This window comes from Ambystoma mexicanum, chromosome 7q, assembly GCF_040938575.1.
Source record: "Ambystoma mexicanum isolate Mex_15411 chromosome 7q, UKY_AmexF1_1, whole genome shotgun sequence".
Lineage (NCBI taxonomy): Eukaryota > Metazoa > Chordata > Amphibia > Caudata > Ambystomatidae > Ambystoma > Ambystoma mexicanum.
In genome coordinates this window covers 1,157,358,921-1,157,503,099 of record NC_090941.1, presented here as the reverse complement: position 1 = coordinate 1,157,503,099, position 144,179 = coordinate 1,157,358,921, and positions in this window count along the sequence as shown.

The window sequence follows — 144,179 nt, the reverse complement described above, 5'->3', positions numbered from 1 at the left end:
TTTGCCAGAGGTCATATGTCCTCCCACTTTACTCTGAACATACATTTCAGAGCAGTGATAGGGGAGTATTTCCGTGCATTAAAGCATACATTCCTTCTAATCTATCCCCAGCATATGGGGCTCACAATGGAAAGTGTGTGATTTCCTGTAGATAATGGCAATCTCCTGAGATTAGGAGCCTCTTACCTTGATGTTGGGTAGGATAGTGAACCCTATCTCGCGCGCTGACCTGCAATCGGGCTCTCAAGGTTGTCCAAGTGGTCAACTCTGCAGTATATAAGGGCCCTCTTGACATGGGCCTGCACAGCTGGAGTCCTGAGCCTTAGTTCCTTGTTAGATACTGTGGACACTCGCGAGGAACCATGAAGTGGCTGCTGCTTCTGGGGCTGGTGGTACTTTCTGAGTGCCTGGTCAAGTGAGTACTCACTTCTGTGTTGGCTAACAGCTTCTACACTGAATAGTTCTGTACTTACTACTTGTTGTAATGCATGCCTTTGGCGGGTTTCTGTTTCTAAATGTGTGGGTCACTCTTGTATTATAAGGTATGTACAATTCGACATCTCTTTGGTAGGTGTTGGATGGATATATATATATATGCAGGAAATAACATTTTACAAACAAAGACCAAGAGTAGTGTTGGTTTCACCTGCCAGTGAAAGCCATTCCCTACTAGGGAACGCAGCTACCACAGTCGCATGGACCTGCCCTTCTAGGCCCCCGCTGCTCTTAGCTGAGTGCCCCCAGATAAGGCTGACTTGGGAAAGCTTGGCCCGGCTGTAGATCTATCACAATTCATCTCATGCTCAGGGGCTCCGTTTCCTCTGTGAACACCCTCTTAACCCCTCCTGCCTTCATTCCTCTCTTGGGGGGCTCTCTTTCCTCTCTGAACCCCCTATTCACCCCTCCTGCCTTCATTCCTCTCTTGGGGGGCTCTCTTTCCTCAGTGAACCACCTCTCCACCTCTCCTGCCCTTCATTCCTCTCTTGGGGGGGCTCTCTGTCCTATGTGATCCCCTCTTCACCCCTCCTGCCTGCATTCCTCTCTTGGGGGGTTCTCTTTAGTAAGCATCTCAGTAAGGGTAGCTGATGCCAGAGGTTGTGGAAACTCAAGCACTGCCTTTCCCACTAGTGAGTGCCCACAACCAATGCACCTAGGGTCAGTTATTGGTAGATAGTTCCTCTAAAACATTCTCGACTGACTTTTTTCATCCAAGAAACCGGCCCCACTGCACCCCTCTTGGAAAACCACCTCTTTCCAGAGTAAAACTCAGCCTTAGAGCCCACAGTCTCAGGCAGTTCCCCAATATCAGCTCTAGACCCCACAGTCTCAGGCAGTTTCCCATATCAGCCCTGGAGCACACAGTCTCAGGCAGTTCCCCAATATCAGCCCTAGAGCCCACAGTGTCAGGCAGTGTCCCATATCTGCCCTAGAGCCCACAGTCTCAGGCAGTTTCCCAACTCAGCCCTAGAGTTCACAGTTGTAGGCAGTTTCCCATATCAGCACTAGAGCCCACAGCCTCAGGCAGTTTCCAATATCAGCCCTAAAGCCCACAGTCTCAGGCAGTTTCCCATGTCAGCCCTAGAGACTACAGTCTCAGGCATTTCTACAAATCAGCCCTAGAGCCCACAGTTTCAGGCAGTTTCCCATCTCAGCCCTGGAGTCTGCAGTCTCAGACCGTTTCCCATATCAGCCTCGAGCCCACAGTCTAAGGCAGTTTCCCATATCAGCCCTGGAGTCTGCAGTCTCAGGCATATTCCCATATCATCCCTGGAGCCCACAGCATCAGGCAGTTCCCCATATCAGCCTTAGAGCCCACAGTCTCAGGCAGTTCCCCATATCAGCCCTAGAGCCCACAGTCTCAGGAAGTTCCCCATATCAGCGCTAGAGCCCTCAGTCTCAGGCAGTTTCCCATATCAGCCCTAGAGCCCACAGTCTCAGGCAGTTTCCCATATCAGCCCTGGAGCCCACTGTCTCAGGCAGTTCACCATATCAGCCCTACAGCCCACACTCTCAGGAAATTTCCCATATCAGCCCTAGAGCCCACTGTCTCAGGCAGTTTCCCATATCAGCTAGTTCCCCATATCAGCCTTGGAGCCCACAGTCTCAGGCAGTTCCCCATATCATCTAGTTCCCCATATCAGCCCTAGACCTCACTGTCTCAGGCAGTTTCCCATATCAGCCCTGGAGCCCACTGTCTCAGGCAATTTCCCATATCAGCCCTGGAGCCCACTGTCTCAGGCAGTTCCCCATATCAGCCCTAGAGAGCACTGTCTCAGGCAATTTCCCATATCATCCCCAGAGCCCACAGTCTCAGGCAGTTTCCCATATCAGCCCTGGAGCCCACAGTCTCCGGCAGTTCCCCATATCAGCCCTGGAGCCCACAGTCTCAGGCATTTCCCCATATCAGCCCTGGAGGCCACTGTCTCAAGCAGTTTCCCATATCAGCCCTAGAGCCCACTGTCTCAGGCAGTTTCCCAATACCAGCCCTACAGCCCACAGTCTTAGGCAGTTTCCCATATCAGCCCTAGAGCCCACTGTCCCAGGCAGTTCCCCATATCAGCCCTAGAGCCCACATTCTCAGGCATTTCCCCATATCAGCCCTGGAGGCCACTGTCCCAAGCAGTTTCCCATCTCAGCCCTAGAGCCCACTGTCTCAGGCAGTTTCCCAATACCAGCCCTACAGCCAACAGTCTCGAGCAGTTTCCAATATCAGCCCTAGAGTCCACTGTCTCAGGCAGTTTCCCATATCAGCCCTAGAGCCCACAGTATCAGGCAGTTTCCCATATCAGCCCTGGAGCCCACAGTCTCAGGCAGTTCCCCATATCAGCCCTGGAGCCAACAGTCTCAGGCTGTTTCCTATATCAGCCCTAGAGCCCACTGTCCCAGGCAGTTCCCCATATCAGCCCTAGAGCCCACAGTCTCAGGCAGTTCCCCATATCAGCCCTGGAGCCAACAGTCTCAGACTGTTTCCCATATCAGCCCTGGAGCCCACAGTCTCCGGCAGTTCCCCATATCAGCCCTGGAGCCCACAGTCTCAGGCATTTCCCCATATCAGCCCTGGAGGCCACTGTCTCAAGCAGTTTCCCATATCAGCCCTAGAGCCCACTGTCTCAGGCAGTTTCCCAATACCAGCCCTACAGCCCACAGTCTTAGGCAGTTTCCCATATCAGCCCTAGAGCCCACTGTCCCAGGCAGTTCCCCATATCAGCCCTAGAGCCCACATTCTCAGGCATTTCCCCATATCAGCCCTGGAGGCCACTGTCCCAAGCAGTTTCCCATCTCAGCCCTAGAGCCCACTGTCTCAGGCAGTTTCCCAATACCAGCCCTACAGCCAACAGTCTCGAGCAGTTTCCAATATCAGCCCTAGAGTCCACTGTCTCAGGCAGTTTCCCATATCAGCCCTAGAGCCCACAGTATCAGGCAGTTTCCCATATCAGCCCTGGAGCCCACAGTCTCAGGCAGTTCCCCATATCAGCCCTGGAGCCAACAGTCTCAGGCTGTTTCCTATATCAGCCCTAGAGCCCACTGTCCCAGGCAGTTCCCCATATCAGCCCTAGAGCCCACAGTCTCAGGCAGTTCCCCATATCAGCCCTGGAGCCAACAGTCTCAGACTGTTTCCCATATCAGCCCTAGAGCCCACAGTGCCAGGCCGTTCCCCATATCATCCTTTGAACCCACAGTCTCAGGCAGTTCCCCATATCAGCCCTAGAGCCCACAGTATCAGGCAGTTTCCCATATCAGCCCTGGAGCCCACAGTCTCAAGCAGTTCCCCATATCAGCCCTAGAGCCCACAGTCCCAGGCAGTTTCCCATATCATCCCTAGAGCCCACAGTATCAGGCAGTTTACCATATCAGCCCTGGAGCCCACAGTCTCAGGCAGTTCCCCATATCAGCCCTAGAACCCACAGTCTCAGGCAGTTTCTCATATCAGCCCTAGAGCCCACAGTATCAGGCAGTTTCCCATATCAGCCCTGGAGCCCACAGTCTCAGGCAGTTCCCCATATCTGCCCTAGAGCCCACAGTCTCAGGCAGTTTCCCAACTCAGCCCTAGAGTTCACAGTCGTAGGCAGATTCCCATATCAGCCCTAGAGCCCACAGCCTCAGGCAGTTTCCAATATCAGCCCTAAAGCCCACAGTCTCAGGCATTTCCCCAAATCAGTCCTAGAGCCCACAGTTTCAGGCAGTTTCCCATCTCAGCCCTGGAGCCCACAGTCCCAGGCAGTTTCCCATATCAGCCCTAGAGCCCACAGTATCAGGCAGTTTCCCATATCAGCTATGGAGTCCACAGTCTCAGGCAGTTCCCCATATCAGCCCTAGAGCCCACAGTCTCAGGCAGTTTCTCATATCAGCCCTAGATCCCACAGTATCAGGCAGTTTCCCATATTAGCCCTGGAGCCCACAGTCTCAGGCCGTTTCCCAACTCAGTCCTAGAGTTCACAGTCGTAGGCAGTTTCCCATATCAGCCCCAGAGCCAACAGCCTCAGGCAGTTTCCTGTCTCAGCCCTAGAGACTACAGTCTCAGGCATTTTCCAAATCAGTCCAAGAGCCCACAGTTTCAGGCAGTTTTCCATCTCAGCCCTGGAGCCCAGAGTCTCAGGCCGTTTGCCATATCAGCCCTCGAACCCACATTCTCAGGCAGTTTCCCATATCAGTCCTGGAGTCCGCAGTCTCAGGCATATTTCCATATCATCCCTGGAGCCCACAGCATCAGGCAGTTCCCCATATCAGCCTTAGAGCCCACAGTCTCAGGCAGTTCCCCATATCAGCCCTAGAGCCCACAGTCTCAGGAAGTTCCCCATATCAGCCCTAGAGCCCTCAGTCTCAGGCAGTTTCCCATATCAGCCCTAGAGCCCACAGTCTCAGGCAGTTTCCCATATCAGCCCTGGAGCCCAGTTCCCCATATCAGCCCTGGAGCCCACAGTCTCAGGCATTTTCCCATATCAGCCCCGGAGCCCACTGTCTCCGGCATTTCCCCATATCAGCCCTGGAGCCCACAGTCTCAGGCAGTTCCCCATATCAGCCCTACAGCACACAGTCTCAGGCAGTTTCCCATATCAGCCCTAGAGCCCACTGTCGCAGGCAGTTTCCCATATCAGCTAGTTCCCCATATCAGCCCTGGAGCCCACAGTCTCAGGCAGTTCCCCATATCAGCTAGTTCCCCATATCAGCCCTAGACCCCAGTGTCTCAGGCAGTTTCCCATCAGCCCTAGGGCCCACTGTCTCAGGCAATTTCCCATATCAGCCCTGGAGCCCACTGTCTCAGGCAGTTCCCCATATCAGCCCTAGAGAGCACTGTCTCAGGTAATTTCCCATACCATCCCCAGAGCCCACAGTCTCAGGCAGTTTCCCATATCAGCCCTGGAGCCCACAGTCTCCAGCAGTTCCCCATATCAGCCCTAGAGCCCACAGTCTCAGGAAGTTCCCCATATCAGCCCTAGAGCCCACTGTCTCAGGCAGTTTCCCAATACCAGCCCTACAGCCCACAGTCTCAGGCATTTCCCCATATCAGCCCTGGAGGCCACTGTCTCAAGCAGTTTCCCATCTCAGCCCTAGAGCCCACTGTCTCAGGCAGTTTCCCAATACCAGCCCTACAGCCCACAGTCTCAGGCAGTTTCCCATATCAGCCCGATAGCCCACTGTCTCAGGTAGTTTCCCATATCAGCCCTAGATCCCACAGTATCAGGCAGTTTCCCATATCAGCTATGGAGTCCACAGTCTCAGGCAGTTCCCCATATCAGCCCTAGAGCCCACAGTCTCAGGCAGTTTCTCATATCAGCCCTAGATCCCACAGTATCAGGCAGTTTCCCATATCAGCCCTGGAGCCCACAGTCTCAGGCCGTTTCCCAACTCAGTCCTAGAGTTCACAGTCGTAGGCAGTTTCCCATATCAGCCCCAGAGCCAACAGCCTCAGGCAGTTTCCTGTCTCAGCCCTAGAGACTTCAGTCTCAGGCATTTTCCAAATCAGTCCAAGAGCCCACAGTTTCAGGCAGTTTTCCATCTCAGCCCTGGAGCCCAGAGTCTCAGGCCGTTTGCCATATCAGCCCTCGAACCCACATTCTCAGGCAGTTTCCCATATCAGTCCTGGAGTCCGCAGTCTCAGGCATATTTCCATATCATCCCTGGAGCCCACAGCATCAGGCAGTTCCCCATATCAGCCTTAGAGCCCACAGTCTCAGGCAGTTCCCCATATCAGCCCTAGAGCCCACAGTCTCAGGAAGTTCCCCATATCAGCCCTAGAGCCCTCAGTCTCAGGCAGTTTCCCATATCAGCCCTAGAGCCCACAGTCTCAGGCAGTTTCCCATATCAGCCCTGGAGCCCACTGTCTCAGGCAGTTCCCCATATCAGCCCTGGAGCCCACAGTCTCAGGCATTTTCCCATATCAGCCCCGGAGCCCACTGTCTCCGGCATTTCCCCATATCAGCCCTGGAGCCCACAGTCTCAGGCAGTTCCCCATATCAGCCCTACAGCACACAGTCTCAGGCAGTTTCCCATATCAGCCCTAGAGCCCACTGTCGCAGGCAGTTTCCCATATCAGCTAGTTCCCCATATCAGCCCTGGAGCCCACAGTCTCAGGCAGTTCCCCATATCAGCTATTTCCCCATATCAGCCCTAGACCCCAGTGTCTCAGGCAGTTTCCCATCAGCCCTAGAGCCCACTGTCTCAGGCAATTTCCCATATCAGCCCTGGAGCCCACTGTCTCAGGCAGTTCCCCATATCAGCCCTAGAGAGCACTGTCTCAGGTAATTTCCCATCCATCCCCAGAGCCCACAGTCTCAGGCAGTTTCCCATATCAGCCCTGGAGCCCACAGTCTCCAGCAGTTCCCCATATCAGCCCTAGAGCCCACAGTCTCAGGAAGTTCCCCATATCAGCCCTAGAGCCCACTGTCTCAGGCAGTTTCCCAATACCAGCCCTACAGCCCACAGTCTCAGGCATTTCCCCATATCAGCCCTGGAGGCCACTGTCTCAAGCAGTTTCCCATCTCAGCCCTAGAGCCCACTGTCTCAGGCAGTTTCCCAATACCAGCCCTACAGCCCACAGTCTCAGGCAGTTTCCCATATCAGCCCGATAGCCCACTGTCTCAGGTAGTTTCCCATATCAGCCCTAGATCCCACAGTATCAGGCAGTTTCCCATATCAGCCCTAGAGCCCACAGTCTCAGGCAGTTTCCCATATCAGCCCTAGAGCCCACAGTATCAGGCAGTTTCCCACATCAGCCCTGGAGCCCACAGTCTCAGGCAGTTCCCCATATCAGCCCTAGAGCCCATAGTCTCAGGTAGTTTCCCATATCAGCCCTAGAGCCCGCAGTATCAGGCAGTTTCCCATATCAGCCCTGGAGCCCACAGTCTCAGGCAGTTCCCCATATCAGCCCTAGAGGCCACAGTCTCAGGCAGTTTCTCATATCAGCCCTAGAGCCCACAGTATCAGGCAGTTTCCCATATCAGCCCTGGAGCCCACAGTCTCAGGCAGTTTCCCATATCAGCCCTGGAGCCCACAGTCTCAAGCAGTTCCCCATATCAGCCCTAGAGCCCACAGTATCAGGCAGTTTCCCATATCAGCCCTGGAGCCCACTGTCTCAGGCAGTTCCTCATATCAGCCCTAGAGCCCACAGTATCAGGCAGTTTCCCATATCAGCCCTGGAGCCCACAGTCTCAGGCAGTTCCCCATCTCAGCCCAACAGCCCACAATCTCAGGCAGTTCCCCATATCAGCCCTGGAGCCAACAGTCTCAGGCTGTTTCCCATATCAGCCTTAGAGCCCACAGTGTCAGGCAGTTCCCCATATCATCCTTTGAACCCACAGTCTCAGGCAGTTCCCCATATCAGCCCTAGAGCCCACAGTATCAGGCAGTTTCCCATATCAGCCCTGGAGCCCACAGTCTCAGGCAGTTCCCCATATCAGCCCTAGAGCCCACAGTCTCAGGCAGTTTCCCATATCAGCCCTAGAGCCCACAGTATCAGGCAGTTTCCCATATCAGACCTGGAGCCCACAGTCTCAGGCAGTACCCCATATCAGCCCTAGAGCCCACAATCTCAGGCAGTTTCTCATATCAGCCCTTGAGCCAACAGTATCAGGCAGTTTCCCATATCAGCCCTGGAGCCCACAGTCTCAGGCAATTTCCCATATCAGCCCTGGAGCCCACAGTCTCAGGCAGTTCCCCATATCAACCCTAGAGCCCACAGTATCAGGCAGTTTCCCATATCAGCCCTGGAGCCCACAGTCTCAGTCAGTTCCCCATCTCAGCCCAACAGCCCACAATCTCAGGCAGTTCCCCATATCAGCCCTGGAGCCCACTGCCTCAGGCAGTTTCCCATATCAGCCGTGGAGCCCACTGTCTCAGGCAGTTCCCCATATCAGCCCTAGAGCCCAAAGTATCAGGCAGTTTCCCATATCAGCCCTGGAGCCCACAGTCTCAGGCAGTTCCCCATCTCAGCCGAACAGCCCACAGTCTCAGGCAGTTTTCCATATCAGCCCTAGAGCCCACTGTCTCAGGCGTTTCCCATATCAGCTAGTTTCCCATATCAGCCCTGGAGCCCACAGTATCAGGCAGTTCCCCATATCAGCCCTAGAGCCCACTGTCTCTGACAATTTCCCATATCAGCCCTGGAGCCCACAGTCTCAGGCAGTTCCCCATATCAGCCCTAGAGCCCACTGCCTCAGGCAGTTTCCCATATCGGCCCTGGAGCCCACTGTCTCAGGCAGTTCCCCATATCAGCCCTGGAGCCCAAAGTATCAGGCAGTTTCCCATATCAGCCCTGGAGCCCACAGTCTCAGGCAGTTCCCCATCTCAGCCCAACAGCCCACTGTCTCTGACAATTTCCCATATCAGCCCTGGAGCCCACAGTCTCAGGCAGTTCCCCATATCAGCCCTAGAGCCCACTGCCTCAGGCAGTTTCCCATATCGGCCCTGGAGCCCACTGTCTCAGGCAGTTCCCCATATCAGCCCTGGAGCCCAAAGTATCAGGCAGTTTCCCATATCAGTCCTGGAGTCCGCAGTCTCAGGCATATTTCCATATCATCCCTGGAGCCCACAGCATCAGGCAGTTCCCCATATCAGCCTTAGAGCCCACAGTCTCAGGCAGTTCCCCATATCAGCCCTAGAGCCCACAGTCTCAGGAAGTTCCCCATATCAGCCCTAGAGCCCTCAGTCTCAGGCAGTTTCCCATATCAGCCCTAGAGCCCACAGTCTCAGGCAGTTTCCCATATCAGCCCTGGAGCCCACTGTCTCAGGCAGTTCCCCATATCAGCCCTGGAGCCCACAGTCTCAGGCATTTTCCCATATCAGCCCCGGAGCCCACTGTCTCCGGCATTTCCCCATATCAGCCCTGGAGCCCACAGTCTCAGGCAGTTCCCCATATCAGCCCTACAGCACACAGTCTCAGGCAGTTTCCCATATCAGCCCTAGAGCCCACTGTCGCAGGCAGTTTCCCATATCAGCTAGTTCCCCATATTAGCCCTGGAGCCCACAGTCTCAGGCAGTTCCCCATATCAGCTATTTCCCCATATCAGCCCTAGACCCCAGTGTCTCAGGCAGTTTCCCATCAGCCCTAGAGCCCACTGTCTCAGGCAATTTCCCATATCAGCCCTGGAGCCCACTGTCTCAGGCAGTTCCCCATATCAGCCCTAGAGAGCACTGTCTCAGGTAATTTCCCATCCATCCCCAGAGCCCACAGTCTCAGGAAGTTTCCCATATCAGCCCTGGAGCCCACAGTCTCCAGCAGTTCCCCATATCAGCCCTAGAGCCCACTGTCTCAGGCAGTTTCCCAATACCAGCCCTACAGCCCACAGTCTCAGGCAGTTTCCCATATCAGCCCGATAGCCCACTGTCTCAGGTAGTTTCCCATATCAGCCCTAGATCCCACAGTATCAGGCAGTTTCCCATATCAGCCCTAGAGCCCACAGTCTCAGGCAGTTTCCCATATCAGCCCTAGAGCCCACAGTATCAGGCAGTTTCCCACATCAGCCCTGGAGCCCACAGTCTCAGGCAGTTCCCCATATCAGCCCTAGAGCCCATAGTCTCAGGTAGTTTCCCATATCAGCCCTAGAGCCCGCAGTATCAGGCAGTTTCCCATATCAGCCCTGGAGCCCACAGTCTCAGGCAGTTCCCCATATCAGCCCTAGAGGCCACAGTCTCAGGCAGTTTCTCATATCAGCCCTAGAGCCCACAGTATCAGGCAGTTTCCCATATCAGCCCTGGAGCCCACAGTCTCAGGCAGTTTCCCATATCAGCCCTGGAGCCCACAGTCTCAAGCAGTTCCCCATATCAGCCCTAGAGCCCACAGTATCAGGCAGTTTCCCATATCAGCCCTGGAGCCCACTGTCTCAGGCAGTTCCTCATATCAGCCCTAGAGCCCACAGTATCAGGCAGTTTCCCATATCAGCCCTGGAGCCCACAGTCTCAGGCAGTTCCCCATCTCAGCCCAACAGCCCACAATCTCAGGCAGTTCCCCATATCAGCCCTGGAGCCAACAGTCTCAGGCTGTTTCCCATATCAGCCCTAGAGCCCACAGTGTCAGGCAGTTCCCCATATCATCCTTTGAACCCACAGTCTCAGGCAGTTCCCCATATCAGCCCTAGAGCCCACAGTATCAGGCAGTTTCCCATATCAGCCCTGGAGCCCACAGTCTCAGGCAGTTCCCCATATCAGCCCTAGAGCCCACAGTCTCAGGCAGTTTCCCATATCAGCCCTAGAGCCCACAGTATCAGGCAGTTTCCCATATCAGACCTGGAGCCCACAGTCTCAGGCAGTACCCCATATCAGCCCTAGAGCCCACAATCTCAGGCAGTTTCTCATATCAGCCCTTGAGCCAACAGTATCAGGCAGTTTCCCATATCAGCCCTGGAGCCCACAGTCTCAGGCAATTTCCCATATCAGCCCTGGAGCCCACAGTCTCAGGCAGTTCCCCATATCAACCCTAGAGCCCACAGTATCAGGCAGTTTCCCATATCAGCCCTGGAGCCCACAGTCTCAGTCAGTTCCCCATCTCAGCCCAACAGCCCACAATCTCAGGCAGTTCCCCATATCAGCCCTGGAGCCCACTGCCTCAGGCAGTTTCCCATATCAGCCGTGGAGCCCACTGTCTCAGGCAGTTCCCCATATCAGCCCTAGAGCCCAAAGTATCAGGCAGTTTCCCATATCAGCCCTGGAGCCCACAGTCTCAGGCAGTTCCCCATCTCAGCCGAACAGCCCACAGTCTCAGGCAGTTTTCCATATCAGCCCTAGAGCCCACTGTCTCAGGCGTTTCCCATATCAGCTAGTTTCCCATATCAGCCCTGGAGCCCACAGTATCAGGCAGTTCCCCATATCAGCCCTAGAGCCCACTGTCTCTGACAATTTCCCATATCAGCCCTGGAGCCCACAGTCTCAGGCAGTTCCCCATATCAGCCCTAGAGCCCACTGCCTCAGGCAGTTTCCCATATCGGCCCTGGAGCCCACTGTCTCAGGCAGTTCCCCATATCAGCCCTGGAGCCCAAAGTATCAGGCAGTTTCCCATATCAGCCCTGGAGCCCACAGTCTCAGGCAGTTCCCCATCTCAGCCCAACAGCCCACTGTCTCTGACAATTTCCCATATCAGCCCTGGAGCCCACAGTCTCAGGCAGTTCCCCATATCAGCCCTAGAGCCCACTGCCTCAGGCAGTTTCCCATATCGGCCCTGGAGCCCACTGTCTCAGGCAGTTCCCCATATCAGCCCTGGAGCCCAAAGTATCAGGCAGTTTCCCATATCAGTCCTGGAGTCCGCAGTCTCAGGCATATTTCCATATCATCCCTGGAGCCCACAGCATCAGGCAGTTCCCCATATCAGCCTTAGAGCCCACAGTCTCAGGCAGTTCCCCATATCAGCCCTAGAGCCCACAGTCTCAGGAAGTTCCCCATATCAGCCCTAGAGCCCTCAGTCTCAGGCAGTTTCCCATATCAGCCCTAGAGCCCACAGTCTCAGGCAGTTTCCCATATCAGCCCTGGAGCCCACTGTCTCAGGCAGTTCCCCATATCAGCCCTGGAGCCCACAGTCTCAGGCATTTTCCCATATCAGCCCCGGAGCCCACTGTCTCCGGCATTTCCCCATATCAGCCCTGGAGCCCACAGTCTCAGGCAGTTCCCCATATCAGCCCTACAGCACACAGTCTCAGGCAGTTTCCCATATCAGCCCTAGAGCCCACTGTCGCAGGCAGTTTCCCATATCAGCTAGTTCCCCATATTAGCCCTGGAGCCCACAGTCTCAGGCAGTTCCCCATATCAGCTATTTCCCCATATCAGCCCTAGACCCCAGTGTCTCAGGCAGTTTCCCATCAGCCCTAGAGCCCACTGTCTCAGGCAATTTCCCATATCAGCCCTGGAGCCCACTGTCTCAGGCAGTTCCCCATATCAGCCCTAGAGAGCACTGTCTCAGGTAATTTCCCATCCATCCCCAGAGCCCACAGTCTCAGGAAGTTTCCCATATCAGCCCTGGAGCCCACAGTCTCCAGCAGTTCCCCATATCAGCCCTAGAGCCCACAGTCTCAGGAAGTTCCCCATATCAGCCCTAGAGCCCACTGTCTCAGGCAGTTTCCCAATACCAGCCCTACAGCCCACAGTCTCAGGCATTTCCCCATATCAGCCCTGGAGGCCACTGTCTCAAGCAGTTTCCCATCTCAGCCCTAGAGCCCACTGTCTCAGGCAGTTTCCCAATACCAGCCCTACAGCCCACAGTCTCAGGCAGTTTCCCATATCAGCCCGATATCCCACTGTCTCAGGTAGTTTCCCATATCAGCCCTAGATCCCACAGTATCAGGCAGTTTCCCATATCAGCCCTAGAGCCCACAGTCTCAGGCAGTTTCCCATATCAGCCCTAGAGCCCACAGTATCAGGCAGTTTCCCACATCAGCCCTGGAGCCCACAGTCTCAGGCAGTTCCCCATATCAGCCCTAGAGCCCCTAGTCTCAGGTAGTTTCCCATATCAGCCCTAGAGCCCGCAGTATCAGGCAGTTTCCCATATCAGCCCTGGAGCCCACAGTCTCAGGCAGTTCCCCATATCAGCCCTAGAGGCCACAGTCTCAGGCAGTTTCTCATATCAGCCCTAGAGCCCACAGTATCAGGCAGTTTCCCATATCAGCCCTGGAGCCCACAGTCTCAGGCAGTTTCCCATATCAGCCCTGGAGCCCACAGTCTCAAGCAGTTCCCCATATCAGCCCTAGAGCCCACAGTATCAGGCAGTTTCCCATATCAGCCCTGGAGCCCACTGTCTCAGGCAGTTCCTCATATCAGCCCTAGAGCCCACAGTATCAGGCAGTTTCCCATATCAGCCCTGGAGCCCACAGTCTCAGGCAGTTCCCCATCTCAGCCCAACAGCCCACAATCTCAGGCAGTTCCCCATATCAGCCCTGGAGCCAACAGTCTCAGGCTGTTTCCCATATCAGCCCTAGAGCCCACAGTGTCAGGCAGTTCCCCATATCATCCTTTGAACCCACAGTCTCAGGCAGTTCCCCATATCAGCCCTAGAGCCCACAGTATCAGGCAGTTTCCCATATCAGCCCTGGAGCCCACAGTCTCAGGCAGTTCCCCATATCAGCCCTAGAGCCCACAGTCTCAGGCAGTTTCCCATATCAGCCCTAGAGCCCACAGTATCAGGCAGTTTCCCATATCAGACCTGGAGCCCACAGTCTCAGGCAGTACCCCATATCAGCCCTAGAGCCCACAATCTCAGGCAGTTTCTCATATCAGCCCTTGAGCCAACAGTATCAGGCAGTTTCCCATATCAGCCCTGGAGCCCACAGTCTCAGGCAATTTCCCATATCAGCCCTGGAGCCCACAGTCTCAGGCAGTTCCCCATATCAACCCTAGAGCCCACAGTATCAGGCAGTTTCCCATATCAGCCCTGGAGCCCACAGTCTCAGTCAGTTCCCCATCTCAGCCCAACAGCCCACAATCTCAGGCAGTTCCCCATATCAGCCCTGGAGCCCACTGCCTCAGGCAGTTTCCCATATCAGCCGTGGAGCCCACTGTCTCAGGCAGTTCCCCATATCAGCCCTAGAGCCCAAAGTATCAGGCAGTTTCCCATATCAGCCCTGGAGCCCACAGTCTCAGGCAGTTCCCCATCTCAGCCGAACAGCCCACAGTCTCAGGCAGTTTTCCATATCAGCCCTAGAGCCCACTGTCTCAGGCGTTTCCCATATCAGCTAGTTTCCCATATCAGCCCTGGAGCCCACAGTATCAGGCAGTTCCCCATATCAGCCCTAGAGCCCACTGTCTCTGACAATTTCCCATATCAGCCCTGGAGCCCACAGTCTCAGGCAGTTCCCCATATCAGCCCTAGAGCCCACTGCCTCAGGCAGTTTCCCATATCGGCCCTGGAGCCCACTGTCTCAGGCAGCTCCCCATATCAGCCCTGGAGCCCAAAGTATCAGGCAGTTTCCCATATCAGCCCTGGAGCCCACAGTCTCAGGCAGTTCCCCATCTCAGCCCAACAGCCCACAGTCTCAGGCAGTTTTCCATATCAGCCTTAGAGCCCACTGTCTCAGGCGTTTCCCATATCAGCTAGTTTCCCATATCAGCCCTGAGCCCACAGTATCAGGCAGTTCCCCATATCAGCCCTAGAGCCCACTGTCTCTGACAATTTCCCATATCAGCCCTAGAGCCCACAGTATCAGGCAGTTTCCCATATCAGCCCTGGAGCCCACAGTCTCAGGCAGTTCCCCATATCAGCCCTTGAGACCACTGTCTCAGGCAGTTTCCCATACCCTTTTCACTGAGAGAATGTGCTTTATTATCATTAAGTTTAACTTTAGACCAAATGTGGTGGTGTTGTTCTGGGGCATTCCATGTGCCACTCTCCCCTTTGCAAACCCCCCACTGCTGAGACTGGGGTGCCACGCTTTCGCATCCCCTTCCCAGTGCAAGAAGGTGGCGTCACGTTCTGAGTGCACTCACCACTAATGTCGCTCTGCACGGAAGATGCAGGCGTGCAAAGATGCACACTTTCAGAGGATGCACGGAGCAATCCGGAGTGTGGCATGGAACTGCCAAACCACGCGGATGAGCTTCACATGCGCATGTGTTTCTTCCCCACAATGGATCACCCACCCCTTAGGAATCTATAGAGATGCACTTCTTATGTTCAATATACTTATGTCCCTTTGATTGACCGGGCCACCCTAAAGCCAAAACTCTATTACAAACTCTAAAACGCAATCATGTTTGTACGTTTTATTTGCCTGCAAACTCCAGAAGCCTGTCTCAGGGTGGTCTCCCAATACTCTTGCCCACCTGGGAAAAATAAGCCACTTGCACCCACTCTGCTACAGATGATAACTGGCTCTAAAAAATGTAATCCTGTTTCACAATAGCAACGAAAATACTCTAAGTGCTAAGGACCAGTATTCTCGTCCTTGTTGCATAGACTTGATTACAGCTGAGCAGTGAAGGGGTTAAGTGCACTACGCTGCTACTGATGATGAAATGCTGCACAGATTTATGTATGGTTTGTCATCCTGACATGGAGATACTGTGTTTCATGTATGTCTCCAGGTGAGATACCCTTGCAATGGACTTTGCATTCAATTTCTATGTCTTCCATGAATGCGAATCTGTGGGAAAGCTTTTGAATTCTTCTTTTCAGCCAATCACGCCTCTCGCTCTTTCTCTGCCTTTAGGATCCCGCTGCATAAAGGGAAATCCCTCCGGGATCGCCTGCGGGAAGATGGGAAGCTCAGGGATTTCCTGAAGACCTACAGAGCGGATCCATCCAGCAAATACTTCCCAATCATGGAAGGTCAAGTGTCCAATGAGCCCATGACCAACTACATGGATGTGAGTACCTATTGCTCCACACACAGGATCTGAGTGGGGGGCGGGGGCTATAAGGACTAAAGAATACTGACTACCTATTGCACTTAGGGGCGAGCGGAACTCTGAGGGGAAAAGCCTGTCCAGTGGCTTCTGCGTGCCATTCTCATGGTCCATGCATGGGAATTGTGAGTATTCCCCTCAGCCTTTCCATTGGAGGTGGAGGAGCAGAGGGGGAACTCTCTGCATGACTGAAGAATGCTGGCCACTGAATGTATTCCGACCCTACATTAGGCCAATGTTTCTGCGTGCCCCTATTGGTGAGAACATTTGACTCCTCCCACCCCAACGTCTGGAGGCATCTGTGTGTTCCATTCTCATCCATGCAATCACTTTAGATCGCTATGGCCACACGGTGCACAATATAAATGTAATAATGATTAGTGGTCATTTATAATGCACTTAATACCCAGAATTTTCTACGCGTGGACCGGGAATCAAACCTGTGTTGCTCCCGTCATTTTGATTCCAAGGAGAGTACGTTGCCCCTGAGCTATCCTCCCAAGACACAACAAAGTAAATAATTTGAAAGCCTAGTTAAAAAAGACCCTGAGAGATGACAGGATGCTGAAGTGTGATTTCTCATCAGAAGACATAGTTCTCACCATATTATGCCTCTCCCTGAATTAGTCGGCTGCTTGCCAGTGAAGACATGCTCACACTTCCATCTATCATACCCCGCCCCTTGGACCCACCACTCCCTGATCCCCTTCCTCCTACCTTTGGAATATCCCAATGCCTGCACAACCCCAAACGAATCCCCATAACCGCCAGACTCACCCGCAAACTCACTGCTGAGTCACTGGAACCTACCATCTCATCTTTCCTCGTCACTTTGCCTGCACAAAATTACCCTGACTCCATTCTCACCGCCTACAACGCCCTGATACTCTACACACTTGACTCTCGCGCACCTCTCACGACCACCATCCAAAATAAAGCTTACCTCCACAACTGATTCACTGAGAATTGATCTCCTTAAGCAAACACACGTGGGCCTTAGAACACCTCTGGAGAAAAAAAACCTCCACCGACAACAAAGAAGCCTTTCTCACAGCAGCTAAAACCTAGAAGCTGCCGCCATCTCTACCAAATCATCAATCTACAATTCCAGAATTAGCAAGGAAAGCTCAAACACTAAAGAGCTCTTTAAAACCTTCAAAGAACTTCAAGTCCCAGCACCCCCCACCACCAACTTTTCCATAGACAACGCCTGGTGCTCTATGATATATGATATGATATGATATGGCATTTATAACGCACCGATACACAAGTGTTTCAACTCTACTGTTCAAACAGCCCTATCTGACAAAGACACCAAACTGTGAGACAAAACTATTCTCAAGAAATCACTGCTCACTGCCAAAGACACCCCACACTCCCCATCCTACAAGAATGTCTACCCCCGCCCCCTGCATTCAAAGTCTCCCCTCTATCCCCCTTAGTGGTCCTCCACATTATACAACACCATCAACTCTTAACTGCAAGGGTGAGCTCTGCCCCACCCACATCATCAAAATGTGTGCCGAGCACATGGCCCCTATCCTCTCTAACTTCATCAATGCCTCCTTCCAAAGAACTCTGTCCCAGCCTCTATCAAGAAAGCCTGGGTCACCCCCTCATCAATAAAAACTACTGCCCCATTTTTTACTGTTTCTTACCTACTCATTTCCTAGACCACTCCGCATATGTCCAATTCCAAGTATACCTTGAGTCCAACCACCTATTGGGAAGCGCCAATCAGGCTTCAGACACAGCACAGAGGCTGCCCTCCTAAATCTTTAAATCCATCTCAATGGCATCCGCGATGCTGGTAAACTAGCCATCCTTCTCTTCCTCCTCAACGTCTCTTCAGCCTTCAATCTTGTCGATCACTACATTCTCTGCCAACACATCAACACCAAATTTAATTTCTCCAGAGAAGCCACCAGCTGGATCAAAGCCTTTCTCAGCGAGCAATCATCAAGGGTCTTCACAGGCTCGGAAGCTGCAGATCCCATACCTGTTCCGTACAGTGTCCCTCAGGTTTCTTGCATCTCACCTACCCTTTAGAAGATACACACTAAAGCCCTGTACGATCACCTCGATATCCTTGGGATCCTCTATACCAACTTTGCTGACGGCATCCACATTTTTAACACTAACTGGTAACTACGCTACAGACCCCGCAAACATCAATCAAGTCTAGAGCATCATCCAGGCCTGGATGGTGAAACAACATCTCTGCCTGAATGATGACAAAACAGAGCTGCTCATAGTAGGCGCCCAGTATCATCTCAAACAACTAGACCCCGCCTAAGCATTCTTCTGCATTGACAGAAACACTACCAGCATCTCAAACCATGTGAAAACTCTAGGTGTTCACTTAGATGGAGAATTATCTATGCACAAACATGCCAAAGCTCTCGCCACATCGGTAGCATACACCACCAGACTCATCAACCTCAGCAGAAAATTCCCCACCACTGACAACTGCCTCACCCTCGCCAGATCCATTGTAGACAGCAAATTGTCTACTGCAATGCCATTCTTGCTGGCACATTCTCTAAAATTCTGATCAAACATTAGCTGATACAAAGCAATGCCCTCAGGGCTGTATGGGGCCTCAAACGCTTGGATCACATCTCCCATGCCAGATGCGACGCCCACTGTTTGCCCATCAAAGCGTGTATTGATTTTAAGATTCTCTCCCTAACACATAAATGCATCCACAATACTTCACTCCCATTCCTCGCCCCCAACGCATCTCCAAAAGAACCAAACTCCTCTGCCAATGCTCTGCATCCACCTTGTCACTATCCATCCCAAGATTCTCAAAAAGATCTGGGGGCACCTGCTTCATTGCCCCCACCCTTTGCAATGCCCTACCTCTCCACATCCAAAGCACGCTTCCTACCTCATCTTCAGAAAACTGCTAAAAACCTGGCTGTTCGACAACTAGTACTAACCTGTTTTTGGGGCACCCCTTGGTCCCCTCCTGGCTTTTTGCAACATGTACTGTTAGGCGATGTACCTATTCTTCCTGTGCTTTGTTTCTTGAGTTATCAGCGCTGTGATACTTTGGATTTGGGCGCTGTAAATAAATCCAATAAATGAGGCACAGGTTAGTTTTTAGAACTATTTGGACCTTGCCGAGGTCTATCTCCAGGCTCAGATAGGACATTGGAATATTCCAAAGGTATGAGTGAGGTGTGTGTAGGGAATATAGACCTACTCTACCACTTCACCAAATGTTTGCACCTCACTGGGAGGAAAGGGGAAAGGTCATTTGTTTTGAGAAGACACACTGAGGTGTATTTTCGGTTTTCAAGGAAGGAATAGTTTGATTCTGTACTGATCCAAGGGGATAGAATTCACTGACTACTCCATGGGCTTCATTACGAGTTTGGCTGCCTCCAAACTCGGGACCGGGTACGGGTTCCCTGAATGGGGAAATACCGGGCCATTCCGACCTTGGATGGCCCGGTATTTCCCCATTCAGGGACCCGGACCCGGACCATCCCCATTCCCATTTGAGCCCCATAGGGCTCAATGGGAATGGGGAGGGAGCTAACAATGGGCACGTTAATGACGGGCCCATTGTTAGCATGTTGAAACCAGACGTCCAGAGCGGATCCCGCGAGGGAACCTCGTAATGGTGTGGTACAGGGTTAACGGCTTCGGCAACCTCTTACTGCTCCTCTCGTAATGAGGCCCCATACGTACATGTTTATTGGATTATGCTAGCAATTGCATTTGTAGTGATTCTATCTAGATTAAAAGAAATTATTTATTTAATATTTCTCTATTCCTATTTGTATATTGTAAATAGTGTGACAAGGTTTACTTTACATCATGTTACACATTTGAAATTAAATTAAAAGAGAACATGTTTTGAACCTTCTTGCCATATGTGGCTTTGTCTACTATGCGTAGCATTTTGAAGTCCACTCTTTGCTTGATTAGGGGTCACCCCAGTGGTTTTATGACATGCAACATGCAGTCTCAGGATTGTTGACACTGTATAAGGGGAGCAGCATGGCTCTGAGCTTTCTGGAGCTTTGGAATGCTTTCCCTGGAAGGAGATTTTTAATGGGGTTGCAATAATCCATTCAAGAGATGACCATGATGAGGACAATTGCCATCCCTTGAAGAGAGTGGTAACACATTGACACATACCTTCACAGCTACGAGGCAACTGTGACTACATTGCTTATCTGAGAGAGAAGTGTTGACTTGGTATGCGCGATGACTCCCAGGTTGCTGGGTGGAGAGCCCATAGATGTTTGCCAATCAGATGGAAGTGGAGGGAAGAGGTCATAGCAAGAGCAGGAGAGCAGTTAATAACGGTGTGGCTGTGGAAAATAGAAAATAGTGGCTACACTTTATTAGTAGGTGGGATTTGCTGCTTTGTAATGGAAGTGTTGAGGGTGACTTAATTCCTGCCCCCATGGGAAAATTATAGATCTAAGTCCATCATCGATTATATCATAGTTTCCAGAGACACGTTTGCTAGATGTGTCAACATGAAGCTAAAGACCACTAAGAAAGTGACCATAACATGCTGACTCTAGGTGAGCCTGTGAGTGTGATGAGGTGAGAAGGTGCCAACAGACCGAACTAGTAGCAAACCGGGGGTGGAACAGATAGGCAAGCTTTGAGGGTAACAGACTCATGTTAAATATAAAATTGAAAGAAACTGTAATGTCGTTACTCCAAACCAACTCTCCTTGGAATGCTACCCGGAAAATTTTAGAACCTTTTGTAAGGGATCTGAATAGTCCTCAAATTGGTATGAAAATGTCACTGTCAAAACATCAATACAGTTTTGATCAGGAAACCTGGTCTGGAAAAGAGGACCTCGAGAAAATGTGGGAATCTTAAACAAATCTGTAATGTCTAGTTCTGAGATGATGTTGAATAAAACACAATTGTTGTTAGCATTTAGGAATTGGAATAGGTCCAACAGACTTATAAGATTGCAAAGACCAGGTGAATCTATTCTGACCACCCTTATATCAAAGAACAAGAGACATGTTGGGTCTTTAGTAAGTAGGAAGAAAGCTTCCCAAATACAATGTCAAAGTAACTGTGTGTCGGAAGAGGTCTTGTCGGTGCATTTTAGGAGCCATTTGTGTAAACCAAGGAAGGTTGTGGCCAATGAACAGTCATTCACTGGAGGTAGTGGGACGTCTAATTAAGAATCATCTACATCGAGAGCAGCGGGACCTAACGCCCTATCAAATCTGATCTGGCTTCATGGTCATTGGTCCTCATTCTTCTCGAGAGCAGCGGGACCTAACGCCCTATCAAATATGATCTGGCCTCGTGGTCAATGGTCCTCATTCTTATCGAGAGCAGCGGGACCTAACGCCCTATCAAATCTGATCTGGCCTAGTGGTCAATGGTGCTCATTCTTCTCGAGAGCAGCGGGACCTAACGTCCTATGAAATCTGATCTGGCCTCGTGGTCAATGGTCCTCTTTCTTCTCGAGAGCTGCGGGACCTAACGTCCTGTCAAATCTGATTCTCAAATCTGATCTGGCCTCGTGGTCAATGGTCCTCATTCTTCTCGAGAGCAGCGGGACCTAACGCCCTATCAAATCTGATCTGGCCTCGTGGTCAATGGTCCTCATTCTTCTCGAGAGCAGCGGAACCTAACGGCCTGTCAAATCTGATTCTCAAATCTGATCTGGCCTCGTGGTCAATGGTCCTCATTCTTCTCGAGAGCAGCGGGACCTAACGCCCTATCAAATCTGATCTGGCCTCGTGGTCAATGGTCCTCTTTCTTCTCGAGAGCAGCGGGACCTAACGCCCTATCAAATCTGATCTGGCCTCGTGGTCAAGGGTCTTCTTTCTTCTTGAGAGCAGCGGGACCTCACGCCCTATCAAATCTGATCTGGCCTCGTGGTCAATGGTCCTCTTTCTTCTCGAGAGCAGCGGGACCTAACGCCCTATCAAATCTGATCTGGCCTCGTGGTCAAGGGTCTTCTTTCTTCTTGAGAGCAGCGGGACCTCACGCCCTATCAAATCTGATCTGGCCTCGTGGTCAATGGTCCTCTTTCTTCTTGAGAGCAGCGGGACCTCACGCCCTATCAAATCTGATCTGGCCTCGTGGTCAAGGGTCTTCTTTCTTCTTGAGAGCAGCGGGACCTCACGCCCTATCAAATCTGATCTGGCCTAGTGGTCAATGGTGCTCATTCTTCTCGAGAGCAGCGGGACCTAACGCCCTGTCAAATCTGATCTGGCCTCGTGGTCAATGGTCCTCATTCTTCTTGAGAGCAGCGGGACCTAACGTCCTGTCAAATCTGATTCTCAAATCTGATCTGGCCTCGTGGTCAATGGTCCTCTTTCTTCTCGAGAGCAGCGGGACCTAACGGCCTATGAAATCTGATCTGGCCTCGTGGTCAATGGTCCTCATTCTTCTTGAGAGCAGCGGGACCTAACGGCCTGTCAAATCTGATTCTCAAATCTGATCTGGCCTCGTGGTCAATGGTCCTCTTTCTTCTCTTTAAAATCATTATTGCTCAGAGGTGCTGCCTGGAGAGTTGGAAGACAGCTTTAAATTATACCAAGTGGCAATTGGTTGGAGTTCTCTGGTTCGGGACTCCCTACCCGCCGCGCACCTTTCTTTGGAACACAATTTAGGTCAACCTGCAGCCTCACTCCTTGTTCGTCTGGGGACCAACTCCAGATCCCCAATAGGTTGAAAGGATACTGGGATGACAAACTGTGGATGATAATGGGCGCTGGGGGGCTTCACTGGCCCATGCATGTAGCGATTGCATAAAGAATAGTTTTCATGGTCAGATTTAGAAAAAGTCTTCTTTATACATTAAAACTTGTTGTTTTATTGTTGCTTATGCAACTCCATACGATAAAAAAGGAAAGAACATAGTGATATATAACATCAGTCATAACCCATTGGTAAGTGAAAACAGCCGACGCGTGTTTCGACCTAAGTCTTTTTCAGGGCTGTGAGTTTGTGAATAGTGGTTGAGTGCAGGGGTAAGTGTAGTGACATACGGGTCGATCACACATGGACATTGGTAATGTAACATGATAGAGAAATTCAATTGTACACATGTGGTTGCCAATGAGATGATTGTCCATTGGATGATGATGCATCAGAAATTAAATGCAATCATGGTATGACAGTTAAATTGCCCCAAAATCTGGTGAAAGTGAGTGAAAGTGGGAAGGTGGGATACATCGTTATATTGGTAACACATTTAACCCACGTTTTAAAATCATGACAGATATTTACATTAGTTACATTTGTTAAGAAAACACATGAGCAAAGTACCAAGGAAGAGAAGAGAGAGAATGTTCGTTAGTTCAAAGTTGGAGCCAATAGATTCAAGGCAATGTGTTGAGATGGTTAGATCAGCTTACCAAGATCGGTAGTAGGATGAGCTCTGAATAGGGCTAGAGGCTGGTCCTCCCGAGTCCGGGCGCCTGTTGGGCTGGGTAGCCTGATCTGTGGAAAGGAGGATGGTTGCTTTAGCTAATTGAATAGAGGGGGTTGGAGCCCAGGTAAGCGCTAGAAGAGCGTGATTTATGCATGCAGCACGGTCATGTGTTGCATTATACCGATGGTTGGTCATCATGTGGTCTGCCAGGCCGGAAAAGGTGGCTTCCAAGGTCATGCCAGAGGCATCATGGCCATTAGTGGTTGGCGGAGAGCCTGGTGGGCTCCTAAGAACAGTTGGGAGGGAGGCTAGGGCCTGTCAGTTATGTGGTCAGCACAGGTGGGAATTTGGCAGGGGATAGGTCTGAACAGTCCCTGGTTACAGGGTCCTGGGCGTGTCACGTTGCGTCTCACAGTTGGTGCAGTGGGGTGCCCTGGGTGAGGGGCGAGTTGGTTCCCAGACTGGGGGGTCTGCGGTGACCGTGTGGGGTGGTATCCGGAGGAGCCAGGTAGCTGGTGCATGAGCTGGACCGGTCCAGTCCCAGGGGGGAACCGGTGGGCGGCTGCGTGAGGGCGCATGTGAACTGCGTTAAGAGATGAGGCCTCAATGGCGTGGCGGCTGTGTGCTCCCTGATGAGGGGCGCGGACAGCTAGGGTCTGGTGTTGGAACGGGAGCCCAGTGGCGTGTGGCTACGAAGGTGCCGGGAGGTCAGAGGAGTGGCGGAAATGATAGTTGCACCCGTGGTGGAGGTGCAACCATCTAGGGGTTTAAGCGGTCCCGACTGGGTTGGAGCGCGACCTCAGTATCATGGTTGAGGTGCCGGGTCAGGGGGGGGCCCATGGCAAGTGTGCCCCGCTCTTACCTGAAGCCGTATCCAGCTAGGAAGTGCGTGTGTCCTGACGAGCGGATTCTCGTGAGTGCAGGAAAGAGGACTTCCTGGATGGGTGATATATTAAGCGCGATTGGACGAAAGGGAGCGCTCTGATTGGGTACACTAAGAGTGGCCCTGATTGGCTGATATATGTGTACAGCTGGTGGTTAGCCAACTCCAGTGAGGCTAATGTTGCGGGACCAGTAGGTCTCTGAGTTAATTAAGTTGGAGCTGATACGGTGGGCGTACACCCTGTATAATGATTGAATTGGACATGTTTTGACTTATAAGTCAAGAAGTATGAAACGACAGTCGGTAGGAGCAGCAGCCGAAGGCATGCTGTTCGTGGAGGCAGACTGCCCCGGTTTCCAGGGATCATCAAGCGGTTACAATTGATGGGGGGAGGGGTCTCCAGGCTGGGTGGACAATTAATAACTGGATTGAGTCGTCTCTCGGTACTCCAAGGGGGTAGGAGGCCAAGAGACCGGTGATGGTTGGGAGCGGGCATGGGTGCTCATGGGTTTGAGTGGCCCCGAAAGGGGGGGTGGTTGAGGAGGTGGGGCAGTTGGTATGGAGGAGTCTCCGGGCAAGGTAGCAAAACTAGATTTCTAAAAATGGAACTGTTTAGGAAATTACTACATTAAGAATTTTAAAACATATGTTTAGTTTATTAGTAAAGCTTAGTTTGTGTGTGTGGCCCTCTCCCCGGTATCTCAGGACTCCAAGGCGGTGGGGTGCCGAGAGATGGACGAGGAAAAGGAGTCAGGGGGGTTTTGTTGCATCCAATTGGATACGTGGAAAAGGAGTGGGGGGGTTTGTGTGCATCCAGTTGGACACGTGGGTCAAGGAGACAAGGACCCAGGGTGGCGTTGGTCAATATAAGCAAGGTTGGTTTACACTGGGAAGAGTCCCCAGACTGGGCGTACCCAATTGGTTGCCGTAACTTAGCATGGGGGGGATAGATTCATGTCTGAGTATTGCACACTGATGGAGTGGTAGTAGGGTCCAGGGTGTTGCATGGAAGAAGTGCAGGTGACTTCACAAAAAGACATGGAAATCATGGTCACTGTTTAGTCCAATATTAATGGTTCTATATTTGCATATCAGCCGAGCTTCTTTCTGACGGAGCAGAAGTTCTCTGTCACCACCTCTTGCGTCCGATGAGACTGTTTCAAGTCCTACGAAGGTGAAGTTTTCCTTGAGATCAAGCTGTTGTTCTTCTTGCCAGTGGAGTGCCAGTGGGTATTTGGTTTCTTGCGAGTGCAGGGAGCTGAGGTGTTCCCTGATTCTTGTTCTGAGCTCCCTCTTGGTACTTCCAATATATTTACGGTTGCATACACACATAATTGCGTAAATTACATATTTTGTTCTGCAATTGATATATTGTTTAATTACATGTGTATCAGTTTCACTGAATTGAAGGGTCATAGTGGTTGTGGCGAATTTGCACATGGAGCACATTCCACATTTATAGAAACCAACGGGTTTGTTGGTTGTGAGCCAGTTGTCATTTGTTTTGGGAATAGGTGCCATGAAGGATGGATTTAGGATGGTCTTAAGAGTTCTAGCTTTGGTGTAGGTCATACTGGGTTTGTCAGGTATCCATGGTCTGATGTCTTCATCAATAGATAGAATGTGCCAATGTTTTTTAAGTACCCTCTGTACTTGGTAGCTATCACTGCAATATTGGGTGATATATCTCAATTGTTATCTTTAGAAGTCGTTCCTCTAGTCTGTTCTTTTGGAGTCAGTAAGGTACTGCGTTCCCTCTTATTGGCCATCACTTCCGCTGCTTGTATTGCTTGTTCTGGGTAGCCCCTTTCGGAGAAATGTCTGGTGAGTACCGTGCATTCCTCTCCAAAGGTGGAGAGGGAGCTGCAGTTTCTTTCAGCTCGTAGGAATTCTCCCTTGAGGATGTTACTGATAACTGATTTTTTGTGGCAACTGGTAGCGTGTAATACTGAGTTCACTTCCGTCGGTTTCCTGTAGGTTGTTTTCGTTAGTTCAGTTCCTACTGGCCTGATGGTGATGTCCAAAAAGTCGATGGTAGTGTTACTCGAGGTTCCCGTTAATTCGATGCCAAAATTGTTGTGATTCAGATATTGTTTGAATGATTCAAGTTGTTCCATGGTACCGCACCAGATCATCAGAATGTCGTCTATGTAGCGCATCCAGGTGTGTATGAGTTGATAGAAGTCTTGGTTGGCAAAGGCATGCACCTGTTCATAGTGATGCATGAATAAGTGGGCCATTGATGGTGCATAGGTTGCCCCCATGGCGATGCCCTTGGTTTGCCTGTAATATTGTTGGTTAAATAAAAAGACTGTATTAGTTAGAGAAAATTCCAAGAATTCTTTGGTAAATTCCAAGTGTGACCAGAATGCGGCAGAGGCTTTTGAGAAAGCAAATTCAATGGCTTTGAGAGCTAATTTGTGGTCAATGGATGTATAGAGGGCTTTGACGTCCAGTGTTACTAGAAGATAGTCTTTGTTCCATTTGATGTCTTGTAGGACTAAAAGTGTGTGCATCGCTTCCCGTAGAAAGGTCGGTATCTTAGGACTTCTGGTGCTAGTACGTTGTTGATGTATTGATTGAGTGGCTCTGTTATCCATCCCATTCCGCTCAGTATGGGTCGTCCTCCTGGTATGGTGTGGAATTCTTTGTGTATCTTGGGAAGAAAGTATATAGTCGGCATCCTGGGATGTATGTGGTCAAGGTATTTCATTTCATCGTCAGACAGGAGTCCCCGTTTGTGCCATTTGGTCAACAATATTTTTGCTTGTGTTAGGATTTCCTTTGTTGGATTGGTATTAATTGTATCATAGCATCCAGGGCTAGTAAGATGGTTGAGAGCCATTTGTATATTATACCAATCTATAAGAAGGGTGATCGGATGGATCCTATTAACTATTGTCCAATCGCCCTTCTTGATGCGGATAGTAAGAATTTCGCTGGGGCCGTTCTCCTGGAACTGGAAGGCTCGGCTGAAACACAAGGCATCTTAGATAAATGCCTTATAGGTTTCAGGAAGGGCATGTTGACATCTCTCAATGGCCTTATTGTAAACGTGTTGCCGGATTGTTCCTGGAAGGCTGGACACTCCCCTTTATATATGGCCATGATTGACCTTTCCAAAGCCTTTTATACTATAAATAATTCTTTTATCTGTCGAAAATGAAGATCGTGGGGAATCCCCGTGGGCCTATTAGCAATAATTGTCTACCTGCACCAAAATACGACCCTTCAGGTCAGGCTGGATGCGCAGGGACATCTGTCAAGCCTGATAAATACAGAGAGGGAGTAAGGCAGGGTTGTATACTTGCGCCCTGCCTGTTTAACTTGTACCTGGCTGACCTGAATGAGTCTGTGTAAGCATGCGCTGGCTAGTTGTTAGGGAGAATTCTCTGTTTAGGCTGAATTTCCTAACCTAGTGAGTACCCCAGCAGCTTTGCTGGATTTCTGGAGTTTGTTTTTCCCATCCTGCCAAGAGTGTGACCCTTTTCCTCTCACTCTTGGACATGTATGTGTGTAATTCCTTTGAGATGTCAATGTGTTCGATGGGCTGTGGGGTCTTTTACTTCATAGGGTCTCATAAGTTTTTCTATGTGTGTCACTCTGCACCCTACGTGTCGTGACACGGGGGCGCCCTAGCAGGTCCCCCCACCATAGTCTCCATACCCGGGGACTGACTACTGTCTCGCCGGGCATGTAAAGTCACCATTGGCTTTACTAGACCTAAATTTGCTAACAGAACTAGTACCAACCATCTTATTGTGGACGTGCTAGTAGGGGTAATACGATTACTCCTGGATCTGTTACTCGAGGGGGCACTGTCCCGTCCCTCCTCGTCGAGTTTTGGCTGGTGGCAGTGGAAACTACTTGTTATGTTCGACCCCGAGCATAACCCTACGGGATCCGTCCCATTGTTGAAGATTGATACTGTTTTTCGTTAATCTCCAACGTACCACCGATCTACTTATCTTAAATAGGTTTATCGAGTGGTATTTTCTGCCAGAACTCGGGTTGTAAAATGGCGTCTGTGTTTTTCTCTGTGACTCCTAAACCAAAGGTTGAGCCCTTTGTTCCACTTTTGGCGGGCCTCTGGACAGAGACCCGCGAAGGTGGCGCCATTCTGTCTGGGTTACCTCAGGGGCGTGGGAGGGGGTTTAGACACCCTGGACCGAGTTGCCTTGCCAACTCAGGTCGCACTCTGAAGTGATTGGCCCAGGTGGTGAGCCTTCCCGCTCACCACTTAGCATGTGTTGATTGACAAGCTAGGCTGAATGAATGGGGGACGTCTGCATAAAAGCAGGGCCTTTGGGACTGGATCTTCAGGAAGTCGCCACTGGACCTAAAGAATCCGACGAGGGTAACGCTGAATCGACCTGCACGACGACACCTCCGGTGGAGCCCTGCGGAATCGTCTCACAATCTCCCGACGACAGAAGAGATCTCCCTGCCGGAGAGGCTCTTTCCCTGGCTGGTGGGAACAACCAGTCTTCTTCTTCTTTGTGCTTTTTGGTCGCCCAGGACGCAGTGGTCGAATTGCCCGTGCAGAGCACCCGGCAACCGGATAGCCACTACTCCTGCACCGTGATCGAAAGGTGGTGCCTTGTGACGGAGCACTCCGCGGCTGGTTTCTTCCCTGGTGGTGCACCGGACATCTTCTCTTCGACGACGAGAGCATCTCTTCTCTTGGCCAAGACCCGTCGTGCATCCACCACCAGGAACAACTGCCCCCGTCGGAGCTATCTTCCACAACAAGGTACCGTACCCGCCTGGCTTCCCTTTTCGATCGGTTCGTGTGAGGTATCTGATTCCTCCCCGTTCCGTTGGGTTGCCTCCAAGCTTTATTCACTCTTTGTTCTGAACTGGTTCAACCTGACGCTAACCAATTTGCTAAACAAGACTTGAATGCATCATCCGTAGAGACTTTCCAGGACATCGTGCCTTGCCTCTCACCGAGTGGGCCTGGCCGCCGAACTGTATGATCTAGTGTGATTAATGCTTTCTTGCCTTGCATTTTTACCCGCTTCAGTACGAACCGTGTTGACTTCATTACCTGCCTTTCTCTTCTCTCCCTTCCTCACTAAATATTCGAGTGTCATCTGGGTTGAGGTATACACCTCTGTCTGAAAATAAGTGGTGCCGTAGAACCTAGAGTTGTCGATAGTGTGTTTCGGGGGATTGAGCTTATTCCATTTTGCAGAGTAATTGTATTTTGAGTTATTTGCCGTGATTCGCTTTAGTATTTTTCGTAGACGTTCTGTTATCAATAAATAACTTACTATCTTTATACTAAAGCCTGGTTACGTGTTCACTCGTTTTGCTGCGAAGAATTACCCTATATTGTATGCTCCCTATACTGACCAACTTTTCTTGAGAGAAGTCTGACTGCTCAGCCACAGCTACCAATTGAATCTGTGTGGTACAGACTGCTACCAAGTGGGTTCATCGCAACACCTGTAGTCCTAAATCTTTTGCAGTGGTCCCAGAGGGAACTGCACAGGTTTCCGCCTAACACTAGTCCAAGGATTAGTGCTCGTCGGATCATCTGGCTAGGATATGCTGATGACGTCCTTGTCTTAGACTTCACGCCTCGAGGTGTACAACGATTGTTGATGGCGATAAGGGGATATACAGAAAGAAACAAGCTTCGTATCAATCCTAAGAAGACTCAGATTATGATGGTTAGTCATCCAACAAAAAAAGGGTCGGTGTTAGATGGTCCCTGAATTTGCAGATCATTTCACTGATGTGGGGAATGCACTTACCTTGGCTTTCATTTGACCTTTCACCCGATCATGAAATTGGTTGAGGACAGGCTAAACGCCAAGGTGGACCAAATCTCACGTCAAATGAAGAACATCAAAGGATCGTTTTGCAAGTTCTCCCAATTTCCATTAATGAAATTCAATAAAGGCAACGCGATACCTACCTTATTATACAGCACTGACATAGAGTGACAGACTTGGGGCCTCATTACAACCCAGGCGGTAAGTTCCCTACTTTACCACCATGGTTTAAACTCCGTTTACACCATGGTGGATGGTGGATTTACCGCCCCATTCCAAGGTGAGTGGGGCGGTAAATCCCCATTCCCCATTTACCCTTCCCCATTCCCATTTTTGCCCCATAGGGCATAATGGGAGTGGGGAAGGCACTAATTACGGCACCGTAAATTACGGTGCCGTAATTAGCACCAAGGCGGGTTAGCGCCTTGCATTTTAACGCCTGCTAAAAGCAGGCGTTAAAATGGTAATCAGGCGTTAAGGGTTAACGGCGCCGACGGCGCCGTTAAACCCTTAACGCCTGGGTTGTAATGAGGCCCTTGGAATCTAAATTGGGCGCACAATTAGGGGAGACTCTGGAAGAGAGTGCTATGCCTCGCCCAGTCTCTTCCTATTTCTGAACTACGGCATAAACTTGGTCTAAACTCTCTAAAGGTCCGTGTGGATTGGAGAGTGCCACCATTGTATCCTTCTGTTAAATGTCCACAGGCCAACTCCCTGTTTGCAGAGATGCTTCAGGAGGAGACTAGGCAGGTCAGGACCATCTTCAGGAAACTAACAGAGAGAGTGGGTAATATTCTTGGTTTGGCATCCAATGATCCTAACAGTCTAAAGAAGGCTTTAATTGAGACGGACTGGGTAAGAACAATCGATGTGGTCCGCTCATTGAAGCTTTATGATAGCTACTCTTTTTTGGATAAATCGAATGGTGTCATGCCAGCTTACCTGAAGAAATGGCCAGATTATAGAGGAAGAAATGAGCTTTTGGGATTCTGTCTGAATTTTTTACCAACAGGGGCGATTCTGGCAAGTAGAGCAAAGTGGTGTATGAGAACTGTGCCTTATTCCAAGGCCAATCTCCACGCCATATTCTTACAGAGCGCACGGGCCTCAAGATCTTTGTATTGTCATTTTGTTCACAATGAAGACGGGCTCCAGACAGAGGAATTTTGGCAAACTCTATCCTCAGCCAACAAAACATTTTTATCCATTGAACTTGTAAAAGTATGAATAACTCTTGATTTGATGAATGCGGCCGCATTGAATTGAGTCTGAATACCCGTGAACTTGCTGGAATAAGTGAAATATATTCTTTTATGTTTATGTTATGTGATGGTTTTGTGTTTTTTTTCAAGGATCTGAAAAGTGATATATATGGCTGTAACACATTAATAATACATATAGAAACATTAAAACAAATAATGGACCTGATAATACATGTATGACTTGCCAATCATAGCACCTTAAAGTTTATGGACAAGCATTTCACTTCCAAATTCCCTTTTGCGATCCAACAGGTGTCGTACTTCGGAACTATCTCTATTGGGACTCCGCCCCAGCAATTCACTGTGATCTTTGACAGCGGGTCTTCCAACCTCTGGGTTCCATCAACCTCTTGCACCAGCAGTGCCTGCTGTAAGTATGTCCTTTGCTCGAGTAAAGCCACTCAGCATTAGGAACATCTTTCCAAGAATCCTCTGCACCTTAACAAAAGTCCACATTCTCTCTGTCCCAAAGAGGATCCCTTCCTAATGCCCACTGTGTTTCTGAGCACTCAGTGACTTGATCACCCTAAGCATAGTCCCATCACCCTGAGTGATGTGGGTGCATACCATTAATCTACATAATGGTGTCCAAAACATTTTACCAATTCTCCCTCATTATCACACTTGATCACCATTCTACAATATGGTCCATTCCCAGCATGCATTCTAGGTTATATGTATATGTGTTTTTTATGAGTTTAGTGCTTCAAAGAGAAACACGGTAGCAATGGCCAAACCCGGCACAGTTGCTAGGGGCTTCTCAAATGTGGGAACCAAAGTTGGTGGATGGGTTGGGACCCGGAACATTGAAAGGGGTTGACACAAAGTGATAGATACAATATTAGAGGACAGACTAACAGTTGGGTTAATTGAATTTTGGGAAGGGATAATGGCATCTGGCTTGAGGGCATTCTTCAAGAGAGAGGACATGCCTTTTGATGGCAATTCTTAAGCTTATCACTCTTGTGAGTTTCTTAATCTCTGGAGGTAGGGTGTTGCAGCGGGTTGTGCCGGAAGGGATAGGATCTAAGCAGGAGATGGCACAGGCACTGTATGCTGGGAACCATGAGGTAGAGAGGGTCCTGGGACCTGAGTGTAAAAGAGGAATAGAGGGGAAAGATCGTCACTAAGGTTTGGGGGGCAAGTGTGAGGATGGATTCAAAGACCACAACACATAATTTGAAAAGAGAGCCACTTTGCATGGAGAGCCAACCACAGTAGAAATGGGAATTTATTGAGGGAGATAAAAGTGGATGCAATTCTCAAAATTAGAAGCTTTGTCAATAGGACCAAATGGGTAATGTTGGAGACTAAGGAGAAGGATGGAGCAATAGTCCAGTTTGCAGAGGAATCATGTTGCCGTCGCATTACCGCACCGCCCTACTATGAGTTGGGTGGAAAGTTGGAGGATTCACCTCCAACTAGGAGCTGGAGGTAAATCCGCGGAGTTTCCACACATTTTCAGTGGAATTACTGCAGAGGAATTACTGCATCAGTAATTCCGCTATAAATGCCCCATTGAGTCCTTTGGACTAAAAAAGAAAATAGGGATTTACACGGACACCACCACTTGTGATCTGGCGGTAATACCACCAGACCAAGTGGCGGTAACAGTAATTGGATTGGGTGGTATTCTGTCAGATTTACCGCCGGGATACTGACCAACTCGTAATGAGGCTCAATAGTGCGTCAGGGTGTGAATAGCCCCAGCTGAGCAGAACGCTCATTGAAAGAGATACCAGTCGATTGGATGGGTGCCCTTTCAGTGAAGCAATGGATGATATGTTTCTAGGTAGTATTAGGTTAACCTGCAGTAGGGCTTTTCAAGTTTGCAGGACTCTGTCCATTCAGACTACACCGCTCATGGTCAAAGACCTGCAAGGGATGCCCCGTCTCATTCAATGAAGCCCAGAAGGGAACACCACGGGTGCAGACCTGTGATTGGGTGGGCAGAAGGGACCACCTCGGATGTAGACCTGTGGTTGTGTGGGCAGAAGGGACCACCTCGGATGCAGACCTGTGATTGGGTGGGCAGAAGGGACCACCTCGCATGTAGACCTGTGGTTGTGTGGGCAGAAGGGACCACCTTGGATGCAGACCAGTGATTGTGTGGGCAGAAGGTAACATCTCGGATGCAGACCTGTGGTTGTGTGGGCAGGAGGGAACACCTCAGAAGCAGACCTGTGGTTGTGTGGGCAGAAGGGAACACCTTGGATGCAGACCAGTGATTGTGTGGGCAGAAGGTAACATCTCGGATGCAGACCTGTGGTTGTGTGGGCAGGAGGGAACACCTCAGAAGCAGACCTGTGGTTGTGTGGGCAGAAGGGAACACCTTGGATGCAGACCTGTGATTGTGTGGGCAGAAGGTAACATCTCGGATGCAGACCTGTGGTTGTGTGGGCAGAAGGTAACATCTCGGATGCAGACCTGTGATTGTGTGGGCAGAAGGGAACACCTCGGAAGTAGACCTGTGGTTGTGTGGGCAGAAGGGAGCACCTTGGATGCAGACCTGTGATTTTGTGGGCAGGAGGGAACACCTCGGAAGCAGACCTGTGGTTGTGTGGGCAGAAGGTAACATCTCGGATGCAGACCTGTGATTGTGTGGGCAGAAGGGTTCACGACGGCTGCAGACCTGTGGTTGTGTGGGCAGAAGGGTCCACGTCGGATGCAGACCTGTGGTTGTGTGGGCAGTTAGTGTGCAGACTGGGAAGGTCAGTGGGATTGGAATGTTATCCTAATTAATCCTTTGTTTGTATCCACAGCAAACCACAACCAGTTTAACCCTTCCAGTTCCTCCACCTTCCAGTCCACCAGCCAAAGCCTGAGCATTGCCTACGGGACAGGAAGTATGACTGGCGTCATTGGCTACGACACTGTGCAGGTAAAAGGAAAAGGCATGACGATTCTCACGGTGATAGAGCCGGATAGTCACAGCTTGGCTTCCTACTCCTGACCATTCCTATCGCTCTGCTCTTAGGTTGGAGGCCTGACAGTCACGAGCCAGGAATTCGGCCTGGCCTACACGGAGGCGGACTTCTTTTCCCAAATGCAGTTTGATGGCATCCTGGGTCTGGCGTTCCCGAGCCTGGCATCCGACGGTGCCACCCCCGTCTTTGATAACATGTGGAGCCAGGGTCTGCTCTCACAGGACCTCTTCTCTGTCTACCTGAGCGCGTGAGTCACAGCTGATATGACCAGCTTCACTGCATGTGTGCAAACATGACACTCAACAAAGGCACATGGCTTTCTCATGCCTGTACTCTTCCTTCTGCTTTCTCATTAAATATATAAATAAGTCCATAGATGGCCAGTGACTGTAATGCAGAGGGTGCCCTCTGCCTTAGAGCCTAGAGAAGTCAAGGTGGGCACTGGTCTCGCGCTCACAGACGATGCAATGGAACAGATGCACCCGGAAACCAATAAACCAATTCACAGAGGGGTGTACAGAAGGGGGGATATTGGAGGTCTCGAGGACTTGAACATTGCACATGGTGGGACCTATCTTGGCATCTTGGCATGTTCAGGAATTTCACAGGAAGGCGCGTGTTGAGTGTGAATCGCAGCCTAGCTTTAAAGATCAGTGATATTAGAAAGAAGGACGCCCATGTAGCAGGCCAACACGAGTCAATATTCTCCCAAGAGTGAACACAATGACAGAGGTATCATGTCCAAGACAACTGGTACTGAGACGAGGGAGAGCAGTGAAGTAGGAGACATGCCAAAAACATCCTAAGAAGACAGGAGCAGATCCCTGTTCCCCAAAGTAAAGGAGACACTGTGAATTCCACGGAGGGATGGCAGGTGCTGGATCATTCTGAAAAGTATTTGGGGAGTGGTAGGAAGCTAATTAATCAGCACAGTATGTTTCGAGGATGAAGCATAAGATTTAAAATGGAGGACACATGAAATGTGAATAAGTGCCTGACAGCAAAGGCATGTAGCTGACAGGATGGGCTGTGATTGCTAAATAGGTTTTGAGGGAGTCAGGAAGGGGTGAAGTAGAGTAAACCTACGGGAGCAGATAGTTCCAATTCAAGGGCTGAAGTGGGAGAAGACCCTGGTCCTTCTGGAGCTGAATGCTCCGCTCTCCATATTGAAATGGCCCCACTTTCCCATAACCCCCACTAAGTGGGATGGGAGGGAAATCCAGATGCATTCTGGGATAAACCATTGGACTCTGGGAGGACTGCACGTCCTAGAAGGATTGGAGAGACACCTCCATTGCATCCAGTCCTAGGAAGGACGAGTGATTAAAGAGAGCGCTCCCCCGTTGAGCGTGCTTGAGTCCGGCACTCGAGAATAGGAAGCCAGAGTTGAGAAAGGCTCCTATGCTGGATGCAGAAGAGCGTAACACCGAGTTGCCCTGGACTGTAGAGTGGCAGCTAGTAACACACTCAACACCTATGATGGATACACAGGAGGGTCCTAGCTGAAACACGGCTACATGATAATTCTGGCCCTGCCATTGCTGTCATGATCCCCCAGGATCACTCGCTAACTCACATCCCACTGTCCCCTACCCTGGAGTACACATGATGCACCAACATATATGACTGGTTGAGCATGTGAGCAGTATTCTCATCGTCTTAAGTCCATTGTCCAGACAGCCCACATGTGTTGTGATAATAAAGACAGACACCCCCAATATACAAGTTGCTCTAGAAAATGTCACACCATGGAAATTGCACCAACACAGAAGCAAAATAATGACCACGTACATTCCACAAGACAGCAATAAAAACATTATATAACATCATTGGTGGAGGTTCTGCTTCTAATCAAATAGAAACATTGAAATAGACAAATGCTGCCATGCTTGTAGGGCACATACTAAAAGAGAGGCAGACTCTTTCCCTATCCTGCGTAGATCCTACAGGAGTGCGTCCTCATCCTACTAAAAGGGACGCAGACCCATTCCCTATCATACGTAGATCCTACAGGAGTGCGTCCTCATCCTACTAAAAGGGACGCAGACCCATTCCCTATCATACGTAGATCCTACAGGAGTGCGTCCTCATCCTACTAAAAGGGACGCACACCCATTCCCTATCATACGTAGATCCTAGAGGAGTGCGTCTTCATCATACTAAAAGTGAGCCAGACCCATTCCCTATCATACGTAGATCCTACAGGAGTGCATCCTCATCATACTAAAAGAGACGCAGACCCATTCCCTATCATACGTAGATCCTACAGGAGTGCGTCCTCATCATACTAAAAGAGACGCAGACCCATTCTCTATTATACTTAGATCCTACAGGAGTGCGTCCTCATCATACTAAAAGAGACGCAGACCCATTCTCTATCATACGTAGATCCTACAGGAGTGCGTCCTCATCATACTCAAAGAGACGCAGACCCATTCCCTATCATACGTAGATCCTACAGGAGTGCGTCTTCATCATACTAAAAGAGACGCAGACCCATTCCCTATCATACGTAGATCCTACAGGAGTACGTCCTCCTCATACTAAAAGAGATGCAGACCCATTCCCTATAGTACGTTGATCCTACAGGAGTGCGTCCTCATCATACTAAAAGAGAGCCAAACCCATTCCCTATCATACGTAGATCCTACAGGAGTGCGTCTTCATCATACTAAAAGTGAGCCAGACCCATTCCCTATCATACGTAGATCCTACAGGAGTGCGTCTTCATCATACTAAAAGTGAGCCAGACCCATTCCCTATCATACGTAGATCCTACAGGAGTGCATCCTCATCATACTAAAAGAGACGCAGACCCATTCCCTATCATACGTAGATCCTACAGGAGTGCGTCCTCCTCATACTAAAAGAGATGCAGACCCATTCCCTATAGTACGTTGATCCTACAGGAGTGCGTCCTCATCATACTAAAAGAGAGCCAAACCCATTCCCTATCATACGTAGATCCTACAGGAGTGCGTCTTCATCATACTAAAAGTGAGCCAGACCCATTCCCTATCATACGTAGATCCTACAGGAGTGCGTCCTCATCCTACTAAAAGGGATGCAGACCCATTCCCTATAGTACGTTGATCCTACAGGAGTGCGTCCTCATCATACTAAAAGAGAGCCAGACCCATTACCTATCATACGTAGATCCTACAGGAGTGCGTCGTCATCCTACTAAAAGGGCCGCAGACCCATTCCCTATAGTACGTTTGTCCTACAGGAGTGCGTCCTCCTCATACTAAAAGAGAGCCATACCCATTTCCTATCATACGTAGATCCTACAGGAGTGCGTCCTCATCCTACTAAAAGAGAGCCCGACCCATTCCCTATCATACGTAGATCCTACAGGAGCACGTCCTCATCATACTAAAAGAGACGCAGACCCATCCCCTATAGTACGTTGATCCTACAGGATTGCGTCCTCATCATACTAAAATAGACGCAGACCCATTCCCTATCATACGTAGATCCTACAGGAGTGCGTCCTCATCATACTAAAAGAGCGCCAGACCCATTCCCTATCATACGTAGATCCTACATGAGTGCGTCCTCATCATACTAAAAGAGACGCAGACCCATTCCCTATCATACGTAGATCCTACAGGAGTGCATCCTCATCATACTAAAAGAGAGCCAGACCCATTCCCTATCATACGTAGATCCTACAGGAGTGCGTCCTCATCATACTAAAAGAGACGCAGACCCGTTCCCTATAGTATGTTGATCCTACAGGAGTGCGTCCTCATCATACTAAAAGAGATGCAGACCCATTCCCTATCATACGTAGATCCTACAGGAGCGCGTCCTCATCATACTAAAAGAGATGCAGACCCATTCCCTATCATACGTAGATCCTACAGGAGTGCGTCCTCATCCTACTAAAAGAGACGCAGACCCATTCCCTATATTACGTTGATCCTACAGGAGTGCATCTTCATCATACTAAAAGAGAGCCAGACCCATTCCCTATCATACGTAGATCCTACAAGAGTGCGTCCTCCTCATACTAAAAGAGACAAAGACCCATTCCCTATCATACGTAGATCCTACAAGAGTGCGTCCTCATCATACTAAAAGAGAGCCAGACCCATTCCCTATAGTACGTTGATCCTACAGGAGTGCGTCTTCATCATACTAAAAGAGAGCCAGACCCATTCCCTATCATACGTAGATCCTACAAGAGTGCGTCCTCCTCATACTAAAAGAGAGCCAGACCCAATCCGTATCATACGTAGATCCTACAGGAGTGCGTCCTCATCATACTAAAAGAGAGCCCGACCCATTCCCTATCATACGTAGATCCTACAGGAGTGCGTCCTCATCCTACTAAAAGAGACGCAGACCCATTCCCTATCATACGTAGATCCTACAGGTGCGCATCCTCATCATACTAAAAGAGACGCAGACCCATTCCCTATAGTACCTTGATCCTACAGGAGTGCGTCTTCATCATACTAAAAGAGAGCCAGACCCATTCCCTATCATACGTAGATCCTACAGGAGTGCGTCTTCATCATACTAAAAGAGAGCCAGACCCATTCCCTATCATACGTAGATCCTACAGGAGTGCGTCTTCATCATACTAAAAGAGAGCCAGACCCATTCCCTATCATACGTAGATCCTACAGGAGCGCGTCCTCATCATACTAAAAGAGAGCCAGACCCATTCCCTATCATACGTAGATCCTACAGGAGTGCGTCCTCATCATACTAAAAGAGACGCAGACCCATTCCCTATCATGCGTAGATCCTACGGGAGCGCGTCCTCATCATACTAAAAGAGACGCAGACCATTCCCTATCATACGTAGATCCTACAGGAGTGCGTCCTCCTCATACTAAAAGAGACGCAGACCCATTCCCTATCATACGTAGATCCTACAGGAGTGGGTCCTCATCATACTAAAAGAGACGCAGACCATTCCCTATCATACGTAGATCCTACAGGAGTGGGTCCTCATCATACTAAAAGAGACGCAGACCCATTCCCTATCATACGTAGATCCTACAGGAGTGGGTCCTCATGTGGAATCCTGATGTTCTCTTCATCTGTGTAGTCATGACTGGAAACTCAAGTTCTTATTTCTATCCCCCAGGAACGGAGCCAGCGGGAGCGTGGTGATCTTTGGAGGGTATGAAACTTCTTACTACTCCGGCACCATGAACTGGATCCCTCTCTCCTCAGAGACCTACTGGCAGATCACCCTGGACAGGTATGTAGACCACATCCCCTCAACATGCAAAGGATCCTAGTGGCGGAAAGGGATCAATGTGGCCCAAGTCAGAGAACTATTTGAAAAAGAGTCATATATGAGTGTTTACGAATGCAAGCGTGAGGTTATATTGGTAAACATCCAGCATAGCTCAGCATAAATTCATGATGTTGGGTCATTGGTGGAGATTTTCTTGTTAGGTCCTATAATGCAGAAACACATTAATTCTCCAATTAGGGGCTTGTGTTGTTTCATTTATATATGTCCTCATGTGTTAAACATACGGGAAGACCTAGATGTTGGATGTGTTTGTGGATCTTTCACTACTATATAAGCAACCCTTTGTCACAAGGTAATAATGACTAGAGAAAACACTTTGGGGGCTCTACATGTTGACCTTGCAACCACAATGAAATGAAGCTCAACATAGACTTTGAACCCCCTAACAACTCATATCACCCTCCCTACCTCTCAGGCCAAGCCACTTCCATCACTGCCACCCACCTTCTCGGTCATCCGACCCATGAAGCGTGTATCAGTTGTAGCTTTTGCCATCACCTTTTCACCCCCTGTCCCCCTTTGGCTGACTCTCACCCTGACACAGGTCTCTCCACGCTCTACTCTGCTATATCTGATACTCTTGTTATCCTTTCCCCTGTCATGAGAATCTGCCTGAAGCCCAAAGCCAAGTGCAACTCCTGGTAAGACTCAGACCTTGTCACCCTAAAACGCAATTGCAGGGTGGCTGAGAGGAAATGGCGTGCTTCATGTACATCTTCTGACAAACGTGCCTGCCGCCTGCTCCAAAGGCAATACCGGCTCTCTGTCCTAACCAAGACGAGAGTTCATATCCAAGCCTGTGTCTCTGCGGCATATAACAACTCGGCTGAATTCTTTAAAATCTGTAAGGAACTGGCCAATCGTGCAGCAGTCTCTACCTCTCCTGTGCCTTCCCAGGCCCTCTATATGGACTGGCTTCTCACTTCATCTCTAAAACTCAGGACATCCTGTTCTCACTCTCCTCCTATCGCCTTCCTCCCTCTACTCCCTGCTCTTCCTTTGGCCCTTCCGCAGCCACCTTTCCTCCGTCCTTCTCTGACTTTACCCTGTTCTCTGCAGAGGAGGTTTCTAGACAAGTCCGATCTATGAAAGTCTCGTAGAAACAGGTTCACCCCTTTCCTCCAAAACCATCAAGGACCACATTGACTCCCCGGCTCCTGCCCCGGCTGATTTCTGCAATCATTCCTTCGCCACTGGAGTCTTCCCTTCCCCCATGAAGCACTCTCTTGTGCACCCTCTTCCTTAGAAACCCTCTGCTGACCCCTGCTGCCTGGCTAACTATCACCCAATCTCCATCACTCCCTTCCTGGGCAATCTCCTGGAGGAACTGCCCATCTCACAGCTTAATCTCCACACTGAATCTGTTGGTTGTCTTCATGACCATCAGTCTGGCTTCAGAGCTGCCAGAAGCATGGAAACTGCTCTCCTAAACATCTGTGAAGTCCTGCTCTCCAACCTTGACTCTAATAACCTGTGCGTCCTTATCTTGCTTGATCTCTCTTCTGCCTTCGATACTGTCAATCATGCCATCCTGCTCAACCGTCTCTGTGATAACCTGGGTATCACCGGCCAGGCCCTGATGTGGCTGACTTCTTACCTCTCTGACTCACCCTCACAAGTTCAACTGGGGTCCTTCCTATTATCTATCTTCTTCTCTACCTATGTTGTCCCCCAGCGGTCTAACCTCTCTCCCTGGCTGTTCAACTAATACCTGGCACTCCTTGGCCACCGCATTGCCGCTCTCTGACACAACTTTCAGTGCTATGCGGATGAAACCCAGCTCATCTTCAGGTTATCCTCGGCCTCCTCCTCTACTTCCCTCATCTCCGACTGTCTACTATCCAGGAGTGGTGTACCACCAATGACCTCTGCCTTAATGCCAGTAAGACTGAGATTCTCCACATCAGCACTCCTGCTCTCTCCTTTCCTGTAGCACTCTGGCCGGCCTCTCTTGGCCCTCTTCCTGCTCCAACCTGCAAGGCTAAAAACCTCAGGGTCATCTTTGACTCCACACTCTCCTTCTCTCCTCACATATCTGACTTCTCTAAGAAGTCACACTATCAGCTGCACCTCCTCAGAGGTATTCATCCTTTCCTCTCCTTCCCCCAGAAGCTCATTGTCTCTAGAGCCCTGGTTCTCTCTAGGCTGGACTATTGCAACAGCCTCTTTTAAATCCGCCTGCTTCTACTCTCCGCCCTCTGCACCTCATTCAGAACAGTGCAGTGAGATTTGTGCTTGGCCTCAAGCCCAGGGATTGTATCTCTCCAGGACTGAAATCTCTGCACTGGCTCCCAGTGGCTGCGAGGATTAAGTTAAAAACCCTCTGCATCATCCACAAGGCCACCTCGGGCCCGGGGCCTCAATAACTTCAACTCTCTCTTCCCAAATACCTTACTACTCGAGCTCTTTGCTCATCCACCTCCAACACCCTCAGGGTCAGACGCTTCTCCAAGATAGGAGTTGGTGGTAGATCTTTTTCTTGGCTGGTGCCTCCCTCTGGAACAGACTCCCTGCCTCCCTTAAACTTGAGAACCATCTCCGGTTCTGGAAGCACCTGAAAACCTTTGTCTTTGCTTCTGCTTTTTCTCCTCCTCTCCTCTGCTGACCTCCTGGCTGTACCGGAACTGCACTGGCTACCTGGACACTCCCTGATCTCAGGCCCAGGTCCCTCCCCCGCCAGCGTCACACACCGGCACTGCCCGCCTGGCAACCCCAGCACATGGGGATTGTTTCTGTATCCCTACAGTCCCTTACCAACCCCTGACACCTGGTGTCTGCACTTACCCTTGCACTTGCCACTTGCTGGCCGTTACTTATTGTTATTATCTTTTCACATGTACTGCACTGTCCCTGCCCCCTTCCCACGCACTTGCACGCTCTGAATGACACCTGGCCTAGTAGGATCGTTGTCTGTCCTCCTTTTTGTTTCCCTCCCTTGCCTCGTCGCGCCTTGAAACACTGGTGTATAGGCGCGTTATAAATGCCATATCATATCATATCATATCATATCATGCTCGTATACTCAGAGAAGTCTCTGCTGCCAGTAGATGGGTGCAACTCGTGGCCTCACTATCTCCATGCAGAGTATGACTTGCTCTTTTTCAGGTCTTCTGAGGAATCCCCTTTGATGCCTCCCTGAGAAATGGCTTTGAAGTCATCACAAGAAGCACTAGTTGTACATGCAGGCCTCATTCACACTAGTGCCTGAAAAGGGGGGGCTCTTCCGGCAAGGGTGGTCTCCTTAGCCATCTATCATGGGAAGAGCACATGTGTCTCAGCGTGACTGCTGCAGCCAATCTCCTGTGCACTTCTGCTCAGGGAGGCTTGGATCTGGGACAGCAGCAGTCATGAAAGAGGGGTTATCCTCATGGTTTAAACGAATGATGTGCCCAGCTCATGTAAGTCATGTGCAGCCACTCAAGCAATGTGCTGTGCATCTCATCAGAGCCAGAGTGCAACCAGTTAGGACTGAAACTTTAGAGCATTTCAGAAGAGAAAGCCCCTCTTCCAGAGACTCAACCTGGCCCAAATATTTCTCTTATATCTATATATCTATGTGTCTTTCCATCTTTCTTTTTTTAAATGTTATTTTCCTTTCGTTTTGTTTGATGAACTGGGGTGAGGTCTTTGTCGCTCAGAGGGAATGGTTTTAAACCTTATTCAGATAAATGAGTCCTTATAGTTACAACTGGTTCAAACTTATAAGAGCCACAAAGGAGGCAAATTGGTCATTTTAATGTGAAGCTTAAACCCCATCTGCAGCCTGAGTTTTGGGGTTCGACTGATTAGACCCAATGTGAGCCACGGTTCGCATCAAGCGCTTTACAGCACTTTAAAGTGCGCTCACTCATAGCTCAACATTGCTATTCCAGAGGAAGATACTTAGCTGGATTTCTGAGCGGTGTCACATGATTGGAACCTACAGCTGTCATTCACAGTCACTGTGTACATTTCCTTTTGATCTTCATGTTCATCTCTGTCTCACGTGATTGCTCAGCGTCTCCATGAACGGAAACATCATTGCCTGCAATGGCGGCTGCCAGGCCATCATCGACACTGGAACGTCTCTGATCGCTGGTCTAGAGCCTGGCATCTCCAACATCCAGAGCGCTATCGGGGCATCGCAGAACTCTTATGGGGAGGTAAGGATGGCAGTCTCACCGTCTGAGGATTAGAATCCTCAATATGCTTGCAGGTTGGGTGTCAATGGTCCTGCTGGAGGACTTTGCCAGCTTCTGCTCTGGTGCAAGGATCCTCACTACCCAATGCACCCATTGACTTAGCAGAGGTACGCCTCAGGCTGTTCACCAATGAGCTTCATGTGCGGCTCCTGAGTACATGTATGCTCTGCTTTTTCAAGCATTTCCTCCTGTTTGATCATGCAGTGCACCTTACTTATGCTTTTCCTTTATCCCTACGGCCAAGTCAATGCACCTTACTTATGCTTTTCCTTTATCCCTACGGCCATGTAAGTGCACCTTAGTTATGCTTTTCCTGTATCCCTATGGCTATGCCAGTGCACCTTACTTATGCTTTTCCTGTATCCCTAGTTCTATGCCAATGCAATTTACTTATGCTTTTCCTGTATCCCTAGGGCCATTTCAATCTACCTTACTGATGCTTTTCGTGTATTCCTACGACCATGTCAATGCACCTTACTGATGCTTTTCATGTATCTCTACGCCATGTCAATACACCTTACTAATCCTTTTCCTATATCCGTACGGCCATGTCAATGCACCTTACTTATGCTTTTCATGTATCCCTACGCCCATGCCAATGCACCTTACTTATGCTTTTCCTGTATTTCTACGACCATGCCAGTGCACCTTACTAATCCTTTTCCTGTATCCCTATGGCCGTGCCAATGTACCTAACTGATGCTTTTCCTGTATCCCTACGGCCATGTCAATGCACCTTACTTATGCTTTTCTTGTATCCCTACAGCTATGACAATGTACCTTACTTATGCTTTTACTGAATCCCTAGGGCCATGCCAATGCACCTTACTTATGCTTTTCCTGTATCCCTACGGCTATGTCAATGCACCTTACTGATGCTTTTCCTGTATCCCTACAGCCATGCCAATGCACCTTACTTAAGCTTTTCTTGTATCCCTACAGCTATGACAATGCACCTTACTTATGCTTTTACTGAATCCCTAGGGCCATGCCAATGCACCTTACTAATTCTTTTCCTGTATCCCTATGGCCATGTCAATGCACCTTACTGATGTTTTTCCTGTATCCCTACGGCCATGCCAGTGCACCTTACTGATGCTTTTCCTGTATCCCTACGGCCATGCCAATGCACCTTACTGATGCTTTTCCTGTATCCCTACGGCCATGCCAATGCACCTTACTTATGCTTTTCCTGTATCCCTACGGCCATGCCAATGCACCTTACTGATGCCTTTCCTGTATCCCTACGGCCATGTCAATGCACCTTACTTATGCTTTTACTGAATCCCTACGGCCATGCCAATACACCTCACTGATGCCTTTCCTGTTTCCCTATGGCCATGCCAATGCATCTTACTGATGCTTTTCCTGTATCCCTACGGCCATGCCAATGCAACTTACTGATGCTTTTCCTGTATCCGTACGGCCATGCCAATGCACCTTACTGATGCTTTTCCTGTATCCCTACGGCCATGTCAATGCACCTTACTGATGCTTTTCCTGTATCCCTACGGCTAGCAATGTCCGCAATCACTCTAACACATTCTCCCCCCACTGCTTCTTCTCTTTCTCCCACCACAGTACGTGGTTAACTGCAACAGCATCAGTTCCCTGTCTGACATCATCTTCACCATCAACGGGGTCCAGTACCCAGTGCCGGCCAGCGCCTACATCAACCAGGTAAGGCAGACATGGCACTTCTGTCATGTGATCCCTCGGTCCTTTCTAGCAGCTTCTCCTGGGTCTCCAGATCAAGGGACCCCTCGTGCACAGTGAGTTAAGAATGGGAAGGATCTCTGAGCAGAAAGAACTAATTCTGAGTCTCCCCTAAAATGTGAGGTGATGTCATCCACTCAGTGATAGGCTGGCATTGTGTTGGCATGTGCCACCCCAGTCACGTAGGTAGGGGCAGGTTCCTCTACTTCTTGAGCTGCTTTGTTTTGTGATTCACTGGTTCCTGGAAGTCCCAATGGGTTGGATAGAAGCTGCTCTTTTCATATGATCTAGAAGTCCTTTGCCCACACCAGTCCTGCCGGAGGAATGCCACCATGTTGGGGGAATCTCAGTCTGGGAGCTGAGTATTAGTGCTTCAGGCGTGATGAGAATGGCTGGTTATTTTCAAGCACTCTTGGCTTTTAAATGGTGAACTGAAACTTTACATCCTCACTAGCAGCTCTCTTTTCCAGCTGTTAGTGAGGAGATACCGAACCCAGAGAGGCAGGCACCCGAGGGAGCAAGGGCTTCTCAAACTGTGTGTGTGTGTAGTGGGCCACTCCATTATATCCCGGCTCTCCTGCTGTAAATCTACAAAGCCCGGTCCTTTCCCAGGTTTATTTGAAGGAATTAGAGAGTTGTGATCACCATGTGCACCTAGAATACTCTTGATAAACACTGACCTGGCCATACTGCATTGCCCCAGGACCTTTGGAGAGTTCTGGAGACACTGTTTTCAGCCAATACCAACTTCCTTAGGGTGTGAAATGAAGAGTTTTGAGTGTGGGTAAAAGGCACTGGCCGGTTAGATATTCCACAGGACTCGTCTACTGATCAAGTCATTGCTAGAACATTCTATAACCACTGTTTTAAAAGCTGTACCCATTGGATACAAGGAGTTCTCATCCAGCCCATGGGTGTGGACTATGATCACACATTGAAAGGCCCATTGGTTGACAAAGGACTTGGCCACTAGCTCTGCTCCATCCCTTGCCTGTCTACATACCATGAGTGGCTTCAGACTTAAACATGAAAAGCATGAGATGATGAACCATGTCTTAAAATGCCTATGTCTCTCATCCAACAGAACTCCTGCTCCAGCAACTTCCAGGACACAAGCGGAGTCTGGATCCTGGGTGACGTCTTCATCAGAGAGTACTACGTGGTCTTCGACAGAGCATCAAATTATATCGGCCTCGCCCCCGTCGCCTGAACATGACACATCTATGTGTGTGTACAATCATGCAGGAAGAAATTAATAAAGAGGTGCAATCACAAAGTGTCGGGGTCATTTATGGAACGTTACATCCCTGTCAACTGCAAGTGGAGGGCCAGGATCTCCAGGAGTGGACAGCATGAGATCAGAAAGGCAGGATGCAAGTGAGGGCCAGGATCTCGAGGAGTGGACAGGACTCGATCAGAGAGACAGGCTGCAAGTGGAGTTCCAGGATCTCCAGGAGTGGACAGCATTAGATCAGAGAGGCAGGCTGCAAGTGGAGGGCCAGGAACCCAAGGAGTGGACAGCACTCGATTAGAGAGACAGGCTGCAAGTGGAGTTCCAGGATCTCCAGGAGTGTGCAGCATTAGATCAGAAAGGCAGTTGCAAGTGGAGGCCAGGGTATCCATGATTGGACAGCACTCGATCAGAAAGGCAGGCTGCAAATGGAGGGCCAGGATCTGCAGGAGTGGACAGCATGAGATCAGAAAGGCAGGATGCAAGTGAGGGCCAGGATCTCGAGGAGTGGACAGGACTCGATCTGAGAGACAGGCTGCAAGTGGAGTTCCAGGATCTCCAGGAGTGGACAGCATTAGATCAGAGAGGTAGGCTGCAAGTGGAGGGCCAGGAACCCGAGGAGTGGACAGCACTCGATTAGAGAGACAGGCTGCAAGTGGAGTTCCAGGATCTCCAGGAGTGGGCAGCATTAGATCAGAAAGGCAGTTGCAAGTGGAGGCCCAGGATCTCCAGGAGTGGGCAGCAGTAGATCAGAGAGGCAGGCTGCAAGGAGGCCCAGGATCTCCAGGAGTGGACAGCATTAGATCAGAATGGCAGCTGCAAGTGGAGGCCCAGGATCTCCAGGAGTGGACAGCATTAGATCAGAAAGGCAGGCTGCAAGTGGAGGCCCAGGATCTCCAGGAGTGGATAGCATTAGATCAGAAAGGCAGGCTGCAAATGGAGGGCCAGGATCTACAGGAGTGGACAGCATGAGATCAGAAAGGCAGGCTGCAAGTGGAGGGCCAGGATCTCCAGGAGTGGACAGCATGAGATCAGAAAGGCAGGCTGCAAGTGGAGGCCCAGGATCTCCAGGAGTGGACAGCATTAGATCAGAAAGGCAGGCTGCAAATGGAGGGCCAGGATCTGCAGGAGTGGAGAGCATGAGATCAGAAAGGCAGGCTGCAAGTGAGGGGCAGGGTATCCAGGGGTGGACAGCATTAGATCAGAAAGGCAGGCTGCAAGTGGAGAGCCAGGATCTCCAGGAGTGGACAGCATGAGATCAGAAAGGCAATCTCCATGAGTGGACAGCATTAGATCAGAAAGGCAGGTTGCAAGTGGAGGGCAGAAAGGCAGGCTGCAAGTGGAGGGCCAGGATCTCCAGGAGTGGACAGCATTAGATCAGAAAGGCAGGTTGCAAGTGGAGGGCCGGGATCTGCAGGAGTGGACAGCATGAGATCAGAAAGGCAATCTCCATGAGTGGACAGCATTAGATCAGAAAGGCAATCTCCATGAGTGGACAGCATTAGATCAGAAAGGCAGGTTGCAAGTGGAGGGCAGAAAGGCAGGCTGCAAGTGGAGGGCCAGGATCTCCAGGAGTGGACAGCATTAGATCAGAAAGGCAGGTTGCAAGTGGAGGGCCGGGATCTGCAGGAGTGGACAGCATTAGATCAGAGAGACAGGCTGCAAGTGGAGGGCCAGGATATCCAGGAGTGGACAGCATTAGATCAGAAAGGCAGGCTGCAAGTGGAGGGCCAGGTTCTCCAGGAGTGGACAACACTTGATCATAAAGGCAGGCTGCAAGTGGAGGGCCAGGATCTCTCAGAGTGGACAGCATGAGATCAGAGAGGCAGGCTGCAAGTGGAGAACCAGGATCACCAGGAGTGGACAGCATTAGATCAGAGAGGCAGCTGCAAGTAGAGGGCCAGGATTACCAGGAGTGGACAGCATGAGATCAGAAGGGCAGCTGTAAGTGGAGGGGTCAGGATCTCCAGGAGTGGACAGCATGAGATCAGAGAGACAGGCTGCAAGTGGAGGGCCAGGATCTCCAGGAGTGGACAGCATGAGATCAGAGAGGCAGGCTGCAAGTGGAGGGCTAGGATCTCCAAGAGTGGACAGCAATAGATCAGAGAGGCAGACTGCAAGTGGAGGGCCAGGATCTCCAGGAGTGGACAGCATGAGATCAGAGAGGCAGGCTGCAAGTGGAGGGCCAGGATCTCCAGCAGTGGACAGCATTAGATCAGAGAGGCAGGCTGCAAGTGGAGGGCCAGGATCTCCAGGAGTGAACAGCATTAGATCAGAAAGGCAGGCTGCAAGTGGAGGGCCAGGATCTCCAGGAGTGGACAGCATTAGATCAGAAAGGCAGGCTGCAAGTGGAGGGCCAGGATCTCCAGGGGTGGACAGCATTAGATCAGAAAGGCAGGCTGCAAGTGGAGAGCCAGTATCTCCAGGAGTGGACAGCATGAGATCAGAAAAGCAATCTCCAGGAGTGGACAGCATTAGATCAGAAAGGCAGGCTGCAAGTGGAGGGCCAGGATCTGCAGGAGTGGACAGCATTAGATCATAGAGACAGGCTGCAAGTGGAGGGCCAGGATCTCCAGGAGTGGACAGCCAGAGATCAGAGAGACAGGCTGAAAGTGGAGAGCCAGGATCTCCAGGAGTGGACAGCATTAGATCAGAAAGGCAGGCTGCAATTGGAGGGACAGGATCTCCAGGAGTGGACAGCACTAGATCAGAGAGGCAGGCTGCAAGTGGAGGGCCAGGATCTCCAGGAGTGGACAGCATTAGTTCAGAGAGGCAGGCTGCAATCTAGGGCCAGGATCTCCAGGAGTGGACAGCATTAGATCAGAAAGGCAGGCTGCAAGTGGATGGCCAGTATCTCCAAGAGTGGACATCATTCGATGAGAAAGGCAGGCTGCTAGTGGAGGGCCAGGATCTCCACGAGTGGACAGTATTAGATCAGAGAGGCAGCTGCAAGTGGAGGGCAAAGATCTCCAGGAGTGGACAGTATTAAATCAGAAAGGCAGGCTGCAAGTGGAGGGCCAGGATCACCAGGAGTGGACAGCATTAGATCAGAGAGGCAGCTGCAAGTGGAGGGCAAAGATCTCCAGGAGTGGACAGCATTAGATCAGAAAGGCAGGCTGCAAGTGGAGGGCCAGGATCTCCACGAGTGGACAGTATTAGATCAGAGAGGCAGCTGCAAGTGGACGGCCAGGATCTCCAGGAGTGGATAGCATTAGATCAGAAAGGCAGGCTGCAAGTGGAGGGCCAGGATCTCCAGGAGTGGATAGCATTAGATCAGAAAGGCAGGCTGCAAGTGGAGGGCCAGGATCTCCAGGAGTGGACAGCATTAGATCAGAGAGGCAGGCTGCAAGTGGAGGGCCAGGATTTCCAGGAGTGGACAGCCCTCAATCAGAAAGGCAGGTTGCAAGTGGAGGGCCAGGTTCTCCAGGAGTTGACAGCATTAGTTCAGAAAAGCAGCTGCAAGTGGAGGGCCAGGATCTCCAGGAGTGGACAGCACTCGATCAGAAAGGCAGGTTGCAAGTGGAGGGCCAGGATCTCGAGGAGTGGACAGCATTAGATCAGAAAGGCAGCTGCAAGTGGAGGGCCAGGATCTCCAGGAGTAGACAGCATTAGATCAGAAAGGCAGCTGCAAGTGGAGGGCCTGGATCTCCAGGAGTGGACATCATTAGATCAGAACGGCAGCTGCAAGTGGAGGGCCCGGATCTCCAGGAGTGGACTGCATTAGATCAGAGAGACAGGCTGCAAGTGGAGGGCCAGGATCTCCAGGAGTGGACAGCATGAGATGAGAGAGAGAGGCTGCAAGTGGAGGGCCAGGATCTCCAGGAGTGGACAGCATTCGATCAGAGATGGCAGCTGCAAGTGGAGGGCAGAAAGGCAGGCTGCAAGTGGAGGGCCAGGATCTCCAGGAGTGGACAGCATTAGATCAGAAAGGCAGGTTGCAAGTGGAGGGCCGGGATCTGCAGGAGTGGACAGCATTAGATCAGAGAGACAGGCTGCAAGTGGAGGGCCAGGATCTCCAGGAGTGGACAGCATTAGATCAGAAAGGCAGGCTGCAAGTGGAGGGCCAGGATCTGCAGGAGTGGACAGCATTAGATCAGAGAGACAGGCTGCAAGTGGAGGGCCAGGATATCCAGGAGTGGACAGCATTAGATCAGAAAGGCAGGCTGCAAGTGGAGGGCCAGGTTCTCCAGGAGTGGACAACACTTGATCATAAAGGCAGGCTGCAAGTGGAGGGCCAGGATCTCTCAGAGTGGACAGCATGAGATCAGAGAGGCAGGCTGCAAGTGGAGAACCAGGATCACCAGGAGTGGACAGCATTAGATCAGAGAGGCAGCTGCAAGTAGAGGGCCAGGATTACCAGGAGTGGACAGCATGAGATCAGAAGGGCAGCTGTAAGTGGAGGGGTCAGGATCTCCAGGAGTGGACAGCATGAGATCAGAGAGACAGGCTGCAAGTGGAGGGCCAGGATCTCCAGGAGTGGACAGCATGAGATCACAGATGCAGGCTGCAAGTGGAGGGCTAGGATCTCCAAGAGTGGACAGCAATAGATCAGAGAGGCAGACTGCAAGTGGAGGGCCAGGATCTCCAGGAGTGGACAGCATGAGATCAGAGAGGCAGGCTGCAAGTGGAGGGCCAGGATCTCCAGCAGTGGACAGCATTAGATCAGAGAGGCAGGCTGCAAGTGGAGGGCCAGGATCTCCAGGAGTGGACAGCATTAGATCAGAAAGGCAGGCTGCAAGTGGAGGGCCAGGATCTCCAGGAGTGGACAGCATTAGATCAGAAAGGCAGGCTGCAAGTGGAGGGCCAGGATCTCCAGGGGTGGACAGCATTAGATCAGAAAGGCAGGCTGCAAGTGGAGAGCCAGTATCTCCAGGAGTGGACAGCATGAGATCAGAAAAGCAATCTCCAGGAGTGGACAGCATTAGATCAGAAAGGCAGGCTGCAAGTGGAGGGCCAGGATCTGCAGGAGTGGACAGCATTAGATCATAGAGACAGGCTGCAAGTGGAGGGCCAGGATCTCCAGGAGTGGACAGCCAGAGATCAGAGAGACAGGCTGAAAGTGGAGAGCCAGGATCTCCAGGAGTGGACAGCATTAGATCAGAAAGGCAGGCTGCAATTGGAGGGACAGGATCTCCAGGAGTGGACAGCACTAGATCAGAGAGGCAGGCTGCAAGTGGAGGGCCAGGATCTCCAGGAGTGGACAGCATTAGTTCAGAGAGGCAGGCTGCAATCTAGGGCCAGGATCTCCAGGAGTGGACAGCATTAGATCAGAAAGGCAGGCTGCAAGTGGATGGCCAGTATCTCCAAGAGTGGACATCATTCGATGAGAAAGGCAGGCTGCTAGTGGAGGGCCAGGATCTCCACGAGTGGACAGTATTAGATCAGAGAGGCAGCTGCAAGTGGAGGGCAAAGATCTCCAGGAGTGGACAGTATTAAATCAGAAAGGCAGGCTGCAAGTGGAGGGCCAGGATCACCAGGAGTGGACAGCATTAGATCAGAGAGGCAGCTGCAAGTGGAGGGCAAAGATCTCCAGGAGTGGACAGTATTAAATCAGAAAGGCAGGCTGCAAGTGGAGGGCCAGGATCTCCACGAGTGGACAGTATTAGATCAGAGAGGCAGCTGCAAGTGGACGGCCAGGATCTCCAGGAGTGGATAGCATTAGATCAGAAAGGCAGGCTGCAAGTGGAGGGCCAGGATCTCCAGGAGTGGATAGCATTAGATCAGAAAGGCAGGCTGCAAGTGGAGGGCCAGGATCTCCAGGAGTGGACAGCATTAGATCAGAGAGGCAGGCTGCAAGTGGAGGGCCAGGATTTCCAGGAGTGGACAGCCCTCAATCAGAAAGGCAGGTTGCAAGTGGAGGGCCAGGTTCTCCAGGAGTTGACAGCATTAGTTCAGAAAAGCAGCTGCAAGTGGAGGGCCAGGATCTCCAGGAGTGGACAGCACTCGATCAGAAAGGCAGGTTGCAAGTGGAGGGCCAGGATCTCGAGGAGTGGACAGCATTAGATCAGAAAGGCAGCTGCAAGTGGAGGGCCAGGATCTCCAGGAGTAGACAGCATTAGATCAGAAAGGCAGCTGCAAGTGGAGGGCCTGGATCTCCAGGAGTGGACATCATTAGATCAGAACGGCAGCTGCAAGTGGAGGGCCCGGATCTCCAGGAGTGGACTGCATTAGATCAGAGAGACAGGCTGCAAGTGGAGGGCCAGGATCTCCAGGAGTGGACAGCATGAGATGAGAGAGAGAGGCTGCAAGTGGAGGGCCAGGATCTCCAGGAGTGGACAGCATTCGATCAGAGATGGCAGCTGCAAGTGGAGGGCCAGGATCTCAAGGAGTGGACAGCATTCGATCAGAGAGGCAGGCTGCAAGTGGAGGCCCAGGATCTGCACGAGTGGATAGCGTCAGATCAGAAAGGCAGGCTGCAAGTGGAGGGCCAGGATCTCCAGCTCATTATGACTCTGGCACTGTCTTTTCAGTATCACCAAGAGAGCTCATGGTGACTCTGGTACTGCCTTCTCAGTATCACCAAGAGAGCTCATGATGACTCTGGTACTGCCTTCTCAGTATCACCAAGAGAGTTCATGATGACTCTGGTACTGCCTTCTCAGTATCACCAAGAGAGCTCATGATGACTCTGGCACTGTCTTTTCAGTATCACCAAGAGAGCTCATGGTGACTCTGGCACTGCCTCATCAGTATCACCAAGAGAGCTAATGATGACTCTGGCACTGCCTCGTCACTATCAACAAGAGAGCTCATGATGACTCTGGCACTGCCTTCTCAGTATCACCAAGAGAGCTCATGATGACTCTGGCACTGTCTTCTCAATATCACCAAGAGAGCTCATGATGACTCTGGCACTGTCCTATCAGTATCACCAAGAGAGCTCATGATGTCTCTGGTACTGCCTCATCAGTATCACCAAGAGAGCTCAAGATGACTCTGGCACTGTCTTCTCAGTATCACCAAGATAGCTCATGATGACTCTGGCACTGCCTTCTCAGTATCACCAAGAGAGCTCATGATGACTCTGGTACTGCCTTATCAGTATCACCAAGAGAGCTTATGATGACTCTGACACTGCCTCATCAGTATCACCAAGAGAGCTCATGATGACTCTGGCACTGTCTTCTCACTATCACAAAGAGAGCTCATTATGACTCTGGCACTGGCTTATCAGTATCACCAAGAGAGCGCATGGTGACTCTGGCACTGTTTTATCAGTATCACCAAGAGAGCTCATGCTGACTCTGGCACTGCCTCATCAGTATCACCAAGAGAGCTCATGATGACTCTGGCACTGTCTTAACAATATCACCAAGAGAGCTCAAGATGACTCTGGCTCTGTCGTCTCAGTATCACCAAGATAGCTCATGACGACTCTGGCACTGCCTTCTCAGTATCACCAAGAGAGCTCATGATGACTCTGGTACTGCCTCATCAGTATCACCAAGAGAGCTCATGATGACTCTGACACTGAATTATCAGCATCACCAAGAGAGCTCATGATGACTCTGGCACTGTCTTAACAGTATCACCAAGAGAGCTCATGATGACTCGAGCACTGCCTTCTCAGTATCACCAAGAGAGCTCATGATGGCTCTGGCACTGTCTTCTCACTATCACAAAGAGAGCTCATTATGACTCTGGCACTGGCTTATCAGTATCACCAAGAGAGCTCATGATGACTCTGGCACTGTCTTCTCACTATCACAAAGAGAGCTCATTATGACTCTGGCTCTGTCGTCTCAGTATCACCAAGAGAGCTCATGACGACTCTGGCACTGTCTTATCAGTATCACCAAGAGAGATCATGATGACTCTGGCACTGCCTCATCAGTGTCACCAAGAGAGCTCATGATGACTCTGGCACTGTCTTATCATTATCACCAAGAGAGCTCATGATGACTCTGGCACTGACTTCTCAGTATCACCAAGAGAGCTAATGATGACTCTGGCACTGTTTTATCAGTATCACCAAGAGAGCTCATGATGACTCTGGCACTGTCTTATCAGTATCACCAAGAGAGCTTATGTTGACTCTGGCACTGCCTTCTCAGTATCACCAAGAGAGCTCATGATGACTCTGGCTTATCAGTATCACCAAGAGAGCTCATGATGACTCTGGCACTGTCTTATCAGTATCTCCAAGAGAGCTCATGATGACTCTGGCACTGCCTCATCAGTATCACCAAGAGAGCTCATGATGACTCTGGCACTGTCTTATCAGTATCTCCAAGAGAGCTCATGATGACTCGGGCACTGTCTTCTCAGTATCAACAAGAGAGCTCATGATGACTCTGGCACTGTCTTCTCAGTATCACCAAGAGAGCTCATGATGACTCTGGCACTGTCTTATCAGTATCACCAAGAGAGCTCATGATGACTCGGGCACTGTCTTCTCAGTATCAACAAGAGAGCTCATGATGACTCTGGCACTGTTTTCTCAGTAACAGCAAGAGAGCTCATGATGACTCGGGCACTGTCTTCTCAGTATCAACAAGAGAGCTCATGATGACTCTGGCACTGTCTTCTCAGTATCACCAGCAGAACGAAGTTGGTGGGGGACTTAGAACATAATTAAAGCTAATAAGCCAGCAGGAGGGAGTAGAAAGAAAGAAGAGTGAGAGACATGCTGGGGAAGGAAGAAGATCAGAGGAACAAGAAGGAGGATTAGGAGGCAGACAGTGATACATGGCGGAGGTTAGTGAGCGAGCAGGAGGGAGTAGAAAGAAAGAAGAGTGAGGGACATGCTGGAGAAGGAAGCAGGTCAGAGGAGAGAGGAAGGGGAGGATCAGGAGGAGGAAAGAGATAAAGAGAGGAGGTTAGACAGCGAGACGGAGGGCATCACTGTGACAGCTGCCAATCACTGTGGCCATCTAATGGGTTGCCAGTAAAGCAAGCAGCAGCCTCAGAGTTACCTGGACAATGAACCTCCAGCCCACACATCAGGAAAGGAATACACGAAGTGTTTATACGTGTAATCAATGCAATGATCGTCAGCACAGTGTAGAACCTCTGTGTGATTTTCCCAACTCGGAAATTGAAATCTCTGGAAGCTCTTACCCCACAATCCAATGGCTGGATTGCTAGAATAGTGCTTTTATTCTTTTATATTGTTTTTAATGTACACAGTGGCCACATTGGGTTTAAGTCCATTCTGTTTCTTGGGTTCAGTAACCGGCACAACAATGAGGGCAATAATGGGTGAAAGACCCTGTTCCTAGCTTGCAGAACTGAGCTGGTAGAATGTTCTAGGCTCTGTCCCTGAAGGAGAATAGTACATGGGTTGGGGCTTCGTGAGTTCTATAAGAGAATAACGCACCTGGGGAGTGCTGGCTCTTCAGGCTTGCTCTGTGACACAGTAACTGCATGTCCACTGGGTGTCTGGTGAGAAACAAGCATCCCTCTGCTTCCTGCGCGAGGCAAACCCCACTCGAGCCTGTGTGTTCCCGTGTACATCTTTGCTGCATGTTCAAAGGTGTATCCCTTACATGTTAACAGCTGTATACGCCTGGGTGAACATAGCCAGCCACAAACTGAATCCCAAGTATTTTACCTGCTTCACATGTAACATACTTTCATCAACTTTGTATTCAAGCAGGGGAATGTGAGGATACATTTCAGAATCAGTGCTGTGTAGGTGGCGGCAGAAGCTGGGGGTTGCACAGAAGTTGGGATAATATCCTGTAGTTAAGGGATAGGCAGAGATGCTACAGTTGAGGGATATGCAGAGATGCTCTAGTTCAGGGATAGGCAAATATGCTGTAGTTGAGGGATAGGCAGAGATGCTGTAGTTGAGGGATAGGCAGAGATGCTACAGTTGCGGGATAGGCAGAGATGCTGTAGTTGAGGGATAGGCAGACATGCTGCAGTTGAGGGATAGGCAGAGATGCTACAGTTATGGGATAGGCAGAGATGCTGTAGTTGAGGGATAGGCAGAAATGCTACAGTTGGGGGATAGGCAGAGATGCTACAGTTGAGGGATAGGCAGAGATCCTGTAGTTGAGGGATAGGCAGAGATCCTGTAGTTGAGGTATAGGCAGAGTTGCTACAGTTGAGGGATAGGCAGAGATCCTGTAGTTGAGGGATAGGCAGATATGCTGTAGTTAAGGGATAGGCAGAGATGCTGTAGTTGAGGGATAGGTAGAGATGTTGTAGTTGAGGGATAGGCAGAGATGCTGTAGTTAAGGGATAGGCAGAGATCCTGTCGTTGAGGGATAGGCAGATGTGCTACAGTTGAGGGATAGGCAGAGATCCTGGAGTTGAGGGATAGGCAGATGTGCTACAGTTGAGGGATAGGCAGAGATGCTACAGTTGAGGGATAGGCAGAGATGCTGTAGTTGAGGGATAGGCAGAGATGCTGTAGTTGAGGGATAGGCAGAGATCCTGTAGTTGAGGGATAGGCAGAGATGCTGTAGTTGAGGGATAGGCAGAGATGCTACAGTTGAGGGATATGCAGAGATGCTACAGTTGAGGGATAGGCAGAGATGCTGTAGTTGAGGGATAGGCAGAGATCCTGTAGTTGAGGGATAGGCAGAGATGCTGTAGTTGAGGTATAGGCAGAAATGCTATAGTTGGGGGATAGGCAGAGATGCTACAGTTGAGGGATAGGCAGAGATCATGTAGTTGAGGGATAGGCAGAGATCCTGTAGTTGAGGGATAGGCAGAAATGCTAAAGTTGAGGGATATGCAGAGATCCTGTAGTTGAGGGATAGGCAGATATGCTACAGTTGAGGGATATGCAGAGATCCTGTAGTTGAGGGATAGGCAGAGATGCTACAGTTGAGGGATATGCAGAGACCCTGTAGTTGAGGGATAGGCAGATGTGCTACAGTTGAAGGATAGACAGATGTGCTGTAGTTGAGGGATAGGCAGAGATGCTGTAATTGAGGGATAGGCAGAGATGCTGCAGTTGAGGGGTAGGCAGAGATGCTGCAGTTGAGGGATAGGCAGAGATGCTACAGTTGAAGGATAGGAAGAGATGCTGTAGTTGAGGGATGGGCAGAGATGCTGTAGTTGGGGGATAGGCAGAGATGCTGTAGTTGAGGGACAGGCAGAGATGCTGCAGTTGAGGGATAGGCAGAGATGCTATAGTTGGGGGATAGGCAGAGATCCTGTAGTTGAGGGATAGGCAGAGATGATGTAGTTGAGGGATAGGCAGAGATGCTGTAGTTGAGGGATAGGTAGAGATCCTGTAGTTGAGGGATAGGCAGAGATGCTACAGTTGAGGGATATGCAGAGATCCTATAGTTGAGGGCTAGGCAGAGATGCTGTAGTTGAGGGATAGGCAGAGATGCTACAGTTGAGGGATAGGAAGATATGCTGTAGTTGAGGGATAGGCAGAGATGCTGTAGTTGAGGGATAGGCAGAGATGCTACAGTTGAGGGACAGGCAGTGATGCTGCAGTTGAGGGATAGGCAGATATGCTATAGTTGAGGGATATGCAGAGATCCTGTAGTTGAGGGATAGGCAGATGTGCTACAGTTGAGGGATAGGCAGAGATGCTGCAGTTGAGGGATAGGCAGAGATGCGACAGTTGAGGGATGGGCAGAGATGCTGTAGTTGGGGGATGGGCAGAGGTGTTACAGTTGAGCGATAGGCAGAGATGCTGCAGTTGAGGGATAGGCTTGGATCCTGTAGTTGAGGGATAGGCAGAGATGCTACAGTTGAGGGATAGGCAGAGATCCTGTAGTTGACGGATAGGCAGAGATGCTGTAGTTGAGGGATGGGCAGAGATGCTGTAGTTGGGGGATAGACAGAGACGCTGTAGTTGAGGGATGGGCAGAGATGCTGTAGTTGGGGGATAGGCAGAGATGCTATAGTTGGGGGATAGGCAGAGATGCTATAGTTGGGGTATAGGCAGAAAAGAAATGGCAGGATTTAGTTGAAGGGGCGCTAGCCAATTAATAAGGTGATTTGTTGCTGGTAGAGAGAGTACATCAAAATGTAATGTAGTTGCAGCTTAGCTAGGATACCAAATTAGAAGTGGTTGAGAGGCAGGTGGAAAATTAAAGTAGTATTTAGTTCAGGGTAGGTCACAAATTGCAATTCTTTGTGACTGTTTCCCATCTTGCGTGATATGAGCACACGTGCCATTGCTTGTCAGATTGAGGAGAATAGCATCACAGAATAGTTTGGCGGCAGCACCCAGCAGGGGAGACCACTAAGTGGATGTAATTCACCATTTTGTGGCAGGACTAAATGTTGTTTGCTAAGATACAAATAAAAAGTCTTCAAATGATTTTGTGAATTAAAAGCTTTCGAAGTCATTTTGCAAAATGAAAAGTATTTTAACTCTGTTTGGGCTAGACAGTGCATTAAATGTCTGTAACTGACTGTCTTCTTTTTTACTTGCTTAGACTAAACGTATGAGGGTGCCATCTTGTTGCGGTTAGACCAAATACCTGTTGTTCGGGAAGTTCAGAATGAATTGCCTTTGAATTATTTTTGAATATGAAAAGTCTTCGAAATATTTTTTGACAACGTAATACATCAATGGACTGCAACTGAGTGTGGAGTCTTTTGTGGCGAATCCAAATGCGTGTTTCTTGTGCAGAACATTCTTCCAATTCTTTGGAGGTAGGCGTAGATTAGAGTGCATGTATGTATTAATGCAATACTTCTTGAGCACCTTAATGTGCAAGGGGAGGGTACAGGGCTATGGCGTTTTGCATCAGCCACAGCAGTGTCTGCTGGGCAAGAGATTGTAATATTCCCTGAGTTTCTGAGGTCCAAGCAGTATGAGTAGCTTCACTCCATTAAGGGAGAATGGGGAGTGGTCCAGAACACATTGCCTCTATTGATGACAACAAAGAGGCACTGACCACAATCTAGAGGAGCATGATGTGCCAGTCTATAGAGAACACAAGGCAGGGCTGCCTCATTAGCAAGGAGACACACACACACAGCGTAGAGTAGCATGATGAGCCAAGAGGCACAAGACATCATAGAGAGAGGCTTGACGAGCCAAGAGACACATCACACCAATGAGAGAGGCATGATGAGCCAGGAGAAACAGAACACAATGCAGGAAGGCATGATGAGCCAGGAGAAACAGAACACGATGCAGGAAGGCATGATGAGCCAGGAGAAACAGAACACAATGCAGGAAGGCATGATGAGCCAGGAGAAACAGAACAAAATGCAGGAAGGCATGATGAGCCAGGCGAAACAGAACACAATGCAGGAAGGCATGATGAGCCCGAGAAACAGAACAAAATGCAGGAAGGCATGATGAGCCAGGAGAAACAGAACACAATGCAGGAAGGCATGATGAGCCAGGAGAAACAGAACACAATGCAGGAAGGCATGATGAGTCAGGAGAAACAGAACAGGATGCAGGAAGGCATGATGAGCCAGGAGAAACAGAACACAATGCAGGAAGGCATGATGAGCCAGGAGAAACAGAACAAAATGCAGGAAGGCATGATGAGCCAGGAGAAACAGAACAAAATGCAGGAAGGCATGATTAGCCAGGAGAAACAGAACAAATGTATGGGACCAACATACAGTGTAGAGGAGTATAGTGAGCCAGGAGACACCACACACCATGGAGAGAGGCATGATAAACACTTCATTCTTTTTTGCCAGGCATTCAGAATATTAGAACAGATGCTGACGCCTGGTGGGAATGCCTCGATGTGGGAACAACCCGGGCTTATTGAGGCCTTTGGAAAAATTCATAGAGTACATATTTGAGCAAAAATTTGGAAGGCAAACAGAATCACAATGGAATAAACCAAAATGAGAATCCAGATGGATACAGGGAGCGGTCCAATCCTTTAGGACAAATCAATCTATGGTCTTTCCAATCCTGAGGTGGTCATGCAGGCCTACCAGAGACACATGGATTCAGTATGGTTAATACAGACATATAACTACTGATGTTACGTCATCATAATCGTTTATTTCCCCCCTCTTCTCTCACTTCATAACTGGGGGGATGTTTATACCAGGTTGGCTTTTCTTAACCTCTCTTAACCTTTTAATTCCTCTGCCAAATTACACATGTTTAGTGTTATGGTTGATTTGTAATAGTAAAATAGTAATTTGTATTGAATGGATTGTTATCGTAAAAATTTGTGATAAACTAAATGCTAAATAAAAAAATAGAAATAAAAATAAAAAAAACTAGCCAAGTTGTTTTGACATGTCTATTTTGTGAGCTTCTGCTCGGCACCAACCCTATTCGCTTTTTGAAATTCCAGCAAGCATTTTTCTGCACATGTTATTAGTGTAAAGGGAAAAACAAAATGACATCATTTTATTTAATGTTGATGAAAGAAAGTGCTCTGTTTCACTGCAGCTGCTTGAACACACAATTCTGACATCCCATTGAGGGTTCTGCGGACTGCTGTTTCATGGAAATATCAGTACAGCTCTTCATTAATTTGACAAAGTGTGATTTCCACGTGTCTCTCACCTTCTTTGTGAAAGGCAGCTCACAAATTTAGATTTATTAACACAGTCTGTCCATGTGTGTTTTTGTTCCTTCATGAAAGGCAGTTTCCATAATTAGATTCTGCAAGTTTTTAAGCCCCTCTTTCTCTCCTTTTTGCTTTGGTTGCAAAGACCTTATATTGGACCTCATTTGTATCCAGGCCTGGTATTTATTTTTCGCATCCAGGGGCTATTTAATCCCACAAAATTCCCCCTCCCTGGATCTTTGACTTATTTCAAAGAGAAGAGCAAGGAGAGATTTGGGTGTCCGTTTCACTGTGGCCTGGGATCGTCCCAGGGATCTCCTTTACAGTGCAGCTGCTCTTTTCCTGGTCCTGATGAAGTGGTGCTCTAGTCTGCCCTCCACTCTTTTTAGAGTCTTATATTTTGGTCCTGGACCCCTCCTTTTCCAGCGGATCCACCTCTGGCTTGTAGAGGCAAGGAGTTATTTAATCTGTACGAAGAAAGGAGAGATTAAATATTTCATAAAATACTATTTTCCTCGGCAGGGGCGTGGAAATTGACAACAAAAGAACAAGAGACAAATAGCATTTCATGATACAATTTTCCAACATTACAATTATTGTTTGTGCTAACTTCAAAAATGAACATACGTTGTTCAACTGGAAGTAAATGTATGATTGTCTTCGTGTTGCCATTCAGTACCTTTTCTCTTCAGATGGTTCCTGGGCTCCAACCTCACTGGGTTGTTCAATCCGTCGCATTTCGGCGTGGGATGACAGCTCATCAACTGATTAATGTGAACCCATATCTCTTCCATTTGTTCTCCTTTAGGGATGCAGATTTTATGGGTGACAGGTGAAATTTGATCTATAATTTCAAAGGCACTGTCCCATGAGGAGAGGAACGCCCGCTCTTTGGTTTGCTTCCTTTGAAAACTGTACAAGTACATTCTGTCTCCTACTTGGTGCTCTTTCATGTTTCATTATATCGGAGTGGGTTTTCATCCCCTCTGCGACTTTTCTAGATTTAGCTTTTCGTAAGCAAAACCATGCTGCAGGTGTTTTGGCAAATTCTCAATGTACTCATGGGATGTGAACACGTTGCTCAGGGTCTGCTCTTCAGTTCCGTAGAGCTGATGCTGAGGTAGCACCATTTTTTGTCCAGTCATGAGCTTTAATGGTAACATTTTTGTCACAGAAGATGGTGTAGACTAGATGGCCATCGGGACAAGCAGTAATCGTATGTCCCAACTAGATCCAGAGTGTGCCCCAAACATCTTTAGAATGCCCACAATTGTTTTATTGCACCTCTAGAATCCACCCTTGAGGATGGGTGGTAGAAAATTTGGAGTTGTCTCTTTATCCCGAGTATCTCCCATTCTTTTCATCACCTTACTGGTAAAATGACTTCCTCGGTCTGACTCAATCCTTTGGGGAAGGCCGAAACGCGAGAAGATGTGATTATTACGGCAGCAGCTGTTTCTGCCTTGCAGTTTGGGGCCAGGAGACATTCCAACCACTTGGTAAACAGGCATGCCACGGTCAACATGTACTTGTTTCCTTTAGAGGAGCGAATCACAGGCCCAATGAAATCTATCTGCAAATCTGACCAAGGCAGTGTCATTCCCGTTTTTTGCAGGGGAGCTTGGTGTGTGAAGGAACTTGGCTGAAACTGAACACATATAAGACACCCCTTTAAATATTGGTCAAGACCCTGACCCATGTGTGGCCAGTATGCGATCTCTCACAAGACTTCCAAAGTTGTCTGAAACCCCCTATGACCGGCTGTGGCTGCGCCATGTGCGTGACTTAACATCAGGCTTTGGAATGAGGTAGGTACCACCCACTGTTCAAAACCAGTGATGGATCCGAGTACCAACAAACAGTCTTGGATTCAGAACATTTTGGAGAACTTCATTAACACCTGGAAATCCTCTTTCCTGCTGTAATCAGATTCGGTCAGAGGAAAATTCACTGATTATTCAATGTGTTGATAACATTTCCCAATAATCGGATGCCCTTTTTGTGCCATGATCAAATCCGTAAACTGGGGTTTCATTACTCCACTGGACAGATCAGAGTAAATTTTGGGCATATGTTTGGGACCTGGTGTCAGCAGCGACCTGGGTTTCCCCCAGCAGGGATTCAGATTCTATGAGATCCCTGTTGTTGGCTCTGGTTTGAGCCAACTGGTCAGCCAAGTCGTTTCCAGTGTTGTCTGGTCCCTCTATTTTGGAGTGACTTTTGATCTTTTTCCATTAAACAGTCATTAGAGTTGACCAGATCATCAATGGATTGTATTAATTTCCCATGCTTGTTTGTTATTTGCACACAGAATGCCTCAATTGTTCCAATTAATCAGGTGCTCCACAACCTCATTCCTGACATAATCTGAATCAGTGATTTTGACCAGTTCTGGGAGTTGGTGTTGCACGACAGTGAGGATGGCTTGATGTACCTCCATCAACTCTACCACCTGACTACTTGGGGGAATGATCTTGTACCCAGCATAGGGCTCCGTGGCATCATTCACCCAGGCATTCCCAATGCCAGCCGCCAGTTCCTTTTCCCTGTGATTATCAAAATGGTAGGAGGACCCATCCTCTTAAACTGTGGGAATCCCCTGGCATGTGTCTTCCTCATAGACTTTGTGCGGGGAAATAAGATACACCTCCATGTTGTCTTTCCTTTTTAGACTTTCATCCTCGAGACAGTTTTCTTGAGCACAGTCATGCCAGTCAGCCATATTGTGCGCGAGGGAACTCTTCTTGCCATATCTGACCTCCACAGGAAAGTCTTGCATGGACAGAATCCATGAAGTAATTCTAGAATTATGTCCACTGTTCAGATTTAGTCACTTTGGAGATACTGCAAGGGCTGATGAGGAGTCTTATTATTTTTTATTTTTTTTAATTTGTTTATTTGTATAGCGCCGACCGCTCACAAGCATCGGGGCGCATACGAGGAGACAGAGACACAAAAGAGGATAGTACATTGGACGTGACAGGTTGACACATAAGGAAGTTAGCAGTAGGTGGCGAGTGTTCTAATCTGGGATTACTTGAAGAGCAGAGTTTTAAGTTTTTTGCGGAAAACATGGAGATTAGTTTGCAGTCTGAGACATGTCGGAAGATTGTTCCAGAGGGTTGCCGCGCGGGTAGGGAAAGCTCTTCCTAGACCTAGTTCTTTTTTGAATTTAGTAGTCTTGAAAATGATGTGCTCCGCCTGGATGAACGGGCGGTAATTCTTCAATGCCCGTACCATTGCCAGGAGTGCCTTTTCACAATTGTTGAATTTTTTCTCCGCAGAGGACAACGTCTTGCTCGCATATGAAATGACTTTGTAGACTTGTCATGCTTTTGGTCTAATACTGCTATTAAGCAAGTATTTGAGAACCCCATCTCTAAGAAGAACTCCTTGTTTTTTATGGAGTAAGCCAAACAAGGTGCTTGGGAAAGGTTTTACTGCCTTTCCTTTCTCTGAACCCCCTCAAACGTGACCACGGCCTTTAGTAAATGGACCAAGGGTCGTTTGTCCTCTGCGTCACACTCAATGAACGTCTTTTTATAGTTAGTAAGTAAAGAAGGCTTCTTAGTTCACACAGAGTCAAGGGTCTTTTAATTTCAGTAAGGCTTCCACCTTTTTCGCCTGGGGCCTGAGACTCTCAGGGTTGGTTTCATGCCCTAAGAAGTTCACGCAGGTCTTACACCACTCTGCCTTCTGAAAGGACAGTTTCATTAGGTCTTTCTGTAACTGGGTCAGAATATAGTTTATGTCTGCTATGTGTTCCTCCACAGTTGAGCTCTTAATTAATACATCATCTACATAGGCTAGGTTTCCCCTTTTGCCCAAGTCGGGCGTACCCTTAAGCAGAAAGGTGTTAAATTTGATGCCAGAGTTTATGTATCCAAAGGGGGTTCAGGTCCATGTGTACTGCTGCCCCCCGCAGGTGAAGGCAAACCTGTACTGGTCTTCCCTACTCAAGGGTACTGTCCAGTAACCGTTGCTCAGGTCAATGTCGGAATACACCTTTGATCCTTGGATTTGGGCCATTCCCTGATCAGTGTAGGGAAGGGGCCATCTTGACATGTTGACCTGTTTATTTAACTCCCTAAATTCTGTACAAATTCTCAATTTGCCATTGGGTTTGTGTATCCCAAGTACCAGGTTATTAAAGGTACTGTGGACTGGATGAATAATCCCACATGATTCAAAGTTCTTTATAATCTCTATGAGTGACTACATAGATGGGAGAGGCAACCGATATTGCTTCACGAATACAAGAGCCTTCCCATGGTCTGTTGGTATGGCAAAGACCTTGGGTTTTGCAATCTCTGTGGTATCCACCAGCTGCGTGAAGAGATCTCTGGTTATGGTGTTGACCTGGACAGTAAGTTACAAAGAGGGGAGGCATGCACTGTTGACTTGAAATACCACCTCATCCTTGTTGATGTCACAAGGTACCTCTTCCCTAACATAAGGGCAGGAAGAGTACACCAAGAAATCCCCCCCCCCTTGCCGGGTAAAAATATTTTCCAGAGAGTTATTGGAATTGGTCCCATGATCTAATTCCCTAAGTCAATAGAAAAATGTTGGGCTTCCAGCACCATTCCAGTAAAGGTGTCTGCACACAAAGTAATACTTCTACAGTCGCTTTTATCCACCAGTATCCGAATAGTGTAGATTTATAGGTCAACTAGTGGTGTCTGGTTCACATACAACCCTTGCTGTTGGAGGTGATAATTCAAATTTATGTAAGCGTCCTGGGTTCTGAGGTTCTGTCCTTGCTTAATTTTTAGGGGAATTGTGAATTGTCATACTTGTCCTGAGGTGGTAACCTCTTCTCCCATTTGAACTTCAACTGCATATGGCAGCAATTGAGCTGACCAAAATGCTTTCTCAGTGTTGTCAAAGCCAATGGGGCTACCCCCCATTCGGGACCAGGCTTTGTAATTAATTAGGTCCAAATTAATTGCCAATCAATTGAGAATGTCACTACCTAAGTAAAAGGTTCAGGGGACATCTCTCACAACCTAACAATTATGTTCTATCATTTTGTCGCCAATGGACATTTTTAGCATGGAATTTGGCGTTTGCAATTTTACTTATCAATCAACTTAAATGTGGGAATGGTCTGATCGTTTGGGGATTTCCTGAATAATGCTTTGCTGATGAAGGTTTTTCCATTATTCCGGCATACTCTGGCTGACCCCCTCATTTACCTGAATGGGGGGAAAAAAAGTAACACCCTTTTTCTGGATGTCGGTCAAGATTTGAGCTGGTTTTTCATCACCTTTAGTCATGAGATTTGGGTTTTCTTCAGATTGTTGATCGGTATAAGATGTTTCCTTCCTTTGTGGAATACCACTTAAAACTGGGAGAAAGGTTAATTTTCAAAAATGGGGAAGGGTTCTCATCACCAGTTTGCTCTCCTATCGAGATAACAGTGATGTCGAAGACTTGATTGTTCCTAAAGTGAAATTCAACTTGGTCCGATAACTGTTCAATCATGTGGCATGTGCCATTTAAACTCACGTAATTGGTGATTTGTTTCAATTTGATTGGCCGGTTAATCTGAGTCCAGACAACCTTGTTCACGCAGTCAATCAGGGGTTATAACCTCAATAGGAGATGATTCCCCAGTAGACAATGTGTGGCCTCTGGAGTGATGACTATCACAGGGTATTTCACCTTATGTCGCCCAATTGTGATCTCCAGATCCGGAGTCCCCTCGATGAAAATGTCATTTCCATCGAAGTTTTGGAGTTGTCCAGGAAGAGGGGAATTTGTTGACTCTCCCCCCTTCCTGATTACTTTTTTTTTTCGAAAGGACATTTTGGACAAAAGGGTGGCTTGGGATGCAGTATCCACAAGGCAGAAAATGTACATTCACCCTGTATCTTGCACAGGCATACAATTTCCTTTCCCTCTCCTCCAGGGGTCAAAGAAAATGTGCATTTTGTGCCAACCTGGCAGTTAATTTCTTTATTTTGAACTCCAACACTGTGTGATCTTGGGCAGTTTAATGTGCCGGAGTCTGTGACTCTGTAAAGAACATTTGGCACCCAGATGTCTGTGGGATTGTGAAACCCACTTTTCCCATGATTCTCTGCTGTCCCCCTTTTCCTGGAGACAGTCGCGTGAACCAGTTTGGGAGGAGGATCCCTCATTGCATTCAGAGTTCTTGGGGTGACATTGTTCAGTTTCAGGGATTTGTGGTTCTGGGACAGTCTTCATACTTACCTGGTCTAAGTTAGGGTCTTTTGGGACCCATCTTGGGTTCCCCATCCCTTAAAGAGAATATTTTCTTCCCAAAATCCTCCAGGGATTATTCCCCTTCAAACAGGAAAATGTGCACTTCTTCCATGAAATGAGTTTTCTTTGGTCCTTGGTTTCTTCTACTTACCCTCTGTTCCCTAGGTTCCAGCTTTTTGGGGGTAGGAGATTGGCTTCAGGTTCAGAGGTTTCTAGGAGCTTTTCTCGGATGAGAAAGGACGTTTCCACTAGGGCTTTACATCTCCCTACCCCCGGGCTGTTAGGGAGAATTCTCCAGAATGGCTAATTTCCCTTACCTACTGAGTGCCTCAGCAGCTTTGCTGGATTTCTAGGATTTATTTTTTTCACATGGTAAGAGTGTGAGCCTTTTTCACACTCTTACATGTGTTTTGCGGTGTGTTTAACATTTTTGTGTTCATAGAGTGTGGAGCCTCACCTACTCCATAGGCATCATATTTTTACTGTGTGTCACACAGCACCTTTAGTGCAGTGACACAGGGTTGTCTTTTTCAGACTTCCCACTTTAAACTCCATATTCTGGGTCTGACTACTGTCTCTCAGAACATGTAAAGTTGCCATTGACTTTATTAATATTTTTTAATTCACAGACCCATTACAAACTATCTTACATAGAGTACTGGAAAGTGTTAATAGTTAACCCTTTTTGTCTGTCTCTCATGGGACATTATTTTGTTCCCCTTTCTTTAAGATTTGGCTGGTGACAGTGGTATCTACCATATTTTTCCACTGGGTCTATTTAAATATCCTTGGTACTATTTTAGGCTATCTTGGTAGCCTCAAACTTAAATCAGCTGGACCCCTTTTACTTTTATTTGGACCCAGCTGGGTTTATTCCCCATTTCTTTTTGTAAAGGTCTTTCTTGTGTTTTACTCTGCGTGCCAAACCAGGTTTGGTTCCTTTGTTTGCCGTCCTTTGTCAGACTTCTGCACATAAGCCCTCCTTAGGCGACTGAGAGTCTGGGGGGACAGGATGTGAGGGAGGGGTTTTAGGCAACCCTTCACAGGGTTCCCTTGGAACCCCAAGTCACACTCTGGTTTGATTGGCTAGGTGACTGTCCTGCCAGGACAGCCACCCTGCTGTGTGATTGACAGCCAGGCTGTGTGAATGGGGGAAAACTGCATAAAAAGCAGGTCTGTGGGACTAGGAAGGCAGAGTCGCCACTGGATCAAGAGAACCAAAGAAAAGCTGAAAGAAGAGAACCACTACCACGACTGAACCTCCCGGTGAAGCCTTGCTGCGAGTCTGAATCTCCAAACCTCGATGACATAGAAGATCTGCAAGGAATCTTCTTCCCTTCAGCTGTTGAGACCAACCAGTTCGCCAAACACCAAGCAAGGCCTCCCTCCTCTGGTAGAATTTGCTGTGCATCGATGCAGTGAACTGGATAGCCACGAGGCTCTGACCCTGTTTGCGTTTTATTCGTTGCTTTTCTCTGCTACTGGTGTCTTCCCTGGGCAGTGCAGGACCCTTCAGTTTTCCTACTTCATGTCAATCCAACAGTCGCTTCAGGAATTGTGAGCCTGCAGGACCTGCCAGGAACTTCTGCCGCAGCTACAGCCGTCTTCTTCGTTTAAGGTACTGTTCTAACCCAGTTGTTCGTTCCATCCGACTGCAGTGAAAGTGTTTAAAATCTTTTGCCAAAATAACTTTTCCTTCGACCAACTTCATTTTGAATTCTTGTAAAAGACTTAACCGGAAACTCCTCTCAACTGTGTGATTCTCTGAAAAGACTCTGAACCATTAACATTGGCCCAGGCCTATTGATTTAAATCCTAGTTGTAGTAAGCCTTTTCTAGATTGCTCTGCCTACTTACTTGTTGGTGCTGCTTAATTTTATATAACCTTTTCTTCCCCTCCCTCTTTAATTGCTGGAGTGCCATTTTGCTCACACTTCATTTTGAGCTTAACTTGTCCAGAAGTCATTGGGTATTGTGCAGTGTATTAAGAGTGTGATTGTTTCTGCTGCTTTACTTAGTGAATTGTTTTACACCTGATGTGTAAATAAATGTATATTCTTTTACTCAGAAACCTTGAGTCAGTGTTTGCTTGAACCATAGTCATTGCATTCCTTTGTGTAACTCCTGATACTGCTCACTTTACTCTTGAGATAAGTCTGGCTGCTCAGCCATCGCTACCACTTTACTGTGTAGTACAGGCTTGTACCAAAGGTGAATTTGTACTTGCACTTGAAGTCGTAATTGTGTGTGGTGTTCCCAAAGGGTATTGCATATGATTCGGCTTAACACGGGACCCCGTCATTGCTCTGGGGCACCAGACCCGGGTGTTGGGCTGTTCTGAGCAGCCATGTTCATTTGAGGGCTCTGCTGAGCCCTCTACATGTGACCCAGTTCTTGTGTCAGACTTTGAATCTGGCGCTCCAGTTGCGACTTTCTGGTTCATACCTTTGCTAATCTCAGGAAGAGTAGCTGTCCCTTCTCCCCGAGTAGCTCTGGTATTGAGTGTTTCTTGATAGCCCTCCATCCTTGGTCTCCCGTCTCCCTGATTTGGGGCTCTATTATCCTGAAAGTGGGGAGAGAGAGGGGGATTGTTCTGGAAGTTGGGGTTTGGAGGATATCTTAAAGAAGCTTAAGTTGGAGGGTGGAGAAAGTTCTTAACCAATTTGGTCATTACATACTTAGGGAGTGCATGGAAATAAGTGTTAATGAACTCCCCGTTATTTGTGTGCACCCATCTAGAGGTCTGGGCAAATACCCACTTCAGTTCTTGTACAAACTCTCTAGGTGCCTGTTCTTCTCAACACTGCAGGTTGCAGGCTGTTTTGTGGGCCTCCTGAGGGTTCCTGTGCACAGAGAAGTGCTTTAAGATGGCCGTCTTCTAGGTAGACAATCTTTAGTGATCGTGATCCTCCAGCCCAGCAAAGAAGCTGGAGTATTCCTGTGAGAATGTCCATTCGGCAAACTCCATGGAATTGTGATAATTTTTTATGCCAAATGATGTTATCATCTAGTCATACAATCCCAATTGATCCCATACTGAGTGTTTGGTATTCCTATGATATGGTGTCATAAATCTTCTGATGGCTTTTGTTTGCTGAATTGGATCCTTCACAAGACCTCTCTTCTGTTCGGCAGCCTTCTTTTTGCACTGCACCTGAGTCCACTCACCCTCTGACTCAGAGCTACTACTATTGGTGGTCCACTCCTTGTCCTCTAGGTGCTCCCGATCTCCATGAGCACAGGAATACCTCCCAGAATGATGGGGTCTGGCCTCTTCTCCCCTGTGGTACTGTGGGCTCCCTGGGTCACTTTCCTTGGGCTGCCCCTTTTGCAAAGGTGGAGTACTCATCTTCCTCCTCCCTTCTTCTGGGGTGGTGGAGAACTAGGATCGTGGGGGACAAGGTAGACAAGACAGGAAGGAGAAACACTGGGCTTGCCCCACACCTCACTCACACTCTTACTAACTGATAAGCCCAACTGTCACCCGCAGAACTCCACAGCTCTCAAATTCCACAGATGATGACACTATCACATTCCACACACCCAGCTGGAGCATAAGCTCACATTATAACACTTCCCCCTCCCTTGGGGAACAACAAACAAAGTTATGAGGGCAATGTGACCAGCACACAACCTAAATCATCAACAACACCAGCACTGAGTCACAGAACATGGTGGCCGTCCATGTTTGCAGCATCAGCACCCAAACATAAGGGAAACCCTCACAGGCCCAACCAGACCACTCCAAAATGCCAGACACCATGTCCAACGCAACACCCAACTGAACACCCAATTCAACCCACTGCCAATACACAACCCCTCGATTGAAACCCTCGAGAAACAAAAATAATAAACAATGCACATCCACCATTCCGAGCTTCCCCTCGGATCCTAGGACTGCCACTCCTAGATCAAACTATTGTTACAGGAACACTACTGCCTAACGAACCGTAAACCACCAACGCACAAACATCATCCCACTCTGGTCTGCCCCCCAGAGTCTCGGAACTGCCACTGCTGAGCACAAACCCAGCTCAAGTGAGCACAACAAATGCCAAGCTCCATTGAGGGACCACACTAACACCAAAGTACCAACCCAGAACCACCATGGAACAACCAATACTGGACACTGTTCAGTATCCCACCTACTGCGTCTGAACTGGAAACCCAGGCATATTGACACACCAGACACGTCCCGATAACCAAACAAGTTGTAAAACACAAGGGGCACATGTCAAAAATAACGAAAATAACAACCCAAGGGTAACACCCATCACACCTAGTAGAGAACATCATTCTCCAGAGTGGACAACTAATGATGGAAAACCAAACATTGTTCCACATAGAAAGGAACTAAGAGCCTTTACCCACATGCACAACTGCAACTCTTTGCACCACAATGAACACTCAGCCTGCTCCCAAACAACAAGGGCACAAATAGCTGCTGCACGAAATGCGGACACCCCCAGCCATCCATACTAAAACAATTATCAAACTCGCTCAATACTAAAACATCGACTGCTCACACACCCCAAACAGAAACTGAGCACCTACTAATACACTGCCTCCAACAGCAGAACACGTGGACCTGACCAGCCGTCCAGACACGTTGACAGGAACCTCGAAAATAAAACTGACATACTGCCATAAAAGCAGAAAGCGTGGACCCGCCAGGCCACCCACGGTATGATACATACTGCAATAGAACCCCATATTGTAGGCCCTCCAGGCCATCCATACTAATGCACACACTAAACTCGCCTATTGCAAGGACCACAACTGCTAACAAACACTCCAGAAAACAGAATGTCTACTAACACATAAAGCCACTACAGGAGGACACATGGACCCACCCGGCCATCCACGGTGTGATCAAATACCACAATTAGAATGCCTAACACTGATAAACCAATGGCAGTTGGCAATGATAAGCGGACCCACCCGGCCATCCATGCCCTATGCAACTACCAACCAGATAGACAATGTCTGCAAATCAAAACACAAACATTTGAACCAAAGGTAAGCACACACATACTCTCACACCCACACAACATGCACTGTCACCTTCGACACCCCTCAGATCAATGGACGAGCACTCTAGCAACACAGTGTCACACACTGATGCACCACAACACGAAAACACATAAATATTTTGCATTTTGTGAACTTCCACCCTCAAGTCCACGATAATCCGTCATGAAGATAGATACAACCACCCTCAAGTCCAACAGGCCGTCATCCAGATACATGGAAACACCACCCTCAAGTCCAAACAGGAACCACAGTATCCTGGAAACACCACCTTCAAGTCCAAACAGGCCCCCAGGTCCCTTAGACACACCATCCTCAAGTGCAACAGCCCTGGAATCCCCAGACACAGAGGGCATAATACTATACAAACTAACCAGGGAGTTACCAAGGAACATAAGGCCACAACGAAACACTCCACTAGAAACAAACAACAGCCTTAACAAAACATCAACCCCCTTACACCACCCAGGAGCAATGACCTGCATCCTTTAAACGTGGGCCACAACACAGAAACATCAACATACTGGCTCAAGACACTAACCTGTTCTAAATCATGGTCCAATCTTTCCCCAGACCCACAGGTTCCACAAAACACTCCGGCGCCTCCTCCAGGGAATGACACAGACTCGCGGCAACAGCCCTGAACACCCATCGTGGGATCCACTGTCCTACGCTGGGAACCCACGCTGGGATAAAGACTGTCCACTACTTACAATCCACAGTCCATCCAGACCATAACTGGAAATGCACCAGAGTTACCCATGTTGTCGTGCCTCCGCCTCACTAGAGGCGCACTACGCCAGGGTATCTTCACATTTCCTTGAATGCTAGCGTGGGCGGGACACGGCCCACAGGGGCACAAATGGCCAAGACAGTGATTGGCCCACGGAGCCAGAGATGGCAGCAACATCATCATTCTTACTCCCGGCCCCGACCTGACAGCAACGCTCCTGGCTGCTGCTGAGCCATCCTCCGAACCCTGTCCCACACAGCCCACATGGGTCTCCTCGCACCTGAAGCAAACGCTTGGGGAAGGACCGGGCATCCACAACTGCCTGCCCCCCAAAACACGTCTGGTCCCAGGCTTCTGCTGCTCCATGTCCACAGCTGTCAGTCTCAGGCTGCTTACCTCATACGTTCAGCCACCGGGACCTTCACTCAAACTATCACCAACTCCACTGCTCAGTGACATGGCTCGTGGGGAAAACCCGACTCCAACACGGCTCCAGCACATCCTTCATCCACAGTCGCCATACACAGGGGCCTCCGGATGACAAATGGACTCTGTGTCACTGCGGGCATAGCCACACTGCGAACCTCCTACATAGGGGATCCCAGCATGAGATCTGTATGGTTAGGATGGGCCACTGGACTCAAAACCCGCTCTGGGTGTGGGGCCTACTGTCGGGGCGGTGTTCTATGATATAAAAAGGTGCTGCACCCCCCTCCCCAGCAGACAGCGGTCCCCTCACTATCCCATCCTCGTCGCCAGTGTGGTAAAGTAAAACTCTGGTGATTCCTGGTAAGTTTACTGCTTTTTTATTGTCCAGGTCCTGCACCTTCACCAGTACACTAGGGTTGTGGAGGACATGGTAGACAAGACAGGAAGGAGAAACACTGGGTTTGCCCCACCCCCCACTCACTGATAAGCCCAACCGTCACCCGCAGAACTCCACAGCTCTCACGTTCCACACACCCAGCTGGAGCATAAGCTCACATTATAACACAGTCCCTTTGTAAGTTATGTTTCTGCCAGTCTAACTCCCTGATTTTATCATCATAGGAGCCCTCCTGGTCAGAAGTATCTGCTAGGGTATTTTTAAATCTAAATAAAGATGAATATTCATCAATATCTGATAGGGACTGGCCTTTTGTCTCAGTCATACTAGGCCTGATTGAGTCCTGTTGCCTCATGTTTCCTTGTTCTTGCAAACTGGTAGTCATGAATTTAGCAGCACCCTGTGCAAATAATGCAGTGAGTTGGCTTGAGGTCCCTGATAAAGAGGGCATCACCCTGTGATCGAAGGGTGCATTACCACACTCCAGCTGTTCAGGGTGCCTCAAAGCCTGTTTGTATTTGGCCATTTCCTCATCCAGTCTCTCAGATGTATCTTTCTCAGCCCATGTGTTGATTTGTAGAGGGCTGAGTTTTGAGCTCAGATATCAGGCCTTGAGTCACTTCTGTTGCTTGGTTTTGTGCCACACCTTGGCCACTGAGTCTATTGTTCTCCTCACAAAGGGACTCAGATATCTTCTTTTGCAGGAGACTAATCTCCTCACTGTGTGCATTTTTGGCCAATGTAGCCTGCTCTAGGTCAAATTCTACTTGCCTGCCATGCTCCGTTAATTTTTAATTTTCTATCACTCTTTCAGTCAATTGCTGAGAACATACTTTGCGTTCTCGTTGTTCTTCCTTAACGGGTCCACTTCCTGACACAGGGCACTTTTCTCCGGACACAATTTGCTATACTCCTCACTGTGGTGATCCTTCTGTTGTTTTAGAGTGTTCAGATTCATGCGCTCCTGATTGAATTCTGCCTGGGAATCAATCTCCTTTGTGATCAACCGGCTATTCTCATCTTTCAGTTGTTTAATTTGCATTTGAAATGCACAAATACCCACTACGCAGGCCCCTTTATTCACCACTTGGTCACTTAATTTTTGTTGACTGTCTCTCAGATGTTCTTGATATTTCTCAGTCTCGCTCTACTTCCGTTTGCTGCTATGCCACTAACTCATCTTTCAACGGCGGGATCATGTTTTATAATTTGACTTCAGAATCTTGGCTCTGTTGCACTTTTTCCTCTAATTCTTTTAACTCTCTCTGTGCTTGATACAAAGGCTCAGATTGGTTTTGCACAGAGGCTACGCTCTCCTGGTATCTTTCTTCCATGATCATCATATGAAAGTAATTATATGCTGTGAGCTGAGCCATTTTAATTTGCTCGTCTCTGGTGGTCTGTGTCATATAAAAGTATGTCAGGGCATGATGTAACAGCCCATTATCCTGCCACATATCAACATTTACAAAGGTAAGCTCCTGCATCATTCTAGATTGCCAGACTTAATTCTCCTGTTCTATCCATTCAACCTTAATAAGCAATTTGGATAGAAGGTGCTTCCTGGCCATGTTAATTTCTACGGTGCTCACTATGAAATGTGTTCTGCACCTAATAGATTGTATATGCAAGGCACAATCTCAACCCTGTTCCAGCTTAGTTTGTATTCACAGTGAGAACTCAATAATTATGTTTATCTACACACCACCCTAAAACCCAGAGTACAGGTCTGGATGGCACCTTCACAATGCAACACAGCTTTCTATCCACTAAGTGTTACAATACCTTCACTGAATAGCCTGTTCTGCTCCACTGTCATGAGTGAAAACACTTCATCAATCCAAGACGAGCCCCAGTTCTGTCACGGTTTATTCTATGGTCACACGCAGGTCAGGATCTCCTTCCGCCACAATGAATGGTAAGGCCTCCAACCTGCCTGTCTTGCACACAACCTCAACAATTACACAATGGCCTAGGAACCAGACCGTTGTGTATTAGAATATATATTAATGAATTTACTAAAGTCCAATTAGAACAAACAGTTTACATCAGCCACCAATTTTGTGGAAAAAAAACACAATGGGCCTCATTACGACCCTGGCGGTAAATTACCGCCAGGGCCGTGACTTTACCGCCATGGTGCTAACTACGTTAACGCCATGGCGGTAAGGGGATTTACCGCCCCATTCCGACCTTGGCGGGGCGGTAAATCCCCAATCCCCATTTACCCTTCCCCATTCCCATTTTTGCCCCATAGGGCATAATGGGAGTGGGGAAGGCGTTAATTACGCCACCGTAAATTACGGTGGCGTAATTAACACCAAGTTCCCTTACCGCCATGGTTTTTTACTCCCGCTAAAAGCAGGTGTGAAAACCGCCATGGCGGAAAGGGAACTCGTAATTGGCGGTAAGGGGTCGGCGCAGCTAACGCTGGCGCTAACCCCTTACCGCCAGGGTCGTAATGAGGCCCAATGACTTCTGTAAAGTGACAAGGTAGAGATATAGGGCCTCATTACGAGCATGGCAGTAGCCGTGCCTGTATGGCAGGCACGGCTATAGCCATGCTCGCTACTGGCACCGCCTCCCGCGATTGGGCAATAACTGGCCCATTACGAGATGAAGGGGCCAGTAATTACCCATTCGCGGGAGGCGGTAATGCCGGGCTCCCGATACCCATTCTGCACCATAGGGCACAATGGGGGTGAGGAGCATGGTTGCACCGGCACCGTTGCCAACGGCGCCAGTGCAATCACGAGTTCTGCTCGCGGGTGCCGCACAGCCCTCCAGGTAAGACCTGGTGGGCTGTCAGGAGCCCGCAAGCAGAACTCGTAATGTGGCGGCCCGGTATGAACGGTACCGGTGCCTCACCGGCAAAGTTCATACCATGGCCGCCACTATTGTAATGAGGCCCTTAGTCTCACAATTGATTACTTTTAAATCACAAGACAAAAAAAGAAAAATTCAACATGCAGCAATAGCGCAATGGTTAAGCGCTCCCCCAGCCACCCTCACCCCCCAAACACCCACTAGGCTTGATTCATTTGAATGGAAGGCAGTGGCAGGGAGTGGGAACATCGGTTTTGGGTATGGTTCACATAAACAATATAAGGAGCAGAAAGCAAATGTAACATTCGTTGTGCAGCACACAAAGGTCAAATCGGTTTGAAAAATGTAGCACAACTGCTTTTAATTTTATTCATGTATTCATTCATTCATTCATTCATTCATTTATTTACATATTTATTTATTCATTTGGGCACTAATCTTACATGTTACAGGTTACACAGTCACTTAAATACAGGAATCACATACGTACAAGTTACACAGGAACGTAGCTACAGAAATCACAATCACTGTACATGTATATATAGTAATAGGACATGTTATTAGTAATAGCTATGGAAAAGAATAGAAAGGAAGGGAATGTGTTTTTCTTAGATTGAAAATGGCTCACCAGGCTATAGGATTATGGTCAGAATAGGATGGGAACATGAATTTTGGGATGTTTAGCACAATTTCAATGTGAGAAAGAAATTGCAAATGGAAATTAATTTTGCAGATCACAATGGAAACAAGGCCACGTTTGTTTTTGCAGTTAACAGATACACAGGTACTACTGGGCTTCCCACTTCAGATTTTACAAGAAGGGGATCAAAGGTAAATGTCATTTTTACCCCCTGCGCACACATATGGAACAGGGCTTTTGGGGCTAATTCTTCTGGCAAATCTTTATGACTATACCCATTCACAACTAACTGGAAAACAAGTGTTGGTTTCGAATGCCAACAATGCAGATCCTGTGAATTAAGTGGGGGAATGACCTCCGCCTTAATACCAGTAAGACTAAGATTCTCCTCATCGGCACACCCGTTCCCTCCTTTCCTGTAACTCTCTGACCGGCCTCTCTTGGTCCTCTGCCTGCTCCCACCTGCCTCTCTTGGTCCTCTGCCTTCTCTCCCCACATCTCTATGAAGTCACACTACCAGCTGCACCTCCTCAGAGGTATTCTTCCTTTCCTCTCCTTCCCCCAGAAGCTCACTGTCTCCAGTGCTCTGGTTCTCTCTAGGCTGGACTATTTCAACAGACTCTTTCGAAATCTGCCTGCTTCTACTCTCCGCCCTCTGCAACTAATCCAGAACAGGACTGCAAGACTTTTCCTTGGTCTCAAGCCCAGGGATCGTATCTCTCCAGGACTGAAATCTCTGCACTGGCTACCAGTGGCTGCGAGGATTAAGTTCAAAACCCTCTGCATTGTCCACAAGGCCTTCTGGGGCCTTGGGCTCAATACCTTCCCAAATATGTTCCTTCTCAAGCTCTTCACTCATCCACCTCCAACTCCCTCAGGGTCAGTTGCTTCTCCAAGCAACAAGTTGGTGGTAGATCTCTTTCTTTGGCTGGAGTCTCCCTCTGGAACAGCCTCCCTGCCTCCCTTAAACTTGAGGAGAACCATTTCTGGTTCCGGAAGCACCTCAAAACCTTTCTCGTTGCTTCTTCTTTTTCTCCTCCTCTCCTCTGCTGACCTTCTGGCTGTAACTGGTACTGCACTGGCTACCTGGACACCCTCTGAGCGCGGGCCCAGGTCCCTCCCGTGCTAAGCAGCACACACCTGTACTGCCCACCTGGCAAGCCCCGCACTTGGGGACTGTTTCTGTATCCCTACAGTCACCCCTTCCAGCTCTTGACACCTGATGTCTGCACTTACACATGCACCTGCCACATGCTGGCACTTACTTATTGCTATTATTTATTCCCTTGTACTGCAATGTCCCTGCCCCCCTCCCACGCACTTGCATGATCTGAATGACACCTAGCCTAGTAGGATCTTTGTCGGTCATCCCTTTGTTCCCCTCCCTTGCCTCGTCGCGACTTGAAACACATGTGTAAAGGTGTGTTATAAATGCCATATCATATCATATCAATTAGTTGATTTAGTTAGATTAAATATGCTAAGGATCTACAGAGGCAAACAAGGGGATTTTTCAATGGGTAATTAACTTAACACAATGCTGAAAGAATACAGGGCATACACAAACTATGGCATTTTGTTTGGGGTAGTTCTACTTACAGGAGAGGTCTGGACTAGTCATCAGCGAGCATCAGGGCACACTGCGTGGACAGCCAAAGGGGTAAATCAAAGGTCTCCTCTCCTGGCTCCAAAGGTCCCAATCAGTTTTGATGTCTTCTGGCTCCACTGCAAGTTTAGGACTCTCTGCTGGTATGTTCACGCCAAAGCTGACTTAGTTATAGTGCAAATGACATCACGAACGTGTCGCAATTCCCACAGAAGGGATTGGTTAATGCTCACTACCCACCTCCCCCTTGTGTGCTGATAGGACAAGGAAATGTGGGAGTGCTTTGGGAGAGGAAGGGGATGAGAGAGCTTCATCATTTCATTTTGACAGGTAGGCTTGGTCATGTTTTTGAGCATTTTAACACAATTCAGATGAGACTATTCAAAAGTCTGTATGTCATTCCTGTGCAGAGATACAGTTTTTTCTTAATTTACTTTAACTATATCAGTGAAAAATATGGCACTTTATGAGAGTTATATAAACCATACTTGCCATGCTTTATCAATTTGTTCGCATCACTGGCAAATTCAAGGAGGGCCACATCACATTTCCATGAATAACCTCAGTTGTGTTTATCGCACCAAAATTGTTTTGGCATGGTCAGAAGGAGTTTACTGTTATCTTCCCAGAAATCCCACAATGATGGTGGTTCAATTAATATTGTCAATTTTACATTATAAACAGCATTTCTCTCATTGTACTCAATGTGCAAACTCACTCCTCATCTAGCTATGCCCCCACCCTCCTGGAGCACATGACGTCGCAGAGGGGCCTCTGTTTAGATTAGCCTACCCATTCCAAGGGCTAATGACTAAGCTAACTTTTAATTGAGGTTTGTGACCTAGGGACACACAGGCCGGAGAACAGACCCAATCTTATCTGGTCCCACTGTGTCTTCCATCTGAGAGCCTCTTATTTACTGTATTTTTAAGGAATAGCATTGACAATTAAATCAGCCAGACCTCTTTGTCCCATGTAACTGGGAGGGGAGCTGGGTTTCTCATTTTGAAGAAATCAACATCCCGGTCCCTTGCAACAAACAGCCTGATACTCGTCTCTAAAGGCTATTAAAATTACATTTTTATGAAAGAAACAGTTAAAAACTAGGCAAGTTGTTTTAACATGTCTATTTTGTGAGATTGTGCTTCGCAGCAACCCTATTCATGTGTTTAAAGTCTGCAGAGCATGTTTCTGCACATATTATTAGTATAGGGGAAAGATAAAATTACATTTTATTTTAATGTTCATGAAAGAAAGTGCTCTGTTCACTGCAGCTGCTTGAACACTCAAATCTGACATCCCATTGATGGTTCTGTGGACTGCCGTTTCATGGAAATGTCAGTACAGCTCTTCATGGATTTGACAAAGTGTGATTTCCACATGTCTGTTGCTTTCTTTGTTAAAGGCAGTTTGCACATATAGATGTATTAACCGTTACTGACCACATGTGTTTTTGTTCCTTCATGAAAGGCAGTTCACATATTTAGATTCTGGAAGTTTTTAAGCCTCTCTTTCTCTCCTTTTTGCTTTGGATCCAAAGGATTTATTTCGGACGTCATTTCTATGCAGGCCTTGTATTTATTTCTTGCGTCCAGGGGCTATTTCCCCCCACAGTACAGAGACATGAATGGACACATCCTCTATATAGAAAAGTGAATATGATCAAAAAAAGTAGAGGAATTGTAAACAGAAGAAAATAAAAGTAGTGGAACACCGCTTTGACCGTTCCCACCCACTTCGATCACTCACATAGAGGCTAAGTGGGTATAGCTCTGGCAGGGTGGTTTTCACTTCCTCATCTCTAGTCCCTCTCCCTACTGTGGTTTCTTTGCAGTCATCTTCTTTACACAGCCAATCCTCGTCTCTGTTTTTTTGGAGAATGTGGCGAGGCAGTGCAAGATTATATGCTTAAGTTTGGCAGGTGCACAAAAATGACAATGTGGGCCTCCACAGTTCAATGGCTTCACGAGCACATCATGGGGCCATCACACAAGCTTGGCTTTCCTAATTCTATTACTTCATCCTAAGGTACAACTGTAAGATTGGTCATTACCACAAGATGTCTCATCGTCCCACTTTCATGATCAGCTTTTTTCTTCACTCACTATGTACCTTCACACTTATACTCCTACTTATGCAGCCATGTTCCCTTTATCCAGTTCTCGGAAAAGTTACCAGTGCAGTAAGGTTGACTGTCACAATGTAAAAGATTTGTAAAATAAAATAACATACTGATTACTGTGGGCGGTTAGTCCACTCACAGTAAATATGCCACTTTTGTCCCCTGGAGTGGATACTTTCTCACTCTCAATTTGGTGATGCAGGAAACTGGAAGCAACTGCATTACTATGAACTGAGTGCAGGAAAACAACCTAAAAAGCATCTGGGGTGAATGCTTTTTAGGTTGCAGTGTTTAATGCATGTGTTATTATTACTAATACCGCATGTAGTAAATATACCACTGCTCATAATCAGCTCCGGGATAAAGATAAAACAGGCATAATTTGAAAATATGTAGTGGGCCACATTACGAGTCGGGTTGTCTGGTAAAAAAGTGCTGGTATTCATGGATACCGGCACTTTGACAGATCGCCCAATTAAGGGTTGGCCGGTGAGGCACCTGGGTTACTTCCAGGTAAAAGTCTCAATGGGACTCCATGAATGTGGATTTACACCATCATTCGGGATTACGGCGGCAACGCTGCTATACAGAGTGCCAGACACAGTCGCTATCCTGGTGACACTACCCCACGATACCAGCAATCTTAGTACCTACCTCTTACTTGGTCTTGGTGACCTGACAGCCAACAATACTAAACTGCACCCCACCCCTCCCCCCTACCACAACACCCTTCCCTCCTGGCTACATACACCACATGTTTATATCAAGAAAATGTTGGTTTTCTTTGCCTTTAAACATGTGAGTGGCTCTCAGGACACAAGGGGGTGGGCTGAGCAAGGAAGGAAGCCCCTCGCCTATGAACAGCTATTTGCACATTATCGGAGGAAGCAGGGGGGGCTACTTGCAGAGGGAAAGAAGGTGTACATGATTATTTTGCCACCCGTTTACATTCCATCATATGATTTCTAGGGTGATATTCAGCATTGTGTTTGCGTAGTTACTTCCATATGATTGCACAGTCATGGCCTGCATTCTTGGGACAGGAGGCCTTTCATGGTCTCCAGCTTTTCATTTACCTACTGATTGGCCTATCACCTCTGCATATTTCCTGGGGTCTCTTGGCACGCATGTTCTACACAGTGTCCAGCTTTGCACTTGCCTACTGATTGGCCCATCACCTCTATATATTTCCTGGTGCCTCTTGGCACACATGCTCTACATGGCCTCCAGCTTTACAGGGTAATTCATGGAAGTATTGTGCACTGAAAAGGGGAGCGCAATCGTGAAAATCGCAGCGCACGTGTTCTAAAGCTGCGCACGCAGCCATTTGTCGATTCATGAAATGCGCTGCGCGTGGCTTACCTGAGATGTGGGCTGAATCAGCGTGTGACGCACACGTCATTGCGACATCCCGAAGGCTGTGCGTGAGACGGCCAGTGAAGGCGCACACAGGGCAGCGCATTCCTCACAACGCCCACACGCGTGCTAAAAACACGTATTCATGGAATCGAACAGGGGAAACCCGCGCGCCACAAAAGATGCGCTAATCCGGAAACACGTACACCAGCAGGAAGCAGGCATAAGCGGCCACGTGGAGCATAAAAGTGCGTGCAAACAACAAAGAAGCTCATATGCTACGATGAATATACCGTTCCTTGCAGCAGTGGTCGTAGGACACCGCAGGATGAGGAGGATAGCCAGGCCCTGCATTTTTTTACCCAGGACAGGCCTTTTTGGGATGCCTGATGACAAGGTATATGGAAGGTAGAGGTTTCCACCCCAAATCATCCTAGAACTGGTTGCTGAGTGGGAGGGTTTCCTTACATCACCCACCCTGTGCTCCCAAGCACTGAGCCCCTTGGAAAAGGTGCTCAATGTACTGCATTTCTTGGCTACTGGGTCATTTCAGCGGGTAAGTGCCATAGTTGGGGGCATCTCACAGGCCACACAGTCACGTTGCCTACACCAGGTGTTGGCGATCATGACTGCACGCCCCTCAGTCCGCAGGTGCATATACATGCACAGAATACCCACAGAAAGGTAGGTCGTGGTCCAGGACTTTTATGGGGTGGCAAACTTCCCCAAAGTGCTAGGTGCCATTGATTGCACCCTTGTGGCTCTACATCCTCCCAGGGCAACTGAGCACATCTATCGCAACCGCAAGTACTGGCATTCCATCAACATGCAGGTTGTATGTGATGCCAAGGGAATCATCACCTCAGTATATGCCAACTATCCAGGGTCCAGCCATGATAGTTTTATATTCAGAATGTCACCCTAAACCGGGACCTGGAAGCTGGGAGGCATCGCGACACATGGCTCATTGGTGAGTAGAAATGCCTCTACACATGCATGCATATCAGACACTGACAAATGGCAAAACTCAACTAATGAAAACCATTATCACCTCCCCAGGGGACAGTGCCTACCCTCTGAGCACCTACATGATGACGCCAATACGGAACCCCACCACACCACCCCAGGTAAGATACAACGCAGCGCATACTGCAACCCGGGGCATAGTGGAGCGCACATGCAGAGTGCTGAAGTCACGTTTCCGCTCCCTTGACCGCTCTGGTGGCCAGCTGCTATATGCGCCCCCAGTAGTGTGCAGGATCATCGTGGCAGCATGTGTCCTGCACAACGTTGCAACCCAGCGGGGCCCCCACATCCCCAACCACATGCACGGCCGCTGCGCATGGGAGGGGAAAGGGCACGTGATGAGGCAGCCCGTACCCAGCTTGTGGCAATTATTTTCACCTAATATCCCACCCCTGCGGAGTGCACACAGGCCTGAGATTGTTTTACTGGAAGTGCTACATTGTGTGCATCCCTAGCTACTTAAACAGACCCAATGCTGTGTCAGTAAAAGGCACACATTCATGCAGCATGAAGGACTACCCCCTAGCAAAATACCACTTGAAAATAGTGGCATGTCACCCAACTCTTCCCTAACCCCATCTCAGCTACCCAAGACACCATGGCATGGTATGCAATGTGAAAGCAACCAAATGAATGCACAGCACATGACACAAGTGTCACAAAGTGCACCGTCACAAATGGAAACAGGCCAGAGACAATTCCCTCTCACCAATGAAAAATAAACAGCACACATGAACAAATACTTACCAGCATGACAAAACATTAATGCAGGACCCAACAATGGCAACGTATGACAGTAAAAAATCACAATAGTGCAAGTGTCACAACCTGACAAAGGCAGCACATTGACCACTTCCATCTCCAGTGTGTTGCTGGTATGTAAATGTGGCAGTGCACTGCATACAACATGCACTGCATCTGCAATGGAGACAGGCAAGGTAAGACATGAAGAAGCTACATGCAAATATGCATAATGGCCTGTAGGGAATACAATATACAAATCAACCATGCAGTGGAGAAATCATCACCAATCCCCGCGAGGGGTGTATACACAGTTTGGACTACAGACTGCCCACACAACGTATGGGAGCCCAATGCCTCTGTGTAAGTTACTGTTACACGGTGACACCCTTGCGAGCCCATGGAAAGGGGAAGCAGGAGTGGCATATGTGTCAGGACCCCAAGTTTCAAACACAAACACAGGACAAGCCTGCATGGGACCAGCTGGATGCCTACGGGAGCCACACAAAGCAACACACTATAACATAAATGTCATGAACAAAAAAGGAAAGAAAGGAAAAATAAAAAATGAAAAAGAAAAATGGAAATGAAAAATTCAAATGCAAATGAAAAAATGAAAAAATGTAAAAAGAAAAAATCAAATGAAAATCAAAATATCAAATGAAACATGAAAAGAAAATGAAAATGAAAAAATAACTCAAAAATTAAAAGAAAAAATTTAAATTAAAAAATCAAATTCTAATGAAAAATTAAAATTAAAAATCAAATGCAAATATGAAAAATCAAAAATCAAATAAAAAAAATGTTTTTAATTTAAAAATAAAAATGAAAAATGAAAAATAAAAAACAAAAATGGCCATGGGTCGACCGGGGGGAGCACCCAGGAGGGAGGAGGTAAGGTACAGGGTGCACCCCAACACCCACATGCGTGGATGTTGAGAAAAGAAAACCTCCATGGGCTCATGGCCTGCATGGCTACCCGATAGTGGGAGAACTGCGGTGCTGTTGTCACCCTCTGGTGGTACATTAGAAGGTGTGCGTGGTATGGGAGGCAGACCACGCAAAGCCCTGGCATGCTCCTCCATGGCAGCAAGCATGCAGGTCTGAAAGGCTTGGTTCTGCAGGATGATGGTCCGGAGATCCCCATGCAGTACCTCACGGGTAGCACAGACTTCTGCCTGCAAGGCCTCAAGTGATGCCCAGATCTCCTCACGGGTTGCCTGGAGCTCAGCTGAGAATGTGCGTGTCAACTGCTCCAGCTACTATTCTGACCTTGTACTCTGGGGCACCTCAAGTTCACCCAGAGTATCTCTGAGGGCCCTGTGTTCTAACCTCAGGGCATGCCTGTGGGCCTGTGACTCTACAGATATGGCTTCGCGCAGAGTCTCCCGTCCCGCCCGCCGGTCCCTGCTGGATGCCAACATGTCCTCCCTGTGTGAGTGGCAAATGGAGTCTGTTGCCTGCTGCTGGAGCTCCATCTGCCTTTCAGGGAGGAGAATGGAAGTGGCCACCCTATCCATTGCCTGAGCCATCATTTCACATGATACCCCCTGTTGTGCTGCTATAGTGTAGATGGAGTCTCCCACACAGTATTGCCTGGTGGCGCACGGCCACCACGTTGGCGGGCACCACACCTGTTTGGGGCAAGGTTATGTGCACCTTGCTGTGCTGGCACTGCCTGAGGCTGCAGGACTGCATTCCCCATCTGATCTGCTGGCCCAAGAAAAAGGAGCAAATATTGTGGAGTGTGACCCTGCATCCGTAACCGCCACAGACAGACATTCCAACACTGAATGGCCCATTGAGGCGTCTACCCCCAGTGCAGGTGCATTGGACAGAACAGCATCCCTGCCAGAAACACTCACCAGCGACAGGACATTGGTCTCAATGTCTAATTCAGCACCTGAGTCATAGAGGTCATTGGAGGTGTACCCAGAGACACCCGTGGACAGGATGGTCTGTAGGACTAATGGATTTTCCTGCACCACCACCACGCGTCCTTCACTGGTGCCTAGTTGGTGCTCTGAGTACTCCTGCCCCTGCACCATCTCCTCCTCCTCCACAGCATCTAGTGCCTCATCACCTGCACAAAGATAAAACAAAAGTAATGAAGACAGGCATGAACAGCATAGCCGATACACATAGGCATCACAATCTACACATCGAATACATGAATTACACATGTCACGCATGACACTAACTCTGGCATGCATGCACTGGCAATGAAGTGGAAGGGGACCCTAAAAGCAGACACTGAGGACTCCAAAATGGAAAAGCAACACATGTTCTGCATGGTGCATAGCACCTGCATCACACATTGGCCTGTGAGTGGCATGGGCAATCTGGAGGGGCGAGCCGTTTCTGGGGTCCCAGCCTAGTCCGCAAGAGCACGCTTCTTCCTCTTGAGAGGTAGTGCGGACCCTGAGTGGCTTGCGCAGCTCTGGTCGGTAGGGGCTGAAGCGCAGGTGGACTGGGCACTGGAAACAGGCAATGGCATGATGACCAAAGGTCTCACTGCAGGCATTGGCTGCTGGGTGCTGTTGCCAGGACCAAGTGGCACAACTGTCTTGTTGTGATGGTCTGGGACCAACACTGTCCCGACTGGGTGACTCAGAGCCGGGGTGGATTGAGCTGCAGCTGCCACTGCAGCCTCCTCACCCTGGCTACTTGGGGCAGCAGATGACATTGCTGCCCCAGATCCACGTGGCCTGGTGACAGCAACTTTCACCGCCACACATGGCTTTGACTTTGTGACACAGAAGTCGGCCTGTGAGTCATCCTGTGCCAGTTCTGTGACCAATCTGGGCCAGGTTAACAGGGCCTGAGCTGGGATGGTGTCAGCTGCATCTCCCTGACCCATTGGGGGAGGCATAGGTGACCCTGATTCGTCCTCCACACTGGCCTCTTGGGCCACTCTGCTCAACCTGGCCACGTCCCCTACCGCGGACACCTCTTGGAGGTCGGTCACCTTTGCCTCCCTAAGCACTTGGTCACCTCCTAACCATGGCACTGATGTTCATGTGCGAATGGGAGGTGCAGTAAACATTTGTCCTGGGCCATTGGGGTGAAGGGGGCAGGGTACTGGATGGAATACCGACCCCTGTGCTCTTGCAAGGCTGTCTGTGACCCCTGGGGGAAGAAGACAGGTCACTCAATGCTCAGGCACCCCAAAAAAAAAATTAAACATGCACGCGACCCCTCAGTAGCCCACGTGCATGGAATTAAGGACCCGCAGAACGCTGTGGCACCCAGAAACACAAAAAAAAGCGTATGCGTGTTAAACACAGGCTACAATGACCTCTGAATGGGTATGTGACACACGGGGGCAACCACAGTGTATAAATACGTGCACGACTCACCGTCTGCCTGGAAAAAGAACATGAAAAAGACGTGTGTGGGAGCATTGGCAACACCCCGCCAAAAAGAAGAATTAAACGCTGTCTGAGTAAACAAGGAGTACGCATTGCAACTGTTGTGAAGTAATCGAGTGTGAACCGACAAGAAGTACAAGAATCACTCTCCACAAAAAGCACGTACAAGAAAATGGCGTCCTATGCGTACCTTTAAACCCTACCCACAGAAATGCCCATGCGTGCCACTTCATTTACGCGCTTACGCGCTAAGGGCCTTTTCTCCAATTACACGCAGTGACACCCGGACGTGCTATTTTTGCACATGCGGATTCACTATGCACCCGTGCCGAGGGAAACGCCAGCGCGCGTTATGTCACTTACGCACTTACGCGTTAAGGGCCTTTCCTCAAATTACATGCTGACGTGCTGTTTTTTCACGTGCCAAATCACTCCGTATCAAGCTGGCCACCTGACAACACACGGAAGACCACACTCCTGCCCAGAAGGCCATTTTCCTGCCCCCCAGAACCCTGAGCCAACTCCCACCAGCCATCTGCTGCTGCCTGCCTGCCTGCTGGCCACGTGCCCTGCTATTTGGTGCCTGCACGTCAGCCATCTGCAGGGGTCCAGTTGCTGTGACCACCCCTGCTGGAACCGAAGATTCCCGACTGCAGTTCCATCACTCCACAGCCCAGCACCAGGACCCAGTTGTCCACCCGCACCTGCCTCAGGGGTTGCCATGTCGGGGCAAACACCATCTGAGACCACTGGCAACCCCCAGCCAGAGAGGCAGAGGGCTGCTAGCTTCACAGCAGGACAAGTTGTCATCCTGGTGGACCAAGTCCTGGTGCATTATCATGCCCTCTTCGGAAGAACATCGCCGACAAGGATGGACGGGAGAGGATCTGGACGGACATCGTGGTTGCCATCAAAGTGGAGGGGGTGGCAACACGTGACCTACCACACGTCCATTAGCACTGGGAGGACTTCAGGTCCAGGACCCTCCGGAAGGCCCGGCACCTCTTGGACGCAGCGGATGCAGTGAGGTGCTGGGTCCACCTTACCACCGACTACATGAGGGTCCTGGAACCTCACCTCCAGGTCCTCGAGAGGCAGACCCGACCGGAGTCGAGCGGTAAGTGTCCATGCAGCTTGGACATATGTCTGGAAAGGCCCATGTATGGATGTGTGTGTGCAGGGACATGCACCTGCTGCATGTGAGTCCAGTTATGTGTGATGCACATCAATGGTGTATGTGTTCCAAAGCATGATGCACAAATGCATGTGGAGACACACACATGTTGGCATTTCTGTGTATGTACTATGCCATGGTTGGGGTGTGAGACATGGATGCTGGTTCCACCTTCATGTACGTGCACAGTGTACATGTGCATGTGATTGATATGTGTGTGACTGTGATACACCATGGATGCATGTGACACAGGCATGTAGGAACACGATTGGCAGATGTGACCTAGTTGCCAATGATTGCACTGTGACAGGGGGTGGGGATGTACAGATGCATGTCTATCTGGTGGCGTGTGTGCATGTGTTCGGCACTCCCCATGTTGCTTGTGACGTCATGCCAACCTTTGGATGTTCATGCTGGTGTGTATGTGGATGGATGTTGTTGCTTGCTGCACGATTCCTGTTAATTTACACATGTGTGTGGGTTCAAATGATATGAGTGTTGGGGAGTATGATGCCATCTGTGAAGTTTGACACTGCCACTCATGTGCAACCGTCATGTGTGTGTCCAACCATTCTACAGTGCCCTGAGGCCTGTGTTCTGTCTCTCCCTGTCTGCAGCGTCGACTGATGAAGAGGGCGGAGATGGTGCTGTGGAGCACAGCGGCAGGTATCGCACCGCCAGCCGGAGATGCAAGGCCCAGCTCCCCTCCCACGTAGTGATCTCTTCTGGGAGGGAGGAGTCTGGTGCCGCGTCCACGGCCGCAGCTGCTGAGGGGAGGTCCAAGAGGCTGAGTTTGGAGGTGGACTCCTCGGCAGCAGTAGGGGCAGCTGAGCCCGCAGAGGGGCCTATGGAGGAAGATGGCACAGAGTTATCCAGGTTGGTGGGGAGTTCGGTTGAGGAGGAGGCCGTGGAAGGGCCACGCACAGGGCCTGGAGGGGGGGATTCCACTGGTGCTAGTGGTGCAGTCCAGGGGCAGGGACAGGAAGCAGCACAGGCCACTGCGGAGGTGCCTGTGTGTAATCCTGTCCCCGATCCTGTGACTGCATCATCCGGCACCAGCAGGGATGCCTCCGTCCAGACCCGTTTTCAGGGAGGGGATGCGCATACAACAACTGGCCTTCCTCTCCCTGCAGACGTTGCAATCCATGACCGTATTGAGCCTGTCCTAGCTGGGTTGGCGTTGCGCCAACGTGGTATTCGGGATGACGTGCAGGGTTCTCGTCTGGACAATGCACGTCATTTCAAATACCTCTTTGGCTGTGTCGACCTACTAGGACAGGTCGTCGGCACTGGGTTCATCCGTGTGCTGGAACTTGCGACCCCCTCCTCAACTGAGCCCCCTATGTGCCAGTCGTCCTCTGTGCCATCTTCAGTCCCAAGTATCACCTGGGCACCCTGTGGAGCTGTCCCTGACCCAGTGGCCAGGCTGGTGGAGGACACATCCCTGCCACAGTCGGGAGTTGGAGGTCCAGCAGGGGTGGCCACCCAATCAACTGGACCCCAGCAGGAGGAGGACGTGGAGGCATCAACAGGCAGGGCACGTGCACGACAGCAGCAGGCTCAGGGTTTGAATGATCATGGCTCGGGGCCATCAACATCCCAGGGGCAGGCATCAGCCGTCAGGCAGAAGGACCCAGGATTGGGAGTGTCTTCTCTGTGGCAGCAGTTGGTCCGGCAAATGGATGTGGAGCGGCGGCGGGTGGAGAAGGCACAGCTGACAATGGTCAGGGCGGAGAACTCCATGCACTGGGCGTTGAGGCGGGCTGCGTGCCTCGAGGCAACTCACAGGGAGTTGGAGGAGGCCATGGCTGCATCCCTGCGAGACCTCGAGGCCAGGGAAGAGTCCCGCCTCCAAGACATTGAAGTGGAGTTCGATGATGCCCTGGCCCGGGACACCAATGAGTGAGCCGCCAGACTAGCCTGCCGCCTTTGTAAATAGTTATGTAGGTGTAGGTTTCCTTTTCATTTTTGTTTTCTTTGGGGCGCATGGACTATGCCCCAGCTTTTTGTATATAGTTATTTATTAGGTAGGATTTTTGTTAGGTTTCCTTTGGATTGTTGGGCTCATGGACCCTTGGATATTCTTTTGTATATAGTTATGAACCTGGATTTACTTTATGTTTTGCCGTCACTGGGGGACATGTGTCAGGGCTTCCAAGTGCATGGTGCCATGTGGGCTGCCAGTGGGGCATGCCCAGGGGTGATGGGCTGCCTGCGGGGCATGGCCAGGGGTGATGGGCTGCCTGCGGGGCATGGCCAGGGCTGATAGGCTGCCTGCGGGGCATAGCCAAGGGTGATGGGCTGCCTGCGGGGCATGGCCAGGGGTGATGGGCTGCCTGTGGGGCATGGCCAGGGGTAATGGGCTGACTGCAGGCCATGGTCAGGGTGGATGGGCTGCCTACGGAGTATGGACTGGGGTGATGGGCTGCCTGCGGGTCATGGTCATGGGTGATGGGCTGCCCGTGGGCAATGGCCAGAGGTGATGGAATGCCTGCAAGGAATGGATTGGGGTGATGGGCTGCCTGCGGGGCATTCCCAGGGATGTAGGGTGGTTCACTGTGGTGTGGGATGCCTGCGGGGCATGGGGAGGGGGGAGGGACACTCCCGGTAGGGCCCACACTGCCAAATTGGGTGTGAAACTCCCCGCGCACCTCCGGAATACGCATACCCCGCTCGCGGTAGGCTAATCGCGTGTACAACTCCATGTGCACCCCACGGAATATATGTACCCCGATCGCGGCAGGCCAATCATGTGTAAAACTCCCCACGCACCCCTCCGAATACGCGTACCCTGCTCGCACCAGGCCAATCGTGTGTGAAAATCCACACGCACCCCTGGAATACATGCAGGCAGCCCATTCACCCTCCCCATGCCCCGCAGGCAGCCCATCCACCCTGACCATGGCCCGCAGGCAGCCCATCACCCCTGACCATGCCCCACAGGCAGCCCATCACCCCTGGCCATGACTCACAGGCAGCCCATCACCCCTGGGCATGCTCTACAGGCAGCCCATCACCCCTGGCCATGCCCCGCAGACAGCCCATCACCCCAGTCCATGCCCCGAAGCCAGCCCATCACCCCTGTGCATGCCCAGCAGGCATCCCATCCACCCTCCCCATGCCCCACAGGCAGCCCACACCACAGGGGGGACTTTTTTCATGCAATTTACCTGGCGCGAGTGCGGTACACGTATTTGAAGGGGTGCGCAGTGAGTTTTACAGCGATTTCGCTGGCACGAGCGGGGTACGCGTATGTGGAGGGGTGCGCGGGGAGTTTTACACGCGATTTTGCTGGCGCAAGCGGGGTACGCGTATTCGGTGGGGTGCGCGGGGAGATTTACATGCGTTTTGGCTGCCGCGAGCAGGGTACCCGTATTCAAGGGGGTGCGTGAGTACCTTTTCACGCGTTTTGGCTGCAGTGAGCGGGGTACACGTAGTTTTTCACGTAATTACAGTGTAGCGGGCCTGTAAGCTGGCCCATGGTTAGCGCGGCCCTTTGCGCCGTATTGGGGATTTTGATGGCTTTTCCTTGCACAAGGGGCATTCTTGGGGGCGTAACTGATGCTGCAGGATGTTCGCTGCGCCACGGCAGAAAATGGCTTGGGAAATCCATGAATACACGGTATGCCAGAATGCTGTTTAGCGCACACGGCTGAAGCACGCTGGCGCACGCTCCCTCTCTGCGCAAGCCGCGTGCGCTGCTTCTGTGCCAAATTCGACGAATTACCTCCTTAGTCTTGTCTCTCCTTTAGGTCTGCATATGCTCTACCTTATATCTTGCACGTGCAGCCGTCATGGTCTCCAGCTTTGCCTTTACCCGTCTGTTGCAGACCCATCCTGTGCATATCTCCTGCGTTCACTTGACGCACAGGTTCACCTGTTGCTGACAATGCTCCATCAAGTCACCTTTCCTGAACTTCCGATAGAATTTCCATTGAGAATAGAGACCCACAGAGAAGCAGAGTCCACCTCTCCCCCCCCCCTTCAGTTTCCACACTCTGCCCATTATCACAAAGCCAAGAGCAGGGGGTAGGGTGGGCACCGCTTATCTTTAGATAATTCACCATTTTTTTTATTAAGTCTCACAGTTTTTTATGGGAGCTCACCCTTTAGCCTAGGCACAAGGTTAAAGCACTATCCAAAAAGTAGGAACGGACTACTTTCGTTCCTGGATGAGCTACTCACAAAACCCTATCTGGGGTTTCAGCCAATATTTGAATCAATTAACTCGCTCTCTTGCAGCATACATGATTCTTGGGCATAAATTCACAATTGATTGAATGATTGTTTTGAGTATCTTCATTTATTCCTGACTCATCAGTGTCATATGATTTTAGCCAAATGCATTTCGGACCTCCGTCCATCGTCAGGGTTATAAACACTGCTAATTATATACCATAAACGATGCCATCATCACCACAATGTTCGTTAGTGCAATACATTTCCAATTCAGTCAACATTGAGTAAAATCCAACAAAAAATAAAAATAAATAAACAAAAAGTAAATTACACATACCCGATAATGGTTGCGATCCAAGGTGAAATTTAGAAAAAAACTAAAAAGAATACATTATACTACATTATTTTGTTGACTGTCCACTGTTCTGTAATCGGGTTTTGTGAGCCGAGGCAATTCTGACACAGATCAGCGATCCCGCATGAAAAACAAAGATTGATGATCCCAATCCATCTAGGAGAATAAAACAATTGCAATACCTAATTTGGAAGGAAATAAACAGGAAATTACATGCAATAACTCTAGGCCATTATTACAAAAATCAAAGAATTCCTAGAGGTCTTAGAATAAACTTGAGACCCACCTTATGCAAGAAGAATAAGGAATTTGTGCGCAGGTGGGAGGCGATTTTGAACAAATGTTCCCTAGATTTGATTCTTTTAACAATCCAAGAGCTTACAAAGATTGTTAAAGTTTTAAATGAATAAATTGGAGAACTGGAAAAAGAAATTTGTACATTGATTGGGAAAGAAGAACTGGGGGCCATTCTGGTAGATATTAATCATAAGCTGGAATCCTATAATAGTGAAATTGAATAAAAAAAGGTGAGCAAATTTCGTAGAGATACCTACGACTATTTAAATAGTGAAGTGTACACCTGGATGGATAAATACTCGACCCAATCCTAGAAGAAGCAATGTCAAGGGAGTACAAATAACACTTCAAGTGCAGATTCTGAAGATCTTGGAGACAAACAAAGTACGTCAAAAGAGAGAACCCCAACAGGGCGACAAACAGAAACGACAACATCAACGGCAAGAGAATCAGCAGTGGCTCCAATTTTTTTAGGACGAGAAACCGGAAGAAAAGAACAAGACGGGGAAAAGAAAACCAAAGAGTGGAAACCAGGGGAACAAGACAGAAGAAAACTTAGTGGTGAACATATCATCTAGAATACTAACCAATAACGAGGTGACCTTACTCAAGAAAGGTCTAAGTTTTGTCCCTACCCACAGCACAACAATGTTTGAAACTAAGATTGATTTGTTTAAAATGGTCAGGAAATTGAAATTGAAAGTGTTTTTCGATGAACTGGAAACTGTACAAGCTAAAGAGCAAGACTAGGAAGAATTGCAAGAATTCAGAAAGAAAAGTAAGTTTATGCCACCGATAAGTGTTCCATCTATAGAGAATTTTCATAGACAGGTACTTAAAGATTTGAAAAATGTCTCATTTAAACGACCAAAGCATGGAAATCTGAAACCCAATGAATTTAATTTACTCAAGGTTTTGTATGGAAATGATGACGTCACTATACGACCGGCGGACAAAGGGTGAGCACTTGTTATTATGGACAGTCAAGATTTTCAAAACGAATGCATGAACCAACTAAGGAACACGATGTATACTCAGAGCTTGATAGTGACCCCACAGTAGAAATACTGAAGAACCTCCAAGAACTTTTGGAGCAAGATGAGGAACTAGGTTGGATAAGCGAAAAAACAAGATCTCTTCTCACCAACAAACACCTGAGAATACCAAACTTCTATACACCTCCCAAAATACACAAACATTTAACTAAGCCACCTGCCAGACCGATAGTTTCCGACGTAGACAGTTTACTAAAACCATTAGGACAATATATAGACTAATTTTTACAACCATTAATACAGAAAACTGATACTTACATTAAGGACACCAGCCATTTCTTGGAGAAATTGAGAAACAATAAATATACAGAGAACTCGATTATGTTTACTATTGATATAAAGACCTTATACACGTCTATTCCACACGACCTAGGTATGGAAGCAATTGAATGGCTACTCCTTAAGGAAGGTGACCTGAAGTCAATTAAGGAATTCATTCTGGCACTATTACAATTCATCTCTAAAAACTCTTATTTTCAATGCAGGGATAAATTCTTCATACAGACATCTGGGACAGCTATGGGGGCTTCTCATATGCAAACACATTCATGCATAAATTTGAAAAAGATTTCGTTTTGGATCATGCCATATGGAGGAATTACACCTCGATGTGGGTCAGATTTATCGATGATATTTTTGGGATATGGTTCGGTACAGAGGAAACCCTTAATGATTTCTTCATATAGTTGAATAGTATTGACCAGCATATTCCATTTTCACATGAAATCTCTAAAACACAAGTACATTTTTTGGATGTGGCCATTCAGATTCAGAATAACAGTTACTTAACTAACATCTACAGAAAAGAGACAGACTGGAACAATTTGCTTCACCATTTAAGCTTTCATCAGCCAAGCTTGATTAGACATCTACCCTTGAGTCAGATGATGAGAGTGAAACGGATTGAACATGTGAAAAAGATCGAAAATATGGGTGAAAGATTTGAAGCAAGAGGGTACAAGCCCCAAGAGATAGATGCAGCCAAAGAACGCATAATGAAATCCTCGAATAGTGAAACCAGGTAGGACAAGAATGAACCAAACATAGTCTACGTTTCATGCTACTCTGTACAGAGCAACAGGATCAATCAAAAATAATTGGTGTACGTTGACAAACGATATTCGAGTGGAACATTTATTCAGAGAATTGCCTACCTTTGCTTATACAAGAAGCACAAACCTAAGAGACAGGCTGGTGAAAACAAGATCTGGAAAGAAATTACCAGAGACAATGAGAAAAGGGACATACCCATGCTTACATTGCAGTAATTGCAATTTTGTAACCAAAGGTGACACCATAGATCACCCACGCACAGGTGAAAAGATTAAACTGAAATGTTATGCGACATGTGATACAACAAATATAATTCATGGAATCAAATGCCCATGTGGCATTTATTATGTGGGCCAATCGAAAAGACCAGGAAAGCAAAGATGGAACGAACATAGATCTTGTATTCGGAACAATACTATAAATTCAGCAGTGGCAAGACATTGGAATTTAATGAAACACAACATCAGCCAGATGAGGATACAAGTCTTAGAAGTTGTAAGACAATACAATGCACATGAAGACTTGGGGAAGAAATTAAACCAACAAGAGTCATTTTGGATAGATCGCCTTGACTCCCTGAGACCAGGGGGTATCAATGAGGAGATAAACTCTATGTGTTTATTGTAATTTTTGGTTGAAAAGTGAATTTGATGAAATACTTCTAGTAACTTACACATAACCCAATGTGCCACCAGCAGAGGATCCGTGCTATGTCCCGCAGGGAATCAACCCCCTGTGGGACGTAAGGCAGTGTCTCGCTGCCTATTGGTGGATCCTTGCCGATGGACAACTGACATGAATATGTAGATGAGGTTGTAAATATAGATATAGACAGAGTGAACCCATAGATTTGATCAGAAGATTGTGTAATATAACAGAAAATGATACTGTTATACTTGGAAGATTTAGTACCCCAATACAACTGAGGTGGAGATTGGGAGGACCCCAGAGATAATTTATGAATCTCTCATGAAGTTATGTTTATGTAATTCATTACGAACGCTTATGAACATAAATAACATTTGCTTATGTGAGTAACATTCCTTGATTTGTATTAGCTCATCAAAAACGAAGAGAAACACTACCTTTGGGATCCATGCGCACGTGCGGGATCCGTAAATGTAGTCTATTACACATACGCATGCGCGGAATGAATTTGTTCCGCAACTTTTGTAAAACTCTCTAAATTTATCTAATACATACATTTGCCTAATCCATAGATGTGGGATTATCTTTATAGTATATGCGAGTGCCCGTAATAGAAGCATATACGGTATGTCGGCTTCGAAAGAAAGATCGCATAAACAGTGGGACAAATTGTTACACGCATACGCAGAGAGATTAGCGTTTACATATGCATCCAGTGACGGCGGCAGCTCCTTTTGGGCAGCCGGCGTGTCTGCACAGCACGGAGAGAATAAGGTAAGAAATAGACAAATGAGGGTGATGGCAGAATGGGCTATAATAGAAGGAAAATAGAATCATATGGGGATCGAATGGCAAGTTCTTGACCCCAAAGGGAAAGCGTGCTGCTCAAGGAAATATATGCAGAGAGAAATAACGCTCTGGGTGATAAAAGTCGAACAGGTAGTGAATTTAAACCATAAGTATATGATTACACAACAGTGGACAGTCAACAAAATAATGTAGTATAATGTATTCTGTTTTGCTTTTTTCTAAATTTCACCTTGGATCACAACCATTATCGGGTATGTGTAATTTACTTTTTGTTTATTTATTTTTAATTTTGTTGGATTTTACTCAATGATGGCTGAATTGGAAATGTATTGCACTAATGAACATTGTGGTGATGATGGCATCGTTTATGGAAAATAATTAGCAGTATTTATAGCGCTGATGATGGACGGAGGTCCGAAATGTATTGGCTAAAATCATATGACACTGATGAGTCAGGAATAAATGAGGATACTCCAAACAATCATACAATCAATTGTGAATTTATGACCAAGAATCATATATGCTGCAAGAGAGCGAGTTAATTGATTCAAATATTGGCTGAAACCCCGGATAGGGTTTTGTGAGTGAGCTCATCCAGGAACAGAAGTAGCCTGTTCCTACTTTTTGGACATTATCACAAAGCCCCCAGATATCCAGGGACTACCCTCTACCCTGACTCCAATCCCATTACCAAGGCATGGCATAGCTCCAGCGATTCACCTCTACCCCGACCTTCAGTGTGCACTCCTATCATGTTACCAAGACATTCACAGAGCTCCAGCGATTCACCTCTATCCTGACCCGCAGTGTGCAAGCCCAGCCCATTATCAAGACACCCACAGAGCTCCAGCGATTTCCCTCCACCCTGACCTGCAGTGTGCTCTCCTATCCTGTTACCAAGACACCCTCTGAGCTCCAGCGATTCACCTCTATCCTGACCTGCAGTGTACACCCCTGCTGCACTATCAAGACATCCACAGAGCTCCAGTGATTTCCCCAGATGATGACCTGTAGTGTGCATGTGCACCCCATTACAAAGACAGCAAAAGACCTCCAGAGAGCTGTAGCGTGCATACCAAGACTATTACCAAGACACCCACAGAGCTCCAGCGAGTCACCTCTATACAGACCAGCAGTGTACACCCACATCCCATTAACAAGACACAGACAGAGCTCCAGCTATTCTCCTCCATCCTGACCTGCAGTGTGCACTCCCGCTGCACTACCAAGACACCCACAGAGCTCGAGCGAGTCGCCTATATACTGATCTGTAATGTGCACCCTCACTCCCAAGACACCCACAGAGGTCCAGCGATTCATCTCTATCCTGACCTGCAGTGTGCACTCTGACTCCAATACCAAGACACCCAAAGAGCTCCAGTGAGTCACCTCTATACTGACCTGCAGCGTGCACTCATGCACAACTACCAAGACAGCAACATAGCTCCAGTGAGTCACCTTCATCCTGACCTGCAGTGTGCACCAACATCCCATTAACATGAGACAAAGACAGCACAAGCTATTCTCCTCTATGCTAGCCTAAACTGTGCACACCCACTACACTACCAAGACATCCACAGAGCTCCAGCGATTCACCTCTTTACTGACATGCAGTGTACACTCCTGCTGCACTACCAAGACACCCACAGAGCTAAGGCCATTCACCTCTATCCTGACCTGCAGTGTACACTCCTGCTGCACTACCAAGACACCCACAGAGCTCAGGCCATTCACCTCCATACTGACCTGCAGTGTGCACTCCCACTCCACTACCAAAACACACACACAGATCCACCGATTCTCCTCTATGCTAGCCTAAACTGTGCACACCAACTACACTACCAAGACATCCACAGAGCTCCAGCGATTCACCTCTATACTGACCTGCAGTGTATACTCCTGCTGCACTACCAAGACATCCACAGAGCTCCAGCGATTCACCTCTATACTGACCTGCAGTGTACACACCTGCTGCACTATGAAGACACCCACAGAGCTCAGGCCATTCACCTCCATACTGACCTGCAGTGTGCACTCCCACTCCACTACCAAGACACACACAGATCCAGCGATTCTCCTCTATGCTAGCCTAAACTGTGCACTCCAACTCCACTACCAAGACATCCACAGAGCTCCAGCGATTCACCTCTATACTGACATGCAGTGTACACTCCTGCTGCACTACCAAGACACCCACACAGATCCAGCGATTCTCCTCTAACCTGACCTGCATTGTGCACTCCAACTCCACTACCAAGACACCCACAGAGCTCCAGTGAATCACCTCTATACTGACCTGCAGTGTACACTCCCGCTGACCTACCAAGACACCCACAGAGCTCCAGTGAGTCACCTCTATACTGACCTGCAGTGTACACACCTGCTGCACTATTAAGACATCCACAGAGCTCCAGCGATTCACCTCTATACTGACCTGCAGTGTACACACCTGCTGCACTACCAAGACATTCACAGAGCTCCAGTGATTCACCTCTATACTGACCTGCAGTGTACACACGTGCTGCACTATCAAGGCATCCACAGAGCTGCAGTGAGTCACCTCAATACTGACCTGCAGTGTGCACTCATGCACAACTACTAAGACAGAAACACTGCTCCAGTGGGTCACCTTCATCCTGACCTGCAGTGTGCACCAACATCCCATTAACAAGAGACAAAGACAGCACAAGCTATTCTCCTCTATGCTAGCCTAAACTGTGCACACCCACTACACTACCAAGACATCCACAGAGCTCCAGCGATTCACCTCTATACTGACATGCAGTGTACACTCCTGCTGCACTACCAAGACACCCACAGAGCTCAGGCCATTCACCTCTATACTGACCTGCAGTGTACACTCCTGCTGCACTACCAAGACACCGACAGAGCTCAGGCCATTCACCTCCATACTGACCTGCAGTGTGCACTCCCACTCCACTACCAAGACACACACACAGATCCAGCGATTCTCCTCTATGCTAGCCTAAACTGTGCACACCCACTACACTACCAAGGCATCCACAGAGCTCCAGCGATTCACCTCTATACTGACCTGCAGTGTACACTCCTGCTGCACTACCAAGACATCCACAGAGCTCCAGCGATTCACCTCTATACTGACCTGCAGTGTATACTCCTGCTGCACTACCAAGACATCCACAGAGCTCCAGCGATTCACCTCTATACTGACCTGCAGTGTACACTCCTGCTGCACTACCAAGACACACACACAGATCCAGCGATTCACCTCTATACTGACCTGCAGTGTACACTCCCGCTGACCTACCAAGACACCCACAGAGCTCCAGTGAGTCACCTCTGTCCTGACCTGCAGTGTACACACCTGCTGCACTATTAAGACATCCACAGAGCTCCAGCGATTCACCTCTATACTGACCTGCAGTGTACACACCTGCTGCACCACAAAGACATCCACAGAGCTCCAGCGATTCACCTCTATACTGACCTGCAGTGTACACACCTGCTGCACTACCAAGACATCCACAGAGCTCCAGCGATTCACCTCTATACTGACCTGCAGTGTACACACCTGCTGCACTATCAAGACATCCACAGAGCTCCAGCAATTCACTTCTATACTGACCTGCAGTGTACACACCTGCTGCACTATTAAGACATCCACAGAGATCCAGCGATTCACCTCTATACTGACCTGCAGTGTACATTCCAACTCCACTACCAAGACACCCACAGAGCTCCAGTGAATCACCTATATACTGACCTGCAGTGTACACTCCCGCTGACCTACCAAGATACCCACAGAGCTCCAGTGAGCCACCTCTATCCTGACCTGCAGTGTACACACCTGCTGCACTATCAAGACATCCACAGAGCTCCAGTGATTCACCTCTATACTGACCTGCAGTGTACACACCTGCTGCACTATCAAGGAATCCACAGAGCTCCAGTGATTTCCCCATATGATGACCTGTAGTGTGCATGTGCCCCCCATTAAAAAGACAGCAAAAGACCTCCAGAGAGCTGTAGTGTGCATACCAAGACTATTACGAAGACACCCACAGAGCTCCAGCGAGTCACCTCTATACAGACCAGCAGTGTACATCCACATCCCATTAACAAGACACAGACAGAGCTCCAGCTATTCTCCTCCATCCTGACCTGCAGTGTGCACTCCCGCAGCACTGCCAAGACACCCACAGAGCTCGAGCGAGTTGCCTATATACTGATCTGTAATGTGCACCCCCACTCCCAAGACACCCACAGAGGTCCAGCGATTCATCTCTATCCTGACATGCAGTGTACACTCCTGCTGCACTACCAAGACACCCACAGAGCTCAGGCCATTCACCTCTATACTGACCTGCAGTGTACACTCCTGCTGCACTACCAAGACACCCACAGAGCTCAGGCCATTCACCTCCATACTGACCTGCAGTGTGCACTCCCACTCCACTACCAAGACACACACACAGATCCAGTGATTCTCCTCTATGCTAGCCTAAACTGTGCACTCCAACTCCACTACCAAGACATCCACAGAGCTCCAGCGATTCACCTCTATACTGACATGCAGTGTACACTCCTGCTGCACTACCAAGACACCCACACAGATCCAGCGATTCTCCTCTAACCTGGCCTGCATTGTGCACTCCAACTCCACTCCCAAGACACCCAGAGCGCTCCAGTGAATCACCTCTATACTGACCTGCAGTGTACACTCCCGCTGACCTACCAAGACACCCACAGAGCTCCAGTGAGTCATCTCTATCCTGACCTGCAGTGTACACACCTGCTGCACTATCAAGACATCCACAGAGCTCCAGCGATTCACCTCTATACTGACCTGCACTGTATACACCTGCTGCACTATTAAGACATCCACAGAGCTCCAGCGATTCACCTCTATACTGAACTACACCCCTGCTCCACTAACAAGTCAGCAACACAGCTCCACCTATTCTCCTCTAACCTGGCCTGCAGTGTGCACTCCGACTCCCCTACCATGACACACACAGAGCTCCAGCGATTCACCTCTATACTGACCTGCAGAGTACACACCTGCTGCACTATCAAGACATCCACAGAGCTCCAGCGATTCACCTCTATACTGACCTGCAGTGTACACACCTGCTGCACTACCAAGACATCCACAGAGCTCCAGCGATTCACCTCTATACTGACCTGCAGTGTACACACCTGCTGCACTATCAAGACATCCACAGAGCTCAAACTATTCACCTCTATACTGACCTGCAGTGTACACTCCTGCTGCACTACCAAGACACCCACAGAGCTCAGGCCATTCACCTCCATATTGACCTGCATTGTGCACTCCAACTCCACTACCAAGACACCCACAGAGCTCCAGGGAGTCCCCTCTATACTGACCTACAGTGTACACTCCTGCTGCACTACCAAGACACCCACAGAGCTCCAGCCATTCGCCTCTATACTGACCTGCAGTGTGCACTCCAACTCCACTACCAAGACACCCACAGAGCTCCAGCAATTCACCTCTATCCTGACCTGTACTGGGCATGCCAAATCTATTACCAAGACATCCAGGGAGCTCCAGCGATGTTCCTCTATCCTGACCTGCAGTGTGCACTCCCACTCCACTACCAAGACACACACAGAGCTCCAGTGAGTCACCTCTAGACTTACCTGCAGTGTGCGCTCTCGCTCCACTACCAAGACAGCAACAGAGCTCCACCTATTCCCCTCTATCCTGGCCTGCAGTGTGCACTCCGACTCCCCTACCATAACACACACAGAGCTCCAGTGAGTCACCTCTATACTGAACTACACCCTGCTCCACTAAGAAGACAGCAACACAGCTCCACCTATTCTCCTCTAACCTGGCCTGCAGTGTGCACTCCAACTCCCCTACCATGACACACACAGAGCTCCAGCGATTCGCCTCTATCCTGACCTGCAGTGTGCACTCCGACTCCAATACCAAGACGCCCAAAGAGCTCCAGTGAGTCACCTCTATACTGGCCTGCGGTGTGCACTCCCACTCCACTACCAAGGCACACACAGAGCTCCAGCTATTCCCCTCTATCCAGACCTGCAGTGTGCACTCCCACTCCGCTACCAAGATACCCAGAGAGCTCCAGTGATTCACCTCTATCCTGACCTGCAGTGTGCACTCCCGCTGACCTACCAAGAAACCCACAGAGCTCCAACTCCAATACCAACACACCCACAGAGCTCCAGTGAGTCACCTCTATACTGACCTGCAGTGTACACTCCCACTCCACTAGCAAGATGCCCACAGAGCTCCAGTTATTCTCCTCTATCCTGACCTGTAGTGTGAATTCCTGCTGTACTACCAAGACACCCACAGAACTCCAGTGAGTCACCTCTATCCTGACCTGCAGTGTGCACTCCGACTCCAATACCAACACATCCATAGAGCTCCAGCTATTCTCCTCTATCCTGACCTGTAGTGTGAATTCCTGCTGTACTACCAAAACACCCACAGAGCTCCAGTGAGGCACCTCTATCCTGACCTGCAGTGTGCACTCCCGCTCCCTTACCAAGACACCCATAGAGCTCCAGTGAGTCACCTCTATCCTGACCTGCAGTGTGCACTCCCGCTGACCTACCAAGACACCCACAGAGCTCCAGTGAGTCAGCTCCATCCTGACCTGCAGTGTGCACTCCCGCTCCCTTACTAAGACACCCATAGAGCTCCAGTGAGTCACCTCTATCCTGACCTGCAGTGTGCACTCCCTCTCCGTTACCAAGACACCCACAGAGCTCCAGTGAGTCACCTCCATCCTGACCTGCAGTGTGCACTCTCGCTCCCTTACCAGGACACCCACAGAGCTCCATCGAATCACCTCTATCCTGACCTGCAGTGGGCCCTCTTATCCCATGACTTGGCACAGGTTGCCTTCTCATTTCTTTCAGTGCTTTTCATTGCGGGTAGTAAGAAGGGACTCCAGGGAACTTTGGAAACCACTGCTAATGCAGTTGATAACATGTTCTCTGGTGTCCTAAGGGCCCTTGATTTTTTCACCAGAACATAAACCCTGATAATGGGTTCCAATCACTTATCTGGCCTAATATTTATTCAGTTTAGCGGGCACGGGTACAGAGATTGCAAGTACAAAAAACATTATCTAAGCTTGTGCGATAGCTATATTTGCTATAGGTGGTATCTACAGTGTATGTGTTCTATATGTATTTGGCATGACTTATTTATATGTTATCTGATTGTGGTCTCGTTTTATGCTTACGTGGCATTTTCTTTTAACATGCACATTTAGGACAGGAGAGAACAATAGCTTCTTGCTGCCGACTTTCCAACGCATGCGCACTGCTCTGCCAAGGACAGGTTGGACACTCGAGCTCAATACAAAGCATGTCAAATACTTGTATTTCTAAAAATGCCTTAAGGTGCAAAAGGACAAGAAACATAGATATTCTTTCCAAAGGGACTGACAGCCACCGAGAAGAATACAGGAGGATTGTGACAAATCAACTTCCGGGGCACCAGTGGTCCAGGGATCGGTTTCTAAACTATCAATCAGCCCCACACCTCTAGTACACCAGATGAGATCCGAATATATTGGAATACAAGTGAATTATAAGAACTCCTTGTCCAATTTTGGTAACATGGACGGAATGGCAGGCTTATCTCCGGCGATGTCATGGATTAGTTTCAACACAGTGAAAATAGAATTATTATGTAATTATAAAAGGGACTGTCCATCAAGGTTGTATACACATATCTACTTTATTATTACTACAACAGACAGTTCTAGCACACTACAAATACAACCCACACTGTAAAGGAACAAAGAGGACAGCCATTTTCATGAAGGAAAGGGATCACCTCTGGATACTGACAAGAGGGTAGTTGGTAAAGCAATCAGTCTTACTGTTCAGGATATTTTGGTCCCAGCCCCAAAGGGGCAAAGGGTCTTAACTGTCTCTAGGGGCCTTCAGATAAGGACCAGGGGAGCAAAACCACAATATACCTGGTGCTCAAGATGTTCTTGTTGCTCAATAGCGTCAAGGTGGTTCCAGGGCCTTTGCAGCCCTTGACAGAGTTAGTGGCAGGAGACAGCTGCGGATACCAGGCGGCAGGCAGTTCGGCAAGCAAAGCTGGACGGACATCTGCAGGCTGTCTGGCGTGGCAGCTCGGGCCAAGAATCGTTGTCTCTCAGCTGGTTGAGACATCTCGGACAGCTCTGGTGACTGTGCCTTGACAACAGTCAGAGGTTCAGCCGGATGGGCTCCGAGGACTCGACTGTCTCAAAATGGTCCTTAAATAGATTTACACTGGATGATGCTTGTGTGGCACTCCTCTTAGGTTCTTCACAGGGATCATGTCATTTTATGGTGGACGGCCCAATGCTTAGGAGGGTGTTAGCAGGCGACAGCCTTGTCCTTTGTCCATAGACTCTACAGCACTTCCTACCTAGGAAGCTTGCTGTCAGAAACTAGCAGGGCTCCCTGTTTGCTGGTTGAGTACCAGTTCTGGTGCTGCTGGACGTGTCCTCTGTGTCTGGTATCTCCCTCTGTTCCATGGGAGATGTTTGAGGGAGGGATCTTGCTTGCCTCTTGGAACTCCTGGCCTTCCTTCACTTGCTAAATATGTATGGTAGACTGTACCTTCAGCTCGGGTCCAAATTAGTCCTCGCAAAGTCTTCAGATGATCTGATCAGTGAGGGGCTCACTCCTCTTTTAAAGCCAAACGGGGCCGAGGGATTGGTGTAGGCCAAACCTATCTTAAGTGATCCAATCCTGTGTCTCCACCAACAATCTTCAGTGAAGCTTCAGGTCAGAACCAAGGCGCTTGGCAACAGACAGGGGAAGGATGACAACATATACTTCTAAGTCCCACCCATCTTCCTGTCTGCTGTTCATCAAAGTTCTCCCTAATTAACTGAGCCCATTGCAGCACTTGATCACAACATGGGCCTCCTTTGAAGTAGAGGGTTGCAGACAGACTTTCATCTCCTACAATTCACATACTTCTGTGCTCCGAAAGTAGTGGTTCCAGACAACACATTCACTGCCCTTTCATACCAAGGAGGAGTGTTAGTACCAAGTTGACAAATTTCCTTTTAAAGAGGTGGTGGCGCCTGGTGTCCATTGTCACTCCCTGCACCCCGGCCTTCCCTGAGGCCTGCTAATTAAAATTCTTCAGTATTCGCCACCACCAGAAAGGTGTAACAATGGAGATGCAGATCCATGGAGCTTTGAAATTCTAATCAAGCTGCCCATGCAAACTCATAGGCAACTCTGAACGCTTATTGAGCAACAGAGCCAAATCGACCGCTAAAGCAGCTAAAGGAGTGCCAAATGAAAAAAGCTCTCTTATAGATTATCAATAATTCTGCGGGACAACAAATCTTTAGCTTTTGATATACCAACGGCTGTCAGGTGTCAGCCACACATGACAGGGAGGGTGGCGCTAGTAAGCTGTTTCCTCCCAGATTACATTACTATTTTTCTGCTGTGCATGGAAAATGTGTGTGGGAATGGACCCTTCAATCATTCTTTTAAACAAACAAAAAAAGCCCAGGCGATCTCACTCTTCCCGTGTGGATAGTGACATTCTTCACAAGGATACAGAAGGAAGGATGTACCTAGAAACGTCTATTCAGCCCACCTGAACACATGTGCCTCAAATATGGCTTCAGTAATGTGCCCCGTGGGGAATCCAACACACAGGTTAGTCCTTATGTTGGTTCACTCTTAGGTAGAAGCATTTCCAAATAGTGCAGCTTGAGAGTCATCACTAATTTATGGAACAGTTCATCATATACATAATAACTTCCCACTAAACAGATTATGGATCTCTGGATTTTGTGGGGCCCGCACCCTTGTCTTCCTCTTCTCAGTGACAGGATGAGATTCTCTGACACTGTCCTGATCTGGTTAACCTCCTACCTCTCTGCCAGGTGAGCACATTGGGGTCTAACCAACACCCAGGCTCCATCCTCTGATACTTTTGAGCCTTTTTTCATGTAGCCTCTCGGTGCCCTCCTGAAGGATCTGGAAGGTATCCAAAAATAGCAATCCACCGATATACGAATGATACAAAGTTGTACGTTAGAGTAAACAATCCACTGCCATCAACAAGATTAGCATGATCCGCCAACACATAGAAATTAATGCTACAATTGCCTTTGCTCTCATGACCCTTCCTCCTGAAGTATTCCTTTCTTACCTGACAATCAACAACCACTCCCTAACTGAAGGCACCTTCCCCTCGACCCTCAAGACAGGACAACTCCAGCAGCTAATCAATAAAACAACATTGAGCCTTACCGACCTTAGCAACTACCGCCTCATCACCCATCTTCCATTCATATGCAAGATACTTGAAAAAGCAGTCATCACACAACTCTTCCAACACACCAAAGCCAACAACCTCCTTCAGTGCTACCAATCTGGCTACTGACCTAGATGCAGCAGAGAAGCAGCCTACCAAGGTGATTGGCAATGTCCTTAAAATCCTTAATGATGACCAACCTTGCCTCCTGGTTCTTCTTGGCCTCTCAGCAGTATCTGACACAGTAGACCACCAGACACATACAATTTGCATCACAGTCTGGGGGTCATCGAGTTCATCCTCAGATAATTCAAATCATACCTTGCTAATAGCCAACACTTTGTGATCAGCACATCTCCCCATCAACTGTGGGGTCCTGCAAGGATGCATCTGCTCCCCATGATCTTCAATCTGTACATTGAGCCCCAGGGAACCATCCTCACACCACACAACATCCACATCCACCAATATACAGAAGATACGCAGCTCAACTCAAGATATTCTCCATTGAAGATATCCACATGCTCGAGCGCTGCCTCTCTTTCACCCATTCGTGGATGTCTGGTGCTCACCTCAGCATTCTGCAAAGAATGCCATTTTATCAACTCAATAAGTTGGATAAACGGCTCACTATCCCTACCTTCACGAGGATTTCACTTCCTAAAATAAGCTAAAGGAAACCCTCTAACAAAAAGTGTCTGGCCCTCACACTTGTATTTATACAAAAACAATTAAGTAATATTTGGCAAGGCAAATTATAACAGATTCACAAGCAGATATTCGTCTCTCCTAATAATCTGGGTGAATTCCCCGTCCCCAGATTCGAACAGGATTTAAACAGTCCACAAAGATAAGGAAATACTGCCTTGTAAAACAATTCCAATTCAGTTCTTTGAGTTCCAATTTGAATTTTGTTTGTTTCCAACAAAAGTTCCAACACAGTTCTGTTTGTTTAATCTTGACCCCAAATGTTCCAACAGAGTTCTGTTTGGTTCAACTTGACTTTAACTAGTAGGTCAACAGTGTTTTTTCCTCCTTCCACTTGTGACAAAGAACTTAGAATAATGTCTTCTATTGTGGTGAATATGTTTCTGCAACGGTGCATAGACACTTGCTTCAGCAATTGTATATAAATCTGCACCAGTTTAAACAAATTGCTTGAGTAATGTCAGGATGATTTATCAAAAAAACTCAAAAAATTATCCTTATAGTTCTACTACTTCTTCGTTTAGATGTTTAACCACACCACAAAACTTCAGTGACCTCCAACTGGTCCACCTACCTGACAGGTCTACTACCACAAAGTCCTCTGCTCTGGTGCACTCTCCTGTCAGAACAGAGAAAACTAGTAAAATATCTTCTGACTTGGTGTACGCTCCTGCCAGGCCAAAATAAACAACTACCTGCAAGTACTTCCGTGGTAAAGGTTAATCTCCAACAAATTAGTTAAAATGTGTCTTCACAGAAAACAAATATCACACTGGTGCTGTTTGTTACACCTTGCCACACACAACGCAGGTTATACTCCACTCCCTCTGACTGCCTCCTATCAGAAGGGCAGCATCCCTGCCAATCTTGTTTCACAACTTCTACTTTGATGAAAAAATGCTGACAATGATTGTGTCTCTCTCTTACATCTTTGTAGCTCTGGCGAGGTGGGTTTAAGCCTCTTTATAAGTGGGCAAAGTGTTTTACAAACATTGAGACTCACATTTCCCCTTCTTGACTTTGGCAACGGTAGTTCTCTCTCACTTGCCTGGTTATAGTTTTCTTTGGCTTTGACCATGGTTTTCCTCTTTCACTTTTCTTGTTATATGCTCTTTTTGCTTTGGCAATGGTTGTTTAAATTAGTTTTTCACCTTATTTCCACCACCTGGTGTTGGACTCTAATGAAACCCACATATATACAATCCCACCCGTCTGGTCTGGTGATTGTGTTCTTATTATTCCACTTGCTCTTTGTAGAGTCAGCTTCCTTTACAAAATAATGGTGAATCTGCTTTAGTTCAATTCAACATTCAACATGATGTTTACATTTGAAGTAGACTCTGCTGGAATAACTTCTGAGCTCTAGGCAACCGATCTTGGCAAGCGAGCAGTTACGGAGCACTCCAGGGTCAGAATCTTTTAGTGAACTCTCCAGGGATGGCAAGCGCATCAGTTCGCCTCGCTGATTCAAGGTCCTAAGTTGCTGCTTTGCCTCGCAGTCTGGAATCCTCAGTTTTGCGGCTTCCTGCAACTCGCTCCAGTCACTAGAGATGCGCTCATTGCTCCCATGGCTCACTGGTGCTCATCTGACACCAGAGCCCGATTAACATTTGGAAAAGCTTTTAAATGCTGAGCTATCCACTGAGCAACCTCTGCAGATAAGGTCCCCAAGGAACAGTCGTCAACTCTAACGCTTACACCTGCACTACCTCTGCATTTACTGTCTGGGAGGGCAAAGACCCTCTGTGTACCGACATCCACTCGATGCACCACAATGGTCCCAGCGTCCCAGCGTCTCTACTCTGCTTCTGGTGCCACGTGGAGGTATTACAACTACAGTATCACACAAAAACAGAATAGGGCATGCGTTGCTTTTGGAGCGTCTAATTTTCAATTTTACCAATCAATGTGCCCACTATCCCTAACCAGAAGCACACCCTATCCCTATGGGGTGCGCTGTCTCTAGACAAGAGGTGGTGCTCCGCCTATCTAATAGAATAGATGGAAGACAAACTGTCCCTACTACTGCAATGAATGTGCTGAAAAAAGCTAAAAGAGGCTGGGAACCACTCCCTAAACCACTCGCACACTGATCATTTCACATGGGAATATTTCCTTATCGGCACAATGCCGTTATGTTTTCACCCTCAGTGAAGTGTGTACATAAAATGAGTAGAAAGAGAAGTTATCTCTAAAAGATGGGGTTGGACAATAGTACGTATACTACTTTCACAGCTCATGGCTTAGGTTTTTTGTCTATCTCAAAGTAAAAAACGTCCAACAAATGAATATTAGCCGATATGGTGTCATACAGACAAGCAGTACTGATGGTCAATACTTATGCGTCGTATCCCTACAGCCATTCAGGGATATCAGCAACATCACAAGGTCGACCAGTTTCAATGACACTGCTAATATGGTCTTCTTCAGGACCAATTGCTTGGGTACGTGCTGTCAGTCACGTGGTCCATCAGATAAGATGGGTCATCCAAACCCAGCCTAGGAAAGAGGATTCGAAAACAGATACTCACCCAGGTATAGCATCATGGATTTAGTTTAATAAGCACTGAATGCTAAAAGGATTTGTTCAAAGACAATTGTCAAACATTTATGAGTGAGCCCTGTTCCTGTTATTAGGCTCACCCCAGCTTTGTCCCCCTCGAAGGGGGGGATCCTCCCTAATAACATCTCACACTCATACATGTATGTATTTGCATCATCATTGAAATTGCCTTATCAAAGTGAAGCAAGCATTTGACCCATGCCTGCATGAGGCCTATGGCCTGCACAGGCAGTTACCTTAATGTACTTGTACGTGCTGTTGTTGAAGGCGGATGGAGTGGTCCCTTTTTTCTAATGAGTCCGTCTCTCAGTCCGTAGCTAATCAGTCCCATAGAGAGCAACGCACCCGAGAAAGAAAAGGAAATTATATTTTTTGCAACGGGTGCCACTTGTTTTGTAATTCATATCATGTGTGATTGGTATATTCATAGCATATGGCTAAATGCATTATAAGCGGCATTATCTATGCCGTATGCCCCTGGTCGGGTCTGGTGCAACTACCCGACCGCCCAGCTGCATCCATGTCCCCCAGCACTCGCCAATACAGTACAATTTTGTTTATATTTATAAAAAAAGACATAAATGTCACCATTTACGAAGCCGCAACATGGATGGTAAAAAGCAGCCGGTTATTTTTCAGCCGGTTATCACTCTGTGGAGAGGTTTTTTCCCAAACATGCATTTAATAAGGCAACATTCATGTCGTTCCATTTCAGGTTCTTACCTTCGGGTTGCATAAAAGTTGCTCTGTATGTGATAAGTGAAGTGAGGCTGACAGAGTAATTTCGCACGTCGCACTAGCAAAGCATGTGGTTGCCTAACCAATACATCGGCCATCTTTGAAGTTTGCGATATTCACCAAGATACATTAGATCTCTTACGGTTATATGTTTTTGATATGTGAATGATGAACGGCCTATTACTGTTTAGCAGTGTATTTTATTAATCTTTCTTTTTCTCTGGAGGGTGGTACTTCCGTGTCGTACCACCCTCCCGATTACTAAGTGACCAAAATATCCTCCCTGTTGTCAGGGTGCCCAATTCCCTGAACCTTAAGTGATGGCATGTTGCGAGGAGGATCTGGCCAAGGTGCCCAGCACCCTATGGACCACTAGTCCCTTTGATGTGGGGCTTTTGAAGGTGGTTGGAGCGGTAAAAATCAAGCTGAAACCAGTATCAATCTTACCCTGAGTAAAGAAATACCCACAATACTCAAGGGAAGCAGATGTGGGCATTTATGAGACAATTGCACCACTAGTGAAACAAGGCATTCTAGTACCATCAGAATCACCTGCAACACTACTGTGTACCCGGACAATAAAGCAAAGGGGGGGGGGGGTCATGGCATTTCACACAGGACTTGCGTCCTCTTAATCATATTGTTGAAGCAGAATGCAGGCACTGCAGGGCATGGGTATTTGACTACAGCACTTACACCAGACCTATACTGAGTACTCTGAAGGAAGCACAAAAGGCACCCAAGATAATACGATGGACAACCGAAATGAATGAGGTGTTTGATGAGCTGAAGGAAGCGATATGCACTACTGCAGTGTAAGGGATCCCAGACTACATGAAATCATTATTTTTGTTATCACACTCCTACGGGGTGGTTATGACAGCAGTACTGGCATTAAAGACAAGCTTAGGGCACAAGCCATCAGCATACTACAGCGGGAAGTTCAGCCCAGTAATGAGAGGACACTATCCTTGCATAAAGGCTTTGGGTGCTGCCGCATTCGCAGGGGATATAGCAGCAAGTTTTACCGTGGGATGCAGCATCACTCTTTACGTGGCGCATGCCCTCTTTGTAATACTGGAGACACCAAAAAGCACACTGACAACACAGAGTGCATCAGGGTACGAGGTGCTACTATCAAACTCATCGTTTAAGGTAGTGAAGTGCAGACTCGACAACCCAACGGCTTTCCCTGCCAACATCTTGCAGGAAGACAACTGTGCACATGACTGCACAGAAAACATACCGGAATTCAGTGACACCTGCAAGGGAAAAGAGGACATAATTAAGGGGGAGACATGCTTTACATTGACGGTTCATTGACAATTGATCAGACGGATGAGGCCAGGCATACAGGAATGGCAGTGGTGAAGCTAAGAGAGGATGGAACCATTGAGGTAGTGGTCAGTGCACGATTGCCATCACATTATTCAGCGCAGGCAGCAGAACTAGTGACCTTAATATTGGCATTGGAGCACAGCAGAAAGAAGGCGTGGACAAGCTAATAAGATTCAGTGTACGTGACATCCAAAGTACATTCTGGACTGTCATGATGGATTAGAAGGGGCTTCAGGAGGGCTGACGGGTCACCAGTACAGCATGCACTTTTATTGGGCAGGCTAGTAGAAGTCATACATTACCCTGAAGAAATAGCCATAGTGAAAGGCCAAGCACACACGTGAGGGGAGGAACCTGTCTCAAGGGGAAATGAAGCAGCAGAAGCGGTAGCAAAGTGCGCTGCATATATTGGAGAGCTCCTAGAAATGGAGGCCTCATCACATGCCCATGACTATGCAAAGACAATGATACTAAAAGAGGGGTACAATGTATTGCCAGCAACACAAATAATGGAGCTGCAGGGAGCTGCACTCAGGGAAGAAAAAGACCTATGGACTAGGAGGGGATGTACAGTATCTCTGACAGATGCCCTATGATGGCAGAATAACACAGGGAAAGTGGTCATGCCACTTTCATTGTTGCACACAGCACTGACACAGTTACTTTATCCAACACACACAGGAAAGGAGATGCATGCTGCCCATATTAGAGAAACATAGTTCTGTCCTAATTTGGCAGAACACGTGGCTGAATTCTTGACCAACTGCCTAGTTTGCATGCAAGAGAGATGTGAGAGGAGCCATACTTTGCCCAGTTATTCCATTTCAACACCTCCAAGTTGACTATGTTGACATGATCCAAGTCTGCCAAGGATACCACTATATGATAGTGGTTGTATGTCCATTCTCTCTGTGGATAGAGGAAACTCCCTGTTCCCATCCTGATGCCCTCAGGGCAGCAACACTTCTGGTCCGTGAAGTATTCCCACGATGGGGCATGTGTGTGGTCCTGCGGTCTGACAATGGCCCTCACTTCGCCACCAAGATGTTCAAGCATATCACAATGTTGCTGGGCATGATATGATATGATATTTTATTTATATCGCACCCATACACAAGTGTTTCAGAGCGCGACGAGACAATGGAGGGGAAAAAGGGAGGACAAAACAATGATCTTACTAGGCCCAGTGTCATTGAGAAAGCGCAAGTGCAGGGGAGAGGGAAGGGGAGAGTGCCAGGGGCAGGGGGAGAATGGGAAGTGCTGAACAAGAGATCAAATAACACCAGGTAGTGCAGCCAGCAGGTGGTAAGTGCAAGAATAAGGAGCAGACAACAGGTGTCTAATAAGTGCAGGAAGGGGGATGTAGGGTTGCAGAGACAGACCCAAGTGAAAGGGTTGCCAAGAGGCAGTGCAGGTAGGCGGCTGGGTGGGCAGACATCTTGGCCCAAAATCAGAGGGTAGACAGGTGCCCAATGCCGAAACAGACAGAGAGCAGCAAGGGAGAGGAAGGGCGAAGGCAGAAGCAAAGAGGAAGGACTTGAGGTTCTCCTCAAGCTGTAGAGAGGCAGGGAGGCTGTTTCAGAGGGAGTCCCCAGATGAAGAAAGTGATCTAACCCAACTCAGTGCTTGGAGAGGGACTGACCCTAAGGGAGTTGGAGGTGGAGGAGCAAGGAGCTCAAGTAGCAATGTATTTCCGAAGGGAGAGTTGAAGATATTGCCCCATAAGGCCTTGCGGACAATGCCAAAGGTCTTCAATTTGATCCTTGCAGCCACCGGCAGCCAATGAAGAGATTTCTGGGCTGGAGAGATAAAATCCCTGGGCTTGAGCCGAATGAAGATTCTCACAGTTCAGTTCTGGATGCGCTGCAGAAGGCAGAAAGTAGTTGCAGGCAGATTTAGAAAGAGGTTGTTGCAATAGAAGGTGAGCTTCTAGGGGGAGGAGAGGAAAGTAAATATACCTCTGAGGAGATACAGTTGGTAGTTTGACTTCTTAGAGACGTCAGAGATGTGTGGAGAAAAGGAACTAGTGGAGTCAAAAATGACCCTGAGGTTCTTAGCTGCCAGGTGGGAGCAGGGGGGGGGGGCATGTGAGGCTGGCCAGAGAGTGACAGGAAAGGAGGGTGCAGGTGAGCCAATGAGGAGGATCTCCTCAGGAGCACACCACTCCTGCATTGCAGACAGACATTCAGAGATGAGTGAGGAAGAAGAGGTGGCAGAGGGGAGACTGAAAACAAGCTGAGTGTCAAGCGCATAGTGAAAGTTGGAGCAGAGAGTGGCAATGTGGAGGGCGAGGGGTACTAGATATTGGTTGAAAAGCCAGGGAGAGTGGTTAAACCCCTGGGGAACACCACAAGTAGAGAGTGAGCTAGAGAAAAGGAAGGAAACAAATTGAACCTGCGAGGGTCGGTTGGAGAGGAAGGAGGTCAGCCAGGCCAGGCCCTGATCAGTGATACTCAGGTTATCATGGAGGCGGTTGAGCAGGTTAACGAGGTTGAATGTGTCAAAGGCATAAGAGAAATGGAGTAGGATAAGGACAGATGGGATGTTAGAGTCATTCAAGGAATTCGACACAAATGTTCCTGTGCCCATCACCCGCAAGCAAATGGAATCTGTGAACATCTCAATGGCCTTGTGAAGGAAAGAATTGCAAAAATGAAAAAAAAGAGCACCAGCGAAAACTGGCTCCACTGCTTACCTGTAGCATTATATGAATTGCACAACAAACCCAGGTCCGACCATCATTTAATCCCACACAAGGTGGTGACAGGACAGCACATGCAACTTCCCCTGGCTCCACCCACTAGTGCACCAACAAATGCAGAGAGTGGTGTGACTGTTTTAGGCCAGGATATGCACAATTATGCTACTTCCTTGATTGCTAGTGCCTCTTTTGTCTCTTGCCAGATATGACACCAGGGAGGCCCTGAAGCCAGCGTAGATAAAACAAGAGTGTCAATGGCCCAGAGAACTTGTTAAAGGAACCACCTGTTTTTTTTGGGGACCAAGTCCTTCTACGAAATTCAGCCCATTGGTGGGAAGCACCCAAATTCACCAGACCTTATACAGTCGAAGCTGGTAGAGAAAGAGCGGTGAGATTGGAGGGGAGGTCAGTGTGGAAGCACCTCACAGACATCACGGTCTACAAAGCTGTGGCCTCACCTGGCAATGAGATAAACAGGGCCAATGATCATCAGCACAAGGAACAACAAGATAATTCAGAACTTACACTGCTGAGCGCAGGACACCCAATGGTTACTCGCTCGTGGGCAGCAGAGCTAGGTCAAAGAATTCCTACACATGCAGAATGAGGGTACATTGTCTGTTTGTTAGTTTATTCCCTACATACATTCTTCAAGAAAGTGTGGCTGTGATATTTCATGACTGTTCATGTTGCCTAATGATTTACAACCTGATACTTGTTCAGGCCAATTTGACCACTTTATTGAAAGGTCCAAAAGATTTTGAGCACATCCTCCTGGTATATATTACCACATTTTTCTATCATATTTGGCCCAAGCTTACTCACAGCTTGAACGAGGAAACCCATCAGTTGTCACAGTACTTCGAGACCCTAGAATTAGAACTGTGTGGGAACAGCTGTTTGTGTTCACCAAGAGTGACTATATGATGCACGGGGCTTAAAACTAATCCAACAATAACAAAGTAACACTCCGTTTTCGCGCATTTCAGGCGGGCAACTGATATCTTCAATCTGCACAAGGATCCAGCAGCACAGGTAAATGGGCAAAATAATAAAAAATGTGCTTATTTTGTCATCTCTCTAATTCCCAAGCGGTGTCTTTGCATCCTTCTTTTGGCGAATATTGTTTGTGTCTAACAAAAATGCTGTATCATCTACTAATATTACCCATGAACCCAGCAGTTGGAACGACCATGTCAGGTGGACATCAGTGCAATGAAAGCACGATAAGAAAAGGTAAGCGCAGTGCTGACACAGACAAGAGGGGAGTGGACCTCTATCTCACTGACACTGCTCGAGTGTCTAATAACATGTGTTACAAACACATGACCAAAGTCGGTAAGGAAACCACCAGGGAGAGCTGTTATGTCTGTTCATTATTCTCCTACGCCATGAGTGCCCCCAGGACGTACATAGCAACTGAAATACCAGCAGCAATAGCCCAATGCCTTATGTACCTGTCCATGCTTACAACTCGAGGAAGATTTCAAGGGAAAATGGCAACATTGAGATGGATGTCTCGGGTGACATCTCAATATCAAGATAGTTACATAAAGACGCTTGACACGATGAACAATGATTGGCAGCTAGACCAAGCTATACAATATTTAACTGATGGGCTGCAGAAAGGCTACACGAAAACGATAACACTGAAGGAGCTGCCTTGCCCGAAGAGGGGGGGTGAAAGAAATAGGAGGAGAACCAGGATGCTGGGAAAGACCGCAGATGCTTGTGTATGGTGAAGTATAAAAAGAGGAAGGATGGCAAGATGAGTAGTAGGAAGCAAAGCACATACCCTAGTACAATCACCAGTGAGTACAGTACAAGGAGAGAATGACAAGTGCCAGAAGGAATGGGATGCAAGTGCCAAACTGCTCACCTGGGTAGACAATGAAGCTGGACCGATGCCTATAATGGCCCTGAAGAAACCAGCCTTGTGCTAAAAAAAGAGAGAAGAGTAAGATTTGGAGATAACGCAGAATGTCTGTATACAGAAAAGCATCCAGCAATGAAGATACGCAACGCAGTACTGATGGATCATTACAGGGCGTGTGGATCCAAGGCATATGAGAAGCTGCCACCCAACTGGGGATGTGTTTGCTCATTGGTACACATCAATACACCATCACTGGAAGTGCCACAGAAGGATATAAAGCTTGATGACTTCCCGAAGATGGACACTAACACAAGAAAGAAAAGGTCAGTGGGAGTATGAGAAACAAGAAGACTATCAGAGACTCTTTCCTTGCTTCATTGGCTTCCTTTGTGGGCGGACCCAGCAGCTGCTTCCTGCTACCTTAAAAACCCCTGTGTGCCGCGGAGTGGCCGCGGATTAACAGAGAGTAACAGTCCTGCAGTCCTGCTGAGGGCTGAGGACTGAGGACTGAGGACAGCGACCTGCCCCTTTTTACCTCTGTGTCCAGCTGGTTTTGGAATGCCGGAAGAAGGACATTTGTTGTGGAGCGCCCGCAGGTGTGTGGAGGAGGTAAGAATGCTGAAATCCCCTCTACAGCCTCCGATGCCTTTTGAGACTACTCTTTCTCCCACACCCTGCGGGTTGTCTCCTGTCTGCCTTCCCCCAGGCTCCGGGAGTCAGAACATTCAAGAGCGGAGCGATGTTAGCACTGAAACCATTGAGGTAACAGACACACTAGACTTGGTTCTCGCAGTGTCTTCCTGATCGGGATTTGTTTTATCACCACCTGCGGATTTAACAATGCCCACTCTTTCATACCCACACAGGCCTCTTGAACATATGGGCCTCAGCCCTAGCCCTAACAACATCATTGGTGCAAATTCAGACCGGCCCTCCTTGGCCCCTTTGCCCCCCTTGCTCCCACCAAATAACTGGATGCCGTGTGCCTCTCTTGGTACGATCACAGTTCAAATTCACGCCCTCCCGCCCGATACACAACCTGTGCTAAATGACTTTCATTTACCGCTTGATGGCTACGGGGGGTGGCACAGGTGGTGGCGGGCCGGGCGCTTCCTGCCGATGCTTGCCTTGGACACCCGTCCGTTATTTTGCCGGGTCTCCTGCCTGGTGCGCTCGGCCAGGAGGTGGGTGGGGGCGGTGCTTCCTGGGAGAGCGGCGTGGAGCCGTTGGAGGAGACGTCGGAGGGGCCCCTTGCTGGGGGGGGCTGAGGGGGCGCACCGTCTTGGGGGGTTGGGTGGCAGGGGAGACCTCCCCCCACCTCCCTCTGGGCTTCTTAGCCTCGGCGTGGCTGCTTCATCAGCCGAACCCGTCAGATGCAATGCGAAAGTTGCGACTCTGGATGCTTTCGCCCACGACCGTTCGGAGAGAGGAGTGGCTGGGCGGCTACCGAGGAAATCACACCCCAAATCTCTTCAGGGGCGTTCCCAGGGACGTCAGTCTAAGAAACAAAGCAAACCACAACATTCTCCTGTTTATGATGCAGATGGCACCCTCACTAATACAAATCCCTTAAAATAAACCTTTAGGTAAACTCAAAATCAGTGCCCCAAAAACATTAAAGCTAGTTTACAAGAAAAATCAAAGGTTACCATCCATTACTATCCACTGATCTAAAAAACCTCTTTCTGAAACAAAGGCTGCCGGCCCCAGATCAAATGGGCACTTCTTCTCATGACCCCTCTGACGCAGAGCTCCTGGAGGGTGCCTGAAATGTTATGAAGGACATGGTCTTTCTTCCCTCTAACGTACCACTACCAGAAGATCAGGAACCTCCCTGCTCTGTCTTTTCAACGTAGAAAATGACTGCCTCAAATGGTTCTGATAAGGAAGCGTCAAGCAAAATGTTTGTAACAAATAAGAAAATCGACATGCAATCAAAAGCCACAGACTGCTCGCACCACATATAGTACCAGAGCAGAGAGATTCTACGCTACTTCACTTACACCAGATCCCACCGGAGACAACTGCACCGAGTGCCCTAGCCCAGAGCCCTGATCTTTCGTTTTCCATCAGGCCAATTGCGACAAGGGTAGAGGCACACGTATCCGAGGCGAGGGTGATAGATCTACCTATTAACTCTTCGGAGGGCTTCGAGAGAACAACGTCGCCGACTCAAAAGAAGAGGAGCAGCTACCGCCACTCCCATCCGCTTATATTGCCTTACTTTGAAAGAGGCGAGTCGACATCTACCACTCCGCGCCGGCCCGAGAGAAGCCGGGATAGCATCCCGGACCAAAAGTCTTGTACAACCCTTAAAAAATTGGACTTAATATCACTTATGTCCTCTATTACTATCGCTCTCGCACCTTTCGCAAAACTTTTCGAAGGCATAAATGATACTCTGAGAGATCATACGTCTTTGATCGCTATGATGCACACTAAATTAATATTCTTGGAAGGCTTTGTCACAGCTTTGGAGAAATTGGGCCTCATTACACGGTAGGAGGAGGACCAAGGTGCTATTAGCACCTTGGTCCATGCTGGTAAAATACTGGCACCGACTTGGTGGAAAGGGGAATTACCGCCCTATTCCAAGGTTGGCAGGGCGGTAATTCCCCCTTCCCCCATTGCTCTTCCCCATTCCCATTTTTGGCCCATAGGGCTCAATGGGAATGGGGAAGGCGCTAATTACGGTGCCGCAAATTGCGGTACCATAATTAGCACCCTGGTCCCTTTGCGGGTTGGTTTTTAACGCCTGCTAAACAGCAGGTGTTAAAGTACCTACCCGCAAAGGAACCTTGTAGTAAGGTGGTTATGGTTTACCGGTACCAGTGCCCTTACCGGTACCGGTAAACCCTTACCGCCGTCCGTGTAATGAGGCCCATTGTCTCACCTGACTCAAAAACTAAGCAGCCTCTCTTAGAAGTAGGCTGTCAAACGACCAGCGTTCTGCAGCTAGCTCAATCTATACATTCCACTGCGACAGCTTTAAATCCTACTGCGCTCCCCCAAATTGACCTCACAAGAGACATGCATGAAGTCTCACCACAGACAGCTGGCTTTTCGAACTTATATCAACCACAAACCTAGGAAAAACCAAAGCCTTCTCGGGGGCAGCAGCTTGTCTCTACCGACCCCCCTTTATGCAGACCTAGTAATGGTTGCATTGTCTTGAAACTGGCTGATCAACTATGGTTCTCACCATCTGGGCAAGACCTCAGGACTGTGTCATTTGTGAACAATCATGATGATCAAAGAAACAAAGACTATAGGATCTTTGGTAAAAGGAACGTGAAGTCTGGTAAGCCAGACTCTAATGCTGCGAGCCACTTGACTGATGTCCAGCTTACTCCGGGTCGAGGACTGATAGATTCAGTTCCTCGAACCTGCAACAAAGACTGCCCAGCCAGCAGGGTGATGGATAAACCTCTGGTCATTGCCCACCGGCTTCCACTTGGAACTCTGTGTGCAGTCGACGATCCGGATGTGGAGCAAGGTAGACACATCAGCAAAACATCAAAGACTTTAACAGAATTGATTAATCTCTCGCAACTGAGCACTTCAGTGGATGATGACGTAATAATGGCACAGTGCAACGAAACCGCTGTTCACAATGTGCCAAGCTCACCAGAATTTTTGACATTATCCAAAAAAAGGAAAATCAATAACAAAAAAGCTGTGGACCATCTTGAAGGAACAGCCGTCCCTGGCCCACCAAGCTCACCAAAATTCTTGACACTATCAGATAACTATCAGATAAAAGGAGAAACCTTACCAACAAATCAACTCTTGACGCATATGAATCTACGCAGGGCTCTGAATTCCAAAAGGCCATTTCAAACCACAGGTCTAAAACAAGCACAGGGGAGAATGGTGAATATATGGAACCACTAAAGGAGTGGTTGAATCGTGACTTCCCACATCACTTGAAGTGACCTACAGATCCTCCTACTGGCATAAACCATGGCAAATCCAGCAAAAAGAGACCGCACTTTTCAAACACTGACTCAGGAAGCCCCATCCACGCCAGACAACCTCCTGGACAAATCTACAAACCTGATTCTGAATCGCAGAACAAATGTCCAGATCTTGCACAGTATTCCAAATTTGCGTCAGCTAAGGTCTGAAAACATCGAAATTGTAGAGTTCAGAATCAAACACAGAACCGATTCCGTTTTCCTGCATATTCCATCACAACTGGTCCGTTCTATGTTGGTAAATGAGACAGAAAACCTCAGAATCTTGAGATTTGACTTAATTCTCATCAAACAACCAAGACTCCCTACTCCAACTAGGGAAAGACGAATAACGAGAGAATGTGGCCAGCATCAAACCATCGAAAAGGAATTTGTCCTGCCAAGCGAGGAAAACACTGAGCATTTGAGAGCTCTTAAACCACAGACTTATCTTAATCCCCTGAACAACGGAAGAAATGCCTGGCCCTCGTCCAGACATCAAGATAACCATGATCCAAGAGAATTTGCCTTCAGATGGACATGAGGAAGGGCATCAGGTCGAAAAAGACTCTAACCAGCAAATGGTTGGCGACTGGTCATGGATCCAGGACGCACTTTGTAAGAGGAAAACATAGCCAACCAGATAAGGGTACTTGTCTGGGAAAGGAGCACAGATCAAACCACCGCAGAACTTGGACCCCACTCGTCACACTGACAAAATTAATGAGACGCCTTTAAGGCTGGCATCCCGGAATACTAGAGGGTTTTACCACCTCACTGATCCTAGTGATGTAAACCTGAGTGACTATGATATACTCTGCGTACAAAAGACATGGCTGATTGACTGCCCGCATCTAGACGGGTATGATGTGATAACAACAGATGCAGCAAAGGGCAACAAGGGACGCCCCTAGTCAGGCCTCTTGACAGCTATTCGAACAGCAGTGGGCCTACACCTCAGCAAAACCATCTTCTCAGACCTGTCCTGTCTGGCGTCCATTGTGGAACGGCAATCAACGGCCAATTCTAATAAGATCAGTAGTCCTGGTAATCTGCTATTAGTCACATGCTATTGGAATCCGGCAGCAATTTCAGATGTTAATTTCATCGACCTGGTCACGGCAATTCTGGATAAAGCCCTTGCAGAAAACGAGATAGACTCCATCATAATTTGTGTGGGACTTAAACATACTGTTGGAATCCCCAACAAAAGGATCGAAACCCCAAAAATCTGCTAACACAGCAGCTTCAAGAGGCCGAAAATGGTCCTGTTTTGCAAAAGCGAGAGTCTTACTCCAAGTCACGAAAAACAAAAATACAAAGGAAGGTCCGGATCACACAAACGTCCCTACGTGGGAAAGGGACTCTCAATCTGGAGATCTGGATCATATTTTTGTCTCTCCAGACATTTTTCAATTGACCTCGGGAATTACCATCAGAAGGACACTTAATAGCAACCACAATATTGTGCAACTACTCCTTCCGCAGATCAGTGCGGCTTGGGTTTGCACTATGCCGGCGAGTGTACAACCTAATAACGCCGTCAATAGGCTTCGCTTAAATCCTGATGACATAACAGCAGTCACTAAAAAGTATTACGAAGCACAAAATACTGCCACAGTTCCCCTAAAAACTCTGGAGTACAGACAGCTCCTGCTCCCTTTTAGCCGTGGCTCTTTTAATTAAAAAAACGCCATCTCGCAACGCCACACTTTTGATCTCGAAGTACATGAGAAAAAAAGGGCTATGAGGCGCATCAAACGACAGGCCGCAAAATCATGCAACATGGAGTTTAAACTCAATGCGGCGCTCTTCATCAAAACTTCTAAAGCCTGGATAAAACAACATAAACACAGGCTATTACAACAAGATGCAGAACAAATGCTAAGAACACTCGGCAATAAAAAAATCCCAAGATTTTTGGGCACTGGTTAAAGGTGCCGCTAAGACAAAACCAGAGGTCATATCTAACAGTGTAAGCGAGAGGGCCTGGACATCTCACTTTGCCTCCCTTTTTGATAACTCATACCAGCACAATAGATCTGAAGAACCACTGGAAACAACAGCTACTTGGAACTTTAATCATGGCCCATCCAAAATTATGGAGAAAATAAAAAAGCTTAATAGCTCAAGGGCACCAGGTCCGGATGGTTTGACAAATGCTATCCTAAAAGTGCATCCAAGGGAATGGTCTGCCTTCATCCACGCTATCTTTTGTGACATCTCAAAAGTAAAATCAGTCCCAGCTTCCTGGAAGCTAGCGGTGATAGTCCCAATTTTTATGAAAGGGGACAAGTCTGACCGGAAGAACTTCAGACCGATAGCATTATTAGATGTAATAGGCAACATTTTTGGAACCTTCCATTTGGAAAAACCTGTGGCCTGGACAACCAGTATCAACGCAATCGACCCTTTCCAGACGGGCTTCGTTAAAACCATGGGAACCTCTGTAAACATAATGCTCTTAAGCATCTTGAAACACAAGGCGCATTAAAACAAAGCGACCTTTTAATAGCGTTTGTGGACCTCGTCCAAGCCTTTGACAGAGTTGATCGTCAACTCCTCTGGACGAAGCTAGAAATCTTGGGTTGCCCAGAAACTATATTAGGCCCTTTAAAAGCGCTTCACACGGAAACTAAAATCCAGGTCCGTGTGAATCAAGCTGGGCTTTTGACATCACAAATCCCGACATATCGGGGGTGAAGCAGGGCTGCCCACTGGCTCTGGCAGTGTACAACTTTTTCACTTCGGACATCCATCATTTTGAGCCAAATCTGTGATCATTCCCTCCCACAATAGGCGTAGAGAAAGTGACCTGTTTGGTCTATGCGGATAATCTTATTTTGATACAAAGGCAGTTGGACAACCTGCCGAGATACACTGCCTTGAATCGCCTAGAAATTAATCAAGCCAAGACTAAAATCATGCAATTTAAACGAGGGACCCAGAAGATCGATCAGTTTTCTTGGCAAGTGGACTCGAACCCGATTGAAAAAGTCGTCACCGGCAGGTGACCACCAGGGGGCGGGCAGATGAGTTCCTCTCCAGCGTGAGCTCCCGTCCCGAGGTCCCAAAAAGTGGAATGAGCCCCCACTTTTGGACCCCCCCGGGGTTAAAACTCGAGACGTAGGTTTATGAAGGTAACGACCATACATGGGAGAAAACCCAGGTGAAAACGACCCAGGCTTCCAGTAAATATCGCCAAGAACCCGTGGCGGCGAAAACGAAACTGGATTTGGCCTTGGTGTGGCCCAGAACTTCTACCCGCCCGGGAGCAACTGCTGCGCAGACACCAACAGGAGTGTGCACCGGAGGCTGAGCCCCCACATCTACACGACCCCACTCCTGGATGCGAGGACCCGGCGGAACAATCGATGGCCCGCAATAGCAAAGAAAGGGTCTGAGACAAACCAGGCGGTGCGAAGCCGGACGTCCCGTGGGGACAACGGAGGCACGGGCCCTGTGCTCACTCTTCCGCTGCGACATATTCCCTCTGCAAGGAGCGCAAACCAAGAGAAGTAAGTGATTCCTGTTGGTCCCCACCTCACTTGGCCGTAGGACACAGAGCCCCCAGCCCGAATCTGCGACACAGTTGATTGCGGCCTTGCCTGCGCCCCACACCCTGGGGGACCTCCGAAACTGAACATAGGCAACGCGTTACCTCCCAGACGCGGGTTGTCCGCGGAGCTTTTTGATGGTTAGCCCAATCAACACTATTATGCCCTCCAGGGGTACCTGAAGAGCCCGACTCTACCTAAAAGTGACAACGAAGGGGTGGGCACACAAGGGGTGCACTTCGCGTCTGATCTGCCACAGATGATAAGGTCCTTGCTCAGACTGTAATAAAAAACGCATCCCCCCCACAGAGGGAAAGGCCCCCGGAGACATTCTAAGTAAATAATAAGAGGAAGAAATTGGACTAGGGGCGTGTGCCTCCTCTGTGGTACCGGGTACTCGAGCACCTGCAATCACGATACGTTGAAATTGCAAACATCAGGCGCATGAACGCCCGCCAGAAACTTCCCATATACGCATACGGATCAGCACCCCGAATTGATGCCGGCCCCACAATGGCCACATCATCAACTGCTGGCGCAGAGACCGCCGTGACAAAAGGAGATATTGCAGACTTACTGGCTGAAATAAGGAATATGGGAGCCAGCAATGGAGGAAAAATCGATAAACTCACACAGCGCCTTGACAACATAGAGAACAGGGTTGAAGGTGTTGGGAACAATCAGGCCTCAATTGATGTCTTGGAAACGCAGCTCACCCACAGAATAACTGAATTAGAAAGAAGAGAGCAAGAATTCAAACTTAAGATGGACGATTTGGAGAATCGCGAAAGACGAAACAATCTATGCTTTTTTGGGATTCCTGAGAAGGAAGGGGAAACAGAGGAGGACCTAAAAATGACCCTTCATGATATCATCAAGCTCCTTGTTGCGGGTGACAACATTGATGAACCCAAAACAGAACGCATTCACAGAGCGGGAGGCCCACCTGGAGGCCCGAGATCGGTGCTGGCAAGATTTCACCGGTATCAGGATAGGATGAGAGTGTTGGAAAAGGCGAGGAGTGGAGAAACCATCACCCTGAGTGGAGCCCAAATATCGATATATCAGGACCTCTCCGCCCTGACATTAGCCCTCAGGAAAATGTGCAAACCTCTTACGACATGGCTTAAATATCGGGACACACGCTACAGATGGGGATATCCCTTTTCTCTCTCCTTCGAACATGAAGGTACGAAGATCAGGTTGAGCTCTGAACAACAGATCAAGGATCGCATTGCTGATTTACTAGGCCCGCAGGATTGCGAGGAATCCCATGACCATCCTCCTAGGGATGGGACGGAATGGCAGACACAGGGCCCGAAGAGGAGGAAGGTGAAAGGTTCGAGAAAATATCGCAGAGGAAACGGCTCTCCGGAGGGGGGCAGCTGAACCTCGATAAGTATGGTACTCTTTGCTTGAATTGACATTTGATAAAGGGACAACATGTTTGATTTTTGGTGAAATGCGATTGAAACCTCCACTCATCTTGCAGAATTGGGTTCACTCTAGGGGGAGGTTCCTGGGGGCTCATTAGTTATGTTGATGTTTATTCGACGAGGGGACCATGAGGTAACGGTCTCCACTGGTGGTTCGGTCTAGGGCTAGTGAATCTAACTTAGCCCGATCAGACACCACCAAACTCAGGTAGAGGGAAGGGGAGGTGGGGTGGGGGGACTAAGGCACGTGTTGAATCAAGTGTAAATTTAAGAACTATGAACAGTGCAACGGTCATGTGGTTGTTTCGATATCAAGGAACTGAGTTACAACGGTCAGAGAATATGTATGGTCTAAGAGTCAGTTGTTACGATGACCGCTGAATTACATTGCAGGGGTGCCATAAGGGTGGGAACGTTGAATGTGAAAGGTCTTAATTCACCAACGAAAAGATCACTTGTCTTTAGAGAATTTCGCAGACCAAAAATTGATATCCTTCTATTGCACGAAACTAAACATATGAAAGGAGAGGAGAGGGTGGTCCTGGGGAGGTGTTCCGGGATGGAGTTCTGGGGTTCGGGACAGTTGAGGAGGGGAGGAGTGGGAATTCTCATTAGGAAGGGGTTAGACTTCAAGATCACAAAGGTTTGGTCAGATGTTGAGGGCCGGGCCCTGCTGGTTTCGGGGACCATTGGGAATGTGTCCACCACGATTGCCACAATTTACTCCCCCAATGTAGGGCAAGTTAGATTTCTCCCAAAACAATTCCTAAGATTATGCTAGAGTCAACAGGTCATGTCATCCTTGGGGGAGATTTTAATACATGGACTGATCCCACGGTGGATTGGAAACCTGGTAATCCAGAAACGCGTGATAAACTCGGAGGAGACCATACTCAATTCAGGTCAATGATGGAACTGTATGGACTGACTGATGTGTGGAGACAAATGCACCCTAAAGAGAGAGCTTACACCTTTTTTTCGGCCCCACACAATACACTCACCCGCATTGACCACCTCTACTTCTCAAGAGATCTAAGCGGTACGACCTCACACACAGAAATCACACCAATCACATGGTCTGATCATGACATGGTGATCGCCGCCATGGTATGGGAGTCCTTGCCAGTTAGAGGTGGGAAATGGAGATGCAATGAAACCCTATGGAAAGACCCTGTCTTTAAGTCAGAAATGGAAACTGAGATCACTGAATAATTCCGATTGAATGACACTGGGGAGGTCTCTAAACATGGGGGTATGGGACGCGGCCAAGGCGACCTGGAGGGGAATCCTTATGAGGGAGGGAGCCAACAAGAAAAGAGAGAGGGCTCTGATCGAAAATAGACTCCGCAGGGAAATCATCCAACTAGAAAATGAGGCGAGGGAAGGGAATGTGCTAAACCATGAAAAAGCCAGCCAAGCACGGACAAAAAGGGAGGAACTCCGCCTCCTGGAACATGACCAAATAACATGCAAACTCCTCTTCCTCAAACAAAAGTTTTATGAGAAAGGAGACAAGGCGGACGCGTTGCTGGCGGCCAGGCTGCGATCACAACAAGCCGAACGCAGAGTGCAGGAAATAGTTGACGGAGGACCCAGCATAGCGATAAGTAGGACCACACGCTTGGAATTGGACGCCCCTATCACCTCGGAAGAGCTGGAGGTGGTGATCCAACATTTGCCCACGTGTAAGGCACCCGGGACGGATGGGTTGCCTATTGAGTTTAACAAGACATACAAACAGGAACTGCTTCAGCCACTGCTTGCCATGTTCAACGAGGCCTATGAGCAGGGGGAACTGTCCCTTCGCGAGGCGATGATCATCCCACTCCTGAAACCAGGCAAGCCGGCCATGGAGTGTGGGTCTTACAGACCCTTGTCCATGCTGAATCAGGACAGCAAAATACTTACGGCAGTGCTGGCCAATAGGCTGAAGAGGGTGATCGGTGAGCTGATACACCCAGACCAGACGGGCTATGTCCCCGGCAGGAACATTACAGATAACCATAGGAGGCTATACCACATCATTGACCACACCGAGGAAGATACGGGTGAGCTGGCTATCGTGTCGCTAGACGCGGTCAAAGACTTTGACTCGGTGCGATGGCCTTGGTTGAAAGCGGCCCTGAGGGGATACGGAATGGGACCTGGATATATCAGGTGGGTCCAGTTGTTACACAGCACCCCGATGGCGAGAGTCAAAACAGGGTCCATAGTCTCAGATATTTGGCAACTCAGCAGGGGGACCAGACAGGGGTGCCCCTGGTCACCCATGTTATACATTCTGGCATTAGAGCCTTTGGCAATATGCCTGCGGCAACAATACGGGGAGGTGGGGATTAGCACGGTAAGTGGTAGACACCTGGTATCGCTGTATGCAGATGACATGCTCCTTTATCTGCGCCACACGGAAGAGAACCTGCAGTATGTGCTGGAGGTGATGGACCTTTACGCCACCCTCTCGGGTATATCGGTGAACCCCGGGAAGTCTAGTCTGTTCCCCTTGGGTAGATATAAGAATGTCCCGTTACAGAGACTGCCTAGCCTGCCGATACCATGGCAGATTGAGACATTTAGGCATTTGGGAGTGAATATTTACCACAAGATCGAGGCGGAGCACGAACACAATACGGAGAAAGCATTAGAGGGAGTGAAGAACAGCATGGTGTTTTGGTCTAGATTGCCCCTGACTATGATGGGGAGAGCGGCCTTGCTTAAGATGGTGGTCCTGCCTAGACTCCTGCATTTCTTTGTGAATGTCCCGTTTTTGATTCCCAGGAGCCTATTTGTGAGACTTCACAGCTTGTGCAGGGGCTTCATATGGGGTAACTCCAGGAACAGAGTGGCCCTGTGGAAACCCCAGAACCCATGTGACAAGGGGGGCATAGGCCTGCCAAATTTTGAGCTTTATTATCTGGCGGGGCAGCTGTTGTACGTGGCCAGGTGGCTGTCGACTGAAGACTCGGCGGAAGCCAGGCTTCTGCGGGAAGACTCGGCCCCATACTTTTTGAATGAAGTGGTGTGGTTACAAAAGAACAAACTGGTGGGAAGAGGGCGGCTATTGAGGCTGGGCTGGGAGGTTTGGCGCACAACGTGGAGAATGATGGGTGACATAGAGCCGTTCTCTCAGCAGGCCCCGCTGGTGGCACTATGCGGGAACGACTCGCAACTGTTCGAAGCGGTCCGTAGATATTGGGAACCGGTAGGCCTGGCCACCCTTGAGGACATATGGCAGGAAGGGGAGGCATTGGAATTTCAGAGGTTGCAAGAAGAGACAGGGGTGCATAAAGGTCCGTATATAACCTACGCTAGGTTCATGAAACGGGTTAGGGAGAGATGGCCGGAGACAGTGCTAGCGGATGACACTGATGCCTCCCTGGAATGATGTATGATGTTTCGGAGGGCGGGCACGAAATATCTAGAATATACGAGCTTCTAAGAGCAAAGGCAGGGAAGGAGCTGCTTCAACTGAGGCAGGACTGGGAGGAGGAAGTAGGAGGACTCATGACAGATGGGCAATGGGAGAGAGCCCAAAGGTACCATAAAAAGGTATCCCGGAATGCGAGACTCCAACAACTCCAATTGTATGTCACTCACAGGGCTTATCTGACTCCTGGGAAAATTGCAAGGTTTGGAGGCTCGACTACGCAGAAATTTCCCAGTTGTGGGGAGGTGGAAGCGGGGCTGCTACACATGTTCTGGGCTTGCCCGGAGGTGCACAGATTTTGGGATGAGATTAAAACTAAACTGGCTGGTGGGGGAGTGGAGCTGGACGTGGGATCAGCTTGGCCATGCATGCTCGGGATTTTTCCCAGGCCACGGGATTTAAAGCACATAAGCAAAATGAAGGACTTAGCTTACATCCTGGCCAAGCGCAGGATCGCAATGGGTTGGAAGGCGGCCCACAGACCCAAGGTGGAGCTATGGTGGAGGGACCTCCTCAGATGGGCGGAGGCGGAATCCGTAGTTTGGTTTGAAGCGGTTACTAGGGGGGGGAGAGGAGGAAGTAGGGCCCTTGTTGGCCTGGCGGCAATTGGTGACCTCTATGGCAACCCCTCACCAGGACAATAACGAATTAGAGGACTCGGATGAGTGCACAAGCACTGCGATACCTGATAATGCTCCTGTAGATGACATGAGTGAGCCGGCTCTAGTTTGTGGGGTGGGAGGGGGGATGACGGAGAATTACACTGTATAATGTGATGGTTTGATGCTGATTATGTACGTCCTAAACAGTTGTAATGTGTATTATTTTGTTTGGTTTTATTGAAAATAAAAATAAATTTAAAAAAAAAAAAGTAGGACCACCATTCCCAAAGCCTTTGCAGACTTTTATGAAGCCCTGTACACCCCAGAGACGGAAACTGACCCGTCCGGCATTCGCTCCTACTTGTCTGACATTGATATGCCCAAACTGTCAGGCAATGAGTCTGAGGCCCTGGACGACCCCGTAACGGAGGAGGAGATTCAGGAGGCCATAAAACGACTAACACTAGGTAAATCCCCGGGCGAGGATGGGTACGCTGCAGGTTTTTACAAGACATTTGCCACATAGTTTACGCCCTTCCTATTTGAATTATTTAATGAAATCCTCGAGACCGGGAAACCTCCAGACTCAATTGTTAAAGCACTCATAACTGTCATCCCGAAAGAAGGGAGAGATCCCAAAAAATTCGGGTTAATATTGCCCCATTTCCCTGATCAACATAGACGCGAAGATATACACAAGGGTCCTGGCTTCTAGAATTGAGTCATTCATGCCCCACCTCATCCACCCCGACCAGGTTGGCTTTATATTGGGTCGCCAGGGTGCAGACACCATGCGTAAGACCCTGCACCTGATACATGCCTCCCACAACTCGGATACTGATCCCTCAATATTTTCCATCGACGCAGAAAAAGCGTTCGATAGGGTTGACTGGGACTTTCTAATGGGAGTCTTTTGCAAGATTGGAATGGGCCCTAGACTTAGGAAGGGAATCCAGGCAGTCTACTGGAGGCCCACAGCTTCGGTGTTCGTAAATGGGACATATTCCAGGTGGTTTCGGTTGAAGCGAGGAACCCGACAGGGATGGCCACTATCGGCCATTTTGTTTGCCTTATCGCTTGAACCACTGGCACATAAAATACGATCAGACACCAGCATAGAAGGGATGCACCTGGGCCACACAGATCACAAGCTGGCATTATATGCTGACGACATACTCCTTCATGTGGTCAACCCCGCTAGGTCCATTCCGCGAGCTATATCCCTCCTTGAAGAATATGGCCAGTTATCAGGGTTTAGGGTCAATCGGTCCAAATCCATATTGTTCCCCCTCCCGGGGACACCAGAGACGAATGAAACAAAATATTCCTCCCTTGGGCTGACGCTAGAACATGACGCATTGCAATATTTGGGGATTCAAATCACGAAACAATTAGACACTCTATATGAGGCAAATTTCCCAAAACTCCTTGCCAGATTCCATGCAGACCTAGCCAGGTGGGACAAATTAACCATCTTGTGGCTTGGCAGACTTAATGCTATAAAAATGACATGTCTCCCGAGGTTCCTCTTTCCCTTTCAGAAGCTCCCCATTAAAATTCCGGAGAGATATTTCACTGAGGTTCGAAAAGCGACCCTTAAGTTTCTGTGGCGGGGGAAACAAGCCAGAATCGCCCATCACACATTAACGTTGCCCAAAGACAAAGGAGGGGTAGGCCTTCCAGATCTCAAGAAGTACTATGTTGCGGCTCAACTGCGAGTGCTCATCCCTCATTTACGCAACCATAAAGAACCACAGTGGATAGAGAAGGACAACCATTATTTAGACCCAGCGACACTCTCGGAGTGGCTATGGGCCCCACGAAAGAGAGTGTTGAGGAAAACGAAGGAGCATCCGCTCTTTGCCACCATATGGGAAATATGGAGGGAGAGTCCAGAGATGAGAGGAATCACAACATGGCCGTCCCCCTTGAGTCACCTATGGTCCCCGGGCATTAATAATCACATCCCCAATGTTGAAAGATTCCAGGCGTGGTATGAGGCGGGGCTAGAGAGGGTAGGCCAGCTTCTCCGATGTGATTCCTTCATCACTCTCCCCAAACTAATAGAGGCCATACATATAGGCGTGCTATCCACCTTCCATTACCTACAGATCAAAGGGGTCTTAACGAAGGCGACATGGAAGACTAAACTAAGTAGAGAACTTTCCCCCTTCGAAAAACTCTTGGACCGGAAAGGCCTGATCTCCGCAATGTATAAAATACTCGTAGAGGCGGGGGGAGGGAACACACATATTCTCAGAACGCGTTGGGAGAAAAACATGGGGTTGGAATTCGATGATGACATGTGGGACAATATGTACCGCATGGCAACGCGCACATCCATATCATGCCAATACAAACTCCATTCTATCAAACTCCTGCATCGCTGGCAGTATGACCCTTATAAAGTATCCAAAATGTATCAGTCATCCTCCCCCCTCTGTTGGCGCGAATGTGGACAAGTTGCATACTATTGGCACATGTGGTGGGGATGTCCTAAGATTAAGATCTATTGGGACGAGGTCCTGGGGTGGATTAGACACCTGGATGGGATTCAGAGGACGGCAGACCCTCATCTTGTCCTATTTGGTCTAGAGAAAATAGAGGATGAGTGAAGAGAGTGCAAGGCTTAGCCCCCCATCTATTGCTTGCGGCGTGGGCCTTAGTAGCCACCAAGTGGAAATCAGCTATGACCCCAACCGAGAATGAATGGATTAACACTGTAATGAACATATGCACCATGGAAAAAATCACTGCCTCACTCCACGGCAGGGAAACACAGTGTGAGGTCCTGTGGTCAGACTTCCTATGCAAACAGACATCAGAAGACACCCACCCTGATGGAGATAGGGTCCATTGTCCGTAGAGCTCGATAGGGTCCCTCTCCTCTTGGTACTTGTCCCCTCCTGCCTTCCGCTTTGATCCCATTCCCATACTGTCCACCAGATACCATCAAAATCAAGACATGACGCCCTCCCAATGGAGAGCCCCTGAACACACTACATCGACACAGTTCCAATCTGTGACAAAGGCCACAAGATCACACAAGCGCAACTCCTTGGTAACACAACTTCTTAGTCCATGTGGGGTGGGGGGAGAGGGGAAGGTGTAGGAGAATGAAGAAAAACGAGAAGATTTAGGTAGAACATTCTCACTGTTATTCAGTTTGGTCTATGGTTACAAAGTTGTGCATTGTATCTTGGTTTTATTTCCACCTGTGTAATGTCTATGAATCCATATGTACATTTTTCTTGTGTTTCTTTTCTCATCGAGAAAACTGTTATGTGTAAAAACCTAATAAAAAACAAATTTAAAAAAAAAAGAAAAAGTCGTCAACTTCAAATACTTGGGAACTATCACAAACAACAGCTTGGTAGAGACCCCATTTCTAGAAGACCTGACAACCAAAGCTAAACAACTGGCAAGCCAAGTTGAAATCATTGACGCAAAATTTGGACGGTTCTCTTTGGCAGCAGCTATAACATACTACAAGGGGAAGATAGTCCCGTCCTTAACATACGGCTCAGATGGAATCCTGGGTAATCCAAAAGAGATCTGGGGGCGCTTGGAATCAATCATCTTGAAAAAAACACTAAATCTTCCAGACTCAGTCCAGATAGATGCCCTGCGCAGAGAACAATCACTATCATCCATGGAAGCAGTAGTGGATTGGAAAAGGCTATCTTTATATCGAAAAATAATGCTACCCAACTGTCCAAGTTTGTTGGGCTTAATAAAGAAAGAAGTTGCGATTAACCCTTCTGTAAGTTTGTTCAACTGGGTGTCTGAGCTGAAAAAACTATTGGCAGACCTTTGCTGCTCGGAAGACGACCTTATTACAAATCCTATGCGGGTAAAAGAAAAACTGTTCCGTGCTGACTGGATCCGAACCTTGGATATCTTGGATAAAGCAAGTGCTTCTAAATTGGTTGGAAAGATACCATATCCTGCTCGGAAGCGGAATGAGTTGATGCCGTACCTTCTTAAGTTTCCGGATCGGCGATTCAGGGACACGTTCATGAGAATCCGCCTCAACTTAATTTCAACCAATGAAATTTTGTCTATAAGAGGCCCGAACATATCATCTGGTTGTAGATTCTGCAAAGACGAGTCCGAAATCGAATCTATCAAACATGTGATGATTAACTGCCCTGGGCTGGTTGCAGAGCGTCACCAATTTCTGACACCTCTTTTTCGATCCTTACAAACATTGGATGACCATCAACGTTGGACTGCATTGATGAGTGGCGCCTCTACGACGTGGGTGATAGCAATAGTCCACGTTATTAGGAAAGTCTACCCAGTAACTGCTGACAGCAAAGGAATTGCAGATTAGAAGTCTACCTTGTGGTGGGACATATGAGTCTGCGAATGAAATGGTTCCCGGAAATGAGGAAAATGGGAGACTGTGGACTTTAATCTTTATTCTTAAATGTTTGTTTGTTTTTTTGGTAAAAATTGCAATGCAATTAAATTCAAATAAAAGAAAAAAAAAGAAGAAAGAAGCGGTCAGTGGAAATGAGTAGAGTGAGAAGAGACAACTATTTCTCATCAGAATCCGAAACATTCCTGGATGATGTACCATCAGAACATGGGTTATTTCGCAGGTCAGAAATGTTTTTTGCGTCAATGGTTCCAGCAGTTCAGACACATGCACATGTAAAATGGCTGCAGATTACCAGGTGAGAGCTGATTCTGACAATAAATTCTACAGTGATTGGATTCAATGCAATTGAGGAAGAGCTCCGAACAGTAAGGTTGATGGCGCTCCGGAATAGATAGGTTCTGGAGCTTCTCACAGCAATGGACGGAGGAGTTTGTACAAAAATGGGGAGTTCTTGTTGCAAGTTTGCACCTGCCAATGTTATGTTATGTTATGTTACTTTGCATTTATATAGTGCCTTATGTACCATTGGTATGGTCTCAAGGCGCTGGTAGGTTGAACACCCTCAGGAACTGAAGTTCAAGTCAGTAGAGAGAATAGAGAGAGTCAAAGGTGCGTGTGAGCACCGGATATGTGTGCAGCTGGTGTGGCATTCGTGTGATAGCTGCTTCTTAGCGGTAGGTGTGGTGCTTGAGAGATCAAGAGTATGTGTTCTTTCTGGCAGGTTTTTATCCAGACCTATTCTGGCTGTGTTAGGCCTGAGGAGAACGCCTAGGCTGGAGGGTGTGTAACCAGCAGCGTTTAGTTACACTGATGGGGAGTATGAGGCAGATGATGGTATGAGAACAGCTATACCGAATGGTGACATAGTATCGCTGTGTTCTAGTTGAGTGGTGGTGTAAAGAAGAGAGTAAGCGTGGGGATGTGATAAGGTGGTTTAATTTGGGTGTTTGAGATTGGGCCCACTCCAATGGTTCCATGTACTCCATTCGCTCCATATACTCTAACTGTTCCATGCATTACGGCCGTTTCAAGCACTCAAAACTGTTCTTTTCCATGTTCTTTCAAAAGTTCCATGCACTCGACACCATTCCATGTAAGTCGCGCAATTCTATGCACTCCAATCTGTTCCATGCACTCCAATCCATTACATGCACTCCAGTCCGTTCCATGCGCTCCAGTCCGTTTCAATCACTCCAGTCTGTTCCATGCACTCCAGTCCGTTCCATGCACTCCAGTCCGTTCCATGCACTCCAATCTGTTCCATGCACTCCAATCCGTTCCATGCACACCAATCCATTCCATGCACTCGAAACCATTCCATGCACTCTAATCTGTTCCATGCACTCCAATCCGTTCCATGTATTCTAAGCTATTTTATGCACTCCAACCATTTTATGTAGTGCTTCTTTCATTCGTTCTACCCAGGTTATTCTTTCAACATGCATCATCCATCCACATACGTCATCTTCACACGTTCCATCCACTTCACCGGTTCCACCCACTTCAATGGTTCCAAACACACCACCCGTTCATCTACCCACTTCATCCGTTCTATCATTTTACCCGTTCCATTCACTTCAACCGTTCTACACCCGTTCATCCGTTCCATCGACATACTTCACCTGTTCCATCCACATACTTCACCCATTCCTTCCACATGTTTCACCCGTACCTTCCACATATTTCACCAGTACTTTCCACATATTTCACCTGTACATTCCACATATTTCACCCGTACCTTCCACATATTTCACCAGTACCTTCCACATATTTCACCCATTCTATCCACATACTCCACCCGTTCCATCCACATACTTCACCCGTTCCATCCACATACGTCACCCGTTCCAACCACATACTTCGCCCGTTTCATCCATGTACTTCACTCGTTCGCACCACATACTTCACCCATTCCATCCACATACTTCACCTGTTCCAGCCACATACTTCACGCGTTCCATCCACATAATTCACCTTTCCATTCTACATACTTCAGCCTTTCCATGCACATATTTCACCTGTTCCATCCTGTTCACCTATCCCACCCTGTTCATCATTTCTGCCTTGTTCGTCCATTCCACCCAGTTCATCCATATCACCCGGTTCATCCATACCACCCGGTTCATCCGTTCCACCCGGTTCATCCGTTCCACCCGGTTCATCCGTTTTCCCAGTTCATCCGTTCCACCCAGTTCATCTGTTCCACTCACATACTACACTTGTTCCAACCCCATACTTCTATACTTCTTCCGTTCCAACTACATTCTTCATTTGATCGATCCACTTCACCCGTTCCATCCACATACTTCAATCGTTCTATTCAATATATTTTACCCATTTTGTCCACACACTTTACCCGTTCCTTCCTCATACTTCCTCTTCCCAAATCATCCCACCCTCCACCACATTCCCTACCCATCCCCTTTCCAAACACCAAGCCAGAGGGGCACGATGGGGAGCCACCCACCCTAAGACCACTGCTCCCCTGAACCCCACCACCGATCAGCCTACTTTGATCATACCCGCTCCCCTCACTAGCGCATCAGGCACACCCTGCCCAGCAATCATGCACCCCCCACTTTTCCCATTAACCCCATCATCACCCCTGACCACACCCCTTTCCCTCCCTAAAAACTGCATGCCTAGCGCTAGCAAGAACAGAAGCCTCATACCTCTCCCCCTCTCACCCCCTACCCTCTCGCACACACCAATCGCAACTAAGGAGGAAACAAACCTGGTCCCCCTCAATTTCTCAGCACTCATCGCCTCCCCTGTCTCGACCCACCACCTCATCCCCCCAATCACCACCCTCCCCCCTCGCCTCACCCTGTCTGAAACCCCTCTCCCTTGGTTTTTGACCGACCGCAACTGAATCTCCTAACCCCCCACACCCAACCTTATTCATTTCGGGCAGACCTTGATGGATTGGGCGCACACATGGTTAGTAACTGTGATATGGATAGGTTGGAAGATATCGTTCACACCATCCCACTTTAGCTATAACACCAGATGTTAATTGCTGACTCTTTCTGTGACTAACATATCACGGCAGTACCTGCTATTAGGTGCAGTTTCAGATGCATATTACACTTTATATTTGTACTTTATAGGTTCAGCTATACCACTGGGTGAGATTATTCATGGTTTCTGGGTTCAACTAAGCAGGGTGATATTATTCACTTATTCTAGGTTTTAATGTACTAATTGTAAAAATAGCTGCAGATATGCCTTTAGGTGGTTTTGAAGTGTAGCTAGACCTTAGGATATGCTCCAATGAAGGAGAGAATGGCACACTGACAGAAGTAGGGACACAATTGTCCAAGATGCACGCCAAAATGGAGGAAGAACCCAAGGGGACTGGAAAAGACCAAAGCTGGATAGCGTACCTCCGGTCATTGATGCCTTCATGGTTGGCAGATGGACTGAAATTATTACTAGGGGCACTAATATTGGTACTAGTGGGACTATGGGCCTCATTACACGGACGGCGGTAAGGGTTAACGGTCACCGTTAATGGCAACGGTGACCGTAAACCCTTACCGCCTTACTACGAGGTCCCTTTGCGGGTTGGAGGAATTAACGCCTGCTTTTTGCAGGCGTTAAAAACCAACCCGCTAAGGGACCTCGGAGCTAATTACGGCACCGCAAAATTGCGGTGCCGTAATTAGCGCCTTCCCCATTCCCATAGAGCCCTATGGGGCAGAAATGGGAATGGGGAAGGGCAATGGCGGAAGGGGGATTTACCGCCCCACCGACCTTGGAATGGGGCGGTAAATCCCCTTTCCGCCAAGGCGGTGCCGGTAATTTACCGGCATGGTCCAGGGTGCTAATAGCACCCTGGATCACTGCCTTCCGTGTAATGAGGCCCTATGTGTGATAAAGATCTGCATCACTCAATGCTGCAAGACGACAGAGAAGTCGATAGGGATGAAGGTGATGATGGACGTGAATGTAGGAGGTGAAAAGGACAAAATCGTGGAAGAAAGAGACAAGCAGAGATGAAGAATAAAAGGAATGTCCAATATTCCCACAGAAGATGATGAAGATGGACAATCCACACGACAACAAGAATTATGGAGGAAGATGGGTGAGGTGCAACCAAGAAGGAGAGTGCAAGTACATGACCTGGAATTTTGATGATCATGCCAATGTCTACAGCACCGCAGAGGACTGACCCAAATAAGGCTACCAAGGCAATGGTAGTAACATATATTGGAGTGGTCGACAGGTCGTCCAGAGGGGGGACTGACTAGAGGGTCCCTGGAATGCCCCTCCTGACCCCCATGAACATGACAGGATGAAGAGCCAGGAATGCTCAAAGTCACCCATCTTATTTCAGACTGCACCACTGGCTGACACGTACACCCAATGCTGCCCCACAGTCAGACATTCAGACCTAATCCAGCACATAACTTTGCAGGTATAGGGGACACAATGGAGATTGTGGATGTAAATACCCTAATGGACAGTCTCGATTAAGTGCTAAGCACCCGTTGTGCTGACATAATTTCCAATCGACCCTCCCAGGTCCAACTGGGGTCCTTCCTCTTTGACATCTTCTTCTCTACCTGTGGTGTCCCCCAGGGATCTAACCTCTCTCCTTGGCTGTTCAACCAGTATCTGGCACTCCTTGGCCACCGCATCGCCGCTCTCTGCCCCAACTTTCAGTGCTATCCGGACGATACCCAGCTCATTTTCAGGCTACCCTCAGCCTCCTCCTCTCCTTCCCTCATCTCTGACTGTCTGTCTGCTATCCAGGAATGGTGTGCCGCCAATGACCTCTGCCTTAATGGCAGTATGAATGAGATTCTACTCATCGGCACACCCGCTCCCTGCTTCCCTGCAGCTCTCTGGCCAGCCTCTCTTGGCCCTCTTCATGCTCCTACCTACAAGGCAAAAAACCTCGGGGTCATCTTCGACTCCACACTCTCCTTCTCTCCTAATAAATCCGACGTCTCTAAGAAGTCACACTACCAGCTACACCTCCTCAGAGGTATCCTTCCTTTCCTCTCCTTCCCCCAGAAGCTCACTGTCTCCCGAGCCCTGGTTCTCTTGAAGCTGGACTACTGTAACAGCCTCTATCTTAATCTGCCTGCTTCCACTCTCCGCCCTCTGCAACTCATCCAGAACAGAACTGCAAGACTTGTCCTTGGCCTCAAGCTCAGGGATCGTATATCTCCAGTACTGAAATCTCTACACTGGCTCCCAGTGGCTGCGAGGATTAAGTTCAAAACTCTCTGCATTGTCCAGAAGGCCTTCTGGGGCCAGGGGCCTAAATACCTTCAACTCTCTCTTCCTAAATTTTTTTTTTTATTTTTTTTTTTATTATTGTGTTTATCCATCTTTCTGGATTTTAACAAATGCTTGATTTTGCTTTGATTAGACAGTAACTTTGGCAGACGCCCCTTGTAAGCACTGCGCTAAGGCGACTTGTAAGATTTTTGCCGCTGCAATAGACCAGTTTGTCTTCTGACCGCTGATTAGACGAGCCCACCATATTTCCTCTTCACTCACAACGTGGGTTTCCAGGAGAGGGAGTAGATAGGCTTGACGAGCGTGTTCAGTCCCAGGACATTGGAGTAGCAGATTTCTAATTGTTTTTGTGTCAGCTTTGCATAGGCGGCAGGTTTTGGAGGGAGACTGACCTCTCAAGAACAGGATTTCGTTGGTGTGTAGCAAGTTTAAGCGGGCTCTTAAGAGGAATTGCCGTAATGGTTTGCTTGGGAATCTTCGGAGTAGTTGTGTTGTTTGATTTAGCTTCTTTGGGGAATGAGGAAAAAGAGCCAGTGTTTTGTTTCCTTTGGCACGCTCTTGGGTGTCAATCCAGTCTGCTTCTTCCAATTTTTTTTTTATTTTATTGGGGTTCTTGATAAGGTCTTCGTTGGAGCAGCCAATTTCGGTCAACTGCGATTGTATCTGCTCGGCCCATTTGACAATCAGCCTACAGGTGCCTGCTTTGATCTCCAGATCTATTAGGTTATAGAGGCGGGGCGCCTCAGGAAGGATTGTTTTCCTATATAGGAATATGCTCGCTAGGTTCACTTTGGCACTCAGTGAAGAGAGGCCCAGTTCACGCCTGATTGCTTCGATCTGGGTGGAGTTCGGGAGGTTCAGGACTGCTTTCCAAAAGAAGCCTTCGAGTTTTTTCCATATTGTCATTGGTATGGCTGGCATCGCCTCCGCTCCATAGGTCAAGGCAGGTATCACCTTGGCTTTGTAGAACCTTATCATAGGTATCAGTGAGAAGCGACCGAACTTTTTATCCAGAAGTCGGGCTTGGGAGGTCAGTAGTCTGGCTTTTCTCCAAAGGTCTTTTTGCATGGCTGAGTCTGTAGGAGTGCTGTCTATTATTATTCCCAGGTATCTGAAGTTTTGCACTGTTTCGACGTTGACTTTTTCCAGGCTCCAATTGAAGCGCTTCAGTCTTCTGGGTTTTTTTTCCAGTATGAGGACTTTTGTTTTTGCTTTGTTTATAAGAAGGTTTGCCTGCTTGATGTAGTCAGCCAGGTCCGTCATTTGTCTCTGGAGACCGATTTCTGTTCTGTCCAGTAAGGTGATGTCATCGGCATATAGCAAACGTGCTGTTGGTATGTTGCCTATTTTGGGGGGGAATGATCTGGAACTCTTGTTTATTTCTTTCAGGTCACCAATGAAGGCTATGAAGAGTTCTGGTGCCAACGGGCACCCCTGTTTCACACCTCGATTGGTCGGAATCTCTCCGGGGAGTAGGCCCTGCTGGTTTAGCTTGGTGGTGGCCTTGTGGAGGGCTTTTATTGGGGCGAGGATGCTCGGGGGGCAATCCCATGCTGTTAACTTCTCCCATAGCTTTGTTCGATCCACCAGGTCAAATGCTTGCGATAGGTCTATAAACGAGAGAAAGACTCTCGATGTGGATTGAATGGTCTTGCTTTTGATAATGCTCAGTAGCATAATGTTTACCATGGCGGATGAGTTTTTCTTGAAGCCTGCTTGAAATGGTTCTGCACACGGAGCTGCCCTCGCCCATTTTTGGAATCGTTTTAGCAGCAGTGACCCGTATATCTTCCCGATTGTGTCCAGGAGTGCGATTGGTCGGTAGTTCTGTGGGTTTGACTTTGCTCCCTTTTTGTAGATAGGGACCACTGTGGCAGAAGTCCAGGACCTCGGGATGGTTCTAGTGGTTGAGCAGTTGCTGAACACCTGGCTAATTAAGGGGACCCAGTTTTCAGCGTGGGATTTCAAATCGGTGTTTGTGATCCCGTCTGGGCCGGGTTCTCGCGAGGCTTTGAGTTTTCTGAGTGCGTCTTGGATGTCTTCTTTATCAGAAACGTTGACCCGCTCTGATTCAGCCTCAGCTTGAATTGAGGACGATGCTGATGGTGGTTCCTGAAACAGATCGGTGAAGTAAGATTTCCAGTTTTCTTCACTTACTGCGTTGCAGGGGCTTGTTTGGTATGCAGGGCCCGCTTGGTTTAACAGTTTCCAGAAATTCTCTGGCGTCTTTTCCGGCCCCCTTTTTCAACATGGCTTCTGAGTCGTTTTGATATAAGGTTATGCGGTAGTTTTTTATCCAGGCTTTGTATTTTTTCGTTTCCACTGTCAGTTCTTCTTGCATGGCTTCCGAGTAGTTAGTTTTGATCCGCCTTCTTAGTCTTCTCAATACTGCCCTTCTTTCCACCACCTGTTTGTCGAAGTTATGGGATTTGGTCACGACCGTGGATTTTGTCCCTTTCGAGGTGACTTTGAAGGGGCTTAAGAGTGGTCGGTAGTCTGGTGATGGACTGCCTGCTCTATATTTTGATGTTAAATGGGCGATGCGTTCTTCCGTTAGTCTGAGGCGGGTCCCTTGGTTGTTGCTTTCGACCGAGTAGCCCGTCGAGGTGTTTTTTCCTCTGAATGGGTACCAGGAGGCTTGAAGTAAGTTGTGGTCACTCGCTTCGGTTTCAAACACGTCGAAAGAGGACATCACCATCTGAGTTTCTGGGGATATGAAGATGTAGTCTATTGTAGCAGACTTATTCATTCTTTCCCATGTCAGGAGTCTGTTTGGGTTGGGAAATAGCTGGGCCAAATTGAGAAGCCCTCTTGACGCCATCAAGTCGTTCCATTGGGTTCCTCTGTCTTCAGATTTGCTCTTTCAGTTCGCTGCTCTTGGCCATGCCGTTCTTGGCTGGCAGGTTGCGTTTAAGTCTCCGCATATTATTATGTGGGCTGTATTTTCATCCACACGGAGGGAGTCGATTGCTGTTTCGATCAGTTTGAGGAACTTTCCGTCCGAAATTACTTGAGGGTTCCAGTACACCACGATGATTCCAAGGATAACCATCAGACCTGCGTCTTTGTTTGGTTTATCTCGTGCTGGTTTATTGTCCCATGACAATGTGGCGACCAGGTGATGTTTCGAGGTTACTAGAACTTTTGATATGCTGTTTCCGCTGCCCGCTCGGGCCGCCAGGAGAATTCCTGATGATGGTCTGCCAAGGCGGCTTTTCGCAGACGGCGCGAGCACAATTTCAAAGCCATCAAGAGCTGGAACCTCCGTAAGCCAAGTTTCTTGTAGGGCCTAGATGTCAAACTGTCCTAGGTTGATTCCTCCTCTTTGCATCAGATGTTTGAACCCACACATGATCCAAGATCCTAGTTTGAGGATGTTAGCTGCAGCCCCAGGGGATTCTTCTCCGTTCGCCCGGTCCGGCCCTGCTGCGGGGGCCTCGGGTTGCTATTTTTTTTTCGAGGATAGTGAAAAAACGTTTGGCAGCCTGGACCAGAACGAAGTCCTTGTGTTTTGATCCTCCTGTAACAGCGGGTGTTCTCTGATTCTGTCGTTGATTTGTTTTGAGGACGGTTGCACGTCCTGGGATTTGAAGTCTCGAGCTCTGACTTGGGTGTAGTGCTGCCGCTTTTGCTCTGTCGCCTTTGCTGTTACCACCCTTACTTCTTTGGCCCTGGCTTCCATGTGGGAGTTGTGATCTGAAACTCGTTCTCTCGAATCATTGTTCTCAAGGGCGTTTTGGGGTGGGTTTCTCTGAAAAGGTCCTGAGTTAGTATTCTCTTGGTTAGTTATGTGATGTTGACTTGCCAGAGAAACTGTTTTCTTTGCTCTCCATCGGGGGGTGCGTGAGTAGGAGTCTGAATGAGGTCTCCTCCGATTTGGAGTTAGTTGGCGTCTCGTTTGCGGAGTTCTGGACTTTTCTCTCCTCCGTGATACATCACCTCTGTTCTCCACCCAGTCCAGTATCCTGATTCCTTGCTTGTGTAGCTCTCTTTGGACCTCCTCAAAATCTTTTATCTGGAAGAACGATTTTAGGTGTATGTATGCTTTAGCTATTGCCTTTTTGTGGTACGGTTCTACCAGTGCCAGATCTTCTGACCTCAGGTTTTTTAGCGAGTTTGTTTTACTGGAGATTCTTAGTATGGTGTTTCTGTTCAGAGTTTGAAAATCTTTATTCCAGGCTTTCTGTTCAAGCTTGTACGTCGTTGTTTGCGGTTCTGGTCTTTGTGCTGACTGTTTGTTTAGGGGGGTGAGTTGTTTTCGGTCTTCTATGGACTCTTTGAATTTCCCAGGACCTCGACCGGGTTCTCTTCGCTCGGGTTCTTGATGATTCCGCCCGGGGAGCGACTGTTTTTTGTTTGGAGGGCTGTTTCGGGTGGGTCTCTTT